Below are 121,896 nucleotides of genomic sequence, written 5' to 3' on the forward strand. Positions count from 1 at the left end.
TTATTGACTGCCGTAGAGGACCGTGATATATATTACTGATTCAACCGGAATCATATCCATATTTTGTGGAAAATTTAAATGTTAGTTAAAATGACCAAATGCCCTGGATTATCCAAGACAGTCAGGATTAATTAACTCAGATTGAAAAATTAGTTCGAATTGATATTGATTCCCTCCAAATGTATTGATTTTTTTTCTCAGTAATAAATATCTTGTACTAAACAAAAGATTGATAAGTTTCTACAATTCTCTTTTAATCGTATAAATTGATATCTAGTTAATCTTTTATATGTATGTAAGACTTGGATTGAAGAAGCAGTAAATGAATTTTTTAATTCTTTTTATTATTTAGAATTTTATGGATATAGTCCAATTTTTAGCTTTTTCATTTCTTAGCTTAAGCCATGGTAAGAGCAGAAAAATCTTCGGGAAAAATTTGCCCATTTGCAAAACTGGTGTAATTAGAAAGACAATTTTTTTAAATTGTAAAACATTAATAGTTTTGGAAGTTATTTGGAAAAACGCCAAAATTCTTTTTTAATTAATTAAAATTTCATGAAAATTTTTCCAAAGTGCACATTCTCATCCTCCAAAGTATATGCCAAATTTGGTAGCTGTTGGTTAAACGGTTCCGCCATTATTGCGCCAACGCACGCACACGCACACACACGCAGCTTCACTTTATTTATTAGTTAAAATAAAAACCCAGTTTGATATTTTATCATTTGTTTGGTTAACAGAGATCCATATAATTAAGATTCTACTTAATTTATTAAATGATGTATTTGTTTTTCGTCTTTGAATAAATATTTGAAGTCTTATTTATTATAAATTTGAAAGCAGAATTCAGCTGCATGACTCTCTGTCGTAACGATAAAAGACTTAAAATATTTTTTTTTCACGTGCCTACTTCTCGAAAGCACTTAAAAGTTCGTGCGCGCTGCAGTCCCATTCACCTGAATCAACAAGCATTTGGGCAACTCATCTGTCTTTATTCCTTTCTTTATTACTCACATTGTTTCAGTGAGAGGAAGAGTTCAAGAACGCCAGAAGTGCTTACATTCATTATTGTTTATCCGCTTATCTGACTCCAGGTTCAAAAATTGTCTTAGAGCAGCAGTTACCCAACAGCACAAACACGTGATAGATTTGAAAGATCGCAACCTTGCCAAGAAGGTGTTGATCTCTGAAAGCGATTTCTGACTGTTAAAAATATCGCCAGCACAAAATAAGTTAGGGTAAATACTTCGATAGAAAAAAATGTTTACTTTAGAAACAATATGGAATATCGAAACTAATTTTGAGATACCTATATTGGAAAAACTTTATACGCATTTTTTTATCGGGAAAAAATTGGGTAGCTATAAATAAGGCTGGGTTTCCGATTAGGCATTTGTCTAAGATTGCCTTTAAGTTTTTTATTAACTTTATTGTCAAAACTAATAAAAATTTGAAAAAAATACACAGAAAATTATAGAGTATAAGAATTTTAATTTCTGTTTAAATTGAATGATTAAAATCATTATTAAATGAATCGAAATATGACTCATAATACATTCAAATATTAATTATTCATTCAACTGCTTATGCCGTATTCCGCATGACAAATTCTGAAAAACAATACATTTTTATTATTATAATTGCTTTAACTTTTATATCTTTATAATATACCAGAATAATCAAATTATTTTATTTTTGATGAAGGATATTATTACTAATAATTATGATTACCATTTCAAGAAATTTAAGGATTTAATCGCTTGTTCCATGATATATATATTTAAAAAATGAATAAATATAAATATATCTGTTTGATGAAAAAAATGATATTAAAATAAATCGTTATTTTGTTGATTTAGTTATAAATTATTAAAACGTAAAAACAAATTATCATTTATTAAGAGAGAGAGTTACTTAGAGTTCAATACCTTAGGTCTCAAAATGCCTAAATCTGTCACTGGTGATTAAATTTCAGATGGAAAGTTTATCATTCCATTTTTTCCAAATATAAATAAATTAGATTAATTTCAGTTTGGAACGGAACGTCATTTCGAACGGAGATTAAAATTTCGAATCACGGTCTGCTGATGAGATCAAAACCTGAAGCGGCAGCCCTTCTCCAAAATCCTGCACCATACTGGAGGCCCTTTAACTATTAACGGATTTAATGTAACAGCAGCCCTATACGCACGGCTAATATTTCATAAACTCACAGGCTTCATCATATCACAGGCACACAATTCTTCAATCAGAAAGCTTTGGCTTTGTCTCTGTAAACAGAACTACAAGGGGTGTTCAAATGAAAAGATACGAAATGACATTGTGAGTATAAATGAAGACTTTATCAAAAGTATACACCATAGGCCTGCGCGCAACGATTCCATTGATTAACGAGCCGTAGGATTCCTTGTTCCTAGAATTCCTGTGGCCGTGACGAGACCCAGTCCTTCACAGCATCTTTGATTTCGCCATCCGAGTTGAAGCGCTTCCCTTTCAGATGTTTTTTGAGAGGATCAAACACATGAAAATCGCAGGGCGACATGTTCGGGCTGTAGAGTGGATGGTCGAGCTGCTCCCACTTGAATTAGACCAGTTCCGAGGGTGTGACCCTGGAGACGTGTGGAGGAGCGTTATCATGAAGCAGAACCACACCGTCCGTGAGTAGCCCCGGGTTTTTGTTCTTAATGGACCTGCGTAGTCTCCGGAGTGTCTCACAGTACACATCGGAGTTACTGATTCTTCTGTGCTCGAGGAATTCAACAAGTAGCATCAATTGGACGGCGCTCGTATAAGAGTCTCTGTTCTCTCCTGCGCATACGGGTGCCCCCGCATGCTCTGATTTACGTCGGAGCATCTCTAGATGTCTCGCTACGTTCTCCCATAGCGGCATAGGCAAATGTTAACGGTTACGTTGTTACGACGTTTCGTATCTTTTCATTTGAACACCCCTTGTAAATCTAGTATTTAAAGGGGAGGGGGAGAATTCTTAAATCTGATCAAAACCTCTTTGTATAAAACGATGGATGTATTTGGTTTGTATATCGAATAGCAGAATTTTCGTTAATTAGTTAGAAGTATCAATTTATTTGAAACATAAAATATCACTTGAATATACAGAGTGGTTATAATTAAAGTTCTACTTTGAAATGGTCATAAAAGATAAACTACTGGACCAAATGTTATTAAACTTGCTAATAGTTGAAAAAAAACATGGGATTTTTTTTACCTTAAAAAAAAAATCAAAAACTCACCACCAGGTAGGAAATGACGCTATATGCAATATCATTAAACAAAATAGAACATGGAGACTTTGGTTTAAAATGTGTTTAATAGTTTCTGAAATTAGTTGCTAAGCATGTTCAATGTGGTGTCACCATTTTCTGAAAGCAAGTTAAATCACATTACTGCGTTCTCAACAGTAACTCTTAGAATATCAAGAGGAATATCACGCACATGTCGGCGTATTGCATCTTTCAGTTTCGCCAAATTATTTAGATTATCACCATAACTAGTACTTTTGAGATAACCCCATAACTAGTATATCACAGGGTTTCAGGGCCGGTGACCGGGGTGGCCAAGATGTGAGGGAAGTTTCGACCTATAATCCGCTAATTTGTTAAATATTGCTTAAATAACTTTGTGGTACATGTACCAATATGCGGTGGGACCCCGTCCTGCATAAATCCTGTCTAAAATGCTATGTTGCTGGAGTTCAGTTATCACGAAGCGTCTTAACATTGACACCAAGCGAGATGCAGTCGCATTACATGTTACAAGTCCAGCTGTCGACTGCTCTTTAAAGAAAAATGGTCCAATTATGAAACTATCTGCTATACAAGAGACTTTAACGGTGACTTTAGGAGGACTTTAATGGAAATGGGTAGATAACATGAGGGATTTATTTGAAATCAAAATCCTGCAATTGTAGGTGTTGACCTCGCCATTTAGATAAAAATGAGCCTCATCTGCCTACAAAATGCTCCATGGCCAATGTTCGTCCTATTCCATCCATGCAAGGAATTCCAAAGCGAAAGATCCTCTTCAAACAGGATCGTTTCGATGAAGATCTTGAACATGTTTGATTTTGTATGGATAGAACTGCAGCACTTTACGGAAAATTTTGTACACCGTACTCAATGGTATGGCTATTCTACGTTTGTCAGCACGTACGCTACATGTCCGTGAGTGCTTTCCATTATTACTTCCTCCACTGCTAATTCAACAGCCTCCTCGGTCTCCGTAAAAGCAGGTTTCCTTCCCCTCCCAGGTGCAACAGATAAAATACTCGTGGTTTCAAACTTTGCCATCATTTTCCTCAAACCCTACGGTGTTATTGGCCATCGGCGTATTCCTCTTACTAAACGATACCTTTGCAAAACACGCCGTTCATTGCTATCGCATTCATAGTAATATTTAACGAGAAAAGCGCCATCTTGCATGGTTAGAGACAATGTTGATTCCTAACAATGAGAACTCTGACAAAAAGACTCACTTTTATCTGGAAAATCAAATGAGGTGTAAAGGACATCTGCATAAATCATTTGTTTCTTCCTGCTGTAAGCCAGCTACAAATCATTGCGGTTCTGCAGAACCCTACAAACAGTTTCGTTCCAAAAATAACTAAACATATTTTAAACCGATATTTTCATGTCTTATTTTATTTAGCAATATTGCATACAGCTCTATTCCCCCCCCCCCTCCCGGTAGCGAGTTTGTGGGTTTTTTTTTTTTTTTTTTTTTTTGGCGGAAAAGAAATTTCCATGATTTTTTTTTTTGACCATGACTATTACTAAGTTTGACAACATTTGGTCCAGTAGTTTTCTTTTTATGACCATTTCAAAGTGGAACTTTAATTATAACATCCTATATATACTTAAATATATCATATGTCCTTTAAATTCTTATATGGATTGAAATAATAAAAAATTATAAGATGTCTCAAAGAAGTTAAATGAAGTCGTATGACAAGATATACATATTTTTTGGAAAATATCTGTTATTTATTTATTATTTTTTTACAGTTGTATAGCGGTAATGGAAACTTAAATTGTTAGGAAATTCTGCAAATTCATTCCTTTGCCAAGCTTGAGCCACCTCATATCTGTAAAAGAAATGTTGGAAATTGATTTTCGTTAATCTTGAATCACCTCATATCTATAGACGATAAACAAATCATCAGACTTTCCAGTACCCGATAGTACGATCACACCTGTATGAAGTTCAGATGACTAAGAGTTATCAACTTGTTGTTTGTGATACAAAGAGAAATAGATGCAAATCTGGAATTCTTGTTCAGAAAACGTTCGATCTAGAACTAACCAAATTTGTTCCATATTTTAACCATCTAACTCCTTCCGTTTTATAAGTATCGTGTTCTTGTTGGCTCGTCGAGTTTTTTCTGAATTTCAAAATTTGATAGAAATCTAGAACTTTGCTGTAAAGTCCATATATCAAATTCCATCGTTCTATAACATAAGTCCGAAATAATTCCAAAAATCTGTTTTTAAATTTAGGAATATCTGAAACATCGAGAAGCGTCAAAATTTCAAATTCGAATTTTTTTAACGATTACAGTAATTTCTTTTTGTAAACTTCATACAAGAGAAAATAAAAAATCGTCTGAAATCGGTTAATTAAAAACGGAAGAGGAAAAATAAAAATAATCTTTTTCCCGCCTGATTTATTACTGCAGTAAATTCTACGTTGCAGCAAAGGGTGGAAAAATGATTGAAGTAGATTTTCTCTATGGAGCAGGGAACTACAATTTGAAATCTCTAATTTGAAATTTTGCCAAAAGAAAATCAGCAAATATCCCTCCCCCCGTAACTGTAAAGTCATTTTTAAAAATTCTTTTTTTTTTCAACTTAAGTTACATAAAAGATTGCTTATGCTTATTGAAATGCTGAATATTTATTATTTTATCGCCATTAACTAAAAAGAATTGAAAGGATATGTTTTCTTTTCAAGTACGAGCTGTCATGCATTATCAAGAAAGTCATTTTTTTAATAAAAAAAAACCATTCGAATGAATTATATCAATTTAAAGATTTAAATTAACTTTCTTTAATAATCATGGATCAATACTTCGTGTATTTGGATCACTTTCTGTTCAGTTTCGATTTCAACAAAGATACATCAGATACACGCAGCTACTTGTCAAATAATCGGAATCAAGTATCATGCAGTTGATGAGGTGTTCAATTTAAAACAGAGGAGGTTCGGCTGCGCAATTACATTCGTCAATTTATCACAATTAAAACTTTAGATATCCTTCAACAATTTTGTTAAAGAGTTTCAAAATGGATATTAAATGAACTAAATTAAACTTATTTTTCTTTGCTTATATGCAAATTTAGGTTTTTTTTTTTCCTTACTAAGAAGTTACTTCTAGTGTAAGAAGTTTAATTACTTACTGATTTAAAATATAGAACAGATATTTCATAGTATATTAAGTATTAATCGCATTTTTTCCGGCGAATCCCCAGCAGGTTCGCCGAGAAAATCATCTGCTTTTAATTTCAATTAAATCTTTTATGCATAATTTGATGTTCATCATTTCGTCAACAAAGAAACTTTAAGCATCAAATTACAACACGTATTAAGGCCGTGCTATTTTAATAGCTTTACACCTATTCTATTTATGGTGTGCCTGGACCTTCTTAACAGAGTCGAGTTTTTAATGACATAGTGTTATTAAAATCTTAAGTTTGTTTCTAGACTGTTTCAGATAGTACTTAATCTTTTGCATAAATGTAATTTCATTTTCTGATACTTCATGTGACGTACGTAGATATTAAACACAATTCCTCTTTAGCAAACAACAAAATCATGCGATTAGATATTAGATGAAACAGAAAAAAAAAATGTTTGAATTTTATTTAATATTGAAATTTATTAAAAATCATGCAAATAAATATTTTAAAAAAATTATCAAAATTCAGAAAAAAATCTCACGACATTTAAATAGATACAGTTAAATAAACATTTTTGTGCAGTAAGAAATTATTGCAGAAATAATCCAATCAAGCTCTATTAACCAAAATTCTATTTAACTGATATTTCAAAAAGTTTCGAGATACACATTCTCTCACTCAAAAGTACATTTGTGCCAAATTTGATAATTCTATGCCTAACGATCTGGCCCTTAATCGCCAATATAGATTTAACACATGCGCTCATATTTTCTTTTATTATTGCTTAATGAATTAATCTTTTATTATTGATTAATGAAGATTGCAATTAATCAAATGCATTTTTTACAGAGAAAAATCTACACTCATAGGGAGATTTATTTAATTAACACATCTACGGCATAGAAATTCACGAGATAAACCACAGAAACTCACGAGACGTGAAAAAGAAGATTGTTATCATTATCTCAGATTGCTTCATACGAAACCATTTTATGCATTGTAGTATTGATATCACATGATAATCAATAATTATCATTCGTTGCACAATTGACAGTGATTCAGTTAAAAAATGATAACTCTATAAAAAAAAACATGTCTTCCTTATGCAATGAGGATTCTTGCTTGTATAAAAAATTACCTCTTAATTCTTGTTTTAAATAACACTAATTCCGAATTTCCCGCCAATTCAACTCCCAAATCACATGGACGAAAATACATCCTTTAAACTCAGAGGGTTCCAATTTCCATTTTGATGCGCAGTGAAGGTTTTGAGATTGAAATATCGCTGTCTCAGGTTTCCTTCCCATAGTAAGAAAACGATTCAAAATTCATGTGCTATGTGCTTTCAGTATACCAAATACATCTTCGGTGGATATTAATACAAAAAAATCAAACAAAATCTGCTCTGTAGTTACGATATCCATTGTATCGCGAAAATAAAGTACGAATCAGAAAAAAAAAAGTGGAAGTATCATGTTACAAGAAAATATAAAATCGAGAAAATGCACTAATTATAGTTTCAAAACAAAAAAGTGTTGGATCAAATGGCAGGCAATAGTTTAAAAAAACGCGTGTGTACACCAAACAGGTGGTTTTCTTTATAAATAGAATATATGTGCAATCTTCTTTTTTTTTTTATCTAATTAATTATTTCATGACTTTTCATTCTCAGTTTTTGTCAGTTTCAGACCCTGACTAAGGCAGGGGCATATGGGGCAGTTGCTACGGGGCCCCACATTAGAGAGGGCCCCCCAAATCGAATAGAAAGTTTATTTTACGTTTCCTCCTTTAAAGAACGTTCTTCATTACTGAAGCAGAAGAGGAGGGTTGCCCCGGGCCCCAATTAGACTAAGTCGGGCCCTGGTCAGTTTTCTGCACCAATATCGATCTTAAATTTTTTCTGTTATTATTATTCATTTCAAACTGTAACTACGCAATTGTGGTGCATTTGATATAATATATGAAATTAATGTTTTAAGCAGATATTCTTAAGCAGATATTAAAAATGCATTAGATTTTTTTTTTCTTTAGCAGACATATAATTTTATCCTTTCTGCTGTGGAAAACATTTTTATTTTTGAATTTGTGATTTTTTTTAACTACACAGGATAAGTTATTTTGAAACCAGAGAATAATTTCACCATTTTTTTTATAAATTCAGTGACCTCAAAATATATTTAAAAACATGTTTATTTAATCCAGTTAGTAATTAATATTTTGTGATACTTATATAGTATCACTTAACGTTGAAAAGAAACTGACGTATATTTTTTGACGAATCCTTTAATAAAACAAATATATCAATATTTTAGTTTCTTATCGCAAACTATATCGAACTATCTACTCGATAATGTTCAATAAAAGGATTTTCAATAAAATTAATAAATAGTTAGATTCGTTTTATATTATAATCTAAATGAATCTCTTCTAAATCAATCCAATGCCAAAAATAGTTTAATATATCGCTGGACAAAAAATGGCTCTTTAAAAGATTATATAAACTTTCTTTTATTTGCCAGCTACACATTATTATGGATTTTTAGAGTTATCTTTCAACCATGCTTTATATTTTAGATAACTGATTTGTTTTTATTTTATTGATAAGAAAATTTTGGAACCAAGTATGAATTTTTGAGTTTATATACATAAAATATGTTTTTTAATTCTTCCTGATCGCATCAATCAAAAAGAAAGTGATAAAAAAATTTTATTAGAACAAAACACTATGCAAATGGACAAAGAAATAAATAAAAATTTATAAATGTCTGTGAAAAAAATTAAAGCAGATTTAAACTTTTTAGTATGAAACACTGTAATAGTAATATTAAAATTGATTAATCTATATTGATATATTGATTATAGTGTTACGAATTCATAATATTGCTTTCCTGCACAGTTACTTCATTGCAAAGGAGAGAGTATATAGGCAGCTCTGGCAAATGCCAGGCAATTGACCTCTCGACACTTAGACGAGAAACTTAGTGCCTTGACGACGAATTTGGAGACAAAAACGAAAGTTCCTGAAACTATTGGAATTTTGGCAATGCATTGATTTAGAGCGATGATAATGTTCTAGAGTATTCACTGCCTGCTACGAGAAATATGAAAAGTGCAGCGCACTGATGGGAGCAATAACTGAGTTGAGCTCATGTGAGTTTTTAAGCGAAGTCACTTCCTGGCGAGTTAATTAGCAATTTCTTTCTGAGCCCTTTTCTTTTTTTACGGTATTTTTAAAGCGATTTTCTGATTGTGTGTTACTGATTTCTGCTTGTATTATTTTATGTATGCATCGTCAGTGTTTTGTTATCTAAGCTTCATGAAGCGTGTAGAATAAAGCCTCTTTACTAAGCTTGTTAAACTTTTCACCATACTCCTCCAGATGTATTTTTCCTTTACAATATTATTTTAAAAACTTATTCTTAATTAAAGCAACGTTTACGTGCTCATAAAATATTTTTTAATATCGTTGTAATGCAAATATATAAGATATATTACCCCTTCGCGTGTAATCGCTGCTGCTAAAAGGATTAAAAGTATTTTAGAATAGTTTAAAAATATTTTGAAAAGTTATTAGTTTGTACAAAAATAAAATTGGTATAGTTGAAAAGCTAATTTTTTAAATTTTAAAGTGAGCTTAAATTGTTTTTTGTACTATTATATGATTCGAAATTATTGACGAAAAACTTTAAAACTCTAAATAAGTTTTAATTAAAAATGCAATTGAAATATCGAAAAACTCCTTTTTAACCTGCATCTTCTATTCAAGAATTACCTACCAGAAAATCTGGTAGCTCCAAGTCCAACGATCATCTACGCAGAGCACATTGGAAGATTTTTACCTTCTCGTGTATGAAGAGATGGTACTGTTATCATCAAAAAAAAATTCTAACTCCAGATTTTGACGAATTTCTGTGTTTCAGACCTCCCATAGTCCTAAAAACACATTTTTGGAATTATATATATCCATCAGTGCGATAATTTAAAAATACTTTAAAGTAAATGAATGAAATTTGGTTATGCACCTAATACCAAATTTGTAGATATAAGACAAATATTTAATGAAATTCATTCAGATAAATTCTGTCTGTCTGACTGTTCGAATGCAAGTGCGCACAATAATTAAAAAAACGTAAAGAAGTACATATATGGAATTTGGTACACAGGTTTATCCTCTAATCAGTATAACTGATTCAAATTTGAAACTAAATCCTTTGCGGGTTTGACCGCCTGTGGTCTGTATATCAGCAAACATGTAAACGCAAAGACTTAAATAAATAAAAATTTTAACAAAATTGTGATGGTATGACTATAATTGTAGTTATATATTATCTTCAAATTTTAGTTTCAGACTGTCGGAGAAAAGGCTTCTAAAATGCATATTCACTTTTTCGGTACTTGTGTATTAACCGCATGCTAGACATTAATCGTCAAAGATGCTACTGGAATCAGCAAAGATGCAAGATACTCTAACACTAGATTCAGTAAAAATCTATATACTATCGTCGGTATATAGATAGCTGAAAAATATCTTTCTGCTCATAGGGTTGTTTTGATTATGTTAGATTTAACGATTAGGCATTCTTTTTATTATTTAAAAAATATTTGAGAATAACTTAATTTATTAACTTCCGAGTTCATAACTGTAACATATTTATAAATTTGTAATAAGTAAATTCTATTACTCAGACTCGTGACCTTTTCAAACAGCTCAATTCAATGGTAAATATAAATTCTTTTCCTATGCAACATATGCATTTAAAAATAAAATTTCTATCTGTTGCCTTGTGTAAGCTGAGTAATTTCGAGTTCATGGTGCTGAACTTTCGAAACTACTTACAATAATAGCATAAAAATAAAATATATCAGTTGGCTGGTTTCAAAAACCAGTTTTAAAACAACAAGTATAGTTAACTGACCTATTGTACATGTCTTCTAGCTTGTAACGTATATGTAATACAGAAATGAAACTCACACTCATGATAAGACTTCTTATCATTAAATGTCATGTCGTGTTAAAATTACTTTCATCATTTTTTTAATGAGATAAGATAAATAGAAAGCGTAACAAAAATTTCTGATTATGAGAATTGTGTTTGGAGATAATATTATAGCGTAAACAAGGACATGAATTCCGGAAAAAAAGTTAAGCTGTCAGTTTTGTAAAATGTAGGATCATTTTCCTATGACTAGACAGTGCTTTTTAATCTTCAAAAAGAATGGTAGGGGCGTTGCTCAATGACGGCATACATGTTCTCAATTCTTTTGTTTCCAAATGATATATTCGATATTATTGCAAGTTTTTTATTACATATTTTAGAAATAGAAAAATATTGTTATCTAAAATTACTCCAGAATAGAAAGTTCAATAAAGTATAATTATTAAAAAGAAATCCAAATACTACTTTTAAAGTATCCATTTCGTAGAAAATTTGATTTTATAAACAAATGAAATGCTATTTTAAATAGAAAAAATATATATTCTTAAAAGTAAAAAACTTTAAAGGTTATTTGAATCTCTAGTTTGAAATATCATAACACGATAATGTTTTAGGGTTAATTAATCTATCTTTATTTTATTTTTAAAATTTATTATTAATTATACCTCGATGATGATGTCACATCACTGTATTTCCTGACTTCGCAAAGCACGTGAATATCAAATCCTTAAATTAGCAATTAAAATAATGTTGAGTCTTATAGAAATACTTTAAAATATTTTTGAAATATTTTTTTAGGATTAGAAAAACAAAACTATATAAAAAAATTTAGTATAATTGAAAAACTTATTTTATAAATTTTAAAAAGGTATAAAAATATATTTGCGCAATAGTATACTCCGAAGTTATTCAGGGAGAACGTAAAAATACGTTAACGTCATTTTTTAAAATTTAAAATATAATAAAGATTTTGAAAACAATTTCTTAATGAGCTTCTTCAATTTACAAAGTAAATTACGCGTCAAATTCAGTAATTTTTGGACCAATGGTCTGTAAACTCTGTTTTTTTTTCTCCTTACTTTATTTTATTTATTTATTGTATATAAACTGTACAGATAAACATTTTTGATATTATGTCTGTCTGTGAACAAAGTAACTCAAAAACGCTTTGAACAAGACGGATGAAATTTCATATAATGGATTTCACACCAAATTTGTAGACCTCTATCATATTTTGAACGAAATCCATTCGAAGAAATTCTGGCTGTTCAAATCCAAGAGAAATCGATAACTTCAAAACTTAAAAAGCTAGGCATAATATTTAGTATATGACATCTAAAATGTAGATTGAAATCAAATTTTGGACCAAATGTGTCAAATAGCTGACCGTCTGTCAGTCTGTTCTTTCGTATGTAAGAAAAAACAATAACTCATAAATGCAAGGACTTAAATCAATGAAATTCGGTTCAATGAATTTCAACTGTAAACCCATATAAAATTTTCGCTTCAATAGTTCAAAAATTTGGTACCCAAAATACATATTCATGCGATAAATTCAGTAAAAATGCTAGATTCACGCCGAAGTATTCTAAAAAAAAGTATTCCAAAGTAATCACGACAGTTTCGTAATCATTGTCCGCGATTGCCATGCAAGGCATTCACGACTTTACTCAAGTCCCACAATTTTATATGGGAATGGTGTGGAGGAGAGCAAATCATTTATTGGAAAGCATGCGCGAAAGTTTCAGGAAGACCATTCTTGCTGGTTTTCCATGCCGCAATTAACAAATAATATGCTACTCAATAATAAATCTAATAAAAACTTATCCATGGGTAGAATATTTTCACTCACTAGATAATATCAAAAACTTAAAATAATACAATATACAAAATAATAATAATCTGCTGAAGAACAATGCCGAATATATAATAGTAAAATTTATTGTCTTACGAGAAAAATAAAAACGGAAAGTCAACCATCTAACTCTCCGACCCGCCACGAAGGCACACGGATTTAAACCATAAAACTGAATGACCGGACCGCCGATAGCAACATTGGTGGGAACTGTGATTGAGTCCTCACCGGCCACGGTACAACCCTTCCCGAAGGAAGTACGTCCCGTCATCGATGGGGAGAGCCAGATCCCCCCCCTATTAGTGTACTCTCCAGGGTGGCGAGATCCAACCACCATACCCGAAGCATCTCATCCTCATTTCGAGGTGCCCCTCCAGGGTAGAAATAAAAACGGAAAACTAGAAATTCTCCTTTTAATCAAAAGGACGAATAATTGCATAATTTCTTTTTATGAAATGTTTTTCAATATAACAGTTCTCAAATGCAAAGTATTTATTTCACTTCTCAAAAAGAAAATATTTATTAAGGTATATTAACTCTTTATGAATTTTAGTAACAAAATGTTATAGTAAGATTTGCATACATTTGTTTGTATTTGTTTTTAACTTTAAAAACTTCATATAATAACCTTTGTTGTTTATGTGATTTACAATGCATTTTCTACAAAGCAAAATTTTATGTCTTTTTAATTATTAATATGTGGGAGCTTTTAACAGTTCTCATATCCTGTATCCATGTTGCGTCACTGATCACATGATGCTTTCCCGCCGTAAATGGCAGACGAGAGCTTGACGGTAAGACGTACCGCTCACGCATCTTTTTATGCGTTTTATGTTAGTTTAGTAATGTTTTGTCCTTGTAATCTTAATAAATATATTTTACATATTGTTACGAAGTTTCCGGGTTCGTTTGGATCGTGGAAGTTATATGGTGTGGGGAACGCTCAATCAGCAGGCGGCAGTAGAAAAAACAACAACAACGAGTTTATTTACACGAAGACACACAGGACAGCACAAGGACGACAACTATATACAGCATAGAGAAGACAATTATCTTCAGCCCAGACATGCACACAACAAGACTCTACTGCAGACAGTAGCGCACAGCTTAGTTCAGCACAAGCTTGACTCCGTCGCTGCTCTGCTAATCTCTGGAAGACTCGTTCTTCACCGTCGATTCCGACTACTACTCCGGCAGCTGCAGACTGCCTCCTTTTATAGGTCTCAGGAGGTGGGGCTAGAAGCCTCTCAACCAATCAGGAACGTTCGAGGCGTATCTCGGTTCCTAATGGACGGATCGGGAAAATTCTCGATGTTTCGGGTATAATCTATTTTGGCGCCAAATTCGTAGCCAAATCGCCAGATGGTCGTCAAGTTTGTCGCCAAGCTCTGGAACCTCCGACGAGACACCCGAACTCCGTCCAATACAGATGACTGTAAAACAGTCTTTCGGATGATGGAACCAACTATGCTGGAAAGCAGCATCACAGATTCATAACAATATTAATGCTGCTCGTTGCCTTTCCCCACAAGTATAATAATGTACATAGTCACACTATCTATTAATTGTGCCATGAGGTCTTAGGGAAGAAAAAATTGTTCACAAAGCATAAAAAAAGAAGGCAAATTCAAATCAAAAATAAAATTTAATATTTTTGAAAAATTTCTTTTCTGATTGAAAACATTATCGATCACTTATATAATGTTTCAGTCAAAAAATGTTTTTCAGTTTAGTGTGCTCAAGGTTAAGATATTTAGGGAGGACTGCAGGAGATGAAGCGGAACAAAGTTGAATTTTCGACGTTACAAATTCTTTAAAAGAAAATAAAAGAAACTTGAAATGGAGTCCGCTCATGTGACACGCGTGTGAGAAATACGATAGTTGCATATCTACTCTAAAGCCTCACTTACTTTGAACTATATTGGAGCATTATTTATTTATTTATTTGCTTTGAGGTTCAGTGGATTTCAAAGTAAAATTGGTGTTGCGCATTTTATATCTGTCGAGGGAGCTTAAATTGTACGAGTTTAAACTTTCTGTTTTAGGAGTTTCAATTTTTGTTCCTGACAATTACATATAATTGAAATTTACTTGATTTCTCGAAAATCACATATTATCTAAATGACGAAAGGAAATGCTAAACAGAAAATCTCCACATGCTAAATATATATTGTTGCATATGACATTTGAAATTTATAACAAAAAAATGGAAATTTCATTTTAATATTTTGTATAATTTCAAATCAGTTATTATTTCTCATTTTAAAAAAGGTGCAATTCATAATATGCAATTTCCTTATATAATGTTGTCCAGAATTCCACATACAAACTTGAAGAGGTGGTAAAAAACATCGATATGAAGCAAAAACACACCTAAGAAAGCATGGCCGGATAATAAAACGTCTTTCCACCAATCTATTGAATATACATTGTCTATAAGACAATCACTAGCCTTTTTATCATCACTTGTAAATAGTAATACTTGTAAATAATACTTAATAGTAATACTTGTAAATAGGCGTTCACTTATCTATTTTGCTTGTAAAAAAGTATATTCAGAGACGCATGGATTTTGTGTAGCGTCTCTTTGAAATCAGCAATATTAACTTTTGGCATGCATTTAGCAATTTTACTGAATCCATATTGTCATCCTTGGTGCATTATTTGAAGATTAATTCCTGGCATGTGGTAAATAGCATCCAAAAGTCAAATTTGAGTTTTAGATGTGTTTTCCCCAACCGATTGAAACAAAAATTTGACACAAAACCGAATTCATAATCACAAAATCATATATATATATATATATATATATATATATATATATATATATATATATATATATATATATATATATATACCCTATTAATTGAGGAAACATTGCATGTTAGAAAAAAGGCAGCAAATGGCGGTTCGCAGCGTAACATAATTGTAGTAAAGACTTTTCTTCCTTTTCTTTTGATACATGATAATCTCGCTTGCAAGGAGTTCAAAGTTCTTTTCTGCTGGGTTCCTTCGCACGTTGGTATACCGGGAAATGAATTAGCAGACAATCTAGCGAAATCTGCTACCAGTATACTGAAATCTCCTATTCCATTAAAAGATATAAAAAAACCACGTTAAATCCAGTTTGCATTTAAAATGACAAACCCAGTTTGATCTTACAGAGACAAATAGACTTTAAAAAATTAAACATCTATTTGATTGTTGGCCTTGTTTGCCTAGTAGAAAATTTGATACCATTCTTACCAGATTAAGAATTGGCCACACACGGTTCACACAAAAACATTTGCTGTTGGGGGAACCAGTACCCCGATGTACAGTATGTCAGTGTCATATGACGGTTCCTCACATTTTAATAGAATGTCCACAATTTAACAATGAACGAATTCGCTACTTTCACTCTCCTCAAATCAAATTAAGAGATATTCTTCATAAAGTTCCCCATCCCCACCTTTTTAAAAATGTTTGTCTTTTACTTTTCGATTTGATTCTTAAATAACTCTTAGATTCTGTTTTACCATGCTCTTACTTTTTGTAGATTTTACAGGTTGACAAGTTTAGGAAAATGATGCAATTTAGAAAGAAATTTTTAAACTTTTAAAATAGGATTAAATCTTACAGTATGTTTAGCACAGTTTAATCAAAAATGGTTCTTGCGCCAATAAACTCCATCAACCAACCAACACTTTTATTTTCGTGAAATGAAAGACAATTTCTTTATATTTATAGATTATTACTGGACGTAGATTTAATGAATACGTGTTGCATTTACAATTCATATACCAAAACTATTCGAACTAATGTTTTATAGAAAGCAAAAAAAAAAAAAAAAAAGAAAGAAAGAAAACCTTACCTAATTACGAATAACAGATGTCCTCTATGATTTGATACCAGAATTGCAGAAAGAAATCCAAGAAGTTATGCAATGTTAGAGTTAAATATTGTTTTATTACAAAGAATAAAGCTAAATGGTATTTAAAAGTAAATTCTATTCAAATATACCAATTTTATTTGAGACTATTCAATTGGGTGTATGGTTATATTTCGTAGCTATAGCCATATTATTCAAATAAGCAGCCACTGACTATAAAAACAATTCTGAATCAAACTATTGATTAAAATCCTGAATTATGTGTTTCGGGGGGAAAGAATGGTGGTACCTATAACTATATCAATCAGACCACCTTTAATTACATAGTAATTTCACATATTTATGAAATTAATATGTTGCAGATTAACATATTAATTAATTTGACGTGCTTACGGAATTAAAGAAAGCAAAACATTACATTAATCAGCTCTATCAAAAGAAAAAAAAAAAAAACCAAAAAAGAAAAATTCTTTGTGATACAATACTCATGAGACAAATTTAGATGGACAGAAACCAAAGTAAAATTTGAATTCTTCTTAAATTACTTGAAATGAATAAATTCTAGAAGGATATAACAATAAGACAATATTTTCAGATTTAAATAAACATGTAACAAATTTTGAAATGTATTTTGATATTTCGTCTAAAACAAATAAATTCTAATAAAAGAAAATCATAATAAAGTTATTAAAATTTTTAGAAGAAAATATCCATTACAAATATTCAATATATGTAAATAACATCTATAAATCTGTTAAAAATATATTTTATGAATTGTTAATACGTGCTTCACGTGCATAATAAAACAGATATAATTAAAAATTGTTCAAAATGGCGAGAAGACATTAGATTCAAACTACCAAATTTGGCGCATAGTCATTTCTTGGGTAATAGGTGCTCATCACCTAAGGGTTTTCAAAAGTATGATAAAATTTTTAATAAGAAATTTATCAAACTTAAAAATGTCTTTCTCAATAAATTCAGAGCAGTTTTTTGCATAACATCAAATTTTATCCAATTTTTAAAATTTAAAAATAAGCTTTTTAATGATATCATAGTTTATTTCTCTACTTTAAATAAATTTTCAAGATATTTTAAATATATTTTACAAAAAAAAAAAAATACTTTTCATTGTTTAGTTACTGGGTTTATGCTCATGCGTGCTTTGAATGATATGAAGCGCCTTTTGTGTGTGTGTGTTATGGTTAAGAATAATTTTTTTTTTAAAAAAATTGACTGAGTCCTAAAATATTATCATCAACAATGTTTCGGACAAGAGTTTGGAATCTTCTTAAGCATATATATGTTAGAGTCAATTTGATTAATCGGTTATTTTTAATATTAAACTCGTTATTATTAACATACTAAGCGTTAATATTTATTACATAACATTTCTTCTTAGATCTTAACATTCAAACCGTAGTATTTATTTTAACTTTAAACCGTAACATTTATTCTTAAATAAATTTTGAAGTATTACAAAGTAAACGTATTGCATTAAATATATGTTTTTTTATAAAACGTTTCTTGTTTTCATTTATAATTTAACCGTGCCGTTTACTTAAATTAATTTCTTTTAATAAAACATCATTTTTCTTTATTATTGTTTCATTCTACGCGAAGTCTTAATCACATTGCTTTAATATTTGACTATACTTCATTGAGAAAGTGCAGACAGGATTCAGCAAATAATAATAAAAAAAAAATGTTAGTGAGCCAACAGAAATATGATATTCCTTTATCAATAATCTAATTTGCTTCTGAAAGCCCAAAGTTGGATCTGTTTTATTTACGTTAGGGTGAGGGGACACAAAATGTTAATTTTGATACATAAAAAAAAATAATAAATCGTGAATTGTCGAGAAGAATTTGATTGTTCAATAAATATGAAAAGGTTTTAAACCACATGACAAACAACTGTAAGTGAAACGTACGATGTCAGAAAAAAAAAACAAAAAAAACAACGATACTATGAATGCGTTATACAGACAATTGTATGTTTTTCTCCTGATATAACAAACGCCACGAATCAAAGAACACAAGGATATGATTTTACTGAAGAAAAAATTGTGGGAAATTAGATGAGGTCGTTCAATCAGAGATGTTGTTTATAAATTTAGAATTGCCAGAAATGTTATGCATATAAAGTTTCATGAATTTAGCAACTTAAACAGTTGCTAAATTTTATAATTCCGATTGACCAACAAAAACTACTGAAAATGAGGATGACAATACAAAAATAGCAGCGAATATTCAGGAACTATTGCGAAATTACCGTAAGGGATATAGACCTGCATGGATACCATACCATCATGTCAGATGTGTTCTATAGAATATATCTACCAAAAATAAGAGATATAAATGTTGCTATCAACATTATATTCCATGATGTTAGGCAAAGCAAATCTCGACCATGTTCCTTACGCCTATTCAATTCCAAATCTACACACACACGTATCATTGGTTTTTTTAATTTAATTTGTGTCCAGGCAGTAGTTCTAAGCAGCAGATTTCGAGAAATTGAAAGAAAACATTTAATTGCAGATCAGATGACTTCAGCCTCCCGGGTATAATAAAAATTTGAAACTTTTGTTTAGTAAAAAATTATTTAAAAAGTTGAAATTTTTTAATACAGTCTAAATACCATTTTGTTATAGAATCAAACGCTTTTTTTTTACTTTCTCATTTACGAAGAATAGAGGAAATATTGTAATCGTAGAAAAATTCGATATTTTGACGAATCTGCACGTTTTAGACCTTCCAGAGTCAGAAAACGTCTATCTGTGAACACCATAAATCAAAGAGCTAGACGGCGGAAATTTGGAATATGACCAAATTTATAGATTTCTATTGAATTTTGAATGAAATCTTTTCGAAAAAGTCTGTTTGTTCGAGTGCAATTTAAGTCGATAACTACAAAACGCAAAAAGCTAAGTATATAAAATGTGGTACGTAGATTTAGATATACATACTTGTCAAATATTAACCCAAATTCGTCAAGTGATTGACCGTCGGTTGGCTGCATGCATCTAAACGCAATGATTTAAATCAATAAATTTCGTCATATTATCTTGTGACTACAGCTGTAATTTAGTGTAAAATTTTGGTATTAATCGGCCGACTAAAATGCGTCGAAAATACATATTCGTGTGATAGATTCAGTAAAATGTTAGATTCAAGCCAAAGGTTTATATTTTATAACTATAGTTTACCAATTCCATGTAAAGAATTCGAGGCCTTGCCTAAAGCCCACAATTTTATTCGAAGGTAGGATTTTATGCACGAGTATGCAGTATGCGGGGAAAGTTTCGGGAAGACCATTCCCGCTGGCTTAAATTATAAAGCACCATACTTCCTTTCAGAATCATGAAGCAATTTAAAATAAGTTATAGACGGTAACTAAGAATATTAGAAAATGTTCTAAAATTTATATTTTTCTTGACTTTATATTGAATAGTTTCGAGAGTATGTTCTTGTAAATTAAATCCAAGCATAAAATGTAATTATTCAAAAAAAAAAAAAAAAAAAAAAAATCGTTGTTTTAGGTGCCTACTTTCAATATAGCGTGGAAATTTACAGAAAGTTGATCTTCAAATTCCGTTTTCAATTTCAGATCATGATTTCCGTTCTACAACAGCTCTCGTATAACCTTAAAAATGGAATGCAAAATCTAAACTAAATTAAGTTGATTAATCTGATTGCTTTCTTAACGCACGCTATTCCGTCTTTTTTTTTTTTTTTTTTTGGAAATTATCAAAAGTTGCAAACATTTCTTTAGAAATCTGAAAAATTAGAAAAAATTCTTTTTAATTTTAAAACTTAAAACCGCAAAGATTATCGTTTCTAGAGCTTTTGTTCGTCAGGATAGTTGATTTTTGAGATAATATCAAAGTAGTTGAAAACCAAAGGTTGCTTTACTAAATAAAAGAGACAATCTTATCCTCGATGTAAACAGATCATTTAATTGATAACAAAATAAATCGACATTCAGTCGCAAGTACCTAGAATTATTTTCTAAAGTATTTGCGTCTTTTTCAATGCTATCCAAATGCTATAACGATAGAAAAAACATATGGATCCCTTCGTATGAAATAAAATGGATCAAGAAAAGATCAACAAATCAAAGGGATTTGAATTTACACAAAATAGAGTCAGGAAACAATTGATTTAGGTTTAAAACACAGATCTTTTGTTTCTAGCACTTAGAGATAATTTTACAGTTAAAATATGTAATTGACCGATAAAAAAGAATTTTTATTTTCACGCTCCGTTGGATTTTGGGGAGACAAATAGGATTAAATTCGATAAAGTCTCCTAATTCGACAAGTTTCACGAATGGAAATCTAGATTGAAACTTTGCATTCTCAAATAAAAACAAAAAGTGCATGCCTTAAAAGAAATGACAGACTTCAAAGTAATAATTCACATCTGACTCATTTAAAAGTATAAATAAGTTGAGACTTTTATATTTCAAAGATTACGTATGGCCAAGTTGCCAAAAATTATACAAGATTTTATTTTATGACTTTTTTTGAATTTGCGTCTTTTGAAATTCTAAGAATTTATATGCTGCTTTCCTAAATTTCAAATTCTTTCGAGCTATTATTTTCATTCATTGATTGTATCGATGAAATAATCCCGTTAGAATATGAAGATTTATTTTTATATTGCGTCCTTAAGAACACGAAGAGAGATTTTGTTATCAATTTTCATTTCAACATGCTGATGTTTATAAGCTAGCGTATATCTATAAATTGCGACATTAAAGAATGCACAAAACGTTCAACAGAACAGATGTTGTGCCTAGAGCTACTAAATTTGGAAACTTAAATATTCGTATGCTTTAAGTAGAAAGAAATTAAACTGTTGCCAGTTCATTTGAATTCCTATTTCCTACACTTGTAATATGGGTAATTCTGTAATAATGAAATGATTAATTTCTCATATTTCTATTGTCTTTCAGAATACACGGAGATCAACCCTAAATAAATTCATAGAAAATAATCCGCTTACTTTACAGAGCATAGATGCTTATGATTATGAAACACGAAGGATGTCTGGAGAAAATAAAACCGGTTGTTCTGAACTTTCTTTGCGTCAGTTCCTTTCTGTGCGACCACAAAAAATTAAGTCTGGAATCTCGTCTATCCATCATCGAATTATATAATATTTTTGGCAAGTTGCAAAAATTATTTGTTTTTTTGGTAGAATGCATCCAATGAATACAAAATAAAAATCAAAAAGATTGATATCAAAATTTTCTTTTTGATATTGCTTGGACACTTAATTGAAATCACAAAATCTTTTTGTTTTTATCTGTTTTACAAATTCAAACAATGTATACCTGTTCAAAAATATTTGAAAAAAAAAATACTTTAGAAAAAAAAAGCACTTTATAATGAACTGCTAATACACCCGTCATCGCTCCGAATTAAAATACTTCCATGCATAGTATTTTAATGTAAAAACTAATTTTATGTAAATTAATACGACAGACATAATCCTGTAATCATACCATGCTATTTGATTGACTGCTCTAGCCCTGATCGCTGGTAAATGAAGGGCGTATTCTTTTAGATACATTGTTAAATAATTTAAATCAATAAATTCCAAGACATGGAAAAGAAAAGGGGGGGGGAGAACAGTAAAATGCATCAGTCCTATTGTTATGGTACTTCAAAATCGTCTGTGTTAAATTTTAAAAATACTATTAAAAATTGAAGAAAAAAATGCACAGAAAAGAATTTGATATCATTGAAAAAGTGAAATTTTGAATTTTAAGATGGTATTAAAATATGTCTAGTAAAACAATTCGCTCCAAAGTTTCAGCAGAAAAACGGCAAATTATCAGTTAATTTTTAATTAATTGAATATGTAATGCAATGTGTGCACTTTGAAAAATTGACGTTTAAGAGAAGAGTATGCTTTCTCTTGTTCTAAAAAATAAGCGTACAATGTTTGCTTTAAATCGCTCAGTTGTTAAAAATATGTGAAAAATACTGTTCGTTTTAGTATTCTGAGACGACCACTTTTCGGCAGTTCTATCTCACTAAGGGGTGACACACGGAAGAATGTGCGCTATTTCCGGAATTTACTTCATTGTTATATGTAAACATCTCCTTCCTCTCACCCCTATTTTGACGAATTAAACCCGCCCTAACACATATGCAAAAGAGCGGAGGGTTTTCGAATCCATTGGCAAACAATACATATTCTAATTAGACATGTTCTGAAATTCAGATATTTTCTGAAGTAATGTATTCTAAAATTCAGAACTCGTAGACTGTCATTAAAAAAAATTACTGCTGCTTCATTGCTATCTTGTAAAGTGATCAAACTTTTCTTTTTTACTACAGACAAACGATATATTTCGAAGGAAATTCGTTTCTTTATAACTAAATGCTGAGGCTTTTAACAAAAAATTTAGGCTTTAATTAGGAAGATACAGAATTGTTAATAATATATTTATCAACTGTATATTAATTATATTGGATTTGTTTGAACCAGCTGTGTCACTAAACTTGTAAAATAATACCGAGGTAGACGCTTTCTATAAATGTATTCGATAAAAAAAGGCGAATAGTGAGTATTAATTAACTTTTTTTTTACGATTTCTTATTATAATTAATTTTTTTTCAAACTTTGCTATGGGCTAAAAATATTAATGAATTATTTATGTACTATTTAATACTAAGTACTTTAATTATGTACTAAGCAGCTATGAAAGGAATGAATCTTCTGCAAGATCTGGAAATTACTAGAATCTATCTTAGGTAGATACTGAATGACAATTTATATTATGATTTTTTTTTCTTCCGAAATGGTGCACATGGAACGGGAAATGTGTGCATGACGAAAAAAATACAAAATTCAGGGCAGACAGTTGGGTCAAGTTACTAATTTTTTGGCACGTGATACTTCTTGGGTAAGTGTTCATTCCAAAAGTATTTTTCATATGACTTTAAACAAAACTTTTCCGCGATTTTATTCCCATAAAATTTGTTTCTCGGATTTTAATAAAATTTTCAAAAAACTTTTGAGTACAACTTACAGGGGAACTTCCCCTCATTATAATTATTGGATTCATACTGATGTACGTAGTGAAGATATTACCAACATTTTTGTGGGGGGGGGGGAAGAACGTTATTGTTGCTGTATAACTAAGCATATATTTTAAAAATACAGTAAATATAAACGAATGAAATCTAATATTTTCATCTGACGGTGTAAGAATCTTCTCTAAACTTTTTTTTTCCAGTTGATTTATTAAAACGTTTTGAAAATTACTGGTCAAGTGATTTTGTGTTAGCACCATTGTCACTTAGCGACACACTGCTGGATTTTAATTTTTAGTGAAGTTATTCGCACAAATCGGAAAAATATGAAAACGCCAATTTTTTTTTCTAGAATTTAAAAAAAATATTGGCAAAGAACTTTTATGAAAAGCATTCATTTTTTTAAATGGAGCATGCTTTTGCCTTCCCAAATATGCATATATAAATTAAGACATTATGAACAATTATAAATTTTAACATTGGTTCAAATTGAAATGACTGGCTGGTAACAATTTTGGATTTAACTGGCAACACAGATCGATAGATCTGGATCGTTTTAAATCCATAACAATGGTAAGGCACAAAAGTATATACACAATTCTTAGGAGAAAGGGCACGACTTCTTTTATGAAAAGTTTCAGTCACTAAGCAATTAAATTCTTTTTTGCAGCAATTTTTTGAAGTTGCATTTTTTTTAGTAATCTTGAATTTGCTTAAATTATTTTATAACTAATTTAATAGCTATTTCCCCATTTTCGAGAAGAGGCAAGAATTGTCATTTAGAAAAATTTATATATATTTTTTTGTGCTTTCTCCTTCAGAAATTTACCATATAATCAGTATGAAACTGCGGGAGTAAGGATCAACAGACCATGTAATCTTAAAAACAAGGATGGATAAAAAAAAAAATTACAATTATGTTAAAAAAAAAAAAAAAAGAGTAAGAGGCAAAAAGAATTTACCCTTACTAATTTGTCTTATTATATTACTTCAAATGTTAACATAGGAGAAGTAATAATTAGTTACTTTTCGTATAAAATTTGACATTTAAATCTTATTTATCTGAAAAGTGCTTCGATTTTTTTTAAATATGAAAGTTTAAGAAAACCTTTCATCTCTTTATTTTAAAGCAATGAAAGTATTCAAATAAATATTACTTGTATCCTATTTTATTTTCAAAAATGACATAAACCAGTGCTTTCAGAACAAGTAAATACTCTTGGCTATTCTAAAGGGAAATGTATTGTCAGAAAATCGTTTTCTGTCTAGTTTTTCTATTCATAAAGATAATACTTCTTGAAAGAACTAAAAATCAAATTAAGTACAAAAAATTTACGGTATAGTTGTCAAAAAGAAGCTATATAAATCAATCCCTTTAGTCTGTTTTTGTCATCTATCAAAGCTCTTCAGTTAACTTTATCGATATTAACTTCACTAGAAAATCACTTATTTAAAAATACTGACCTTTAAATCAAAAGTTTAAGTCATGACTATATCTTTGAAAGTGATTTATTCACGAAGCCTGATAAAATAAAACAGCTGGATTTTTTTTTTTTTTTTTTTATTATTATATAAACCATTTTAATTCCAAGTAAAATATAGAATGTTTCCTTATATTTAGAAATCTTATATTTGAAGACTTGACATGTTAACTCCTATTAAAAGAAACAAGATCTAGTTCAGGTTATAATACCTCTAAATAACTGCAGTTATTATACCTATGAAGTTTTTTTAACAATACTTTCAGAAACATTAATATTCTAAGTTAAATCATTCTTAAATTTATTACAGCAATATTTAAAAAAAATTCATGATGTACAATATACATTTTCTAATAACTAAACATCTCTGGACACTTTAAATATCTGAAAGAAATACCTTATTTTAAGAAATTCGGTCAACAGGTATATTGTTATTCGGATAGGAAAAATCTTTTATATTATATTAAGATATAAGGTTAAATTTAGTTTTATCTATTAACAGATTTAAAGTAAGAATTTATTTTATGATAACAAAGTTAACATTTTAGAATTATTAAATATTAGACCGTCAGAAATAAAGATCAAGTCTCATTTTCAAGATTAATGTTTTACATGAGCAATTTAAAAAATTGTTTAAAATAAAAATAAACTTCAGAATAGAACTAAAAATTATATATACTTCATTAATAAAATTTTTAAAAATCAAGTAGTTATTTTTTTCTCTAATAAGAAGATTTGGGTATCTTTACAAGAGTTGATTGATGTAATAAGTTAATATATTTATACAGGTTTTTTTAAAATCTAAATTTCTAAAAAGATTTCAAATGTATTTCTGAATATAATGAAGATTCTTAAAATGATTTTTATATATCATATATCAAGATAAGCTAATTAAACAAATAACTTTATTCAAGGAATTGCATAAATCTGATTAGTTAAAAAAGTACAATAAAGTCAAAGTGAGACATCAAGCATAATGATTCTTATGTACAAGTATTCGACATTAATATCGAAAGTTATACTACTAGTTTCCAAGATAAAAACAAAAGGAAACTTGGATTGCTATTGGAATTAAAATATTTACAAGATTTAAAATTTATATTTAAGAACAGTACTAAGACAAATAAACAGTCTGAACATAGAGCTCAAGCTTGGAAACACAATTCAGTGCTATTAGAGAGCATTTTATGGTCCCTACGGAATTTAACACTTCATATTCAAGTCCAGAAAATAAATCTATGTAGTTTCATCACAGTAAACCAAATGTTGCATAGTAAGACTATGCTTGAACTGTAACCGTAGGTACGATTCTTTAAAAAGAAGGTTTGACTTTATAATAGCCAACTAATCTTAAACGGATTGGTAACCCTTTTGACGACTTCTTCGGCGTCCAACAAAGTAGGCAATGAGCACAACTACTACCAAAACCAGAAGAGCAATACCAACAGCAATGGGAACCATGTCATTAACAGTGTTATCGGCTTCACATTTTTCAGCTAAAAATTTAAAAAATAGAGTATTAGTAATAATCTTTAAAGATTGAAACGAATATTTTAGAAGGTTATCGAAATTCTACGTTCCGATATTTTTGAAGTATTTATAAAATCAATTTAACTTACCAATACCAAAATCTTTATTCCCAATACTTCCAAAAGCCTGGATGCGAATACGCAAGACTTCCATAGTTACATTTCGGAAGATTACATCATTTGAACTGTCACACATGTACGAGTTACCAATCTTAACAGAGAAGAGCTTGGTATCGTTATATACCAGACCTATAATGAAGGGTAATTCAGATGTATAAAGATATGATCCAAAAGAAATATTCCTTATTTAAATCTGTAAATTAAAATTTGCGACATTTAAATATTAATATACAAATCGAGTACTAACCTGAACCATCAGGTAGATTATAGTTAAAAGTAATATTTCGCAGGTATGCGTTAGTAGAATCTTTCTCGAATATCATTGTTAATTTATAATTCGAATCTTCTAATTCCAGTTCTTGAGTCGTATCCGATAACTTGCAATTTCCACTACTAGTAGCATTTGGAGATAAAGCAATATATTCTACACGATCCTATAAAAAAAGAATAAGCTTATTTTTTGATAACTAGATCTAAAAATCAATATATTTAATTAAATTGAAAATTTTTTTAAATACAAGTACTTATAAGCATTAATTTTAATATTTTTTCTTGGTCTTATTTAATAAAAATTATAAATAAGATTTATAAAAGTATTTACATAAATTTATTAGTTAGATTAAAATAGTAATGTATGAAATATTTAAACTCGAGCAATTTAAATATGTTAACAAATATGATAAGTTTAAAGATAAATTAGATTTTTATTACGAGATAAATACAAGTCCAATTTTAATTTATATTGAAGAATCCGATTTATTAATAAGATTGTAATCATTAAGAGCTAAAAAAAAAAAAAAAAAAAAAATATTATATATTTAAGCTTTTAAAAATTATTCGAGGATAAAAATATTAATTGCAATTCATAATCAAGACCTTGAATGAATCAAATTTAAGAAGATTTTAAATAGAATATTAATATATCGTAAATTTAACAAAAACTTAAATATACTAGTGTACAATTTAAAGAATTTATATATTCTTTAAATAAGGTTCAATAAAGTTGTGTTTTATAATAAGACTTAATGAAGTTAAAAATTTAGGATATTGAAATTATTTAAATATTAAAATTTAAGGAGTCCTTTAATATTAAGAAATATCTATATACAAGTTAAGCAATATTTTACAATAAGCGAGATTAAATATAGTCGAACATAAAACAAGTTGATAAAAACCGCAGAAATTATTTACCTGGACAATGATCTGGAATCTAATTTCTAGATCTGCTCTAATGCAAGTCAGGTTACCTTCTGTAACATTCCATGAACCTTCGACAGGAGTAGGTGGTTTAGGTGATTTAGTTGTAGTTGATGGTGGTAAAATTGTAGGACTAGGAGAAGGTGTAGTAGTATCGGGTTGAGATGTTGTAGTTGGCTTAATAGTTGTGGTAGTTGTAGGTGGTTCAGTTGAACCAGTTGTTGGAAGATTTGTAGTTGTACTAGGAGTTGTATCTGGTTGTTGAGATGTTGACTGTGTAGTTGAATCTGTTGTAGTTGTAACTGTCTCTGCACTCATATTAATAGTCTCTGTTGGACTTGATGTGGTAATTGCATCATCACAAAATCCACCTGTCAGAGAAGTGAGGATTTTTCAGCTTTACTAATAAGCCAAAATGCATGCATTAGAATTTCAGCAATTTATAAATGCAAGTCTTAAATAACGATAGGATCAATGCATTTAAAAATAATCCTGCATAAACAACAGGGAAGTTTCAATATAAGGGCACAAGTGGTCAATATTCATATACTAATGAGTGGAAGAGGATGGGGGGGGAAGCTTTAATCGCCGATTATACGATAAACGGAAAAGTCCATTGTCATAATAAACTCCAAGCGAAAAAGTCGCGCATTATGTATTTAAAGTTCAAGACTTAATTGCCGTGTAAATCAATCAATGAGTAGTATTCTTTGTTACGTAACGAGTTTTTATTACATACAATATATTCCATTACTGTTATTAACGATTTTTATAACACAAGGTGCTTACCATTTATTTAAAGAAAGATACTTACGAAATGTCCTGTAGGTAAGCAAGAAGTTAAAAGTTTTTTTTTTTCTTTAAAGTAAAGAAAAAGATGTTACTTACTAGTAATCAACAATATTAAGAAGATGCAACTAGTCGTTAACTTCATTTTGTTTATTGCAAAGTGGAAAACAGGTAACGGTAGATCACACACACAGAGAGAAAATAGCTGCCAAATCCACCACAGAGCACAAACGGATCAATACTACCTGAAAACAATGGCAAACTTCAGAAACCAACAAACTACTAAAAACACAATACGTTAAATATCAATTTCAAAATACAACCAACCCTCACAATAATTTCACAGTATGAACAATTCCGATAGGACAGAAATACCTTCTCAAAGACACTGAATATAATGATAACGAATCGTTTGCCAATATAATCGGATAGTTGAATGACGTAAAAGTCACGGGAGTATTGTCAGCTGATCACTTTCTTAAGAAATATACATAACATTTGTTTAAATATAAAAGTTTTGCAATGTAGAAATTTTTCGGATTCAAAACAAAAGATTAAAAATTATTCATTTCTTAAGTCAGCTTTTAAATCTTAATAAAATAAATAGATGAATTTTTTTTTAAATTTTACTTTTTAAAATAAAAATAGCACTATTTATGTAATATTTATATTACGATATTAATATAAAATATTTAATTGATATATTATCTTAAAATGCAGCTCTTAACACTAAATTATATTATAAACAAGAAATTTGCTCAAAAATTGTTTAGGCCAAACCTACCGAAACTCAGTTCAATTTTTTATAAGATCGTTCATAATTCATCTGGCAATTACTGTGTATTTTTGTATAGATTTCTCTAGAAAATCGAATAGAAAGGATAATCTTATTTTATTTTGAAGTGGCAACGTATATTGCACTGTGAATTTGGAACTTTCATTTCTTTGTAAACAAACAGTTGCTCGACCGTTTTTTTAAAAAAAGATTTGTATATATATCGATCGATAGTTAGTATTTCATTTTGATTTTAGCTATCATTTTTAGCAGCGTATATAATTGATTTTTCTTATGTTAAAGAAGCTCTGTTACAATGCCAATTTTATTTTTGTTTAAAAATGAAATGACAGTAATTTAAAGTAATACGTAATTTTATAAATGGTAAAAAAATTGTCTTAACATTATGATTTTCAAACAAAATATATCATGAATGGTTTTTTTTGTATATTTTTTCTTTTCCTTTGAGTACATACATTGTTGATTTGATACTACTTATACTAACCTAGTTATATTTATTTATCAAATTAGCCTAGCATATAGAAAGTACTTTTTGCATGCAAATAGCCTTGACTTATATTTCCTTATCTATTCATAGATTTTTAAACATTGCATTACATTAAAAATGGTATTAAGTTTGTTAAATTGTGTTATGCTTTCTTTATATAGTTTCACTTGTTCTTTTGGTAATATAATATAAACTTATGAATAAGATTGTTTATTATCATCAGAAGTAAAGGTAATTTTTTTTATCTGCTGAATAGTTATAATTTCATATAAAAATATTAAATCATTATAATATGAAATGAATGTATTATTATAATATGAATTTCCAATTAATTTTTAAAAAAATCAACAGAGTGTTAGTTTTTCTTTTTAGTGAAGCTTCCTTTTATTTATTTATTTATTATTATTATTATTGCTTTTTCATCAAATCACTCATTCACTCATAGTTTAAGAATAAGTGTAAAAAGTTTGAATTATGAGTTATATATATTTATCTAAGAATTTTTATTAATTTCATATTAATCCATAATATATATACATATATATATAATCTAGCAATTTTTATTAATTTCATATTAATTCAAATATAAATCAGGCAAGAAACTTAGTAATACGAAATATGATTTTTTTTTTTGTCTTCGCCATTTTGTAAATAATTATGGTTCATGTTGTGGCTGCTGTTGAATTGATTTTATTTATCTAGAAATTTTTCTTTAATTTGATATTATCTCAAATGCTGGTGTATAGCAATTTTATGATATGAAGTACAATTAATTTTTATTAGCTTCAATATCATTGCATAATGGTTTTTGTAATTCATGTTATAGCTGCTGTTGAGTTACTGGAATTGTATGGTATGCATGTATGAGTATATGATATACAGTAGCTCAAACAATTGAGAGTACACCTTACTTTTACTTGATAAATCTGACTTTCTATATAAATAACACATTACCGAGAAGTGCAAATATGTTTTTATTTTTACCCATAATAAATGGTTTAATTTAAAGCAAAAATTAAGAAAAATCAATCAAAAAAACTTCTAAACTGAAATTTCAAAAGCGTTTTAAATAAATATACGCAGATTTTTGCCTTAAAAAAATTGAGAATACACCAGTGAAATTTTTGTAATATCTCGAAGAGAAAAAAATTGTCAATATTTAATTGCATGTTTTTTGGCTTTTATAAAGGCCTTTAAACGTCCTCGTACCGATTCTATCAATTTTTGGTGGTATCTGAAGATATTTTACCCCATTCTTCTTGCAAACTTGTTTTAAATGGATTTTGTTTTTAATTCTGTGTTTTTGAACCACTATTTCGAGTGTGGCCCACAGATATTCAATGGCATTGATGTCGAAGTACTGTGGTGGTGTGTGTAAATGCTGTTTACAATGAATAAGGCACCACATTTTGACATTGCATGCTTTTTGTTTGGAGTTGTCCTGCTGGAAAATGAAATATCCCTTTAAACCCAAATTTTTAGTACTTTCCTTTAGATTGCTGCGAAGTATAATCAAGTAAGCCATATGACTCGTAATGTCATCTTTAAAAACTAAATTTCCTATTGCGGATGAAGCCATACAACCTTAAAGCATGATGGAATCACCACCATATTTAACTGTAGGATGTAAATTTTTTGGATCCAAAATAGTATTAGGCTTTCTCCATACAGTGCAACGGGTGTCACTGCCAAAAGTGTTGAATTTTTTTTCATCACTAAATATAACTTTCTTCCAAAAGTTATTGGTCTTCAATTGAAAAGTTTTTGAGTCCATATATACAACACGCTATATATATTTATACACATTTTAAATGCTTTTTCTAAATTTGCAACCAGATGAGCGGTTTCTCTCTAGCAATTCGATTTTTATATCCAACTTGTCTAATCACATTCCGCTCAGTTTCAACACTTACACTTCTGCCTATGATTTGAGAAATTCCTGCAGAAAGTTGGAAGAACTTTATGATCTCAGTAATATAAAGGAAAGTGCTAAAAATTGGATTTAGATGAAAATTTCATTTTGAAGCAGGACAACAACCCCAAACAGAATGCACGTAATGTCAAAATGTGGTGTCTTTTACACTGTAAACAGCATTTACACACATCACCATAGTAACCTGACATCAATGTCATTGAATATCTGTGAGCCACACTTGAAATAGTGGTTCAAAAACACAAAATTAAAAACAAAATCCATTTAAAACAAGTTTGCAAGAAGAATGAGGTAAAATATTTACAGATACCATCAAAAATGGTTGAATCAGTACCATGACATTTAAAGGCCATTATTAAAGCCAAAAGACATGCAATTAAATATTGACACTTTTTTTTTCTTTGTGAGATATTACAAAAAATTTCATTGGTGTATTCTCAATTTTTTTAGGCAAAAATCTGCATATGTTTATTTAAAATGCTTTTGAAAATTTTCAGTTTAGAGGTTTTTCATTGATTTTTCTTTATTTTTACTCTAAATTAAAACATTTGTTATGTGTAAAAATAAAATCATGTTTGCACTTCTCGGTAATGTGTTATTTATATTGATAGTCAGATTTCTCATGTAAAAGTAAGGTTTACTCTCAATTGTTTGAGCCACTGTGTGTGTGTATATATATATATATATATATATATATATATATATATATATATGAAATGTTTGTACTGAATGAACTATCTGAAATTAGGATGTTCGAATTGAGTTCTATTTATGTAAGAAATTTCTATGACAGGAATAATGAGTAGAAATGGAAAAATAATAGAATTAGTGAAACTTTTATATGCTTAATTTTTATTTTGTGGAATAACTTGTCACTATGATTTCAAGAAACTGTATCTAGAAAATCACACTTAACAACACATATAAAATTTTAGTGTTACAATTAGAACCACAAGACGTGAGATAAATAAGCAACATCTGTGACAAAATTTTTGCAATCTACTTATAGTGGAGGGAGCTTGTATGTTATGGTACATGCTTCACTGTATATTATGTACGAATCCATAACTATAAACCTGCCCCTAATGAAATTCCTATTTACTCAATGCTTTTTGTATTTGCATGCAATAATAATAATTTTTAACTGCATACCTGTCTTCAATAATTTTTCCTCTTTAATAAGCTGTTAATTTATCTACCTTTTTGTTTCATTAGTAAATGATACCCTATTATCTGATGATATCTGAAATATCAAATAACGAAAAACGGCATCTGTCTCCATGTCCAGATGTTAGACTGTATTGTAATAGAGGGATCATAAAAGACAAAGAACAAATTATGACTGAAATGTTCACAGTTGTTTTTTTGATATTTTTTGCCTATAGAATATAAAGATACAAACCAAATATCACCAGTCCTAAAAGTATTAAGTCTTTGTTGTTTCTTTTCCTTTGCCGATGCATTTGTTTTTACAATCTAAGCCATCATTTTAATTAGATATGGACATGAATTTTGCCCCTGGGTTTATTCAGAGGAGTGTAGTCTATGAGAACCAGTATTATAAAGGAGGTGTCTGTTTGCTGTATGCATCGAGTTTCTTAAAAGTAGCCATTGTTTAATATATTTTGGAAAGTTAATTGGGTGCTTCTTTCTTCAAATGGTCACTTGTAGACTTTTTTGCTTCACAGGATAGACACTTTTTACTTCGGAGTAACCATATTTTCTTTGCTATTTGCAAAGAAAATAGAATTTTTTGTGTTAAAGTGATGACGTTGCATAAAATTATTTCAGAATATTATTAGTGATTTGAATAGCAACTCCTAAATTCATATCAGTTAATGTAAAAAATTCATGTGACTGGATTTTAGTAAGAACACTGTGACAGCATTCACAATCCAAAATTTTTGGATAAAAGCTTCATTTTTTGAAGAAAGAAGCAACAAAGACAAATATTAACATTATTGAAACTACAAAAAATAGAAGCAAAATGTGTACATAATTTATCCAAAGATTGTTAGTTCTTTCCATAATTCATCAAATCTACCTTTTCCATTCAAGACCTAAGAATTTTTTAAAACATTGGCAATTATATGCAAGCAATGAACATATTTTAGGAGAATTAATACAGCAAATTGAAGCAGCAAACTATTTTCAAAACAAAATTTTTCATGAGAATGTGCATCTCTGACAAACACTGTTTAGAATTTTTTTTTTACAGTAGTATCAAATGCTTCCAATATGCATCAAAACTTGTTAGATAGACTGTAATATACATGCAAGCAAATGCTATTTACATTAAAAAAATTATAAAAATTGACATATTTTTTTGATAGAATTTTTTTTGTAATATTTTTTTTTTCACTTTTTTTTTTTTTTTTTTTTTTATAAAATATGTATATTTCTCTTTTGTATATATGTTGATTTTATATATTTATTGTTAGTAAAATGTTCATTTTTAAGTATGCATAGAAAGTTTAAATAATTTGAAATTTAACTTTATATGTTCTGACTATAATGGTATCTATTATTATATTTTATTTAGGCCCTTATAGTATTGTGATCAACAAATTTCACTGGGTTTTACATTTAAAAAATGTTTTAGCAAATTTGTTGTTTGTTATTTTTATATAACATTGATGATATTGCTGTTAAATAGAAATGTTAGTGAAATTGAATCTTTGTGTAGTTATTGTGATGTAAAAGCATATTAACAAACTTAATACACATGAATAAACCAAAGGAGATTTTTTAATTGTGTGTTAGATCTGATGTGTTATTAGCAAGTGATATTTGGTTAGTTTTATTTTATTAATTTATTTTAGCTTCAATGATGAGCTTATTTTTTATTATGTCATTTTTATTTGTAATACATTTTTTATTTAATTGAATTAAAACTTTATTAAATTAATTTACTCTTCCTTTAGATACATATCATGAAGCCCAAAGGTGTTGTAGCTGATGAAATGTTCCCTGAAGGAGCTGGTCCATATATGGACTTAGAAGAAGTGAGTTGTTTGATATGTGGCAATTTAATTACAGCCATCCTTTGCGAAACCTGTTTTTTTAATTATTTTTTTTTTCATGTTAAATAATGGTATTCAAATTTAGATATTTGTTTAAATTGAGGAAGAAAAACTTCGTTCTCTGAACGGAGAGTTAAGCTATTGGGATACTAAATGTACCTCATGTTTTAAATTATTATCCTGTTAAAATCATAAATTAGAATTGAAAAAAAAAAAAATTCTAAACAGAGTAATTTTTATGCAAACTGATGAATGTAACAGATACAAAATTTAATTTTGTTTTTATGTGCTCATTTTCATTTACAATATAATAAAGTTTTTTACATTATGATTTGATGAATGCTTACATGAATTTATTTTTTATCAAATGTCATATTCTTCTTTGTGTATCATTTTTTTATTTCAAGTTATTTCTAATTACCTTTTTTCCCCATCTTCTTTTGATACTCCTTTGTGGATGATTGCATTTTAATATCATAATTAATTTCGCCATCTCATAAGAAACATGTAATTAAATTTTATTTGAATCAGTCAGTGAATTGAGATGAGCATATAATTACATAGTTCTGTATCTATTGATTTAAACATTTTCTGTTAGAACTTATATTTGATGTATATTGTTTTGTCTTCTTATCTACAAATGTAGTTACCGTATCATTTGTGTAAAGAAGTGGCATAACTGTGGTGAATTAACATTGTTTTCTATACCATAACACAATGCAATAACATAAAGATGTACTTTGAATTGGCATCAGTTCCCTTGAATTTTACACTTTTTACTTTTTAAAACATTTTCTAAAATCTTTTTTAATATAAAAGATACTTGCGCTCAAAATATTTTATCTATCAACAGATTATGAGAAAAAGAACTTCATGAATAAATAAATGATGGAGTTTGAGTGAAATTTCATTTAAAAACAAAACAGCTAAATATTTACGATGTGCTGATTATCTGATGCGAAGATTGTTTCTTATTGTGATAATTATTTAATATTGTAATAAATACTTAAGTGATGAATACTTAATAATGCTGAGACGGAATGTTTCACAAAAAATAGAGATAACATAAGCACACAAGAATAGCATTTAACATTTATTGATTGATCTGTCATAAATCAATTTAATTTTTCATCAATTTTAGGCACAACTGAAATTGAATAATGCATATACTAATGCCACTAATAAAAAATATAAGAGAAATTGGAAAAACATTTTCTATCAAGATAAAAATTTTAAAACCTTTAAATTTTAATTCAGATTTGGAAATATTTGATAATTTAAAAAGATTTTTAATTTGCAATATATAATATTAAATGAAAAAAGCATTTTGTAGGAGGAAAGAGTTTTTGACTACCAAAGTTGATTTTATATGCTTGAATTAACTTGTGTATTTTAATTTTCATGAAATCTTAAATTATTGATTTTTTTATACTATTTGGAAGAATTTCTTTTACAATTTAACAACTGGTTCACTGGGGATAAAATTTCATTTTAAATTTCAATTAAATTATTTAGATATAACTTAATATCCATGATACCAGGAAATTGCCAGATATTAAAGATATGTTACATTAATTGTCTTATATATTCTCTGCTCATTGTGTAGTTGAATCTTTATAATGGGGACCAGTTCCATACTGTCATGGTGTTATTAAAAATGTAAATGTGTAAGCCCTCTGTCTTATAAATTTTGTAATATTTTTTACTTTATTTGTTTATCTACTTCAGTATCTTCATAGATATTAAACAAAATCATTCTTCTATAACTTTCAACAATAGAAGAAAATCAGATGATCAGATAGATGCTATAACAATGAAAATGGTTTGAATTTCAGGGCAGCATGTAATCTATTGGAAATTAAGTTTTAAAAAATTTAAAAATATCAAAATTTTGCAAAAATTCATATTACTATTAAGTTGATATGATTGAAATGACATTTTTTTAAAATTTTGAAATGGTGTAAAATTTATCTTTGTATGATAATCAGAAGTTGTAGAAAAATGTTAAAATTCAACTTAATTTATAGTTAAAATTCTTATTAATATTTTTTTTTTAAATTACTCTCAGTTGCATATTCCCACCCTCTAAGGTATTTGTGGAAAATTGATAGCTGTAGATCAAATGGTTTTGCCTGTGCAGTGTCAACGTAATCACACACACATTACTTCTTTATTATTATTATTTTACATTATTTTGAACTGTCAAGCATCTACATTTCTCTTATATTCTTATTTCAACTGGTTTTCATAGTAATAAAACTAAGAGTCTGGCATGTGAAAAATTGGAATTTTTTGACATTTTTTAGTTTTTTTCTAGAATTATAAATTTTGACCCAAATGGAGTTGCATTAATTTCTCAATTGTTTACTTTTATATTTGATATTTAATTACAAAAATTATCTTCTATTTTTAAATAATGGATCTATGAACTATAAATATCCTGAAACAATTGAATAAAGAGTGTTATTTAACTAGTATTATCTCTTATTACTCTTCATTTGCAATCTTTTATATATCCTGTGAAAGAGCATATTTTGTGCATCTTGTGAATTTGCATAATTGAAATGTGCTGATTTATTTGAGGTATGTTTTGAGTCAACTATGATTCAAATTGCATAAAAGAGAAATAAATTATTATTTGCACATTTAATGATTATAGAATTTTTGTTCATATCTATGTTTTTGTTATTTATTCTTTATTTACTTAAATATATATAATTTTAGGCTGGTGGATCTAGTGGTCTCCTTATGGATTTAGCTGCAAATGAAAAATCAGTTCATTCTGATTTTTTTAATGGTATGATTTTTTTTAAATCTTGCTAAGATATAAATTACAAGAAAATTGTTTACTACATATACAATTTTGTTTTTAATTAACTATGAATTATAAAATTAAAGTTCCATGCTCGTTCCCAGGCATATTTATAAGATATTCAGTTTAAAAGCAAAAATCAGTATAGTGATAATGCTCCATTTGAATAACAGTTGTTTGAAGAATTAAAATATAAAAGTGTGAATTCAAAAAATTTTTAATGCATTCATAACTCATTTGAAATTAATTCTATCCATTATAGAATGTAAATGATTATTTTAAAATTTTATTCTGACTTGATTTTTGTTTTCTTTTGCTTGCTTGTTGGGCGAGTGCCAGTTAGCCAAACTGAAAAAATTATGTACTGTCCTATATTATGTAGACTTGGAGATCATCAGTGGGGAAAAGTTAAATATACCTTTTGTGTATTTATCCTACTTATTTAGCAATGAAGCTTATTCAGCTTATTAGCAATGTTGCATTGACTTGCAAATACTTAAATTTATTTCACTTAAGCTAATTGAAAATGGAACTAAAAAATCTGAAATATGATAATTAAATTTAAATTGTTTAGCAGATCATATTAAACTCTCTTTACTATTGGAAAGTTATATTTTAAATGTTATAAAATCTTTTTAGTATAGCTTACATTTTACAAACTTGTTCATTTGCTCTTTTAAATAGATACTGTATAGATAAAAAATATGCTAGCCAATAGTAATAACTGATATTTATATAATTCATATATTTTTCTAGTATATGATATGATATTTCATGTGTTTATTTATTTAAATAGTTGTCAATAGGTTGATATGTTAAGAGAGATTCATTTTTAGAATACTTTTAACTACATTACAATTTTGCCATATTAAAATAGTTATGTGATTAACCTTCTAATAAAATGTGTCATTGCTCAGCATAAAAGTTTGAACTTGATTGTTAATGATATTAAACATTATCATTGTAATTTCCTCTGTGTCTTTTTCCCCCTCCATGCTTCGTTACATTTAACTTTTTTGTTTGTTTATTTTATGCACTTCTATCTAGAAACTCGCCAATGATTAAAACTTCATTGTTTATTAGAAATCATTTATTTTTAATATTTAAAATGTTTCTAATTATATTGTTCTGTTCTTTTGATGAAATATTTTTATATTTAGATTTTGAAGACCTATTTGATGATGAAGATTTGGCTTGAAATTATTTGGTTTGTATTTTCAGCTTTTTCCTCTCTCATTTAAGAACAAATGAATAGTGTTAACTTCTTCTGTTATCATTATTGAACTCATTTCATTATTGTAAATGATTATTTTTAATAGTTGCTTGAAAAAAATGTGCTTAATTAATTGATGCATGGATTATATTATTAGAATGTCTTAGCATGCTTTATTTCTAAAAATTTTGCATTTGTAAGGGGAAAAAAGAAAAAAAGCTACAAATATATGTGCGTCTAGCCGATTAGAGCTTTATTTTTTCAGAAGCGAAAAGGAAGCGAGGTGGTAGTAGTAGCTACTATAATTGATATGTGAAATCAGACTATTGATGCATTTGAAGATTTTCATTCGCCTCTTTACTTTTAAATTTCTTAGACATTTGTATCAACATACCAATTTCTCTATAGTCTTCCTGGTGGCAGCTGGCAATAAATTATTGTTTGAAACATAATTTGAATTAACTGAGACAGAAAAAATTTGCTATTCTCTTTGATCAAATGTTCTTTTATTGATGACTTATTGATGTTTGGAAAATAGGATACTGTCCTCATTATCTGATAACATTTGAGAAATTACAATGTCTGTCTGAAATTAACATAAACACTGCATCTTGGAATTGGCAGAGAAAGGATGAAAATTTCTCTTGCATTTGATGGCTTTTTCAACTGAAGATAATTTCTCCCTCCCACAGGAAAGCCTAATAGGCCTATTTTCACCTCGTGGGGTGCAAGATATTCATTTTAAAATGGTGCGAGGAAAGGAATTCCGATTTTTAGTGAATCTTTAAAAAGCCCCCTAGATTTAGCTTTATATGTTGTAATTTTTTTTCCACAAAATTTCCCTGTCTCACATTTAATTGAATGACCTGCATGTTTTGAAATACTTGCTTTGATTTTATGAGTAATGTGCATTTTGCAAAATACAAGGGCTCCCCTCTCTTCTTTTATGTAAATTTTAAAATCAGTGTAGATTATTTAGTGTTTGAAGTACAACATTCCAGATACTAAAAGAATGTTATTTATATAAATGAGATGTTTAATAGTAATCATGTATGAAAAAAAAGACACTTTTTAAATTTTTTTATCTCCACAAATTACTTAATATTACTTATTTGGAAGATATTTTGATATTTATTGCTTAGATATATACAAAAACACTATAGAAAGATTAAAAATACATGATGCAGGCATTGTTTGTATGTTATAGTGTCAGATTTTTTTTTTATATATATATAATTGGATTCCTATTATTTATTTTTTAACAAAAATTAATTCCATTAAAAACGTAACTTTCGGTAATATTAAAATTACATAATTCTAGCCTAATAATATTAATAACTTATAATAATTCTATAATAATTATAATATTAATAACTTATATATGTATATATAGCTGAATAAATTTAAGTTTATGAGATTAAAAGTTTGATAGTTTCTGTCACTTAGTATAATTGAGTATAATATTTCTTTTTTGCCCTTATTGCTTATATAAGTGCAAACTGCTGTTTAGGCTTTTTTTTTTTTTTTTTTTTTGTTAAATTTCATCATATTTTTCTTTAAAAAGTGCATATACATACTAACATTGTCTTCATTGGCACCCTTTAAGGAACGAAACCCAGGTTATTTAAATTTCTTTGCTTCCCAGATGCTACACTGATAGTTTAATGCTCATATGATGTAACAGATATGGACATTAGTTGCTTTATTATTAAAATTTAAACTTCAGGTCTGAAAGGTTCCATGTTTGAAATTGAATACAGCCAAATATCTAATATATTGTGATTTTTGTTGCTCATTAAATCTAACATTGAGAATGAAATGTCCTCCCTCTTAGTATGATGCAAAAGTATGGAGAATGTATACCAGTTTTGATGCCATCCTAGTCATGTGATCGTGTTATTAAGTTATGAGGCCTCGGAAGGAGGGGGGGGGGGAACAGCCATGTGAATCTACTTGTGGGCAAAACAGATAAGTAATAAAAGGAAATCAGAGTTTATTTGTTCATGTAATTATGACTTGGAACATCTTATTTAATTTTAGCATATGATGTTTTTATTCTGTTTTCATTACCTATAAAAAAATTACCAAATTAGAAAAATTTGTATTTTTTTCAGATGTCTGCATATTGTATGAAGTTATGTATGAAATCATTGTATTTTCTTTCATTATTGATGTCATCTGTATTTTTATTTCAACTCTGTCAGAATCTGTTGTAACATAGAAATAAAGATCATTGATATGGTATCTGGTTTTCTTTTTTCTATGTGCATTTTATCATATTTAATTTCCAGTGGTCTAATAACTATAAATAAAACAATGGAGATGAAATGAAGATTTTATTTATTTATATATTCACCTATTAATCATGCATTTTAGCATATATTTTTTTTTCTGAAATAAAAACATACTTTCCACTTAGAACCTAAATTCCATAATACTAGTTATAAATATTATTTTACAAAAAAAATTCAAAAGTATTAATACAAATTATTTCTGATTACAGTAATTCAAACTTTGTCTGTTTATAGGAATTTAGTAATGTTATTTTACATCCTGTAATTCCACTTTTAATGTTTTATCTTGTTTTTATAGCAAATTATTATATATTAAATTATATTAAGATTTTGAAATTTATTATTAAAACATTGGTGTGTCATCCTGTGCTGTATCACAGCATTTTACTGACCATTTCAGCTCATCTGACTAAATATAAGGATAGTATTTTAAAATAATTACATTTGCATTATAAGAATATAAAGAAAAAATTTATAGTTTAAAAATTAAGTTCCATTTCAAATCTCTTTAACATACTATCAAAATAATTTATTGTAAATTTGTGATAGTTTCTTTTCTTTACTGCTAAATAAAACTTGCAATAATTAAGCGGAAAGTTTTTATACTTAGATTCTGTCTTTCCTTTAGAGTAAAATGAAAAGAGAGGGAAGTTGGATTTGTATCCCAATTTTTCAAAACATTGGAAGGAGAATGTTAAGAGATGTCTGTCATAATTGGAACATACATTGAAAAGGTTTTCGAGTTTTATTACTCATTATATGTAAATATTTGACAGCATAATGTATATAACTTTGCAGGAGAAAGGCCTATTATAATAAGTATTTCATGCACAGTAGTTTAAAACTTTCATTTAATTTTCAAGTGAAGTAATCATAAAATTTTTTGTAATGAATAAAATTGTAAGTAGGTTACTTAGTTTTCTCTAAATATATCTTAAGAAAATGATTTTGGTTCATAATAGCAGGAAAGCAAGACTTTTAGAGTTGATTTCATTAAAAATATCTTATAGATGGAACTGTGTATGTGGTACATGTTAAATCTTAAAGAATGAAATAAAAAAACCTTGAGGAGTTGGGATACTGGCTCATGTGTAATCTGACAATAATAAAAACTGCAAAGACCTTCTTTAAATAGCTTTTATATGTCTTCAAAATATAATGTAAGGTTACTAAACTAAAATTGAAATAGTATCTGTGCAATTGCTATAGGTGGATGTTAAAATTTTATTAAACAAAGTTACTTGTGTATTAAAATACTATACATTATGTGCTTAGTTTGGAAGCAAAGAAAAAAAATTAACACTGACATCCGATGGACACAAATTTTACATCGTATATCAAATTTAAATTGATAAAAACCTATCCTTATTTTTTTTAAAAATCTAACGATGTTCATTTATTGTATTTAACATTAAAAAATTTCCTAATAAATTAAGAATTCCAAAATAATAAAAATGTTTTAGAGGAAATATGCTTGACACCAAATTCATCTATCTTTGATTGAAATTATGTAGGTTGACATAAGTTCTTTCAAATTTCTCAATAAGATAAAATATTAGATGCTTTAGTTTCTTATCTCAGACAGAATATGTCTTGATTTTTTATTACTTAGTTATTAATTAATGTATCAAATTTAATTTATCTAATAAGCTAAATTAATTGCTTTTCTTAAACTAATCTCAATCATCATACTATATTAAAATATTTTTATTAGAAAAAAATATGGCCTGTAAAAGAATTAGAGAATATTACACAATTATGTTTTCAGATTTTCCAAACTGGCTGAATTGGGCTTGATAGCATTAATTTTTACTTTGCTGCAGGCAAATAAAGGAAAAAAAAATCAACCTTGTGATTTTATCAAAAATTTCATGTCTGACCTTCTTTTGATCTTGCATTTTTGGAATTATGTCTGCCTTTGTATTGTTTGTCTGTCAGTACAATAACTTAAAACCGCTTTAAGCTGTTTTAAGTTAAAGAGTTGAAATTTGATGTGTGTTCTTAACTCCAAAATTATAGAATTTTATCATGTTTTGACCAAATCCATATACCATTTTTTTTTTTTTTTTTAATATATTGCAAAGCAGAAAGTGCTCTTGTATGGACTTAAAATATCTGAGCACAGTAGATGCTCTTCGCTTTGTCTTATGTCCACAATTTTTATACAGTTAGTTGAGACATAAGTTTTATTAAAGAGCATGCTAGGAAGTTTTGGAGGAATATTCTCGCTGGCTATTTTTAAAATAACTTTTTATTAGAAAAATTTGTCTCTGTATAAATGGAGTAAAAACAAACAAACAAAAAAAAAACCCACCTTCAGGATTAAATAAGGTATTCACAAAATGTTAGAGAAGTTAGATTAATATTTAGTAAATGTTCCAGAATTGTAGTAAATGTTGCCATTTGAATGATATGAATTCTAATAATTGTACCTGAGTTATTTTTTTATCGCCTATATTGGTTTTTATTGTTGTATTTCACAATTCATCTTGCATTTTCTTTTAATATCTATATTTAATATTGCCAAATAAGTGATAGAAGATCGACTTCCTACTATATGTGTATTGGCATATTTCTATGCAATGCAAGCATAACCGAGGCAGTTTTAATAACAAGTTTTATTTAATAAGCCACAGTCAATTTAATGATTTTAAATTTCCTTAACGAAATGAAAATGGATTAAATATCTTAAGAAAAACAAAAAATGGGTCGTGTTTTTCTTGTTTGAAAACCAAGTTATAGATGAAATAATAATAACAGCATTTATTCAATTTGAATAATAGACATTTTTTTAAATGTATATTCTCTGTTTGTTTTGTACACAGTGATTTCGAAAATACAATTTCTTGAATGAAAGGCACATTTTTTAAAGACGTTCTTCTTCTTAATTCTTTTTAACATTCTAGTATAGAAAAACCTTTGTACATACGGGAGCATAGCTGTAATTTCAATGTGAAATATGCTCGTTTGCACCTTGGCATAAATATTGAATAAACTGCAGTTATATGCATCGGCTCTGTAGCATGATTCCTCTTAAAACTCTTTTCTCTCCTGCCGATCAATATAGTAAATCACTTGAACAAAGCTGTCTTCTCAGTCTTTCAGTATGAGCGCTGTTACGCAATATTCTATATGAAAATAAGCAATTGTACATATAAGATTTATATAACGGACACCACATGTATGATATGTGAGGAGTAAAATTGAGCAGTGAGCTTCATCCTTGGGATACATACTTCTAACTTCAGATGCAATCCTGAGAGACAAGAATTTCTGAAATGAAATTTTGGCACTAGGAAATTTCATTTAACATCATACTGCGTACATATTCCTTCCCGTCATAAATGTACCCCTTTAAATCACTGCACTTGATGTCTCCAGAAAGATGTTTCAAATTGTCCATAATGGCATACAATTTCACCCACAAATTTTAAAAAGCACGGCGATAAATAAGAAAAATGAGTTCTGATAACAGACTATTAGATTTATCTTTATGGAAGGAAAAACTAGTTGCTATTTAATTTTAGTAATGCAAGAAAAGATATATTCAGTACAATGATAGATTTCAAATGATTGAATGGTTTCATTACAATAAATGTTTTTTTAGAGAAAAAGAATTGCTACAAACTTCTGTGGTCATAATTTTTCCAAATCTTTTTGGGCTCTCTAAATTAGAAAGAATACAAGCTTCCTAGCTTGCATTATTCTTGACAAAGAATATGAGCACGTGGATGAATTTATGATTATGGAATGCTTATATCTTTGTCACAACAGCCTGCTTTCTTTTTTGCTTGGAAGATATTATGGTTATTGTCTTTTAAACTGCGTTTGCTGAAGATACGTCTATTGATGGAACGCGCTCCTTTTTCTTTTCCCTTTCTTCCAGGAGCCGCTGTACACAGGGGATGAAGAACAGCATAAGTCCGCTAATTGCAATCATAGTGCCTGATGCATAAAAGCCAGGATCGTAGGATCCCGTGAAATCGTACAGCCAACCTGTAGAGATAAATTTAGTAAATAACTTGTATGCCAAATATAGAAATAGAATTTGTGGTGTATTTTTTCTATTAGTAAAGAGAAGAAAAGTAGTAAGTTTACATTAGAATTTGTCCCCCACGTGGGGAGGCACCTCATGAGAAGCTTCCGGCATGGTGGTTGATTCTCGCCATCTTGTGATTAATCAAAAAGGCAGAAGTCTGGTTTCTCCCATCGATGATGGGATGTACTTCCTGGTCCTTAGGACTCAACTACAGTTTCCACCAGTGTTGCTTTGCGGCGGTCCGGTCATATAAGTTTTTCCGTGTGCCTTCCGGCGGGTCGGAGTAGTCAATTTGTGATTTACATTAAAATTTAAACTTCAAATGAGTTTATAAACTAAAACCAACTTAAATCGTGAACGCCTGCCTTACCTTCAGTTTGAAATGTGATTAAGATATTGTTTAAAATAATTTAACGATATAAAATTTAATTTTATTTTCATATATCCTTCAAAATAGAACGTAAGCAGAAAAAAGAAAGAAAGAAAAACTTGTCAGGTTTTTGTAAATATCCCTATATAGGCCCTACTCAGCCTGAGAAATTTATTCATTATGTTGTTAAGGAGACGTGACGGACTTATAAATAATTCTATTCCTTAGTAGAAAAAGAGCTAATCGGGGCAAAAATGTTTGAAGATTATTCAATATATTCATTGGCCCTTTTAAAATAATTGTAACTGATAACTTAGAAGAATTTTAGTTTGGATAGTGGATGTTCTTCCATTTAGTTCCTTCAAAATCAATAAGAACATTACTTTTCCTTTTTTTTTTTTTCCTTCTCGACATTGGTGCTTAAATATATTGTAATAGAGCCTTTTTCATGATGAAAGCTATAAATTCATGATAAATGTTATAATATTATAATGAATAGGTCCTAAAAATATTTTTTAACCCTTTGCCCACGAGGCCGTTTTCGCGCGGACGAACCAGCAACTCAATTTGTAACTCTTAGAGAATTTCTTACCTCTCATTTAAAATGATTATGCACACAATTTAGCGTATAAAACTTTTATAGTTACACACTTTATTAATCTTTAAACCTACTCGCGATATTTCAAATGTATGCTAAGTTTTTTTTTAAAGAAACAATAGTTACCGCCGCGAATCGAATTTCCGCACCAAAGTGGTGGGTGAGAGTCACCTTTCGAGGGCAAAGGGTTAACGTATCTTTCGGAGAAAAAAAGTCGATTTTTTTTTTTTTTTTTTTTTTTTTTTTTTTTTTTGCAAGGGGAGGAAAAAAACCCACTGTGAATTTGTAATCGAATTTATAAAAAAAAAATTTTCTTTGCCGACTTGAATCTCTTGTTTGTCATAATTAATTTCTTTATTAGCAAATTTGTCATATTAGAGCTTATGTTCAACAACAAAAACCGGAACTAAAAGTAACTTTAATTAAAAAAATGAAGACCAGTTTTCTTTAAACGATCATCATAATAGTCAGTGCAGTAAGAAATTATTTAAATACCAAATGGTGGCTTTTGTTCCAATTCATTTTTATAATACTAGTAGGGATCTTAACTCGTGATTTTTTTAGCATGTTTCAATAAGATGCATCACAATGATTATTCTCATTGTTAAATAGCAAAACATGGACAGTCAACAAAAGAGATTAATTTAAAATCTTACCAGTGATAGGGGGTCCAATTAAACAAGCTACGCCTTCAAAAAGTAGCAGAAGTCCAAAGGCGTTGGTTAATTTTTCTAATCCTAAAAGATCTACCAAAATGACGGATGTTAAGCTTACGTATGCGCCTGCGAAGGGGGGAAAAATAGAGAATTAAATTAGAAATAGTACAAATTTTCAATAATAAATCATAAAATTATTTTTAAATGTTACATGAAATTTTTAATAATTTATAGTAATTATAACATATGAAACTATAGTATGAAATGTAACAAACTGCATACCTGGCTTTGAAATTAAGAATTTTGTTACTTATGAATGAAGTGGTTTTTTTAAAAAAACTGCAGTCTGTTGGTAAATATCTTTTTCAGCATTGCTTATTTCTGAACTGAACTGCTTCTGGATATTGAATAATAACATAAATTATCACGAAAAATGAATGTTCTAAAGCAGTGAGTAGTATCATCATAAAAATCCAGTTCATCTCTCTCAACAGTAACGATATAGAAAAATTTCCTTTCTCAACTGCAGCAGCAAACGCAAGAGGGAGAAAATTAAGAATGCAGGTTGGTTAGAGGAAACGGATTTATTATGAGCGGATTTATTATGATACAGATTTAGAAAATCAAGATGCTCGACTTGGCGGGGGCACTACCGTGCCCATTAGAGGTTCTCAATTTTCATTGCTTACTTCTAAGTACAGTGACCAAAGGTTCTCAATCTTTTAAACATTCCGACCTACTTCTTAGTCTTAAGATTTGATAACTTATGGGTTGCTGAGAATATTGTATTGTTTATGATTCATTGTGCTCATCGCTATAATTTCTTTTTCATAGCATTACAAAGTGTATATCAACATTTTAAAAAATCTACTTCCTCTTCTGCTACAAATTCAAACACTTTATAAATATTTGATTCAACGAAACTTGACAGTCTGACCATCTATTCTTATATATAAAGCTCAATGTGTGTGTGTTGGCGCTCTACAGAAAAGACCGTTTGACCTACAACTACCAAATTTGGTACGTGTATACCTTGGAGGTCGGGAATGTGCACCTGGGATTCCTTTTTTTGAAATTTTAATTATTAATTAAAAACTAACTTTCTCGCCAAAAAAATCCTTTCATTTTCCCCACCGTCAAATGAGTAGGGCTTCAATTTTTTTTTCTTTTTTTCTTTTCTAACAGAAATAAGGCTAGGGCTAACATTTTTCGGCCGATTATTTCAAACGATTCTGTTTATTTTCTTAATGTTTGATGCATTTAAAATTAAACATTGTTAATGAATCGATCTTTCAGATTCATTCTGAAGTACTTTTGAATTAAAATAAAACAGATTAAAGGAAATTAAAAATTTCTAATCTACATAGCGTTACCCCAACTGGGGTAGAAAAATTCACGCATTTGCGTTACCGTAACTGGCGTTGAAAATTCACGCATGCGCATTGTATTCTGATTGTTTGCATTTCAACTTAAGCGGACTCGATTTAAATTATTTTTAGGTTAGTTGTATGCTTTTGCAATTAAATTGTATTTATGTTAGTTTAAGTTAATCGTTTTTTAAGTATTTTTTTAACTTGTTTTCTACCTATTATTTTAAACGATTCTGTTTATTTTCTTAGTGTTTGATGCATTTAAAATTAAACATTGTTAATTAATATACCTGCTCAAGATGAATCTGAAAAAATTTTGTTGACAAATTCTTGAAATATTACATAAATTAAGAAAGATATTCTTTAGTGCCCATAAGGTTTAAATGCTCAGTGACTCTGTTTTCAGTAATCATATTACAAAAAAAAAAAAAAAAAAATGCTTTGTTTCAGTAAAAAATATTTAAAGCATAAATTTACGAGTGAAAAATATTTAAAGCATAAATTACGAGTAAAAATTCTGAGTGAATTAAAATTTGAAGTTTTAAAATATTTTAATGAAGAAGCTATTAAAGTAGGAATTACATAAAATAGTTAATTATTAAAATTGTTACGAGCATTAAGATTGGCGAACCGGCTGGTGGCCAAAGGCGGCTAGTTGTAAATAAATTGATGATGAGCAAAACAGCAGACAACAATTAAAGCGGTTACTTGGTTTGCATGCTTGTGTCGTCAAAAAATTGCTTGTGACTTATTATCCCATTGTGGTAAACTTGTCAAAAGGTCTTAATTGTTCCTGTAGATTGTTTTTATTTCAATAGAAAATTTCATGACTGCTTGTTATTACGCTTTTCATGTATCACAGACTGTCACATGCATCTAATAACAAGAATATTATAAAATTCCTGAAGTCAACATAGCAATTCTTCTTGTCAAAATGCCTTATATCAAGATTGTAGATCACTATTTTTGCTAGCATAACACTGTATTGTGACTGATTGACGTACTACAGAGTTAATCCAGCAGCAATTGATATGCATATACGAAGAGTAGCTAGAAAATAACCGGAATGTTTATATTGCAGTAGAACGATAAGCTAGAAAATGATGAATAATTAATAACTGTGTCACTTGTTCCCCCCCCCTCCTTTTTATTAGTTACGCATGTTTCAACTTCAACTATCTCTCCATTGCTAGTAACCTTAATTCGAAGTGATAATGTATGTTGGCCACAAGGGGGGGGGGGAGTGTCAAGTTTTCAAACGGAACATCGTGTTGATGTGAAATATCGCTTTAAATTTAGCAAATCTTCAACCTAATTTATTCATTACTGTAATTAGTGTGCATATATGAGTGCTTGTGCAAAGTGCCGACTGATTTAAAGGGCACAAAGAGAGTCGTGAAGAAATTTTTAAAGACCCATGCCATTTCTGACTTTGACAATATTTTCCAATTTCATAGAGATTGTGCACAGTGTTAAGATATTTAACAGTTCAAATTAATCAATTAAAAATATACCAGAAATGCCTTTAATATTCTATAGGTACAAAGAAAACAAATCATATATTCTCCACCAAGACAGTGTCTCGGCCCACAATTCAGTGTCTGGTACATCTTTGGACATTCCCATTGCTTAAAAGATCAATACTCCAAAGAAAGACTATTTATGTCTCTCGATTTGATTACTGATTCCATCTCTCTGGCTTTTATAGTATATATGACAGGGCAGAGAAGCTTTTAAAATAAACGCCAAAACTTAACATCTAATGGAGCTATCGTCCAGATTCTCGAATATTCCAGATTATTCATTTTTGTCGTCAAGTAGTGGCAAAGTTTATCGGCAAGGCCGGAAGTTATTGATTCAGCATCCACCCAATATCCATTAGATCACAATATTTTAAAGCTTGTTATATACTCAAAAAATTAATTCTCAATTTCTTCAATTAAAGTGATAACGTGTATAAAAAGTTATAATAAATTTTAATTACAAATTAATCGAAACTTTAATTTTTTCTTCAATAACGTATCAGCATATTATCTTCCAGAAACAATTTTGAAAATTGCTTAACATTTTTTTTTTTTTTTGAAAAACTTATTTTTATTGATATTAATTTTATTTCCTTATAATTTGTATCTCTGATTTAAATAATGTAAAGAAATGCTTTTAAATATAGTTTACATCAGGACTTTACATTGTTTTAATTACTGGATTTAAGTATTTTAAATCTTTGTTAACCACTGAAGAAAGGGAAAACTGATTTCTTAATTTTCCATGAATCATATTAATACGTATTTTAATTTGGTATTTTATTTCTTGTTCCAAAATTTTGAAACGGTAAAAGTCTTGAGACATTGTCTGTAAGAAAATTAGATATACTACAATTCATTTTTTAAGGTAATTGTTTTAGTTTCACGAAAAAGAAAAATGAATTGTAGTAGTTAGAGAAAGATTTGTGCAAAGATTAATCAATAAAGATAAAGAAACTACTTCCTGTTACGATTATAAAAGGATAACATTTTTATTCTTATTAAGAGAATTCGTTAAATAATTGATATCGAATTTTGTTTTGCTATTTTTTTGTTTTTAGCTAATATTTGGATGCTGAATGAATATCCCGCTCTGAAATTTTTAAAAGTAGACGCTTTTAATTTATTTTAAGATAATAATTCTATTTTTGCAATCAAAGAGTTAAGGTAATTCGACATGGTAAATATTATCGTGACGTGCGATCTCATAGTGATGGCTGTGAGCCAAATAAATTTGGAGTTTTTCCTAATGATGTATATTGCCAATTTTAGACAGCGAACATAGAACAGCGATTTTAAGTTCATTTGGGTATTGTTCAGTCGTCATAGGAAAGAGAAAACGTTATTGAGTACTGGCAGATTGTAATTTACATGATGATGTCGTGTCCATGTTACCACGGAAAGGGGGTGCAGTAGCTTCTGAGGGTAAAGACCCCTGAGCACCCGAGGGCAGAAGTCTGACTTCCAGCTCATGAAACTCACACACATTCGCTTGCACAACCCCTTTTTACAGGGGGGGCACATTCACACACCTCACAGACAGAACATAGATGAAGAACAACCATGCCCGAACCGGGATTTGAACCCAGGACGCCCAGATCAGGAGGAAGACGCGCTACCTCTATGCCAGGACGCCGGCTGTAATTTACATAAAACTAATTTTAAAAAAATTAAATCTTGTTTTTGTAAAATGCTGATATTTAACTCGAAAGTATAAAATCTAGTCTTGTCAAATATAATACTAGTCCTGTAGGCAACCATTTGGTTCCCTGTGAATATTGGTTCATTGAAATCAAGCTAACCGTGAATATTTGGTTATGTTTGATTTTCATGTTAATCAGTTAGAAATAATGTCCATGATTCGGCCACATTTTCTGACGTTAAAGGCGTATTATTTTAATTCGCCTGCTTAAATTCTGTTTATTGTGTATATGAACCTTGCTAATGTCCTTATGGGACTCCGGTTTATCTTTGAAATTTCGGGATTTGATAACTTCACTTTTTTATTTCTTTACAAACTACACAGATATTAAACGAAATTCTTCTTATTTGACTTCCAACAATGGAAGGAAATCACGTGATTAAATATTTGATGAAAGACAGTTTGCATTTCAGTGTAACTATTATTGGAAATTAATCAAAAAGTTATTTTTTAAAACCTGGCAAAATTTATAAAAAAGAATCCGTACACTTATTAAATTAGTATCATTAAAAAGATAATATTTTAAAATTTATTTTTGTACAATAATATTTTCAGAAGGCATCATGGAAAAACACCAAAATTTCACTTAATTAAAATTTCAAAAACATTGGTCCGAGGTGCACATTCCTACCCTTCAAGGTATATATATATGCTAAATTTGTTAGCTGTCTCAAACGGTCTGACCAGTAGAGCAGCAATACATACACACATTCATACATATGACTAGTAGAGACTACATGTCAATGGCGACTAGCTAATACGTTGAAGATATCGGTTATATTTGATTTCAGTTAAATCGTTTAGATAAAATTTCATGTCCATGATTCCATCAAATTTTCAGACATTAAACCGATATTATTTTAATAGTCTTGCATGTATTTTGCTTACTTTATATATGAACTTTTCTGATGGAGACCAATTCCATGACATCATAGCTCTATTATGTATTGTTCATCTCCAAATTTAATAGTATTGTAACTTCACTTTCTATTCATTCTGTAAACTACGTAGTTATTAAATAGAATCCCGCTTTAGTTTTCAAAAATGTAAGGAATGATTGTCAAGAAGTCACAATTAAGGAACTTGGAATCGTTATTTTTGAAATAAATTACAGATAGCCCTGAGATAAATAATTTTCCCCTTTTTCCCTTGATGTGATACAAATATAGTTAATTTTACAATGTTCGGCTATTGCTATCAATCGGATAATGTAATTAAAATTCTATAGCCCGGAGTGATATCGTTAAATGGCAGGTACTGTATATTAGTTATATAGAATCGAGTTAAAGGTCTAAATTACCTGCGACTAGTTTGTAGAGTATTTTGAATAATTTAAATATATGGTTTAATTATCCGAACTACCAAATATGAAACTCTAAGGTATACAAGTTTGATAGTTCAGATAATATAAACAGCATGGCAGTGAAAGCTATTTGTGAACAAAATTGACTAGCAACCATGCAAATACGACGCTCACGAATTGGCCTAGCTGAAAATCTCTGTTTAAGGCTTCATAACCTATCGAATTATTACTTCGTGCTGAATGAGTTTTGGCTATGCCAGACAAGAGGACAAAGGATCTTGTGGTTTTTAAGGAACAATAGTGTCAGAGGGTTGATAAAAATTATATTATTTACTAATTAAGATAATTAGTGATTGATCAGTTGAAACAATCGATTCATTCTTTTCAAATTCATCCCAAATTTACCTTAATTTTAAAATAAACCTAGAAAATAGTTAACTGGATTTTGTATTATTTTAATATTAAATTGTTGTTTTTCAGAAAAGTAATTTCATTTCATCTTTTTGAGATCACATTTCTACGGAAAGATGGAAGCATCTTTTTTGTTGTTAATTATTTTAAAATGATTTTTGCAAGAAGTAAAGCTTTCATTGTGAATTCTACGAACATGTATAATAGAGTGTATATTCCATTGTTTTTTCAAAAATATATTGCCAAATTTACCTGATGTAGCCCCAAACACAGCAGCATACACGGCCATCCACTCATAGGACAAGCAGAAGGAACTGAAAGCTGTAGCAAATCCACAAAGCGCAAGACTTCCATTGTACAACCAGAGCCTATTAATGAAGCTGCGATCAGAAAGATATCCTAGCACAACACGACCAATGGTGTTCGCAATGCCAATGATGGATATCAAAAAGCTGGCATAAGTTTCGTTGGCTATATTCAAACCAATAGCTCTATCTTTGGTATACACATAGGGAACATTAAATCCAATGTTTGTGAAAAAGTTTGACAACCCAAACATCAGAAATATTATGTTAGTCATCAATTTGAAATTCATCATCTCCCTAAAGGCTTCAATCATAACTGCAGGACATAAGCAGTTTATAATGCGTGATTTCATTGATACATTGACTACTTCTTGTTCCACGTCCTCTTTAACGTCATACATGTAGAGATTCGATGAGTTTTGTGGAATGTTTCCGCTGTAAAATATGTCCTTTCTAGCGAGAGGACCACCACGTAAATGTAGCGAGGATCTTCTCGAAGAAGTTGTTCCACAACTAAGAGTCATGGATGTGGCATTGCGGATCTCATGTAAAGGAGATTGTTTGGAGTGATTGTTGATGCCAAGGAGGGAAGATGAATGCATCTTCAAGTTTTCTACTTTCAGAGGCGCAAGGCAGATTTCACCATTGGTCCCGATGGTACCTGGAAATAAATTAAAGACAAAAAATAAGCAGAAGTATGGAAAAGTAGAAAACATAAACTTATCTGTACGTACATATGTAATAGACACTATAGTTGATCGTGAACACATTGAAATTAAATGATCGCCTTTAATACTGAGGTTAAAAAATTGTCTTCAACTTTAAAACTAGACAATCGCCTTAATCTTCAATCATTGGTCACTTCTCACCAGGTAATCTGATAGTATTGTTTAATGTTCTGTAGATTTAGGAGATTTAAACAATCTAATCATGGCATAACAACAAAGTTCCAAAGCATTAGCGATAGACATATACATTTGGAAATAATGTAAATCATGTAAGTTATTACATTTTATATTGTTTGAATCAATAGTTGTACTTAAAATAACACATGATCTTCCTTTTTTTATACACTCTTGCCTTATCACTCTTGCCTTATTTGCTAAAGAATTATTAAAAAAATGTTCCGCAGTTTTGAGATTATGAAGCTTTGAATATCACTATTTTCGATGATTTTATATCTTTTCAACGAGCACTTTAAAAAATATACCACAATTATAATATTATTATAGGCTCTTATAAAGAAAGCCGTCCAGTCGACGTGGCAATGTATGTGAAGACAGGGTGGCGTTCACATTACAAAATTCGAAGACTGAGGAGCAGCTCGGCGTTTTCCGATTTCTGACAGCGGAAAGTATTACACCGGCCGCTATTCATCGCCGGATGATTACCGCATACGGGGAAGACTGTGTGTCTGACAAATCAGTGAGAAAATGGAGTGCCCGTTTTCTTGCAGGCCGTGAGAATTTGGTTCATGATCCGAGACCAGGCCAGGCAAACACAGTCATCACGGCCAATCTCATCGACAAGGTGGACGACCTAGTGAGAAGTGATCGGCGTGTCACATTGCGAATGTTGGCGGTGAAGGTAGATGCCAGCGTTGGAACAGTGTGGACAATTGTTCACGACAGGTTGTGTTATCGGAATGTGTGCGCACAGTGGGTTCCGAAGCAGCTGACCGACCAGTACAAAAGGTCTAGCACTTCAACATCTGTTTCGGCATCATGAAGAACTCGCTTTCCTGGAGCGGATCGTCACAGGTGATGAGAGCTGGTGCCATCACTACGAGCCAGAGACAAAGCGGGACAGCATGCAGTGGAAGCATACGTCGTCACCTCCCCCTAAAAAGTTCAAAGCCGTGGCGTCAGTAGGCAAGGTGTTGCTCACCCTCTTTTTCGACGTCCAAGGTTCGCTACTTGTTGAATTCCTCGAGCATCGAAGAACCATTAACTTCAATGTGTACTGTGAGACACACGGAAGACTACGCAGGTCCATCAAGAACAAATGACCCGGGCTACTCATGGAGGGTGTGGTTTTGCTCCATGATAATGCGCGTCCATACGTCTCCAGGGTCATAAGCGTGGAACTGGCCAAGTTTAAGCGGGAGCAGATCGACCATCCGCCCTATAGCCCCAACATATCGCCCTGCGATTCTCATGTGTTTGGTTCCCTGAAAAAACATCTGAAAGGGAAACGTTTCAACTCGAACGGCGAACTCAAGGACGCTCTGAAGGACTGAGTCTTGTCTCGGTCACAGGAATTCTGGGAACAAGGAATCCTTCGGCTCGTTAATCAATGGGATCGTTGTGCTCAGACCTATGGTGTATACTTTGGATAAAGTCTTCATTTATACCCACAGTGTCGTTTCGTATCTTTTCATTTGAACACCCCTTGTAGTATCTAATTTAACATCTTGTTAACTGTTGTGATTTCAGCAAAACATGATTGAAACGCAAAATTTGATCAAACATTTATTTACAAAAAACGTCTATCAAAAATTGAAAGGTAAGAAGTAAAATCATCGAAAAGAAAAATTTTCAATAAATAATTGATAGAATTAAATTTTTATTATTTTGCTTTCATCCTCTCCTTAGTTATTTTCTCTCTCTTTTTTGAAGATGATATTATGGTTTTTTTTAAATTTGTACAGGGATTTTAATGTATTTACTTTATGTAAACAAAAAGAAATAATGATTACATAAGAGGATGGAACAATATTTTGAGGGGCTGTTTATAAAAATAAACGAACACGTAATTTGTTTTCCACGTATTTACCTAGTGAAATACGATTGGACCTTTGCCAATATATTGAGCAAACATCTCCTCTTGCCAATTTTATTATGCAAGTGTTTCTTCGGATTACAAGATTGAAATGCTTTCAAAGAGTTACCTGGCAATTCTTTTTTCAGCCCATTTTATAAAATCTAATGGTTTGGGAGTTAAATTGGATTTCGAATTTTAATGTTAATACCATTATATAAATTAGTGACTTTTTTACAGTTAAATTTCTGTATCCAACGATATAAAGACGAGACAATTTAATTATTGATACTCTACTTTATATCGTATACTGTTAAAAAAGTTTTAAAATTTTGTCATTTGCCGTGATCTATTTTACTCTTGTGTTTGGATTGTAATTCTGCTCTATGTTAACAGTATTCTGGTAAGTTTTATCTATTGTGTAACAGCGGCCTGTAAACAATAAAGCAGCAATTTTAAAATTTTGATAATTTGTTAACATAGATTGGTAAAAAGTCTTTTTTTGTTTTATTTAATCATATACAGGCGCTCCTGTATGGGCATCAAAGAAAAAATACTAATACAGTTAAAAATTTTAAAATATTAAGAGACATAGTAAAATGAATTTTCAATAGTATATTTATTACAATTAAAAAAAAGAAATAACAAAAATTATAAATTACTTTATTTTAACCAGAAATTGTGACAAAAAACAAAACAAAAAATAATACATAATCCAAACTTTAGACAGATAAGAAAATTTCAAAAATTAGTTAATAGTTAATAGTTAATTAGTTAATATTTCAAATAAACTAGTATTTTTTATGCAAGCCCTTGTTTTTTATAGTCATTTTAACCCTTTCATGGGCCATTTATTTCTTTTTTTATCTCCTCCTTTTTTATATTTTATTAACAATTAAACAATAGCATTTAAGGAAATTTATTTTATTTTACCGAATTTTATTTTATTATCGAACTTTCAGAGATGGGAAGTATACTTCCGAAGAAATCACTAACAGTCAAAAAAAAAAAATTAAATTTAATGGAATTAAAAAATTAATAATGGAATTTAAAAATTAAATTTAATGTATTTGCCATGAAAAGATGAGAAGCATGTTGCAATGCACAAGGGTCATCACATTCTGTACACATGCAGCGGATCCATTTTTTCCCCCTTTGTATTTCCCATAAGTGTATTTTGTAAGATCATGTAGGTGGGAAATAATCTTCCCAAGGTCCACGAAAGGGTTAAGATTTTTAGGCATAGATTGAAGCAATTTTTCACAAAAATTAGGTTGAATATTTTCCCATTCCTGCAGCAATACTCTTTTCCATTCATCTTTACTGGAAACAGCGTATTCCTAGACTTTTTTTCGTAAATGTTTTACTTACATTCCTATGAATTTTCGACGTGATTTGTATCGAGGCTTACGGCTGGATTGTCCATGATGCAAGGACAATTATATAGGAGATAGCAATGCACTCCATAAGTTTTATGTTTCGGATCATTATCCTGATATAATCAGTTGTTGCCAAGAGCCAGTTTCTGCACACATTGTGGCAAATTTTTCTTTAAAATATCGAGGTATATATTCTGATCCATTCTCCTATCAATAAAATGAAGAGTTCCTGGGCCAGCAGATGAAAACGAGCCCTAGACCATTGCTGATCTGCCACCATGCTTCACAATTGTTTTGAATATATATATATATATATATATATATATATATATATATATAATTTCGTGACGTCGTTTTATTTCATTTTGAAGAAGCAGGCATATGTACAAGCGACGAGCACACAGAAAGACACAGAAAAGGAATGAGAAAAAGCTCTTGGACGTTTTATCCCTGGTCTTATATAACCTGAGATTTTGATAGAAAAAAATATTTCTTCATAGTGCTAATATATAATAAGATTTCGATAGGGATTTCGTTACACGCATCGGTGAGGTAAGGGAAACGCAGGAAGATTTTTTTTTTTTAAATTGTCTCATCAGCGGTATTTTGTCTTCACGCGGAGTGTGGGAAGTTAGGCTTTTAGCCGATTCAGCAATTTTACATAGCTTCTCTTGAATTAATTAAGTAGATACAGTGGAATTGGATCAAGAAATAAGAGAATATTTTAGAATAAAGTTACTATGGGCTAAATTAAGATAAGATCTTGTAAATTAATTAAATTGAAATTAGAATTAAAATATCATTATATATATATATGAAAATTCATAATGATGAAATCATTGTTTACGGATACTGCATTGTCATATGGATTCCAATATATGAATTAACATTTACTCACTCTCAAGTATTCGAAAAACATGGAATGAATTTTCAAAAGGTATATTACCCCTTTATAACAGAATCACACTGCAAAAAAGCTTGCCTTTTACGGTGAATTTATGTTTCGCAAAAGCGTATTAAACGCATTGGGGGCTTCTGACTAGGTAGCTATCTAGGGTCGTTAGTGTGAGAAGGTGTAGCAAGCAGTTAATTTAAATTATTTTTATTTATTTTTTAGTTGCCAAATGAATAATTTTGTAAGAAAGACAAATTCTGTGAATTATAAAATATTAGAATATTAAAATTTTATCAAGTATAATTGATCAGGTTCTTATATGTTTCGCTACTTTCATTTAGTTATTACAATATTTATATACGACGAATTTTTACTTCAATAATATTGTGAACAAAGTAGATATTGGATAGCGTGGAATCAAAATAAATAATTAGAAACAAATATATTTTCACGGCACTTATAAAATAATAAAAGATTAATCTGAAATAAAACATTGATATGCATTTGAATTTAAAGTTGAAAATGTTGAATTGTGAGATATTGGTTTTGTTGAAATGTGAAAGAAACTGACCAATTTATAAAAAGGGAAGCCTCACAACCCGCATTGTCTAGTGCCAAAAAATATCTGAATTCGTCACTGGTTATATGCATATTAATACATACATGATTCAATAGTCTATTATTATACGAGTATTCCAATTTGACATTTCATGTAAAAGGAAATTATTTTTCGAAGTTTTTCAGAATTCCGTTTTTTTGTTTTTGTTTTGAGTGTAAACAACATGAAATTGATTCCTGACGTCTGTTAACGAAATTTAAACCACTGTAAAATTCGAATTTGAACTTAAACCTTACCAATGATCCCAAATCTATAAATAAAGCAAATTATAAATTTTTGTCTAAAGAAGAAACGCAATTCATTAATTTGTTCCTTTACCTTCAGTCGTATTTTAGCGGATCAAACGAGCACCTCACAACCGAAATCTAAGATTGAATCTGTAAGCGCAATGATGTATTTCTATTTTTGTTTGGCATAGATTTCTTTACTCTGCTTTTCCACTTGCCAAGTTAAAGAACAATGTAATGCTTATGTTCCAATGAATCATATAATTCATGGAAACGTTATTCGTAAATCTTGTCACAATTCTGTTGTTTTGATTTTTAATCTTAACTTTGTTTTGTGTTGATTAGTTATTGTTGTATCAGTTGACTTTGTACTGTGGACAGTTCTTGAAGAGATTTATTAAGTTATAATTATACTTTTATAAATCTATCAATTATATAGAAAAAATTTATGTAACCATTGCATTTTATTCGCTTGGTGATTGATAAATAGCGATTCATCTGAGCCATGACATTTTTGGTCTGTTTTACCAATATTGTTTGAAATATTTAATGAAAATTATTATTACGTCGTAGTAAGTATTTATGTCGCACTTGACGATGAAATGGTGACAAAAAAGGAAAATTAAAGCTTTAATTAAGAGCAAATGAGTTTAAAACAATATTATTTGCTAATTCTATTGTTAGACATACCGATTGTGGCAACACTAACGAATAACTTTTCTGTTTGTTTATCGTTTTCAAATAAAGGAAATTTTTCGGCTCTTGGCAAGCAAACGTCTGAATATCTAAGCAATACACATCTTAACCCTGTGTATTGTCAAGCGATATCAGATGAATTAAAAATGCGAAGAAAGAGAGTGAGAATCTGGCAATTTGAAAAGAAAAGCTGATTATAAAGCTGCTACGTTTGCAGCAAAATATGAAAAAAAAAAAAAAAAAAAAAAAAAAAACTCAATATTTAGATATTGACACAAAGATAGATAATGATAGAAGCAAATAATGTTCCCATTGTGGGTCTTTTGAGTTTTTAATCGGAAGTAGACCGATCGGAAAATGATGTTCTCATCATGGAAAGATTTAACTTCCAGCATTGAACGAATGGCACACGGGAGTTCAAAAACTTACTAAATAGCAAACATCGCGTACAGAATTATTTAATATGTGTTTAGAAACTGTATTTTTTAAATTTATATTATTATTTTCTCTATGCTAATGCTAAATTTTTTTATTGTGTACAATTATGGAATGGTTATGAATGATTTTGTGTGTTATTCTAATTACGTTAGTCTACATTCTGCACACAATTCCATTCTTTGTTATTTATTTTCCATATATGTTATTCTTATTTCTGTGAACCTTTTTCACCGGTTTATACCGTTTTGGATAGTCGAAGCCGGGAAGAATTAAATAAAAGCAATTAATAAGTAATTCTTGCACTAGTCCTACTCTTCGGTATATAGAAATGTGTCTCAAAGCTAGGTGATTATTCTAAATTTCTTAGTTATGAAATTTATTGTTATTTATAATAACTAAATTTTATAACATCATTCCCCGATACTTGTCAATTTTAACGGCGACCAAAAGGCGCCAAGAAAAAATTTCGCCAATTTGGCGATTTCAATCGTTAAACTATATAGCATGTGATTATATAACTTGATACTTGTGTATATTTTTATACAATGACGAAATTTTTTCTTGGCGCTTTTTGGTAACCGTTAAAATCGAAATGTACATCATCCGCTTACCATTAGGTAGTGATCCTTTTCTCAGATCTTTGATCGCTGGTAACGACGGGCTGGTGGCAGCAATGGAGCCATTTGTCATTCTTCTCACCACCTGAGGCTTCTTCTCTAGGGGCCGGAAGAAAGCCCCGAAGAAGCAGCAACTGAGAACGAGGCCAGCGGTGATCACCATGGCTCCGCGCCAGCCCAGCTCTTTCACCAGCAGTTCGACAAGGGGTGCCAGAATGGACGTACCGATACCCGATCCACAGACGGCGATTCCGGTAGCAAAGGCACGCTTCTTTTCGAAGTAGCACGTCACACAAACGATGGCTGGAAGATATATCAATCCGAAACCGGTACCTGGAAGAGATAGCATGGACATGAGTAATCTTGCTATATTTAAGGTTTTCAAAATCGACACAAATTAAGAAAGATAACTGAAACTTTAACGTATTCAATTTATAATTATTAGGAAAGATATGTATTATTAAATTATGTATTCTGACCCCATGTAAGGTCTTAAATATGATGATGACTAATTGTCACATTCTACCATTTCAGTGTTCAAAAACAATTCGGTAAGTTGTGGTAATTCGAAATGTTTCATGAAAAATTTCCCTAATAAATACATTTACTAAATTTTAATTTTATCTCTTATTAATTAATTCTTTATTGATCTATGTAATTCATTTTACCTTGGATCGCGAAGGCATATTTCATGTATAGGCGATATAGGAGCTTTTTGAAGCTGTAAAATTGTGAATTGAAAAAAATATTAAAGAAAAATGTCACAGAAGAGATAACAACAATAGTCATGATAAAAAAATAGATAAATATGAAAATGCATAATTTATTATTTTAATATATCATTTTTATATAATAATGATTTATATAAGCTACTAGAGAACAGTTTTAGAAATTAAATGATAATTATATATAATATAATGATACATTTAAATATTAATTAAGTAGATAAAAGCATTTGGATATTTTTTGGCCAAAAGTATCCAATATTATATTGTTTGATAACTATTCTAATATTTTTTTAGTCATGCTAATGCACTCAATAAATAGTAGAAAATCTGCTAGGAGAAAATTTAGAATAACTTATATAAAACAAGTGAAAACAAATTAAGTATTACGTTGAAATATATAAATATATGCACTTACAATTAAATTAATCTGAATAAAGTTTTGACAATAGGTTTCGAGACGAAAATTTTTAATAATTATTATGTTTTTGAAAAATAACATTCAGAAAATTTCGAATTAAAAAATGCATTTTATAAAAGAAAAAAAAAGAAACAAAGTTTTCTTAATTAATATTAATCATTATTTTCGTAAAAGTTGAATATTTCTGATAGTATAAAAAGCAAATAATAAAAGACGGATATCATTATTTTAATTCCATTTATTGTTACAAAAAAAAATGAGAAGTGGAAAATTTTAATATTCATTCCCTTTTATACTGAGAAAAATGACATTTTTTTTTTTTTTTTAAGTATAAGAAATGGCATTCATTTGTTTACATCCGAAACTTGATCAACAAGTTCTCACCTGTACACAGCCCTACACTGAAGTAAAGGAAAGTAATATTGGGTGCCAAGATGCTCACTACGAGTCCAAAAGCTGCCAATATCGCTCCTATGATTGTTACAGTCCGACAGCCAAACTGATTTGTCAAACCACTGGCGAAAGGCCCTGAAAGCAGAAAATCAAAATTAAATTGCTTATACAAAATAATTAAAATTTGTATCAATATAGGAAAAACGAAATGGGTCTCATTAATCCAATGTCTATGCTGACATTTTATATTCATTTAACTGACTAATAGCTGCTATAAATAATTCAAAATGGTAACAACCCTCCAAGCATTGCTCAAATATCAAGAATAAAAACTAAATTACCATTTTTTTAAAAATAATCTAACTTACAAATACACACGTGAGGTTTCATTGAACCCGTCATATTTGCTTCGCTAAAATGAATTTTGTAATTCTTCAGTACCTGTGGTTGTTATTTATTGTACCTTCCTAGGTAACGTACAAATATAAAATTAGCGTACAAATATTAAATTAGCGTACAAATATTAAATTAGAATACAAATATTAGATTAGAATACAAAATATAGATTAGCGTACAAATAACAGATATAAGAAAAATGATTCTTATATCTATTGGTAAATAGAATGAGATTCACCCAATGCTATTCAGATAGATTTTACATAGCTACGAGAAGATTTATTTTATTTTAGTCTTGAAATGATTACAAATTCGCAAGTACACACTTAGGATCTTTTTTTTAAACCAATCTATTTTGTTTTATTTCTTAAAAATTCTGAAGTTTTCTCATTTCTTACTTCTTTTATGCTTAACTTGCAAGCATATATTAAGATCTTTTTGGCTTCACTTTTAAGTTTCATTAACAAAAATTCTTTATTTCTGTTTAATTCTCATAGACATAAGTGGAGTGTTTTTTTGGGATCTATCTTTATGTTTCGAACTAAAAAATTGAAAATTCTTAGATTTTTCTCATTATTTTTTCTTTCCTGCTGAACCCACAGCACATATATGAGGTCTTCTTTATTCCTATATTTATGTTTTATTAAAAGATCTTGGAATTACTAAAATCCTGCATTATTACTTTCTGTACCTCGTCAATGGTGTTGAGGATACAAGAAAAAAGACATGGTTCATTTTTTATTGTGAGTAATGTGTTATCCTGTGTTAGTATATTACATTATTTATACTAACACAGTATATAACTGTAATTAATATAGCAAAAAAAGTTAAATTACAGAAGTCTTCATTCAACAAATTACCATTTGACAAAATTGTCTATTTAAAGAAATAATAATTTAAATAATTCAGTAATGTTGAAATTTATGACAATATCTGATTGGCATAATGTATTTCTAGATAAATTTAAAAGTATTAGAAAAATTAATTTAATTCAAACATTTTTAAATCCATTTTTATTTGGATTTTTAAAATTAAAAAAAAAATTTCTGCTTAATCCACAAGCACACATGAGATCTTTTAGATCCAATATTTACTTACTTAAAAGTCGAGTTTATTATTCCAATTATTTTTTTCTATTTTTATAATTCATTATTATGTATAGTATTACGTTCAAAAAGTCACGGAACTTTCCCACTTCCAAGAGAACTAGCTAAGAATATAACACTTTCGACTTGTCAAAAGATATTTCATCCGGTTCAAATATATAGAGCGGGGGCGTAAATACAGACTTTAAAAACTTCAAAAAGAGTAAATTGTGGACGTTTCATCATTGTAAGATCCTGCTTAAGGATCCCTCCTGGTTTTGGTTTATCTGCCAAAACAACACATTCTGTTATTTTCAAAATCAAATTATTCTAATGATGCCGCACCATGTGATTTTTTCCCCTCTGAATGAAGAACTGGCTTAAGTATAAAGCCTTTCAATTTTCGAAGAAGTGCAGCGACGAAGGGAGAAAGGACGCGTTTTATCCTCATTTATACTCCGCATGAAAGATGGCAAAAGTGAATAGTTTGAGGGTAGTTATTTCATAGAAAACACTAAATATGCAAGCTCTGTTTATATTCATTCTTCCATAATAAAATAAGGTCTTGAATTTTTTTAACGTAATCGCATGATGAAATCTTGAAATAAATTCTTTATAAAACTATCTACCATGTGGCATCATGATGTGGTGTCCAAATTTAATTAAATGAATCAATAACGGAGACAAATAAATTATGAAAATATTAAAGTAGTATTTGCCACCGAGAAGAAACAAGTAAAAAAAATTCCATAATCAAAACACATCTGGAAATAAGTTGAAAATCGATTAGAAAATTTGAATTTTTAAATAAAAGCGTGTGAAAAAAAGTATTGTTCATGAAAAAGAATGCTTATTTTTATATTAGCAATGATTAAATAACAACATTCTCCAAATATTCTAAATTAAATATGTAGAATTATGAACTACTTCTACAGAAATTCCACCACTCTATGTTTTTTAGAAAACACTTAAAAATTAAAATCCATATATAAAGTAAATACATTTATCTTCTTTACACTCATAAGTGACATAATTCTATTCGAATATCTTCTCCCCATTTAATTCAAAGAAAAATATTTATTTCATATACAAAATCAAAATAGGTAAATTTTAAAATAAACACTAGTATTTTGCCCATCAAATTACGGCAGAAGAAATCTAAATATAGTTCTTTAAATGGCGAGCAGTGCAGATTTTTTTTTTATTTTGTAAATCTTAGAAAGATCAGTCATCCCTTTTTAAAAATATCCTTTTATTGTTTTGTTTACGTAAAAAGCAATTTGTCTAATACAGTACACTCCCGAGTATTGCGACTATCCGGCTTCCGTACCATCCGGCCTAGTTTTCTTTTTCGTAATTAAATAAGGAAGGCTGCTTCCAATAGCTTGCAACATTGCCAAGGTATTGAAAGCGGCCATTGCTGCGATCCTCCTACGTGCCGTGTGCAAAATCCAAGTTGTGACAGAAAAAGAGCAGCGTTCTGCTGGAATCAGGCCTATGATTTACGTTAAAATTTTGTTTATGTTTCCTGCATTTAAGTTAGGTATTACAAAATTTATGTTAAAATGTGAATAGTTATGTTCTTTAACTTACTTTTTCTGTAGTAAATTCTTGAAATGTGCAGTATATAAACTACTAGTACAGAGCCTTCTATTTTAACTTGACACGTTACCTACAACAGCTTCCATGATTCACCGGGCCGCGTCCATTCTACGTAGTTTGATATAAATCGAGGGTTTAATACTCAATAAAAAGTGAGAAAGTACGTTATTATAACAGTGAAATTTGGTATAAAAACCTTGTTTTCTGGTATTGGTGGACAAAGGAATAAGTTTATAGAACTCCAGCCTATTCGGCTATTTTTGTTATCCGTCTCATTTGGCCGGATACTCGGGAGTGTACTGTATATATATATATATACACACACAGAGGGATGTAAATCTTAAGATACTTCCCTAAAAATTTTAAAACAAATAAATACGTTCGAATGCTCACCTACGCAGAACGTCGTTCCCACCATAATAGACGCGACCCAAGACGTTGCTCCTTTGCTCTCTCCAAAATAGCGTAAGAATTCCAGATAGAATATGCCAAATGTGTAGGTGACTCCGTCCACGATCACATGGATCATAAAAGAACAAAAGACGACGACCCACCCCCAGCCCCCATCGGGTGGCTCGGGCATCAAGAGTTCGATTTCTTCTTCCTCTTCTTCGACAGGTTGGTTGTTCCCTTTGACTGGAGAGACGGCGACTGTCTCATGGTTTTCTTCTTTGTTTGGACTCATTGGCAGTTATGGAATGGAAAGATCTCTTTCCGATACGGTGAGAGACAAAGGCAAAAGATCTGAAAGGAAGGAAATAATCGATCAGTAAGAATTGAAATATTAAGATAAATATAACATAATGAAATGAAAAAGGATAATATTAAACTTCAGAAAATATTAGCGAAGTTCTTCTTTCGAGTTTTTTGTTCATTAAATAACATTTTTTTGCACGACATAATTTCTACTAATAATAAGGATAAAAGAGTGCGTGTTGGCGTTCTAAAAGCCAAACCGTTTGAATTAGCTACTAAACTTGGCACTCATATACTTTGTGTGTGGGGGGGGGGGGATGTGCACCCTTTCGAAATTTTTTAAAATAACAGTTAATTAAAAATTAAATGACATTTTGGCGTTTTTCTACGATAATTTCCGAAAATATTTTTGTACAAAAATAAATTTTACGTTTAGAATTTAAAAAAAATATCTTTTTAATGGTATCAGTTTAATAGTCGGCCAAATTTTCCCTAAATTTTGGCAATTTTAAAAATAATATACTTTTTTTCTAATTGCCAACAAATGAATTTCCCGAAATTCGAGCCATTTTCATTGTTTCCTCAAATAATTCACCGCGTAATTTTCTTCCACTGTTGAAAGCTAAAGAATTCTGTTTAAATCTGTATAGTTTGCAAAACGAATAAAAGAATGAGAAGTTACAAAACCACAAAATCAAGAAGATAGATAAACCGTTTAAATTTTTGTAGCATAATCATGTCATGGGCTTGGTCTCCATTGGAAAGGTTCATATATATATAGAATAAACAGAATATATAAAAATCAAATGAAATAACACGGCTTTCATATCTGACATGGGCGTAAATGATTTAATTATAGTTAAATATAGCCAGTATCCCCCAACAAACCAGCTGATCAACGAAGGCGACTACTAACACAACAAAGAAATTGCATGCTTCATGCGTTCATTTTAGAAAAGTACCTTTCCTTTTTCCCTAAAATGGATGCAGATCGGCAATTTTGGATGGCATGCTTAAATTCATCCATTTTGGCCGCTTATTTTTACTTTCCCGTATATGTAGATAGTAAAAGTATAGTAGTCGTCAAAAATTTCGAACTCGAAATTTTGACGACTCTCTAAGTTTTAGAAAATCTGTCTTTCTGTCTGTGATAAAGATAACTCAAAAACACTTTGTGCAAGTTCGGTTTGGTTTGGTTATATTAACGTCCCGTTTGAAGCAACACTAGGGCTATTTTGGGACGGACCTCGTAATTTTGAACCGCGGTCAAATGACGAGGACGACACCTGAGTGGCACCCCCCTCTCCACACCACACCATACCAGCGGGAGGACGTTTGGTCATGTCGGATTTAACGTGCAACAGACCCCCTTACACGACGGTTCTTCGGTGGAATCGGCTCACGAACCTGAAACCCTGCGGTTCCGAAGCCGAGACCTTACCACCAGGCCACCGCGGCCCTCTTTGTGTAAGATGGTTGAAATTTAGTATATGTTCTTTACATCAAATTTATAGATTTCTATCAAATTCTGAGTAAAATCCGCTAAGAGGAAGTTCGTCTATCCGGATGTTCAAATATAAGTTAACACGATAACTACAAAATGAAAAGAGCTAGATAGATAAGATTCGGTAAAGAAATTTAACATCTGTAATGTAGACACCTGTCAAATTTTGAGCCAAATACAACGAGTAATTGATTGTCTGCTGATCTGTACTTTCGGGAGAAAAAGGTAGTTCACAAACGTAATGACTTAATTCGGATACTATTAACTGCAAGCCAGATTATGTCTTGCAAAAGGGTTCCCTGCCATGACCAGTTTATTACAAAATATGCGAGAATGTTTGGGGGAGGCCATACCAGCTGGTTTATTTATCATACAAACAGGCAGATAGTCTACCTTCAATCGGGTATGGCGAATATTCGATAAAAATCTACAATTTTAATTCACAGACCACTATTACATATGCCTGACTTATTGTATTTTTTAAATTAACATTTTCATATACACACTGGCAGACATAATTCTAAAACGGATTTTAACATCTTATGGGGGTCTAAAACACGGACTTTTTTCAAAAGTTCGAAATTTAAATTTTTTTATAATTATAATTCTTTCTATCTTTATTCTTCGCATAGCACTATCTTGATACTGCCGCATTGAAAAGAGGTAGTCGATCCTTATCAAGTTTTGAGGCGGTTGTCCGACGTCACCTATGAAGTAGCCGATTTCGATCCTAATTCCTTTCGATCGGAGAAGGCGGAAACCGAAGGAAGTTGTCCACGTTTTACGAATGAAGCCCTACCATGACCCAGAAGAACAAGACGACCAATAAAAGTATGGAGGTTCCGGAAAGAGATATTTCTTAAGAGACTTTTCCCCGTGAAGACACGACAACTTATACGGGCCCTGCGACTCGATCAAGAACTAGAGCTACACAATGAAATGTCATAACATCGAGACGCTGTTCTTCTAAGGAAGGAGCAATGCCGCATTGAAAAGCAGACAGTCGAATCTCAATGGCCGAATGGTCATAGCACTGATCTCATAATCAAGGGATTGTGAGTTCGAATCCCGCGATTCACAGTTTGTGTAAGTATTTAATTAATTGATTTTATGTTTCCCTTTATTTCATGTTCCAGAAGATTCTGGACATTTCTTTAGTTTACCAGACAAGTGTTCTGGACTTTTCTTACTGTCTCCAGAGAAGTATTCTGGAACTTTCTCTGCTAGTATAAAAGCAGAAGATTTGTCAGTTACTGTGTTCTGAGTTCAAAGTTGAGTTAATAAATTGGTTCATTTCTACTTCTTGTGTGTGTCATTGCGTTCCACACTAAAGTATCTACGTGACAATACTTTGGACTAGCAATAGCAATTTTTTGACAATTATTATTCTTTCTATCTTTATACTTCGCACACGAAATATCAGTAATTTGTGTTACACCTAGTGAATAGATGATGAAAAGAATTTTGCTGGTTCAAATTTTTCAATTTTATATTATCAGATTTTAAGTGCTGACAAGCAGTATGAATTTTATACTCTTTCAAACTTAAAATACCGTTGGAATAATGAAGGGAAGCTGGTATAATACCGCTCTTACACTCAATGTTTATATATATATATATATATATATATATAGCGAATCGATTTATAAAAAAGAAAAACTGTATTTTATTTTGTACTGATCTTTTTCTTATAGATTCAATTCATTTTATTCATTCAAGTTTAATTTCAAACTTTTTCAATTTTTCTAATGCGAAGCATTGTACATGATAATGCTTTAAGATTGGCACATCTATTTTCATATTATTTGCAACGTACACTAAAAATATATAATTGATTGCTCGCAACAAGTTTGTGTATACGCGCAGTTACTATAGCAATGGGAAATATCGTAAAATATACATAAAATATTTTTAAAAATTTATTAAAAAAAGAAAATGGTGCATAAATAAAACTGATATCACTAAAACACCAATATTTTGAATTTTTTAAAGTGGTTTCAAATTAACTTTGTAGGCAATAAGCTCCAAAATTATTGAGCGAAAACGTTAACATTTCAATCAATTTTTAATTAAAATTTAAAAAAATGTTTGAACAGTTTTTTCTGAGTGAATATCTATTAGTCAAGAAATAACTACTTTCCAAATTTAATAATTCGGTATCCAAAGATTTGCTCTGTAGAGAATTTTTGCTCGAATTTCGATTACGTGATACAATTTACAGATATGGCAGATTATAAATATTATGACATTAACTACATTAAAATGACATCTGAAATTTTAAACAAATTACAATTAAAAACTAAAAGAAAAATGACAAAAATTGGAAATAATTTTAGATTTTAAAGTAAAAACTCTGTTTGAAATCAGTTATTTCATAAATTTTTCTCGGCTTTCAAAAGCGATAAACAGTAAAGATTCCACATCCTTCATCTGCTTTATCAAAAGCTGACGGAAGAAAATTCTGATAAATAAATAAATAATAGGGATCCTTTCCTTAAACTGAACTTAGAAAGGGCTTCGGAGAATAATCTTTAGAAAAAAAGAAAAAAAAAAAAAAAGAAGAAGAAGAAGAAGACCTTTTTGATAAGAATAATCAAACCAAAAATAAACACAAGAGCGAATCTGGAAGACTTGTCTGACAGAATTTATTCTCTTCCTTAAAGACTGTATAATATATCTATCAATATAACTAGTACGATATGAGATGCGGTACTTGAACTCCGCCATTGGTATATATATCAACGCTTTGAAAAAGTTTGCTTTTTGCATTGAATAAAATGAATGTGAGATTTCTGGGAATCCGGTCCAAAGGAAATCAGAAATACAACAATTTTCAATCCCTGAATATTTTCTAAATAAAGATGAACTTGGGTTTTGTGATAATAATTTGCTGATGACAAAAAAAAATCTTTAAAATCAGTTTTGGTTTAAAAAATTTCAAGGTTTTTTTTTTTTTTTTTTTTTTACTGTTGAAAAATTAAAATGGATAATGAATAAAAGAAAATGAGCGTAAAATCAACAAGAAATACACTTATAAACAGAAAGGCAGTTTCTTTCTTTATTTCTCTCTTTTTTTTTTTGATAAAATTTTTATTCAATGGAACCTCGCTTATAAAGGATAATTCGTTATTGAATCTTATTTTTAATACGAAATGCTCGTTAAACTACTCAGTTTTTCCCATAGGAATCAATGTAAAGAGCCTCTCCCAAAAAAAACTTAAATAAATTTATTAATGTATTTAAAAATTATTATTCTTTTAAAATGTATACTTTTTTTGGAAGAAAATTGTCTAAAGAAATTTCCTTTGGTTACTCCTTGAAATTTGGTAAATATTAAACACAACATTATCAGTAAATGAGTTTGTAGCGTGCGTAGATATACTGTTTTATTAAAGTGATGATTCTCTACGTATGATACAATAATTTTCTATGCTATCAGAATATCCTTATTTTACTGGAAGGATGTTGTTCTGCTGAGGCTGTTATTTTTTCCTTTCATGACCAAATCTCTGCAACTTTTTGCTGTGACACAGAATACAGCTCCGTAAGTTCTTCAATAGTTCTAGCTGTGTTCTTTCATCAGTTCAATAAATCGTTACTATCCGCCTTTCGCCCTTTGATCCTGACTGGAGACACAATCTCATAAATTTAGGCTCTGCAAGTGCTTACATAAACCATTCTAAGTCACATTCGACAACGCTATCCAGCCGAAGCTTATTCCATAAAAATATAAAAGTTATCTTCAAACATCATTCATTGAATAAGGAAATAGGTACCTCGGTATTGAGCTGCAATTTCTAATTCGAAATAATACATAGAAGTTATATAAAATAATCTTATTTATAAAAAAGAACATTATAATTATAAAATACAAATGTCAATGTTGACATGCGTCATTGAGATTTGAATTAAATTACGGATTCAAATCAAATCAAGTTGCAGCGTTTCCGTTCAAAAAGCACAGAAGTGTTTCAGGTGTCATTCTCGATCTCTCGTAAAATAAAATTAATGACGAGGAAATCTATAAAGAAATTTATCTTTCAGATTCATTAGTTGCTTTAAACAGTTTTTCAAAGAATGAATTTTAGTATTTTTTGGTTAAGTTTATTTATCTTAACATTCCATTTTTAAACTAACACAAATGTTATTTTGGGGCGGACCTCGCAATTTGGAACCAAAATGATTAGGAAGAGGACACCTAAACTGGTACTCCTTCTGTGAAAGTTTCTACGGCGCACAAGCTGGAGGACATTTAACCATGTTAAAAATACTTTTTAAGAAAGTCGGGTTTAGAAGCTAAGTTCTCTGGCAAAATAAATAAATAAATGAGGCCTTACTTTAAGTCACTACAGCCATTTAATTTGTTTAAGGAAAAGACTTCTAATATTTTTAAAATAGACTATTTAAAAAAAAAAAAACTCTTGACAGCAAACTTATTAATAAATTCTTCTTAAAAACTATTTATAAATCTAAATTTTTTACTTATAATTAGTTCTTCCTTCATGGCCGCGATGGCCTGGTGGTAAGATCTCGGCTTCGGAACCGGAGGGTTTCAGGTTCGCGACCCGATTCTATCGAAGAACCGTCGTGTAAGGGGGTCTGTTGCACGTCAAAATCCGTCATGACCAAACGTCCTTCTGCTGGTATGGTGTGGAGAGGGGGGTGCTAGCTCAGGTGTTGTCCTCGTCATCTGACCGTGGTTCAAAATTACGAGGTCCGTCCCAAAATAGCCCTAGTTATGCTTCAAACGGGACGTTAATATAACCAAACCAAAGTTCTTCCTTCATATTTTATTTATATTATAGCTTTAGGGGCAATATCCATATATTCTATCTGGACCAAATGAAGATGGCTGAAATGGACATCAAAAACTGACTCATGTGAATTGTAATATTTGAAATTAAATTAAGTGCTGCATTTATTCTGTTAAGTAAAAGTAAATAGCTGTGAATAAGCAATGCTCAAGGAAAGAATTCCATTGACATATTCAAACAATCGATTAAAAAATTCTACATACTCTGAATTAAAAGTGCCAATAATTTATTTTAGTCTGGTGAAAAGTCTTAAGTGATTAAAAGAAAATGAAAATATATTCTAAAATCTTAATTTCAACATTCCAACGTAAAGAAGCTTGCGTGAAGCCTTTCGTGTTTATCAACCGGGTAATGTTTAAAGCAATTAATATTTTAAACAACTGTCAGTTAGGGAAAGCAGGGAGATTTGAAAATGGATTTGCAAAGATGCGTAGCAACCGTATAAGTATGAACATTTGGTTTTCAAAACAAGGTGAATGTTGCGGAATGTTGGGCGAAGTAAAAATCTTTGAACAAAAGAAGAAAAAAAAATGGAATTGCACTTATTTGTTTTTACTTTCATGTATTTGACGTATAGAAGAAGAAAATTTCAAGCAAAAATTAACTTCGAGATTTTTTTCAACTTTAGATCTTCTCCCAGTCTAAAAAAATAATTAAAATAAATAAATAAATAAAATAAAATAAAATATCTAAAGAATTTATATTTTTATCTGTGAATGCAATAATCCATAATTGGAGAGAGTTTGAAGAATGAAATTCGGCTTGCAATTTTTACACTAAAATTGTAGAACTTTGGAAGAAATCCGTCTTGGAAATCTGTCTTACAACTATAGGCTCATGGGTAAGGTAACTGAAAAACGCAATAAACAAAAGGGATGAAATTTGGCAAATGGTTTTATCAACAAAGTTATAAATCTCCATCAGTTTTTGGCCACATCTCAATCATAATCATAAATTAACTACTTCGACCTGTCTTGAGGCACATGGAAAGAAACCTGAATGACCGGACTGCCGCAACAGCATCACTGGCAGGAACTATGGTTGAATGCTAAGAGCTATCACCGGCCACAGTACAACCCTTCCCGTGGGAAGTACGTCCCGCCATCGATAGGCGGTAGTCAACCCCCACCATTTCTGTACCCAACAGGGTGGCGAAAACCAACCATTATACCGGAAATTTCTCACCCTCATTTCTGAGGTGCCCCTCCCTCCGTGTGATTGACCAAATCTCAAGGATTGATTGTTTGTTTGAATTCCACATTTAAATGAACACGATAACTAAAAAATGCAATGTGAAAAAAATGATTAAATTTGATTGCAAAACTGAGGAAAGATATTAATTATTATTAAAATTAATCACAAGAAAGGGGCTTTAAATTCATATTTGATTATCTTCATTATAGGATAGAGCTAACAACGAAATTCAATAAATCGTTGAAGTAAATGAAAAAATTAAAAAAAGAATATACTCTCTGATTCATCTTTTTTTTAAAAAAAATTGAGGTGTATAGAGAAATTAGGGATACGAAATTTAGATATCGATATTACTCTAAGTTTCAAAGTTACTGACAGTATCATACATATAAACTTTTGGATGACGAAGTTATTAAAGCATTTTTCATGTTGCAATTTAGTATATTAATAAACAAAAATTAAGTCAGAAAAATAACTAATTAATTTTTTTTTTAATTTTACAAATACATATAATAATATACATACATATATGAATGTAATACATATATAAATATATATACATATATAAATGTAACTACTGTTCGTTTCAGTATTCTGAGACGACCACTTTTCGACAATTCTAGCGGCCGCTGTGGCCTGGTGGTAAGGTCTCGGCTTGTGAACCTTAGGGTTTCAGCTTCGAGACCCGTTTCCACCTAAGAACCGTTGTGTAAGGGGGTCGTGGAGAGGGGGGTGCCAGCTCAGGTGTCGTCCTCGTCATCTGACCGCGGTTCAAAATTACGTCCCAAAATAGCCCTAGTGTTGCTTTACAACGGGACATTAATATAACTAAACTAAACTAAACTTTCGACGATTCTATTTCATTAAGGGGAGAGACGCAGTAGTATGAGCGCATTTCCGGAATTCTTCGTCGTTCGTTGACTTAAATTTTCGCCATATTAGGTACTTTTTTGCTCAATTTTTTTTTCATGTGTATATGAATACCGTATCGTTTCTGACTTTTTATTTTAATTCAGTCCGTGAGTCATCTGAGTTTATTTTATTGTTAAATGTAAACATCTCCTGCTTTCATCTTTCCTCTCATCCCTATTTTGACTAATTAGACCCATCCGAACGCATGCGAAAAAGCGCGGAGGATTTAGAATCCGTTGTCAAACAATACTTTCCTTTTTATTTATCTATATTTACTTTTTATTTTTAGTGTTTGTACTTGTTTCTGCTGATATAAATCAAAGTAAAAAAAAATTCATGTAAAAAAAACTACAATCATTGAATAATAATTTAAGGGACGGAATGAAATACTGAAATGAAAAAAATTAATAAGTACTGATACTGACAGATTCATGGACTTATATCCAAATTTATCAGACTATCACTGTTTTAAAAACTGTTTCCTAGTCCTTTCAGGATTTTAGTTCCCACCCCCACCCCCAATGCACAAAATCTATGAACAGAACAGTTTTATTAATTGTAAACCAAAAGAAAGTTAAATATTTTCTTCAAATTTATCTATTATTTTTTAACAAGAGAAAAATGGCAATGCTTTCGGTGCCCTAAAAGTCATCTCAGTATCCCCATTCGGAAATTGGTACTTATAAGATAAAAGCACTTGTAACAGAATGTACAAAATTATACTGTCATCTGTCTCCCTTTCTTGCTTTATATTTTTTCAGTCGTCAACCGATCGCAGGCATACCGACTTTCTATTCTGCATTATATACTGACCTTCAGTCCAGCCATTGGATCGATGCCTACAACCTTTCGATCCCCCAACTTCCAAGCAGGACTTTCCTCTTTCTTACATTGATTTACGTGGCGAACGAGACAGGGCATGAAAGAAAGATCCCCTTTATCTTGTATCTCTTTCTTTATGAAAGATCCCTGTCTATTTCGATAATCCTAGAATCTCACCTCGAAAAATTTATCTAAACCTACGAGACTATTTTTTATCCGACCTGAAACAAAAATTATTTAATAATATCAACATGAATCGATTTCGGTTCTTAAAGAGGACTAAGGAGTTATCTTATCTTAACTACATGATTATTATAAAATGACTTTTTTTTCCATTGATTCTATTCAAGTTAATCTAAAAAAAATTAAAGGAATTCGAATTTCTAATCCGAAACATTTTAGCATAATATTATTCGCCGAATTTTATTTTAATTTTAAAATTTCCCTTTTTATTATATAGCAGTTATAATGAGCACACAAAATGCAGTTAATATCGTCACAATATATTAAACCAAAAACTAAAACAAGAAAAAGTATTGATGCATATAACAAAAATATACATAACAATATTATTAAAATTTATTTAAAAGCACTTCCATATTTCAGGGTACTGGATCGGGGGTGATCGTTCTCTGCTTCAGGTCTAAATTACGATCTGTGGATGAGTGAATGAAATGCATGAATGAAGTTCGCCCCGTAAACAGGGTTGTGACGTGTGGGTAGCTAAGTCGTACTCTTGGCCCTAGATGGCGCTACTGAAAAAACAAGAGACGCACCCTTGGCTTAAAATCATTGACTTCTAAAGTCAGTGGATTTTGCAATGCCACTTTTTTGGCAAGTAATAGAAATACCTGGAAGTTAAGAACCTTTGAGGTCAAGAACTCCATCAACCCATTACAGGTCGATAAAGGTTTATAAAGAAATAAAACTGATATCATTCAAAAGTGTATTATTTTAATTTTAAAGTGGTATAAAAATTATTTTATTCGATAATCTGTTCCGAAGTTATTTAGTAAAAGCACTAAGCTTTTAATCAAAACCTTGAAAAACATTTTGCAAGTGAGTATCTACTTCCAAGAAATAAATACGTATTCAAATGTGGCACTTCTATGGCTTGCGATTAATTCTCAGCGATCATTCTGAGCGATTTTAAAGTGCTCATGCCACATGATGCAATTCATAGATATCTTGGCTTGTAAACATAATCATGTTAAAATTATTATATAATATAATCATTGATTGATTACAATAGATAAAAAGAGGATGTAGTTTCACAGAAACTTTCTCACGTACTTTTTAATAAGAGTGCTACTTGTAGTGAATAGCTTATAAGCCAGTGAACAGCTACGCTACACGAGCAATTGCTTTTGTATCATGGTCATGTTACTGGACTGCGAACCACAAGGTTCCAAGTTCTCTCCTCGATCAGCTCAATCCTCCACATACCCATCCTTCTAAACTCCCATAAAATTATGGATCTTAGGAAAGACCGTGAACGCCACGAGAGCTCATCGTCTTATTTTCAGAGTTCGCACGTGAGAGTTTTGTACTTCGTAGTAGCAGTATTTATAATTGATCATCACCCACTGTAATATTGAGCGAATCATTTGGGCAGCGCTATTATCGGAATTTCAAATTCTGTTTTTTTTTTGGGGGGGGGGCATTCAAGAGAACAACCACGTTTTTTTAATGTGTAAATTGACTATTATCCACGTACAAGTAAAGTTAATTATGAATAAAAATTAATAATATCATAATTTTTATAAATTTCCTATTCTGTTTAATGGTGGATTTTAGCAAAAATCAATGAACTAATTGTATTTTTACTTTAAGGCCAGTTAGAAGTTATTGCTAAATATTTTTTCAGCATATTTTTCACTTCGTATTTTACAATGATCTTTTTCTTTTAATATATTAATATTTATTTCGATAATAATTCGATTTTAATGGTTAGTTTTTATATAAGTATTAATGAACATTATGTATAAAAAAAGATCCCACAACAAGGATACAATAATTAGCAAGAGAGAGAGAGAATTGCACTCTGGAAGACGAGACAAAGTCAAATAACATTTTTCAGATCTGAAGCAATGATAACAGAATAATAGTCCGTCTAGACAAGCACCTGCTAATAGTAAAGAAAACTGAAAATGCATTTTGGAGATTCTTTTCTGGTTGATTGGAACCTAAACTTTACACAGAACTACAAATTTAGTCACAAAATTAAGTACCAAATGCATTTATTTAAGTCCTTGCATTCTCGAGTTATCGCGTTTACGTGCATGTAAGAAAATTCATCGACTGATTGATTCTCAAATCCTTGATTTTGAATTGGTAAGGATTTACTTTATAAATATTAAATCTGTGCATCAAATTTTATACGTCTATCTCTTTATGTTTTGTAGTTATTGTGTTCACTTGCAATCGAACAACCGGAAAAGAAACTTCGCGAGAATGGATTTCGTTTAAAATTTGATAAAAATGTACATATCTTATGCACAGGCCATAGTAAATTTTATCCATCTGGTCCAAAAGAGTTTGCGATGAAAGGTTATAAGACAGTTAACAACTACGCTACACGGGCAATTACTTTTGTATTGTGGTCGTGTTACTGGGCTGCAAACCACAAGGTCCCAGGTTCTATCCTTGCTCATCACAATTAGATACATTGGTGACCTCGGACGATGATCCTTCAACATTCGTACAGCTATTGTGGCGCCATCTACCCACAGCAAACCAAAGTCATAAGATTCATTTGACGCAGCAAAGCAAAGTCGTCAGACATTTGACGCAGCAACAGCATCAGCAACCACTCACCCACACACGCTCTCCATAACGCATGGCGCTACTCATATGGGTACAGGCACATTAGACTCAACAGATAAATACATCACCACTCAACAGCCATATCATTCGTCTCATCTCCGACTCACTGGAGGGAGAGTCTGTGGTGAAAGCTTATAAGCCAGCTAACAGCTACGCTACACGGCAATTGCATTTGTATTGTGGTCATGCGACTGGGCTGCGAACCACAAGGTCCCAGGTTCTACCTTAGCTCAATTCAATTCGCTACAAGTTTTTGAATTATCTTGTACACAGAGAATTCGACAGACAGACATAATCATAGCTGATACTCCGACCGCCCTGAGGGACACTGAAAAATCTAGTTCTCCACAATAGCATTGGTGGGAACCAAGGTTGAATAGTAAGGGTCTATACCGCCCATGATAGAGTCTTTCCTGTAGGAGGCAAGTCCCGGTCATCGGTAGAGGCCCCATAATATTTTTGTGCGCACTAGGGCAGCTAGGACAAACCCTCATTTCTGAAACTTCTTATCCCCATTTTTAGGTACCCTGGGGAATGACAATATTTTCACAAACAGATATAAACCCAACAGGTCTTTCCAAAATTCAGGGAGGTCTATAAACATAAAGATTCGTCAAAATAATGAGTTTGAATTATTTTTTTAACGATTATAACATTTTCTCTTCGCATATTTCGTTATAAAAAATTAACAAAGCAGAAAAGAAATCAACAAAAAAAGAACATTGTATCTTAATTCTTTATAACTGCAATGGGATTTTTTAAATCAAGCTTTGAAATCATAATTACAGAGTGCTATTACGTCAAAAAAAAATTTGAAATCTAGATAAAATTGGCAGAACAATATTAAATGTTAAAATAACAACTTATTTAAAAAGAAATCCAATCTGGAGAAATGATTAACTTAAAAAAAACAATTTCTAATACGCCGATTTTGAGGTACATTAGTCATCGCTTGTAAAAATCAAGGATATAATGATCAAAATAAAGTGGTGGAATGAATCTCCCTTGTCTGAATACTTTCTAAATCCACCGACTCTAGTGATCGGTGGGAAAGTCTAAAGCCGACGGTAACTTAAAATGTGAAAAATATTAAATTGTTACCTTTAATGAGCCAACCCTGCCCCTCTAGGGTTCTACATCTTTCCATTTAATGAGCTAGAGTTGTGCTCAAAGAAAATTGTCAGTTTCACAATGCGTAAGTGTCAGGTTTGAGCATAAAAGAAAAATGCAATCGTCTGGAAGAGCATGATCAACTTCACAGACTAAGTCTTCTGGAGGTTGCGGATATGCTGAAAATTTTCCGTTTCTTAACTGATAACTGAAATGTTGAAGTGATAATAAATCTTTAGTAAGAAGGCTAACAATTTAGAGATAAATAAAGTTTAAGGGGGAAGGATAGGGACATGGAATAAGCATTGAAGGAGTAATTCATCAAAGTGAGAGAAAAGTTCGAAAGAGTGAAATGTACCACTACTTCGTTCAGAAGACCAATGATTTTAAGATCATTCTATTAGAATATTGAATCTTTTAATGAACGTTTTTTTCAATGAATAATGTTCCGATGAAAAAAATGCTAGTCTCGATAACTTTTGAAAAGAAAGCTTAAAAAACTAAATATGTATGATTTTTTTCAATTCTATACGTTGTGTTGATTTTTTTAACTAAAACGATTGAATAGTATGAATTATATCGCGTTGCCTATCTTTATTGACGTCCTTGTATTCATCAAAACTGAAGAGCTTTTCAGGTTTTTCAAATGTATTGATTATGTACAAATGTACTGCATGTGTTGATCAGTTTGGCTTGGGGGAAAAATTATCGCTATAAATATTGTACAATTATTTTCGTAAATCAACTTTTGAAAAATATTTCAAAATCTACATCAGTCAAAATTTAATTACTATACTTAATAGTAATCGTATACTTATAATATACTTATATAATAGTATACTCATAAGTAATTTGCAGTACAATTTTAGTTTAAAATTGTAGTACCGACATTCACAAGATTATAAATGGTTCCTTATTACTTCATTTAAAATCATCAATAAAACTGTGACTACAACCAAGTTATAAATTAAAAAATTAGCCATATTGTTAAATTATAATAATTATTTTTTATTAATTTCGTATTAATGGAAATAGAAAAATTCAAAATTAAAGAAATATTTTTCAGCATAATTTTTTTATTTCGTCAATGCAAATGCAATAGGATTATCCAATTCAATAGCATTTGCATCAACAAATTAGACTAGTAATATCAATAGAATTATCCAATACAGGACAATCCAATTTGCAATAGAATTAATTGAACCCAGAATTTAATATCAAGTGAAAAGCATCAAATCAAAACAAATTTCACACAATCTATGAAAATAAAATAATTTGCCTTTCTTTTGTTGAAATCAAACCCAGAAAACTAATACCTTCAAGAATTACTTTTAAATCACCTATAAGGTTTTGGGAAATTGATTTTTAAAACCATTTTTTTAAAATCTTAAATGATGATAATAGAATTTTGTCTATCTTATTCATACTTTCTTTCAAAAAATTTAAATAATTTATTAGAACGAATCAGTATAATCCAAGTGAAAATATATCTAATGTGCACCAGAAATAGTTTCAAAGATAATTTCTACAAAACTTCATCAAAGCAATTTAAATTTTGACACTAATAGTTTTTTCCTTAATACTTTCAATGACATCAAATATTGTTCCTTAGTTAATTGATGAAGCGTAATGTCAATGATTTTTAAATTTAATTTAATCTTCCAATTTAATGTACTTTTATAGAAAATATAGTCAAACCTCCCTTAACGAGCAACTAGCGCAACAAGTGATTCGTATAACGCGCAAAACAAAATTTAAAAATATAACTCGCATAAGGAGGGATGTTTTGCAAAACGAGTGACGGGTAGAATTGTGATATGAATGAAAGTTTGTTTCACGAGAACCCTTATGTTTACATCAAAGAAATTTTGGCCGGATAGCGTTGTCGAATGCGATCTAAGAGGTTTGAGAAAGTGCGTGTGATACCGTTATAAATAAGGTTGTATCTCTGTCCAAGATTATGAGGCTTGAGGTGGATATCAACTCAATCCCCATAATCGATGAGCTAGTGGAAGAACATATCCAGAATTAGTAATGAAATTGCATTTTATGTCACACCAAAAAGCTGCGAAGGACTATAGATCTTTAGTGTCTTTTCAAGCACAGTGACGGAAACTGAATACGTGTCAAGTAAAGAAATATTTCCCAATCGGACGAAACTGATACAAATGAATAATTTCTGTATAGGAACGGCATGTTATAAATTTCATTTATCTAATATAGACAAATAGATACTACATATATCTATAACATCAAGTGCAAATAAATATATTTTTCTAGCAGAGATAAAACTTCAAACATATTTTTTTCGGACTTGGTGGGTTTAAAGAGCAGAAATTCATCAAAATCGGGAAGTCAATTTTTTTTGATGGTTACAATATTTTTTCTTAAACATACTATGGAACAAAAAAGCAAAAATTGTATGTATATCAACAGGCATTCATAATATTAATTACGTTAATAATAAGAGTATCTAACAATAAAACTTCTAACAGACGTATTATAAAGCTATTCTAAATATAGTAAATAAATAGCCATATAGTAAATAACACTTATTGATTAAATTATCAAATTTTATGATTGCAGAGTATGTAATTGCACCATGCAAGTATATAAGAGGCGAAGGAGAATATAATTGAGAAAATAAATATTTATTTCTCCACGTGTCTCATTAATTTTACTAATACCAAAGAATTCCTCTTATGTTATTTTTTTCGTTTAAAACATGCAAACGTTTTTAATTTTTCCCAAAATATTATTTTGCAAGAAACAGATTAATTACGATCAGTAAGAGGGGGAAAAAAAATAACGATTTTGCTTTTGTCAGGATTTTGATTAAATTCATTGAATTCTTTTTCTATTACCATTTAAAGGAAACATAATAAAAAAATATTTTTATGGTTCTAACTAATTTCATTTAAAAAAATAATCTCATGACTATAAAAAAATGATAGAAAATCAAATTGGAAATGATAAGACAACAGAACATTGGCAGTTCGCAAATGCCGGTATTCTAACTGAATTCGCTTCATATTACATTTTTAATAGAACACAATCAATTTATTATGTTAGCAAGTTCATTTCATTTTTAAATAATAATTCGACAATAAATAAATAATAACAAATTATATTGAAAATATTAAGACGAACAAATAAGCATGATTTTACATTTGCCGGTATGTTCCAAACTAAGTTACTTCCTATCATATCTTCAAACAGAACAGAAAAATAAAAAATGAAATCATTACAGTTTTATTAATTTTTTTTCTAAAATAATCAAACAATTGTAAATTAATTCTAATAAATAGTACCAATATTATAATAAAAGGTAACAGACGAGCACGAGCAGACGATAGTACATTTGCCGGTATTCCGACCTGATTCGTTCTCATACCACCTTTTAAATGGAACACAGTCAAAACTAAAATTAATTATAATAGCTCCACTAATTCCTTTTTTAAAGATAATTCTTTTTGCACTAAGTTAAATAATTTTAAATCAATTCACCTGAATAATAAAATCTCAATCTCTGGTATCCAGCTATCTCCATTTGGCGAACCATTGACAGATCATGAAAATAATTCCTCCTCGCTTCCCGATTCTCCTGCCTGAAAAACCATCTTTTCCTCACATCAATTCCGGGTGTGTGAATGGCTCAATCGTGACGTCACAAGTAGGTTTGCCTGTAGATCTCTGACGTCGCCAAGAGGAGCCGAAAATAGTCGCAAGTGCGACGTAGTGGCGGTTTTTCGCCGTTCGAAAAGAACTCCAGATGATCTCCCTTTATTTTTAGTTCATCTAGGTCTGAAAGGATTGAATACAAATGCCAGAGATCATTTATGTCGCAATTTAACTGTTTCCCAGGCTGTGAAGCCGTACATTCATCAAGAGTGTTTTTCAAGTCGTTTATCTGGATCAAAATTGAGCCAAAGATTTGAGGTCATTCTAATTTAAAAAGTAAAGCATTGATGTTTAATTATGACAGAAATTTACATGAAATAATACATTCTGAAAATATATTATTCAATATTATAGATCAGACTAATTGCAAATATCATTTCCTTGGACTAAGGAGTGAAGAAACTATGACCTGGAATAATTCCTTAATTTTATCAAACAATTTTAATCCTTTTATTTGATATTTTTATTGGTGTTATTTTCTTTATGTACAGTATATTTTAAGTAAATAAAAGCTTTATAAAAAGAAATAAAAAAAATTTGGAATAAAAAATAATACACTTCTACCTCTTTTATGTATTAATTTTGAAAATTCCTGCATGTTGTGTTTTTCCCTATATTCTATTTTTACATCCATTTACGCAATATGCTATTTTTTTTATTTTTACATCCATTTACGCAAAAATTTTATCCAAAATTGTTATTGCTCTTTGTTCAGTTTATTTTGAATGGTTAATTTTAAATCTGTGAATAATTATTTGGCTTCATAATTCAAAATCACAATATAATCAATGAGATCCTCTGAAGTTTAACAGAGTAACTAATTTTCAGAAACATTATTTTAATTGTTTGTTTGTTTTAAAATAACTTTTTTCAAATAAATATCCAAATCATTCGTAATATTTAAAAAAATATTTTCTCATACTCCTATTCCCTTTTATTATTATATACAGTGCTTTATACATTAAATTCTATATATATGAATCGAATTAATTAACATATAATTATTTGAGTTAATTCACAGAATTTCACGTTCACATATATGTACAAATATGTGCAAGCCATTTAGCATCAAATTGCATGCTGTCTCACACCATGCGTACTTTTTCTATATCATTTTATTTTCTGTAAAATTCTCGTTAGATTCCAATATTCACTTGAGTAACCCAAATTTAAGCACGGTAATTTGTAAGCAAATCCAGCTTATTTAGTTAAGATTTATTTACTTCATCTGGGAATTCAAAATTTTCACTTAAAATACCGTAAAGCACCGTTTACACGCTATTAATTTGAACATTATTTACATTGAAAAATTTTTTTATAGATTAGTCCTAATTCATTTATAACACTGTAATGATAAATTTCCGAAGCCTTGCGTCAATTTTCTTTATTTGACGCAAGGCTTTGGTTACGCGCCCTTTTCTTCCCCTTTTCCGCTTTCTAAAATTGTAAAAATTTTTACCATTTCTGTTGCAAGAAGAATTTCCTAGAAAACAGGAAATAAATCATACAGAGGAGAAGGTATTTTATTATAAATATACTTTTTTCTTTCAAGGTCTATGAAGACGGAAGAAAACAATTTGTTGCCGAGATTTTGCAGTGGCAGAAATTGGTACAGTCTACAAGCTCCCTTTTCTACGAATAAATGCATATCGTTTTTCGTTGCTGCCCTTTAAATATTGAAAGTTCTAAAAGGATTGTTATTAAATTTTTCATTCATTAAGTTATCGCCTGAAAACTTAAATACCGACAATTATATTTTTTTCATTGAACAAAACTGGGAATATTTTAGTTCCACAATTCCAATGCACGGGTTACGCTTGAAATAAATGGATTCTGATAATTTCCCCCCTTATCTTTGGTGAACGGGTATTCTCTCTCTCTTTCTTTTCTTCAATCTTTTTTTATATGTATATACACTCGGGGAGTGAAACATTTTTGCCCTAGTGGATGGAGTTGAGGAATATTTTTGTAGTTGAAGTGGGTTTGCGAGTATAAAGTGTAGACCTTCTGCTTGTTTTTAGGCTGTTATGATGGCAAATTAAATGCTCTTATATTCTGTTTACGTCATTGTTTCTTCGTGCTAGGTGGGGTTGCACTTCGGCGACCCCATCAAGTTTCCCGTTTGGCCTCTGGTATGGCCTGTGTTAATAGTTTCAGCAAACCTCAAAGGACGAGACCGACTGGGACAAATTAAGGCTCTAGGTCAATGCAAATCTTGGAGCATCATTTTTTTTTCTAATTTCTAAAATTAGACATTTTAAAAATGATTTTATCGTAATTTTTATATAAAAAGTCTTAAGCAGCAAATTTTAGCATATTATACTGACAGAACAATTCAATGCAGAACATTTTAAGGAGATTTGATTTCAAGAATAAAAATAAATAAATAAAATTTAGATTTAAAGACAATACTAAACTAAACCATATTAGCACAAAATAGATACTATTTAATAATAAGTTGTGGAATTTATAAAATAAAAAGTAACCTATTTTTTTTAGAATCATAAAACAACAAATATAAAATTTGCAAAAGCCAAATAATTATAAATGCTTTTAGAATAACAATCTATAATTTAAAATATACTTGATTTTAAATTTATTCAGTTCGAATACGCACTTTCATAAATTAAACGAAAAAAATTAAATTGCCCTGAAAATGACATAAATATAATCAAAGCTTCAGATACTCCCAAAATTGGTAGACATTTCTTTACTTTGCCTATTTGATAATCCGGCATTGCAAATTGAAATGATGATGAATGAAAAGTTATGAAGAATTCCACTTCAGTCTCTTCTAATTTTAAAACTTATAGAGTCATATATTTAACCACAAGGAAATCCTAGGATATTTTTTTCAATAAAATAATTTGGAATTTTTTCAGAAAATAAAAAAGTTTGAATCTTCTATGTCTGGAATTGTTGTTTTCAATTGAATTTGGTTACTATTTTAGAATTACAATTTGATCTACTCTTTTAAATATAATTTAAAAGCAGAAGAAATCAAAAAAGTATCGGGACACTTTTGAAATAAGAAATTTAAGAGCTATATAAAATAATAAAATTTAATTTACTTCCATTATTTTTAGACAATAATTTTAGGCATGAAATATCAGCAGAAAAGGCTACGTATAGAATAGTGACGAGATGTAATGATATTTCGTTTCATGTGCAAAATCTGGTAATAAGTCATCGGTAAAATGGAAAAATCAGTTCATTGTATAGGACAAATTTTGCCTCAATAAGTCTATTGTTTATAATATTACTCATAAGCTCAAGAAAACAAATAATATTGAAAACAAACAATAATCAGTGTATTCAAAGACTTTCAATGAACATGGTGGATTGTGAGACAAATTAACATTGAGCCAAAAATTTCCGACTTTCTGACTCGATTTCTTTTACTTTAACTGTATTCATAATTGCATTATATCTGTATTTTGTTTGAATTATTATGATTTGCGTCTATCAAAATGTGGTATACCTTTTGTTTCTTTTGTATATTTAATTTATATATTATAAAAAAAATCCCGTGAACTTTTATTGTGTTCTAGTACGTTTCCAAGTGGCTGTACATTGGTTATATCTAAACACAAATAAATAACAATTAATGCTCTAATTTTTTTGCCTTATCAATTCCCAGCTATTAAAAACATCTGATACAAATTCAAAATATCTCAACCATCCGACGTGCACACAAATATTATCATTTCAAAGATTTAATCAAGATAATAATAATCAAGAATTCCACTGAAAAGTTCAAATGAAAGTGGTCATTGTTATCAGGAAATTTAAAGACAAAATCCTTTCTCGTACTATACATTACATTCATATCTATTTCTTACTTGAAAGAAATCCAAGTATCCATTTTTAAGATAAGTGTATTCAAAAAGCCTTTAAGCGAATGTTAAGGAGAATTTTCGAAATCTTTTCTTGCTATCTACTTGTTCTTTAGAAACAAATCAAATTATCAGCACTTAGATTAATTTATTTAAGCAACTTAAAGGGAAATTCCGGTAGGAATTTTCGATATTTTTACTCCTTTCTATTTCTTATTTAAAACAAATCAAACTTTATGTGTAAATGTTAGATGTTGTAAGAAAGTTTGGAACTCTCTGGCTTCTATCTATTTTATGCTTCATATCATAAAATAGGATTTTATATATCGGACAAATATCATCAAAAACATGATATCATGTTTTTACTATTTAAGATTAGTGTATTCAAACAAATCCTTTCAGCTTATGTTAAATAGAAGTCTCGAGTTGTTTTTCTCTTATCTGTTTGTTAGAAACAAACTAAACTGTCAGAACTTAGATTAGTGTATTTTATCAAGCTTTGAAAGAAATTTTTTGGGGAATTTTCGACACCTTTGGTTCTTATTTATTTTTTGGTTTAAACAAATTTAAGATTAAAGTATTCGCATTACAAGATTAGATTGTCTCAATGGAAAGAAATTGACCTTAAATTTAAGTAATTAAGTACATGAATCAAATATACGGATTCTATAATCATTAATCAAATGTTCTTAAAATGTTAAGATAACATTCTAATAAAATGTGACTAAATAATTAAAGAATATTTGATATGATTTCGACACATTTTCGGTCACAAAAATCTGATCACTTCAAAAAAATATTAAGTAAAAACTAATTTTAATACATAACAGCCTATTTTAGCGCAATTTAAATAACTTTGTACAGTTTGCAGATAATAAAATAGTTCAATCTTTTAAAAAAAATTAACTGCATTAAAAGAGAAATAATGATAATCCTTAAAAAATGAAATCTGTCAAAATTTAATAATCAATGAATTTCTAACAATATATCATTAGAATTAAAACATTTAAATGAGGGTTATAATGTTTGAATTAAAATAAAAAATTAAAGGCACTGAATTGTGTAAGGATATTGAAAAAACTTTTATTTTTGAAACAGTTGACAAAATTTTGAAATGCATGTGTTTCTTGAAAAAAATATAACGTCTATGAAATTCTGCTGTTATATGCTAAATTAAAGAGATATAAGAATATAAATGAAATCAAGCGTCAAAGAAAAATAAAATAAAATTCAGATATACTAAAATGACCTTTATTAAAAATCTGACGTTATTAAGATCTGGATATCATTTTCAGATTCATTGTCGAAAATTGTGATCGAAAGAATATAAGTTGCCATCCAAAATTATAACAAATGTAACCCGTTGCACAATTGAAGATGTATAATCCTATAATTAATTTTTGGTAAGTATATTGTCAGAAATTTTTTCTACTAGAATTTTTTTGAGAAACTAATTATATTTCGAAATTTTATTGTGAAATCATTCCTTAGCTTAGCAGCACAAAAATATTGCATAATACAGAGATGTTTAACTATATTTACAATATTGTAAAACATTTTGTACAATATCGTGTAATATTACGGATATCCACTCAAAAAGGCGGCCCAAAAGCCGATTCAGACATGTTATTACACTTAGAAAAATGCTTTAAATGATATATATGATATGAACAATATTTTATACACCTGAATAACTATTTGCTGAAAAAAAATTAGGAAGTTAAAATTTCTATATAGACCTGCGGCCTTATTAATTATATTTCATAAAATATTTTTGACATTCTAACATTTTAAACAAAAAAAAACCCATTCTTCAATGGCCAAAGTAATCAAGTTATGAGGTTTTGAATATAACTATATCAAACTGTTTTTGATCATTCTAATGGCTGCCTCAAAGAAGGCCATTAACTAATGTGTAACATTTCTACAAGTTGGTTTCGCAACTCGATAAGTTTTGGTCGCAGAAAAAAGGAACTTTTTTTTGTCTAAAATGTTGGTGTATCAATAATATTTTATTAAATATGTTTAATAAAATCCTTAGACTGCAAAAAATTTAGATTTCATAATTTTTTCAAAACTATATATGTTGATTCAAACTACTTAAAATATCATTCTTTACATCATTTAAAGCAAAGTTAGAATTATATAATTGTAACTTAAAGTTTAGAAATAAGTTATCGTGCCACGATTAGAGTGGACAGTGTATCTAATCTTGACACACTGTATGTAATATTGAATATATTATAATACCATCCAAATGTTGTATAATTACTCCAAATGAAAAAATGATAATATTAAGTATTTAATTATAAATCAATCAAATGGTGAATTTCCACTGATTTTTATTTTCTCGTATACAAAGTATAAAGTGTTGTAATCGTCAAAAAACTCGAATTCAGTTTTTGTCGAATTTTCATGTTTTAGACTTCACTGAGTTTGAAAAACACATTTTTGCAAAATGTCTGTCAGCCCACCTGTCTGTCTATTTCTCTGTTTATCTCAAAAATGTTTTGAGCTAGACGGATGAAATTTGGTATACGGTCTTTACACTTAATAGGTAGATTTCTGTCACATTTTGAGAGAAATCCACTCTCGAAATTCTGTCTGTGCAGCTGTTCGAATATAAGTTAATGCCATAACTACAAAATGAAGAGAGCAAGATAAATAAAATTTATATACATATTTAACATCTAAAGTACAGATAGCTTTCAAATCTTGAGCCATATTCAACAAGGGATTGATCGTCTGTCGGTCTGTACTTTCGGAAGCATGTAAAAGCGATAGCTAAAAAGTGCAATGGTTTAAATATATCGAATTTGGCATGTGATTTGGCATCTGACTGCAGTTGTAATTCTGAGTCAAATTTTGATTTCAGTCAGTTGGGAAAAATGCGTCTAAAACACAAATTAGATTTTCGAATGCTATTAACTGCATGCCAGGGGTTAATCGTGAAGACACTCAGCAAGAATTGTATGATAAATTCAGTAAAATTGTGTATGTGGTCACACGATATATTCAGTGGGTGGCTGTGTTGGTATTCCACATACCAGCCGTTAAACATAGAACTGCCAAATTTGCTACAAATTCACTTAGGAGGATATGAATGTGCACCTCGGTGAGATTTTTTTTGTGAGATTAAGATAGAATTTAATCAATTAAAAACCAAGCGATGTTTGGGCATTTTCCGCGATAACCTTCGAAAATATCAGTGCTTAAAAATAATTTTATACCATTTTGAAATTCAAAAAAAAAACTATTTTTAATGATAGCAGATTATTTATCATGCAATTTTTTTCTGATTTTGACTTTTTAATTTTTTTTTCGTAATTTCCAAAAATATTATATTTTATTTCAGAAATGAAATTCAGGCTGTTTTCACTATTTTTATCAATACATAATGATATAATTTTCTTTTATTGTTAAAAGTTAAAAAAGATTTTGATTATTATTTGCTCAATTATTATAAGGAATTAGAAAGTGAATTTACAATACTGGGTGAGACGATGGGCATTTAGAAGATAAATTACCCTGAGCTTTTTAATATCACTCTGATATTATGGACAATATATTAGGAAGATTCATTTATTCAATAAATAGGAAAAGTGTAAGGCTATTAAAATAACATAATTCTAATATTTGTTACAATTTTTTTTCTTAAAAATCCTTTTTTTGATGAAATCGTGAACATAAAATAATGTATAAGAAATTTAATGAAAATTAACAGGGCCAGCCATCTGGGAGGTGAAGCGCGTGCTACGCACTGGGCCCCGCGATTGAGGGGCTCCCATGGTGATTAAGAATTAAAATAGTGTTCTGAGCAATAATAGCGTTACACTTACTGAAAGTATACAAGTTTATTTCCACGTGGCTGTCTGAGTGTTGACTGACGCCGTTATTAGGAAATGATCGCAGTGATACCTATAAAAAAAGGGGGGCGAGGGTGTTCATTTATGATTAAGGAAATCCCATTCAGAGATCTTTAGACAGGACGGTGCTACTTCTGGGCGCAAGCGGCGGCTGCGTTCAAATGGACTAGTAAATCATCAGAAATTTACTTTTTTCTACATCTAATGTAATATTTTTTATGCGTGCATCTGTGTATGTTTGTTTCTATTAAGTTGTTCAAACAAAAAATAAAACGGAGATAAATTAAACTATCAACTGCTGCAATGCTTCCCCGGCAGTGACCAGAATGAAAAGAATTAAGAAAAAAGTTTAAATGGAACAGTCAATGGATTTGGAAATATACGAAGTTTATAGTATATATTATAGTCTGGTCCAAGTGTGCAAAATGCAAAATATTGTTAGCATAAGGTAAGTAGATTTACAGTCACTTACTTCACCTATTAGGTAATAGTGTATAGTATAACATATAATAATAAATAGTGTATAATATAACAGTGTATAGAAAACTGCTTAATACTGTTAGATATAACCATGTCCATGCCAAGGAAATATCCCTCTGGATGTCAAAAAAGAAAACTATCAGAAAAGAAAAAAGAAGAAAAGCTGAACTTCAAGAAGTCACAAGTGAATCTGTTTTCTTGGCTACGAAGTAATTCTGACAGTGAAATTGCTTTGACTTCAGAAGTTACAATTCAAGTGAAGAAAGTACCGTTCAAAGTACACAGTCTTGCAATGAAAATATTGAAACTGTGAAATTTGTTGAAGAACCATGTGTTTATACAAATATATCCGAATCAGAAAATAATGAAGAAAATGACAATAACAAATACCAGTAAATGATCCTGGTTCGTGCCCAAATATTATAACTGATAAATTTAGAATGTATTTTGTAAAAATCGGACTTGTACAACATTAAGGAGTTTTTTGATAAAAATGCAGAATGTAAATCATATTCTACTACATTAAAAGAAATGCCAAATGGTGAAACCCAACTTCGCAACTGGTTAATTTATTCAAAAACGCAAGATTCCGTATTTTGTTTTTGTTGTATACTGTTTTCCATAAGAAGAGGAAATGACAAAACTATTATAAAGCTATAATAACTGGAGAACTGTAATCCAAGATCATGAGCGTTCTAGTTGTCATTTTAATTCGTTTATTGCTTGGAAAGAATTACAAAAGGGACTAAATTTATGTTCAACTATTGATAAAACAAGTCAAGTCAATATAAATAAGGCAACGGCAGGACTTAAATTACTATTTCAAAGAATTGTTGATGTGATTCTATTTTTAGCGTGTAATAATCTTCCACTTTGAGGAACCCACGAAATAATAAGTACACCTAATAAGGGAAATTTTTTAAGGTATCCGAACACGTTAGGAGCACTTTTTTAGAAAACCATGATGTACACATACTTTAACCATATTTCTGGGTTTAAGACAATTCAAAATTAGTAATAGGATGTTAATATTTGAAATAAACATCAAAACTTTTTGAAAATTGGCGTTTAATAGCATAAATTGAAGCAAATTCTTTAAAAACTTCAAACTGACTACACCAAAAACTATTGCTCTCATCCGAACAAACCTTATACCAAAATAAACTACATAGTTTTCTCCAGGGAATGAACTACAATCGATGGTTATATTAATAAATACAAATTTTAGAACCAGGCGAAGAATTTATAATGAAATTTTTAGTAAATTTATGGCGTTATTGTTCAAACAATAGACTGTAAATTAAAAAGTATTTCCTCAATCTAAATTCTTTTAATTCGTTCCCTTGAAAATAGTATAAAGACAAAGTTCACCAAATTTCATAGTAATATAATTGTTATATTTTGAGTTATTTGATTTGAAGTGAGTAAAAAATAAGAAAGAAATCAATTTTAAGAAAAATGCATTTAAAGTATACACTAACATGTTGTAATAATAAATTATGTGTGTACATACTTAAAATTCACCACATTTATAGGTTATACGTTTTTCGTCCTCAGCATTTAATAATTTCCCTTTTTCAATCATTTTATTTTTTTCTGGCAATTTTTGCGTTTGGCAGTGAATACCGCTTGGATTCGTATATTCTGTTTTTGACGAGCTCAGCAAATGCTCTAACTACATTTGCACTATTATACACTCCAATAACCTTAAGGACATCCAGTAATCCTATTAAACCTTTGTTAAAATGTATTACAGACATAAATACCCCTAATATGAGAGTTCGGAGTTCAACAAAGACATCTTTAGGTGTAAATTTCCACAAAACACCGTTAAAACTCTCAATGGCATTTTTCATTTTGAAGTGCAAAAAATGTTCCATATTTAAAACTAAATTTGTGTTTATACAAATTTTTAACATGTTTTGGGCCCTTTAAATCGGTACTTATGGTTATTTAAATGTCCACTTGCGGTTTACGGATCATTACGAAAGTATTAATATCTTGACTTCTAATTAACGTAGAGATAAAAGCATGTTTTGTATGTTTTGGATAGCTCAAAGACTGATCTGTCAAATAAAAGAATTTTTTTTAAATGTCATTTTTGGCGAAAATCGATCTTTTTAACATGTTCGGATACCTTCAGTTTAATCGAATTATTAAGTAAATACGATCCTGTGCTAATGGATCATATAAACAAAATAATAAATTCGAAAAATAGATTTGTGCCTCATTTAGCACATAGATCACAAGAACAAATTATTTCTGCGTTAAGAAATGAAGTCCTTAACAAAATTAATCACGATATAAAAGCAGCCATGTACTATAATATCCAAATGGATTGTACTCCTGATATTTCCCATAAGAAAAAAACTTCATTCATTATTAGGTATGTAAATTTTGAAGAGAAAAGGTTAATTGTAAATTAGTCATTTTTAGGGTTTATTGAAGTAACTGATGTGACCGGAGAAGGACTAACAAAAACTGTAGTGGAAAGATTTAAGTGAACTTGACTTAAATATATGAATTGTGGAGGGCAAGCATACGACAACGGTAGTAACATGAAAGGGAAATATAAAGGTGTACAGTCTAAAATACTTTCTCTAAACCTGCAATTTATGTGCCTTGTCTATCACACTTCTTTAATTTAGTAATTTGTGAAGCCGCTTCTAGCAGTATATTTTTTGGGATATTGCAGTGCTTATATTGCTTATTTTCTGCATCTACGAAAGGATGGGAAATTCTACAAAAGCATTTAAACATTACTCTTAAACCATTATGTGATATGATACTCGTTGGGAAGCGAAAATAGATTCGTTTAAAGCAGTGTACACAGTTCGAACAAACTTATAATGCAAGAAATGCCATTTATTTTTTGTTTAATAGTATGGTTTGCAATATTGTCCAAAATTAACACTATCAATAAATTACTTCAAGCAAAAACAATTGTTCTTGACTCGGCTTTCAATTTAATCAATAAAATTAAAACTGAAATCCAAAATTTAAGAACAAAATGTAACGTATTTTTCGACGAAGTAAAAGTTCTAGCACGTAATTTGAGTATTTCAGAATATTTTCTTAAGAAACAAATTCGGGAAAAGGAAAAGATTATATTCCGAATTAGCAGAAGACGAAGTTATAAAAAAACCTGGTAGGGAAATTTAGGTGTTATTTTTGTAAACTCCGTAATTGATACTGTTATTGTACAAAAAGAAGACAGATTTAAAAGTATACCAAATATTATTTCTGATTTCAAATTAATCATTGATATAAAAACATTAGGAAAACCTGAACTAGAGAAATGTTCCAAAAACTTTGTAAAGTTTTATAACAAAGATGCAGATGAAAACCCAAACCAGGAAATTTGTTTACTACGAAATTTGATTTTGAATTAGAGATGTAAATAACGCAAAAGACATATTGCAATGCATATTAAATAATAATTGTAATGAGTTATTTCTAAATAACTCATTACAATTGTTGCAGTTACTGTAGCAAGTGCTTAGCGCTCTTTCAGCAAATTAAAATTAATAAAGAATTATCTTCGGTCAAGCATGTGTTCAGAACGCTTAAATGCACTTGCTATATTAAGTATAAAAAAAGAAACTGTAAAAAAATTGCAATTTCTCTATAATAACTGATGTATTAGCAAAAGCAAAATCACCCATTAAATAAACATGCTTTTATAATATATGTTTGTGTTGGTATTTTTTTTTTTACTTCACAAAAAATTAGGGCCCCAAATGGCTTCTTTCACCCAGGCCCTTTTGTAGAGAAGGCCGGTTCTGAAAATTAAACATAGCCAATATTTTCAATGAATCAGCTGATAATTAATATTAATGAAGACTCTAATACGCATACATCATACTTTTATAATAGAAATCTTAATTTTTCAAGCGAGTCTCTTTTTTTTCTATCATTCAAATTTTTTCAAATATGAATATAGTACAATTAAACAAATTATTTATGAAGCATACCATAAATTATTATTTCTATTATATTTTCAAAATCGATTATGATTTTTCCGAGAATTTTCTAGAAATTAATTTAAAAAATATCAATTTATTATTTTATATTTAGTTACACTAATTCAGGTCAGGTTTTTCTTCCAGTCAAATGAGAAAAGTAATGGCTCCAGTCATCAAGAATCTAACTGAACTTGTCTTATATTCGGTATATTTAAAACCTTCTGGTTTAGTGAATATCAACAGACAAACAGATACACAAATACATACATCCCTGCTTTATTTTTAATAAAAATATGCACCATTAGTTTCATGAAGAATATCTCGTCGGAGCTTGTTTTCCCCTGTATTCTCATACAGTACAGAACCATCAAAAGCGACAGTAACGTCATACCACTCCTTTTCTTATTTAGTACTGTCCGTACATAATGATGAATGCCATTTATACTTTTTTTCTATTATTTTACTAGGAATGCGTTTCAAACATTTTGTTCAAACATTAAACATTTTGTTACCTTAAGCATTGTAGTACATTAGGAGATCCTTCTTTTAATAAAATGGCCAATTCCCATTTCAAAACATTTTTAACTTCTTTAATATGTTAATTGTTTTTTGTTTTTTTTCATTTTAATGACCTAGTGAAAAAATTTATGTTTTTCATAAATCTATATGACAAATTATGCTTGACAAATAGTCTATCCTAATACTATCCAAATTATCCTAACATTTTTATAATTTATAGAATTTGTGTTCTTTAAAATTTAATGTTTTGACAACCTGTTAATATCATTTATTGTCTCCCTGCCTGCCGCCACAGCCTTGCAGCCTTTGTCAATTGCCCAGTCTGACTAATCAGAAATCCACTTTGATAAAATTCTTTATTTTGAGTAAACATGTATGTTTACAGAATACAGCAGAAAAAAAACATGTATGTACAACAGCAAATTTTAAACTTCTTTTCCCCGATTTCACTTTTGACCAAATAGAATTATGACCATAGAACCAATGGCTTTAAAATTGCTAATTAAATTAACAATACGAATGATAAAGCATTATTTATTCATTATAGAATCGAATTAAATCTAAAATTTTTATTAGTAAGTTTTCATTGGACAATTTGGCACCATAATTTTCTCAGTAATTTCTATTTCCATGTATTGAATAGTGCCCTCTAAATATTGGAATCTTAAAAAGAGGTGAAGTTTTTTCGAAACACTAATCTTTTTCTGAGTGCCCTCATCTGAGCTTGTGACCTCTGTCGAAAAGCTTTACACAATATTAAGCATGTAAAAATACCAACTCACAACTGATATTCACGTGCTTTAATGAAAATAAATCTATAAAACCATACAACTAAAGTTTTAATAAAAAATATACGATAATACACATGAAAGAGGAAATGAGATTACTGTAAGATCAAGACCTATTGACATCATGTAGGGTCAATCTGAAAAAAATAATTACTGGGATTACAATTCTTCCAGTAGTTTAGTGACCGGAAGCAACGAAGGGGGGGGGGAGAGATCAACGGATTCCCAGCTGTCAGACATATTACACGCCATGGAGATAAAACGTTCAAGCATTTATGCTATTTTTTAAAAACGATATATGATCAGAGGAAAAAAATATGTCCTGGACGTTATTTACTCTTTCTTAACCATTGATCACGGCGGGAGGTAAGATAACTATATTATTCCCCAAGCACTATTTACCTGTGCTACGCCCTGAATTTGCCCAACAATATATATATATATGTATGCAAATTTGAATCTGAAGCGACGTTATATAGATAGTGTAACAAAATTAAGTGATAAAACATACTAACATTATCCTTCTATGATATGCCAGAATAGGAAATCGAATTTGTTTATTTATATGTTTCTTTCTTTTTGATTTTCTTTTTCACCCTTTCTTTAAAAAAATCCCTCTTTCGACAAAAATTGAAGTTTTTATTTATTTCGCAGAAATTTAGATGAAAAATCTTAACCTTTTTTCCGGTTTTTATTTGATTTTAGCATAATTGATGTAAAATACCATAAAACGGGACTTTTGATCGGAATAATGTAAAATATCGGAACCTTTATATTAATTTTTCAGATTCTGAGAATGGATACAACCTATTGCAATTTCTTCTTCTTTAAGTTAAAGAAAACACAATCTAATAAATGCTCTAAAACGCTGCAACAGTGAATTTTATCTGTAATTAAATGGCGCAATTAATCAAAAGAAAACCCTGATCCAAGCCGACGGAAATTACCAAACTCCTCTTCTTCCTTAATAGTCTGTTTATCCTGGAGAACTAACTCAATCTAGAGAATTGCCAGGATTATTCTAAATGTTTGTTCAGAGAATAGGACTACACGAACTGTAGGTCGTATCAGAGTAGAACATGTAATTAAGACCTTGCACTGACATTTTCGGACACAAATTCTCTGTTAATCTCTCAGTGTAAACATTTGAATTCCTGCTGCGTTAGGAAATTCCTAGTAACATTCGGTTAATGAATGCAATTGTGACATGAATTTATTTGAATATTTATATTCACTGTGGAGATTTATATTCATTTTGATTGAGTTAAATGGAATAAAATCAACAATTATATTAAATGAATTGCTTTTTAAAAAATTTAATTTCGTTGCATGTTGAGAGAGAGAGAGAGTAGAGAATTTGGAAACATCAACTCTATAATTTTTTCCTTTTGCTTTTTAACAAATGATATAAAACCACAAAGGATTGGTTTCTGTTCTTTTTAAACTTTTTATGCCCTTAATGTTCTTTTATTTTTTATGTTTTCATTTACCCCTTTTACTTTTGGATTAGCTAATCTGATTAATCCTATTCAGGCAAATTCGAAAACTTTTTTGTATAATAACGAGGAAATTCATTTAACCTTATCTAGTTATCATAAAATTATTTAACTAAATTATATCTCGATAAGTTTACTTACTGTGGTAATGATAAATTAGATTTTAATTTCCTTAAAACTATATAAGAACAATTAATTTTGTTTGTTAAAATTATTTGGTTATGTTCACGTCCTACTTTGAAGTCAACCGAGAGCTATTTTAGGCAGACCTTCATAATTTTTAACAATGGTCAGATGACGAAAACGGCCTCCTCTCTCTAAGCTTATGCGCCACATTAAAGGAACAACATTTGGCACCGATGAATTTAATGCCCCCTAGATTCACTTACATGGCCTCGATGGTGTCAAATTTCGAATGCAGAATTTTCTGGATCCAATGTTGAGACATTACTATCAGGCTACCAAGACCAATTTTGGCGTCAAAATATTGAATTAATGGTATTTAAATGTAAATGTTTCTTTACTAACTGCATTTACGTAGATCTTTCTCACAAAAATTGTTACAATAAAACCAAATTTATATTGTTGCAATATGAATTGTCTACTTTGCAATCTAAATTTTAATTAGAATTTTGAATGCAGTCAAGATTCAGTCAAGGCAAAGATTAAAATAGGGTAATGTATCCTTGCTTCCCCAATGTTACATGAATGTAAACAAAAATGACTACTGTCGCCACAATACTTTGTTTTAGATTATATAGTGATGACACATCCTCTTTTAACCTCTCGTATGTACAGAAAAATTCCAAAATTATATTTGAATAATGCATTTAATTTTTATCATGTAAATATAAATTAATTCCACTAGAACTTTTGAAAATTAAATATCGAATAATTCCTTTTGCCCATACTATAAAAATGACAGAATTATACAGGCTTTCGTTATGAAACACAAGTGACCTAAAACAGCAAATCTGACCTATTTGCTGTTTCTTAAATACATTTGAAAAATTTACTTCTGAAGTTTTTTTTACAGTATCCACAAAAAGGCATTACCTCGAATTATTAATTCTAAATGGTTTTAAAATGCGTCTGCTCTCAAAATTTCATGAAAAAAATTCATGACAGATTTAAAAAATAATTAATTCTAACAAATTTTTGATCGCTAAACTGAAGAAAGAATGTTATAGAAAACCATGAAAGTATATTTTAACACTACCTCGTTGTATATTTACTTTTTGACATTTAAATACAAAACTATGCGAAGATAATTTCTATAATTAAGGCTGGTTTGATAAAATTTAAATTAGAATGAAAAGGTTCATTTATCGATGCATTTAGCCTTTTACATGCATCGATAAATGATAATTTAATTGGCAAATTTAGTTGTGGAAAAAGATTCTTTTGGGGCTCGTACTAAGTAAGTAGGATATATATAATATATTTACGTTCTTAATTTTTTTTAATTAATTAACTTTTAGAAATTTATTTTAATTCGTTTATTTTGATTATTACCAAGAAATGTCTGTTTAAAGACATGCTTACAATACCCATATAAAGTATTTGGAGTTGAGATCTCACATAAAGGCCAATGACAACACGTTGCTTCTGAGAAACTATACTAAATAAAGGATTAAACATAAGTATTTAGTTAATTAAACCTTAAATCAATATTCATCAATTAAATTCATATTATTTTGAAAACCTATCAATAACTGAAAGATTTTTTTTTTGAATAGCAGCTTTCATTAACAAATATTATTGCAAATTTGTTTTACTTTATTTCACATGCCTTTTAAGAAATATGTAATAAGTACCTGTCTATATAGAGGTTCTTTTTTCTTTTCTTAATTGTAAATTTACAAATATAAATGTAGTATTTCTTAATTTAATTAAAGAGAAAATTATCCAATAACAGAGAAAAGAAAATTGTTTTAAATTAACTTAAACTAACTAACTAAATTTCTAAGTTAAAACTGGCTTCTTCAGCTTAAAAATATCAATATTTAGATCAATAAAATTCGTTAATGCAAAGTTTGCTTTTATGAAAATTCAGTCGTCTTCAACTTTTAACTGAAAAGTGTACTTAATTAATAAAGCGAGAATGTTATAGCTATTGATTATTTCTACAAAAGAAACAGTATTTTGGAACAGCCGCATTCCGAAAGTTGAGGTTGCCATATTTTCTACTTAGCGCTATTTGGCGAACAGGGAAATGATCTACCATTTTAAAATGATAATGTGAAACAATCGATGCCTTCTGGAGCTGATACATTTTAACAATAATCAACATAGCATAATTATCTATAAATCATGGTTAATAAAATCCATGGTTGTTTGAATTTTAAAAGATATATTAGAAAAAGATTACAAAAAGAATTTCAAAGATTATGTAATTTTCTCGAACTTAATCCTTTTTCTTGTTTTAAATACTTAGGAGACATATAGGCATATTTATTGAATTTTTTCCCTTTTTAAATATTGAATGAAAAAGTGACATATTAGCTTACAAGAAAAATATTATTTAAGTTTATTAAGTTATTTATACAAGTTTATTCGGTTTAATGTTCCATTTGAAGACTATATTAAATTCTACACTAGACTACTTTTAAAAGATCTAACATGATTACATGTATAGATATGCCGTCTTCCAATTTGTATACGAACACTCATAGAAATTTGATAGAAACAAATTAAACGTATATATAAAAGACCTTTAATGGAAACGGGTTTCAAATTCACAATCTTCGGTCTCAAAAACAATACATTAATAATAAGCCTTTATATTTGTAAAAGCCTTAATATATTACTTTCGCTGTTCGAAAGCCATTAAAGGGCATATTACATATAGTTAATCTCAGGATTCTTTGATTTATTCCTATAAAATTAAAAATTGGGATAATAAGTTTCACCCTCAAATTGATAACTTGGGGGGTGGGAGTGAAACTAATAATTTGTACTTGACCAAATATTAACATAATCCAAATCGTTAAGATATAAAAGTTTCTACTAATTATTCTTTTGATTGATTAAATTCTATTTATTTGATTCTTGTGATACAGAAAAATATTTTAACTATCTAACGTCTCAACAACTGTCAATATATTTTATTTGCTTTCTGTTGGTTATTATATGATATTATTTAGAATTAAAAGTACCTCATTTAAGTATTATAACGTCACTTACTTCGAAATAAAAGCATAAGCTTTGCGTTTTATTGAGCTGTTTGTTTCAATATTAATTTAAAGATAGAAAAACTTTGCAATCTTTACAGCAAAAATCTTATTTTCATTTTAACAAATTCCTAGTACAAGATATACATATTATTTAGGAAAATACAGATTAAATATGAAATGATACAATTTTCTGCATTTTAATAGATTAACGCAGTTAATATACAAATTATTTGTTTTCAATTTTTCAGAGATTTTTCTTTTCATCGTATATATGTAAAAGAAAAAAAAATCGAAGAGAACCTTTGCTTCGAAAAATTGTGGCATAATAATATTTTAGGGCTTAATGCGTCTGTCTCTACATTATTTTTAAAAATGTGTATCCTGATATGAATGAAAAATGAATATCCTGATATGAATAAGATTGAAATTAAATTAAACTTTAAAAAAAATTCCTTTGTAATGATATAATAATTGAATTTGTGTATATTTTCCCAAAAATATTTATTTTTATTTACTAAAATAAAATATTTTTAATGATTTATCTGTGTTTTATAATTGGTTGTTATAATATTAAAAGTAATTTTATCAAACTTTTCATCGCATTCTCTGTATTTAAAGCATAATAAAAAAAATAGATTTCTTTGGATATTGAGTCCAATAAAGAATTATTTTTCTTTTAATTTTTAGAACACGTGCCTTTTAACATGAAGACGATTTTCAATAGTGTATTTTTTATCTTTATATTTAGTATATCTGTTGCCACTCGCAGTGGTTTCTTTTTAATAAATGTAAATAAAGTTGAAAACGATAATATTTTAGTTGGCTATAGAAATCCAAACTGCAGAACAAAGTTCAAATTTTTTTCTTTCAAATATTATAAATCATAAGGGGTTTTAGAGAAAGTTTCATGACAATTAATTAAATATCTAACTTTTCATTAATTAAAACAACGTTTCCTTTGCGCATGTGCAATATTTATTTAATCCAAACTTAGGAAAGAGAGAATTAAATTAGATGCATTTCATCTTATTAGTACTGAAATTTAACTGAATGGTATTTTATTGAATTGGTCTTAAGTTGAAAATTATTTTGCTATTCTGATATTTAAAAATTGATTCATAATTTGTCTACTTTCTTTTAAAGGCAGATAAAAATAAAAATTCATTCTAGAAAATGATTTTCTTTTTATTTCATTAAACATGAAACGGTGAACACTTGGGAAAACGCAGCCAAAGACCGTCATTCCCTATTTCCCCAAGCAATCACAGTTAAGAGATACCAGAAGACTTCAGGGCTTGGTTGGGTTTACTACCAATGAACTTGGCTAACAGTATTTTAAATGAGATGTTGTCTCGCATGTTGAAAAAGATTTTCGTTCAAAAAGAACTTCAGTAATCAGTAAACTTTTTCGCAAAACAGTAATATATGATCAATACTGATGACGCTGTTTCACTCATGAGAGAAAGGGGTCATTATGTAATTCAAAACGGTTCAAAAGATCCCGTGTTATCATCATTTTGGTGATAAATTTAGCGGCAATGGCCTCTTTTTTCTTCTATTTCTGAATTCAAAATATAATAATATCAATATCTGAGATGTATCCTACGAAGCCGAAATACTTGTTATTTTGGAAATTATTTAAGTCTACCAGTGGGAAAGGGGGGGGGGCATTTAAATCTATCTCAGTGTATTCGATCAGGGGAGGAGATAGTTTTCTGTTATTTCCTTTTCCAGTTAATGCACTAGACATTTTCCACAATCCATGCATGACTCAGAATCCACATAAATTGTATTCTTTGCCAAAGTATGTTTTGAGCGCTATCCGTTGGAAAATTTTTTGGAGAATGAATTGAAATATTTTTTAAGGACGACAGAACCCAAAAACTGCCATAAAGAATAAAGAAATCTTTTCTAGGAATTACGATATTATCTAAAGATTATATTATTGACTAGTGTTATTAATTATTCATAATATTATTATAATTAATCATTAATAAAAATACTGAATGATATTATTACTAATATCTGTGAATTCTGTTTTTAAAATGGAATCAATGAATGAAACTAAAAAAAACTCGGCTTTATTATCTGATAATTCGAGGGATCACTAACCCTCGATTTAATTAAAATGAAATATAACCAATATTTCCGGTGAATCAGGTGGTCGTCATAGGCGACTAGTATTAAATATATTTTATCATTCCAGGATACAATACATAATATTTTGCTAAAAATGCTGCTGTATACATAATAAAATATTTATGTTAATTAATAAACCATTAATTTTCCATAACTATAAAACATGAAAATTTCATCCTGAGAAATTCTGTAAATACAGCGATTTATAGTATTAATGGATATTGCAAAATAGAGTTATAAATCCTATTGCTTATTTGGCACCAAGATCTTTGAAATCCACATGTAATTCAATACTTTCCCTTAAATCCCTTTCCTCCGTAAACACAGCTCATCCTTCTGCGAATGAAGGACCATAAGAGGGCCCAGATTAATTTAGTGCCGGATTCTTGAGAATCTATGGTATACATTTGGTCTTGGGGGATTTTACATCTTCATACTGGCATTGAATCTTTTTTTTTTTTTTTTTTTTTTTTGCTTTATTTTCATTTTTTTTTTTTTTTTGCAAAATTTTTTTTTTTATAATTGATTTTAAAATTTTATTGCAATCAATTCATACTAATAAGGAATTAATTAATACTTAATTTCAGAATTTAGTTATGCGCAACGCCAATCCAATATTAGAATCCATTTCGCTTCTTACAGTGGGAAAAAAATGACATGTCTTCGCAATCTATAACATGGAACAAATAAATGTTAAAAAGATATCCACAGCAGCTTTAACAGAGTGGCTGTGATTTCATAAAAATATCTTTGAATTCTATTCAGATTTTTATAGAAATTTTAATATATATCAAATATCAGATATCATATTTTAAATATTAATCATTTTTCAGAATTTTTAATATCATTTAATTCTTTCACAATGTTAATATCATATTCAAACTTTAGACATGTTGCATTGTTTTTAAAATTTATTTTTAAAAAAATCAGGCAAAAAAAAAATCATTTCGATATATCCAGTTTTTGAAAAACCGTTTTTTTTTTTTTTTTTTTTTTTTTTTCAAATCGGATTTAAAGCTCCTCTTTTAAAAAATGACGAAGAACCCGAAAACAAAGAATTTTAAATATTTACATGCTAAAGCTTTAAAAAATGTAGACCATGACCTGAATAAACAAGTTTATTTACTTATTTTAAAACATTGGCAAGGTCTCCGTTTCTGTCTTGCACATTCTTGTAGCCACGTCTCTTAATCGAAAGTGCGCAAAACCATTTAATAAAAAAAAAGAAATATCAGTAAGTGAAAGATGACTGAAATCTAATTTTAGCATATTTGTATTGCATAACATGACATATTTTTGATTAAATATCAGAACCCAACTTACTGTAAGTCTTTGTTAGCTGATGTACACAACTTTGCTTCGAATGAAATTACTTTCATATTTTTTGCAAATGAAAAGTTATTTATTTATTAATAGTCTTTAAACCATCATTAGAGCTTTCCCTATACTTCAATGTATTTCAAGTAATTTTCTAATGTAAATTTGTAGAAAATTTATTCATTAGTTTGGATTTCTGTATGATCTGACAAAATTTACTTTTCAGTTTTATATATATAAACTTTGAGCTCAAATGGAGCCTAAATGGGATTATATATATATCAGAATCACAATCAAACTAATTCGTTTTTTTATTTGGATAGATTTTGACAGTAATTACTGAAATTATCTTACTTTAACATTTCTCAGAAAAATTTCTCGATTGACATAAATTTGCACGATTTTTTTTATTAGTTTTCACCTAAAATGTATAAATCGATGTACACATATTAAAGAAAAATGGGAAAGGGGAAAAATGGATAAACTCATTAATTTTTAATTGCATTATTTTTATTGAAAATGTTTATCTTTCATGTCAAAAGTATGACAAGTAATTGATTTTTATCAATTATTTACTAACATGTAAAATTAATTTTATCTTCAGAATTAATTTTAAGAATGGCAAAATGGTAGCGATTCGAATAGGAACTCTTTGCAATGAAAAGTTAAAATATTTCTTTATTTATCACTGAAATTCGTTTACTTATCGTTAATTTAACTGTTTGTCTGCATTAGCACTGACTTGCGCTGATTTGCATAAAATATTTTAAATGGAAATGAGGTCGCTAAAATTTTTCGAGCACATAAGAAGGAAGAACTTAATAGGTTTTATTTTGAGAGAAAGCTCTAAATTGGCCATGTAACAGATGAGCAAAGTTAAGCAGAAAATAATCCCGCATGGCACTTCTATAGCTGATTATTTATACTTAAACTAATGGATAATTTATTAAAATGAAAATATTTTTGTATTTTCCTTTATTATTATGATGCCTAGTTTTAATAAACCGCACCTCAAAGCCCACACATTTTAAGAAATTGCAACAGATGAATGTCATAAAAAGAAGAGAAAATCGTTCATTTTTGTGTAATCAAAATGATTAAAAGCTCGGATTAGTTGAAATCATCCCCATTTCGCCATTTTGTCCCAGATATATAAGCGCAATATATATATAAATGCACTGAGTAAATGAATGCAATATAATAAATGTTCAATATAATAATGATGTAATATATATAAATGTTCCGAATATCAATAAAGTGTACCGATTAGCTTAGATTTTGCTTACAAATAACTAATATAGAAAGAAAAAAGACAAATTCGATTTAACGATTCAAAAAGTTTGTTAAAATAGTTACTTTTACATAAAAGTTAATTAAAAATAAATTCTCCTTGCCAATTTTTGATTGACAAATAAAGTGTCTAAATGTCGGGATTGGTCTGTACAATATCAATTTTCTCCTTTTAGTCTCTTCCAGGAAATGAGTCCTGCATTGAAAATGTATTCCACATTAGATTTAAACTTACTGGGCTGCCAGGTTATATATTTAGCAGTCTATCTTATCCGCTTAGAAACATTAAAAAGTTTTAGATGGATTTGATTTTTAAAAATTATGCTTCTCAATTTCTACCACACATAGAATAAGTACTTGACATTAATCTTGAAACTAATCTAGTATATTAACGATAAAAGTTAATGTGCGTCTGTTATTTGATTGTTGAATCTAAAGCTATCAAATCTTGCTGAGATGTACTTCCCATAGTAGGAATGTGCAGTTCGGTGAAATTAAAAAAAAATGTAATAAAAATTTGATTTTAATTAAAATGTTGCACAACTGTGGTATTATTCTTTGAAACTTTCCGAAACACGAATTTTACGTTGTCTTAAAATTTAAAAATATACGTATCTTTTCAATGATATAAATTAAGTTCAGTATCCAAATTTCTTCTTAATTTCGGTTATTTTTTAGAAATAGTTTTATGTAATAATTATAACAACATTTTTTGTTTGTAGCAATAAAATTAAAACCATACTCGTTGTTTCAGTAAATACTCAATCGCGTGCTTTTCTTCCATTATTGGGATCTGGGGTATGAAGATTCTGTATTTTTTCATATTATTTGGCAAGGTTGTCATAGTATTTGTTTAAATTAAAAGATTAGATATTAAAAGACTTTTATGATATGCTGAAGTTATATCGTCTATTTGTTTTACTAAAGTTTTTAAAACCATATAATTTTGTTAGATGCGCTCATATAATACAAACAAAATGTGTAATCAGCTATGTGCTTTATGTGAAGAAAGAGACAGTGAAATTATAGCTTTAGTTAGCCATCAAATTACATGCTAGGTGGCTCGGATAGTAACGATTGCTTTCCAATGTGACGTCATTTGACTTGATTTCCTATAGTAAATTCATATATACATACAATAAACAGACAACGTACAAGGGTTTAAAGCAAAGCAGTTGAAATGTCTATCACAAAAATCAATTTTTATGCATAAGAGATTTAATTTTAAATTTAATGCAATTAATATTGTTAGAGGGTTGCTGAAGATAATAGCAAACAATAACGGAAATTTCTTGATTTCTCTACTTTTCTGAGTTACAATAATATTTATTAAAATAAGATGATAATAGTCAATATATAATTGAATTAGAGCAGCAAAATTCACCAGATTAATTAAATGTAATAATGACCTAATTATTTATGAAAGAAGAATGAGGCAAATAAGAGATACGGATATATAAAGGTCAGTTTTTCAGAGCTCTTAAAGAGTAAAAAACAGAGTGTCATATTTAATCCAGGTTTAAATCTAATAACTATCTATTTGTTAATAAGACAGAAAGGGGATAAAAAAATTGATAATTTTTTCGAGCACCTAAAAATGTTAAATCCATGATTGGTCTCACTAATCTAGTAGTCTAATCACTTTAATTAAATCACATTTCTGCATTATAAGCTCTTCAAAGAAGTGTGAGCTCAGACCCTGTGAATTTTATCTTTCCCATTACTTTAAACTTTGTAACCCGGAATGTTTATTTTAAATCTACTGTAATGCAAGTGAAAGAAGTCATATCTGCCAAGAAGAGATGAAAGGTTTTATCCAAAGGTCAAATCAATAGAATTCGAAAGCCGCCCATTAGAATCGCATGTGATATTTATCCGTTTTGAAAAGGTCTCGAAAGCAGACAACTCATTTAGTCAAATATTCCGATTCCTTTCTTGAGGTCATCGACTATTGACAGAAAGAGTGGTATTGTTATCGCGCAAGGAAGCCAAGTGAATTTCTTCAAAGGAAATTGGCTTTTTCCGTCACGTTTCGAACATCCGGAATTTTCTACAGTTTCAATCCTTCTTTAAATCGCGTGGAATTGAAATTTCTCAAATTTTTTTTTTTCCAAATTAGCTTACGTATCTTAAAAATGCTGAATGTATGATAACCGGAAAGAATGTGTCATATACAATAAATCCAATATTAATGAGCCAGAGGATTAAGTGAAATAATCATACTTTTTTCCAAGCCACAGAAACCATATTGAATGCTAAGTGAAAATTGTGAACAAAAATCTTTAAAAGTTAATTTTTAAAAAAAGAAATAAGTTTTTAACTATTTATTTATATGCAAAAAAATTGTTTCCCTATCATTTTTACTTTCTCGTATACGTCGTATAGAGAAAGTATAATAATCATCACAAAAAAATTCTAATTCGAGATTTTGACGAATCTTTATGTTTTAGACATCACTGAGTTCGAAAAAGACATTTTTGGAAAATGTCCGTCCGTCTGTCGGTGACAAAAATAATTCGAAAACGCTTTGAGCTAGACGGTTAAAATTTGGTATATGGTCTTTACATCAAATTTGCAGATTTCTGTCAAAATTTGAATAAAATATGTTCAGAAGAAGTTCGTCTGACTGGCTATTCGAATGTAAGTTAGCACAATAATTACAAAACGAAGAGAGCTAGATAAATAAAATTCGGTGCACAGATTTATCATCCATCTATAGAGTAGAGACGTGTCAAATTTTGAGCAAAACCAACTATGGGTTTCCTGTTTGTCAGTCAGTACTTTGAGAAACTTGTAAACCCAATAATTCAAAAACTCATTGCCAAAAATATATCAAATTTGGTACGTGATTTTGCAACTACAAGTGCAGTTTTGTGTCAAATTTTTATTTCATTTGGTTGGGAAAAACATGTCTAATACATAAATTTGATTTTCGGATACTATTAACCGCATCATAAGGATTAATCGCCAAATAACTCGCCAAGGATGACGCTGTAAAGATGCTAAATTCATGCCAAAAGTTAATATTCCCTAATTATGGTTTACCATATAAGGTATTCTCTGGTATGGCAAGGTTATTAGAGAGTATGCGAGATCGTTTTGGTGAGACCACCCCTGCTTTTCTTTTCTTGGTGTTTTATTAAAAGGACTAAAAGGGGGTGTTTTTTCAAATTCGGACAAACAGATAAAAATTGTAACTGTCTTTTCTAATCTAGGATATTTGATTTTCTTTAATTATTGAAATTTATGGTTATTGGAAGCAGCCATAAAAGCTTTATCATAAAAAAAGAATTGAAAAAGTTAATTCTAAGAAACATAAAAAAATTAACATAGCTATGTTGCACTAATAACGAAATATTTCACTGACATTTATAATTAATGTATAAATAAAGGTCTAAGAAACAGAATTTCGAGAAAAGCAATCGCAGCCATAAAAAGTTTACTAACTTAACATAATGAAAGTTTATTTTACAAAATGTTGAACACAGAAAAGCATACACAAAGAAGTGATATTATGATGATATGGCTCAAATATGATTGATGAGTACGATGATGTGGCTTAAAACTTTGCAACAATGTTTTTCCATCTATTTGCAACTTTTCAGTAGTCTTTGGTGTTAAATGCATTTCTTGGTAAGAATAGTAAAAGCGAATATATCGCAGAATTGTTGAAAAATGATACCACTCTTTTTTTTCCCCCTATTTTTTTAGGCTTGAAGCTGTTATTGAACTGATGTAATAAACTTCAAATATCTTATAAGTTTATAATAAAATTCCTAGGCGATATCCAAAAACAAATTTTTCGCGTACAGTCACATGACAAAAGTAAAAACACATATAATCTGATATATAACTATATGTTTTCCTAAGCTATGTGATATCATGTATTTTTTTTCTCATACAAAGTGCGCCTTCAATTCCAAAATGAGATTGGTTCACTGCATTATACATGCATTAAGAGAGAACGAAGAGACTTCACAGTTCTGTTATCAAACTTAAATATCTGATAAAGGTTAGGGAGACAACTGAATTGAATTTGATCATAAACATTATGGAAAATATTAGGTAGTTTAATGACTATTTCTATTCAAAGATGCTTTTTATCAAAAATTTTTGGAAGCATGCTATTATAAAAGCAGATCTCAACTTATTTCACCAAAAATTAATAAATTAAATCAAATTGAAATCAGAGCATCAGATCTAAGTAATTATTTCTTCGAACAATCAGGTTTTTCTAAATTTATTACTAGAAGTACTTATCATTAATAACAGTTATTTTTTATTGAACTATTTTGATTAGATAAAAATTAATATGCGATTAACGGAAGAAATTTGATTTACAAGAAAAGGAAAGAAACTAAAACCTGTATTCAATAATAAAAATCATAATTAAAAATTGCGGAAGTAGTCTCCCTGAAAATTTCTTGCATATTCTTGAATAAAAATCTTGTTCCCTACCCACCTTTAAAATTGTGGACTTTGGGTAAGGTAACGAATGCCCTGCATGGCATGGAATTGAGATACTCTGTATTTATAACTAAAGAAATAAATCACGACTTTGGATTTCTTATTTGAATATCATTCATATCTTTATTCTTTATCTCCAGTCCAGCATATTCAGTCTCTACCACAAATTTTGAATCACCTTGTATAATAAGTAGTTAATAAAGTTGAACTATTTCAAGCAGAAAAAAGCACTTACTGCATCTCAAATTATGATGAAAGATGATGAAATTAATAATCTTTAATTCCATATCGATACCATCAATAAAATTAAAAAGAACATATGATAAATAATTTAACCACCATCGTCCAATCCAATGGATAAATAAAATAATAAAAGCAAAGTAGTATTAGCAATTAATCTAAATTGAATATCTCTTTGAGGTCAGTCCTGGGAGTAAAAATTAAATACTTCAAAATATTAATGATATGCATATGTGAGACGTGTACCTCTTTTTCCTGAGTATTCGTTATCCATGTATTGTTTTTGCGGTATTTGTATTTTCAAGCCTTTTTTACACCATTATTTCTCTGCCGCGATTGATAATTAAAAAAAAAAAAAACGAATTGACTCTATAAATCTCTATAAGTTTTTTTAAACCTACTCTTGTATATGTCAACACTATAGCAAAACCAGAGAGAGCCTTCTCCGCTGAACGTTCTCATATATTATTTGATAAAAGTGTTATCCTCTTTCCTTCCACATAAAATTATGGACTTTGAGTAAGGCTACTAATGCCTTGCATAACATTGACGAACAATAGTGTGGCAATATTTATTTTTAGCGTGCATCTAGAATTTTTACTGAATCTATCATATGATCTTTGGTGATTTGAAGGGGGGGGGCAATTAATCCTTGGTATATGATTATTACACAAGTACACGAAAATCGATTTTTTTTTATCTTAGATATCCTTTTCCCGACCGATTGACCGAATTTAAGTCTTTACGTTTCTGAATTATTGCGTTTTCTTGGGTGCGAAAATATCGACCGACAGATGGTCAACCCTTTGAAATTTTATAGGAATCTACATTTTAGATGCTAAATCCGTGTACCAAATTCTGTCTGTCTAGCTCTTTACATTTTGTAATTATAGTATTGACTTGTACTCAGGCAGTCTGACAGACAGACTTCAGAAGGGATCGTGTCCAAAATTTGATAGAAATCTACAAATGTGTTATCAAGTCTATATTCAAAATTTCATCTGTCTAGTTCAAAGTTATTTTTTAATTATCGTGTTCACAGATAGACAGATAGACATAATTCAAAAAAATATGTTTTTCATACGACATAATTCTAAAAATACCTAAAATAGGGAGATTCGTCAAAATTTCGAACTTTTTGAGGATCTGAAAGAGTTATAAGCATTAACCTTTACATGAAGTCTTTATACCAAACGAATAGTTGTATAAAATTTAATCTGATAGTAAGATTTTTTTGTGTGCTTATTTTCGATTTTTTTTAACTACAAACAAATTAGTACAATATTAATAGGATTTTTTGTAGCTAGGGTATACATAAAATTAAAATCTTTTTTTACGTACATTTGCTCAATTGTGTATTGCCTCTAATGTCCAACGAAAATCTATGCATTTTTAGTTAAAGTATTTTTTTCTTGCGCTTTGCTGCTGCGTTTCATGAAAATTTTTATTTATAAATAAGATATTAAGGCTATATTAGAAAATATTTTTAAATATTTTGTATATTAGAGAAGAAAAGCATGACATTTAAACTGACATCGCTGAATAAATAATTCTGTTGAATCATATAATAACGCAGAATGTTTGGTTTCTTCTTGAAAGATAGTTTTTGAAAATTACGAAACCAAAAAAAAACCGACCTTTATTTAATAATCTGAATTTCACTACTTCCAGAATATTTTTTTTATCAATAGCGATTCCTAAGTTTTAATCGCGGACATAACGTATCCTAAGTAGGACAATGATACATATTTGTATCATTTTTGTCAATTTAAATTAATTTTTATTAATTACATATTTACTTATAACATCTTTACTTGAAATAGTTAAGAATTTTAACCAAATTATTTTACTTTTAAATTTAAATTTGACAAGTTGCTAATTAGACAAGTCTAAAAAAGAAGTGAATTATATCTAAAAAATATGTATCATATTTCATGTCAGTTGTCTCATTTTTCATTTATATTTTAACGACACCCTAAACCATACCATAAGGGATGAAATTACAATTGATTTGCTTCTATTGCAATTTTTTAGTTGATTAATGAAGAATACGCGTACTAATCAGGAATATCAGATTTCCTGCCAAATATGTTTAAATGACTCTCTTTCTCTTCCCTATATATATGACCATGTTAAATTTTATATAGATGCATAAATCTATTATTACTTCGTTCAGAACCATTTATTGAAATAAATCTTAACTGTATTGGTTAACAAATGATAAATGCAATTAAAATATAATTTAATAATAATTCGTGTTAAATGATAAGCGTCGAATGGCACGCGTGAATTTAATTTCATAATTCATCTTACATTCTGTGATTGAAAAAAGGATGTATAGTCATAATACAATTTCAAACAACATACCATGAAAGGGCAAGACCATTTATACACGTCAAGTAAACTGATTTCATTTGATGCTACAATTTAATCAAATTCAATCTGATAGTAACAATATATTATTTTAAATACGATTGCGCATTTTCTTTTCTTGATTTACGGATTATTTACACAAAATCATATAGCAATATATTAGGTTTAATTGAAAAAGACTTACTTCTCGCTTAGAAACTACATGAGATTTGTATTGGAACAATTTTATCGAAACGCTTAAATACATCCATACTTTATCTAAATTTACATTCTTTTTTCCATCATTAGCAAAAAAATGATGATCAGTCTCTAAAACCAGTCAGACATATAGAAAAAAGATGATAAACACTACATTTTTTTTTCATTTCTTCAATTCTAAGTCACCACAATTGGTGAGTTTTCGTTCAGAAGTAAAGATCCCACTTTAAGAAAGATTTGCAAAAATTGTCTTTATTTTGAAAATAAAATTTTCAAAAATAAAAATAAAAAAAAGACTTTATTTTTGATTAAAGATTCAAAAATAAAGATTAAATTTCAATTTTTTTCTTAGTACATTGCAAATTTCCACCATTTTAAATTATTATTACTAATATTTTTACCTGTTTTGCCTTTAGATAATGCTAGTTCCAGAGCTTTAACAGCATTTTTGAATAACAACAGAAATATTTTTCTTCGATAACAGCGAAATCATACCCTTTTACCAAAGTTTATTTGCAAATTCTGTTCTGCCATTAAAGAACTATTTATAATATCAGACGATAATTTAAGATAGGAGAAACAATTATTATAAATATGAAAACTGTCCTGAATCAAATAATTTGTTATATAGCCTATTAAAAAACAATTTATAATATCAGACTATAATTTAAGATAGGAGAAAACAAATAATATAAACATGAAAAATTGAATCAAATAATTGTTACATACTTTATGAATACTACACTATCATACTAACTTGAATCAAATAATTTGTTACATACTTTATGAAAAATATTTTTAAAAAATGCTCAAAACGTCTCTATATAATATAAAGAAGAGCAGAAATCAGATTACTCTAGAAATTAATATTTCATTTTAAGCCAAATTAATTTTTACTAAATCAGACTAATTATAAATTTGGGAACTTGGCACTCACTTAAGTTTGATTTCCGCGGATAAAATGAAATTAATTCGGAAGCAATTCAGTTAAGACACCTGTCTTATATAAATACAATTAGTTCCGGAAAATCATATTTTTCTTCTAATTAAAGGTTATTTTCATTTTTGTACTCATTGTTTCATTCTGTACTCATTTTTGTCAAGAGGATGAAATTTGATGTTTGATGATTGATACCTTAAAAATGAAGGGGTTTTGAGTTATCTTTTTCGCAGACAGACAGACGGATGGACATTTTCTAAAAATGTGTTTTTCGAACTTATTCGTCAAAACCTCAAGTTCGAATTTTTTGACGATAACTATAGTTTCTCTCTACGGCGTATACGATAAAATAAAAAATTTGGAACAAGCCAAAACTGTCATTACCTATTTTTATTTTTTTTAATTCTTGATAAATCTGTCTGTAAGCAAGTCATAATGACCTAATTTCAGCTGTTTGTATGCAAAAAAACTCTCAAATTTTTCAGTTTCAAATCATCCTTGAACTTTCAGCCAGCATAAGTGTTCGAATTAGTATAAACAATGAGTGAAAATGAGGAGGAGAAACTGATATCTCATTTTATGAAACTTCATTGATTGGGTCTGAGTGATGGATCCAAGTTTCAAAGCATTTAAACTTAAAAAACACGCGCATTCTCAGTGCTTGTAAGCACTTTGCCTTTGATTAATACGTAATTCTTTTTCATAACAAACACTATCTTTCTTTTTGGAGCTTCTTTGCTTACACTGATTGACCGCCAGGCTGTGAAGATGGATTGTTTTATCTTTCCAGAGAGATTATGACCTTGTGAAATCAAAAGTATATCAAAGTAATTTTTCTTTCTTATGTCTTTATTTGGATTTCATCTTAGGAAGTTTTTAACACAACAATCACTTCTTGTGATGGTAACAATCAATCTTATTCAAAACTGCACGTCTGCTATGACCCAATTTACACACAACAAAAATGAGGAATTTTTTTGAAAATGGAATTGACTTCTGCTCTAAGAATAATTTAACACTCAGAATAACTTAATAATGAAGTTCAAGAAAGTACGCCTGATATTTATTCTTAAAAGATGTAAACAATTGTAACTAATTACAATTAAATTGATTTCAAAAAGAATGTGAAATGCTAATTCATTAAAGTTCCATTTCCACAAAAATTTATGATGACAGATGTCTTATATGATAATACTTATGTCGGGTTTACATTCGGTCAGTTATAAGACGGCAAGTAGGCAGCGCATGAGTAGAAAGGAACTGATTTATGTTTGCCACAATTTCATAAGATAGATTCAGGCATTCCAAGCTTGGCTATAAATTGCCGTTTTGACGTTCCTGAATTTCTCTTTTTCACTGCGTATAGTATTAAAATGATGGATATTTACACAAAAAAAAACGTGATAAAGTAAAAAAAAAGTCAACATAATTAAATTTGGAAAACTTTAGACAAAAAATAGCAAATAACATTTTTAAAAAAGCACAACCTCGCATCATAAAGAACAAAGAGCAGAAAATGTCGGAATTAATCTACGATAAGTGATCAATATTTTCTCGCCAAAAAAATCGTCTAATTCTATAAACACATGCGCAGTAAGAAAAAATATATAGCGGCTTGTAGTAGTCCCGTCGGGACAATTATTTACCATCGACCGAACAGCATTTTTCAGTCTTTCTACGCATGCGCTGCCTACTTGCCGCCTTATAACTGGCCGAGTGTAAACCCGGCGTTACAGTAAATTAATTGATAATAGCGATTTCAAATTCGAAAAACGAGAAATTAATAGAAAGTTTTAAATAAAATGCCAATAGATAGTTTAAAAGAATAGCCGTTACTGAAGGCGAAAGAATTTTGCTGTTCATCCAATGGCCATCGCATCATAAGGGCTTGATACATCGTTTCATCTTAGATATCTTTGTTTACAGCAGATAATGTTATAATGCTATGAATAAATATACCTTCGCCATGCCAATATTTTATTCTCTACGATGCAAAAATTCACAGCAAAAAAATAATAAAATATCAATAGAAAGCAAACAAATGGATTAACAAGAAATTGTAATTTAGATAACATTATATCCTCCATGCGTTTATAATTTTTCGTCTTCGAAATAAATGAAGAGAAAATAATGCAAATGCCAAAAATTCTGATCTTGAAAAGATAATATCTGATGTCATCAAAACCTTTTAAATCTTTTTGAGTTCGAAATATATATTTTATTCGTTATGCCTATTGCTCAATTATGAACGCAAATGCCACAAGATAGTCAAATGAGCTTTCGTCAATTTTCGATCCCATTTTAAAATCAAAATCTTAGACATCTACCAAATTTCAGATACAATCCGTCGATATAAATTCTACTTATCCGTTTGTGTGAATTTGAACACGGTAACTCAAAATTGCCATGAGCTAGATGGATAGAATTTGGCATGTGGCTTTATAACTAAAATTACAGATTTGAATCAAAATTGTCAATGGGTTAACTATCAGTTAATTTGCCTTTATTTGTATGCATAAACGTAATACTCAAAGATATAACAAGCTATACAAAGGAACTTTAGCATATGACTTCGAGGCATAGCTATAGACAGTTGTCTAATTTTAAATAAAATCCGCGTTAGAGTATATTTTTTTTTTGTTATTTGACTACTCGTATGCATGAAAAGAGGATTATTCGCAAATAGAAGCCAAATAAACGAAGTTTGGTATATGGTTCAGACATCAAAATTGTATGTATGAATCAAGTTTTGAGCCCATTCTGATAGTGAAATAGAGTCCAAAATCCATGCTTGATTATTTTCCCTATTCTGAAAAATTCAAATCAGAATTTAAATTGTGTAAATATCCTGTCTATTGAATTAATTGGATTGTAACCCACGCATGCCACTGATTCAAATATGTCCTTAAATATATTCTAATTAATTTTAATTATAATTTTGAATCAAAAAAGTTTATTCAATTAGAATTTTAAATACTTTAAAGGTAAAATTATGATAGGAAGCAGTGGTCAGCAACTGTTCTAAAATAAGAAAATTCAAAACTTCATAACTCGGTTAGTTTTAGTCTTAAAAGCGTAATTCTTTCTCGTCAAAATAATTCTTTTATAATATCTATACATTATTTTTTAATTATTTTTAACGAAAATTATTTTAAAATTTACTGATGATAATTACCAACAGACATTTTTCATTAAAAGTGTAGAAAAATAGTAGCAGGTATAAGAACTTTTAAAAAGATTTTTTTAAATATTATTAGCGCAAATTTGGAGAATAACACCAGTAATGAAAAAACAATGTTCCCTACAACAAATGGAATATAAATATGTGCTTATAATTAACAATGTATTTCAATGAGTGCTTTTATTTATTTATTTTGTTTATTATTTGTCTAAGACATTTTTACCTTCCCAAAATCATCTGCCGTTTGTGCCATTCTAATCTAATTTAAGAAGAAATCTGTTGATTTTGCTTAGTATAATATAAATTAAAAGTGCTTTTCTTGACTCAAAACACTTTTAACCGATACATGACTCTAATTTGTTAGCATCTTAAAATAAAAAAGTAAAATTACTTACAATATAATTAATAACACCATCTTAAAATTGAATCGTTTTACTACTGTAATTATTCTATTGTACTTCAATTTCAATCCTTTATGTTTTTGTGTACATTACTGATGTACTCATTGGAAAGCAGAAAGAAACAAAATCAATGGGCAGACTTGCTAGTTTGAAACCCGAAGCTCTTCTTTTTGCATACCAGACAATTCAATATGACATTTCAACAAGTTATTGATTTAGTTTAGGATAATTTACTTTTATTTTTGCGACCAGCTAACTTTTGTTACCAGCCAACTTTTGCGACCAGCTGGCTCTTCCAAATTCCATTAATCATTTTATGTAGCTTCCATAATAAAGGATTTCAATTTCAAATTTTTATAGACATGGAATTCATACTATTTAAGAAGCCTTACATCGTTCTATTAATTATGCTAAATATGAGCTGAAGTATTATCTCTAATTTTCTGTGATCTTACTTAAATTTTAATTTAAAACAAAATTTCAAAAACTATTCATGTTAAGCTTTATTTTTAAGCACATCAACACTTCAAAAACCTGCTTAAAATGGGAAAAAAGCCATACCTTCATATCTTCTTTAACAATAATAAAAAAAATGCATGATAAAATATTTCTAGTAACAATGAAAAGGATTTGAGTTTCATGTCAATATTGAAATGTACTATTATACAATACATTTTGAAATACTTTCAAAATTTATTAAAAATACATTTTTATGAATTTTGAAATTGCTTTGCAATTCTGTTCATATACTATATGTGCAAACTTGTACAGTGTGTGTGTGTATGTGTGTAACACATAATTTTTGTTTGAAGCAGAAGGCAGTTTCAAAGACAGAGGAGAGACTTTCGAATTTTTAACTTCGTTTTATTTTCATCCCAGGTGGCACGATTTATGAACAAGCAGAAGCGACAAGCACAACACAGAACGACACAAAACGAAATGAGAAAAAGCTAATGAAAATTTTATTCCTGTGAATATATACTGTGGGATTTTAATAGGGGTTTAATACACGCGTCGACCACAGGCAAGGGAATCATATTGATCTTTTAGAAGAATTTGTTTGTTTAAGTCAGCAATAATTTATCCCTTCACTCAGAGTGCGGGAACCGTTTACTACAGCATTTTAACAGAGCTTTTATTGCATTAATTAAATAGAAAAAGTGGAATGGTATTGGGAAATAAGAGAATATTTTAGAATGAAGTTAATATGGGCTAACTTAAGACAAAACTTTGGAAATTAATTAGAATTGAAATTAAATTTTAAAATATCAATACATATATATATATATATATATATATATATATATATATATATATATATATATATATATATATATATATATATATATATTGATATTTTAAAATTTAATTTCAATTCTAATTAATTTTCAAAGTTTTGTTTTATATATATATATATATCACTCATGATTCCAAGGTGTCCACGTTTATACTCAATATTATTTAAAAAGGCATTTCTTGCTTATAGATATCACAATAACTATCGAATATAATAAATCAGATGCGAACCTTATTAATTATATGGTGGAGTAGTGTTAATATCATCTTAATCATCAAGATATTTCTTGGAGTAGTGTTAATATCATCATTTATAATTTATTGATTTTTTTGGTTTTCTTTTAAATTTATTTATTTGGTAGTTATGCTATTAACACTTTTTTTTTATTAAGCATGTATCTGGCCTAGGCAACCCATTGATTCGAGGCAGTTGTCTAATCTGCCTAGTTAAAAATCCGTCACTGCAGAATATCATAAACAATAGATACAAGATTAAGATTAAGAGTAAGATTAAGAGTTGATTAAAAGTAATGAGTAAAGATTAAGAATAATGACATATTTCTGTCTAAGCAGACTAGACGCAATTCAGGACATCTGAGTTCGTGGGAACTGCATCAAAACGATTAAAAAAGGATTGCACTCGTCTATTTGCCAAATGAATAAATTTGCAAAATAATAACCCGATGAATTACAAAATAACAGAATAACATTAAGCACTTTACTTAGTATAATTGGTCAGATTACTTACTATCTGTTTCATCACGTTCACTTGTTTTTTACATTATTACTAAATACTGAATGTCTGTCTAAATAATATACTGTATAAATGTGAATCCTGAATAATCACAAATCATAATAAATAAATAAAAGCATATACATTTCCACAAAATTATTAAACAATAAAATTAATTTCAAATAAATCATTTGCATTTTCATCAAAAGCGTGATGTTATGTGGAACACTTTCGGCCAGTTTATTAAATATACAGTGACTACGATCACAAAATGCCTAAATCCATTACATGACAATGAATTTAGATTTCCTTAATATTCATGAATTGCACACATAAATTAATTAATTAAATAAAATGTTAAATGAAATGAGCGATTTTAAATAATATGTAAATAAATGAGCCCTTCTTAGATAAATATCACAAAATTAAAAAATCGTCTGGCATAAACATAAAACTATCTACTTTTAAAAACTAGATTTCTCAAAATATAAGTATCTAAATTCTCTCAAATTACGTTTTAATACTGGATCTCCTGTAAATTATTTCTGTGTATTCAACAACATATGGAGATTTATTCAATCTAAAGCTTTGGAACTGTTAATTTAATCAATAATATCTATGAAATGAATCAGACTTTGGCTACTGTTACATAAGTGCATATACTACTAACTGCAACTCGTACTACCAGAAATTTTCAAAACAAATAAAAAGAAAATCTACTCACGGTTAAACTGTTCTGGTGCAGCTGAAGTGTGAAGCGATGTATACTTTAAAATGATTTAAATAAATAATTTTGATAAATATTCATTGCTCTTAATTCTTTTTTTACCCTTTGACCAATCAACTGGCAATTGTAAGTGCTTGTTAATGAAAAGACGGAAAAGCATCATATTCTTCAGTGTTTTACTTTCCGAAGTGATCTCTGATTGGTGGATTTTTCAGTTCATGGAAGAAAAACATTTACTCGCACTTAATCTTATCTGATGATTATGGAATCTTTCAACGTATGGAGACCATCGTTTAAACTACTTGCCCTATGTATGGAAAGAAAATTTCCTTGTCACTAATAGGACCGCAGTGGCAAATATCGTAATTTAGAAGCTTTCTTGAAAAAAAAAATAATCTTTGAAGATTCACTTTTTAATTGCCGTTTTATGAGATTTGTTGAAAGCTTTATTACTCTGAGAATTGATGATATTTCTAGGAAAGATAGAATCAAAGCTAAATGTTTGAGAATTTCTTATATACTACATGCTGAAATAATAATTTATTGGGCAATATAAATATGCTGAATAATTTTT

The 121,896-nt window shown here is 29.4% G+C and overlaps 3 protein-coding genes across 6 annotated transcripts; 1 reads left to right on the forward strand and 2 right to left on the reverse strand.

The window, feature by feature from the left end:
* Positions 1-26,500: 26,500 nt before the first annotated feature.
* Positions 26,501-29,729, reverse strand: LOC129969368 (lysosome-associated membrane glycoprotein 2-like). 3 transcript variants are annotated; one of them, XM_056083912.1, is made up of 6 exons: positions 29,575-29,729; positions 29,347-29,492; positions 28,453-28,829; positions 27,509-27,695; positions 27,232-27,390; positions 26,501-27,108 (listed from the first exon to the last, which is right to left on the reverse strand). In XM_056083912.1, the coding sequence occupies exons 2-6, from the start codon at positions 29,390-29,392 to the stop codon at positions 26,963-26,965; spliced, it is 915 nt and encodes a 304-aa protein (XP_055939887.1). In that variant the 5' UTR covers positions 29,393-29,492; positions 29,575-29,729; the 3' UTR covers positions 26,501-26,962. The 3 variants fall into 3 exon arrangements, with proteins under 3 accessions (XP_055939887.1, XP_055939888.1, XP_055939889.1); XM_056083913.1 differs by having other exon boundaries at positions 29,581-29,698; XM_056083914.1 differs by having other exon boundaries at positions 29,623-29,640.
* A 548-nt stretch (positions 29,730-30,277) lies between these two features.
* On the forward strand, positions 30,278-41,755 carry LOC129969369 (COP9 signalosome complex subunit 9-like). The gene is made up of 5 exons (XM_056083915.1): positions 30,278-30,406; positions 35,388-35,468; positions 38,211-38,283; positions 39,459-39,505; positions 41,626-41,755. The coding sequence occupies exons 1-4, from the start codon at positions 30,404-30,406 to the stop codon at positions 39,494-39,496; spliced, it is 195 nt and encodes a 64-aa protein (XP_055939890.1). The 5' UTR covers positions 30,278-30,403; the 3' UTR covers positions 39,497-39,505; positions 41,626-41,755.
* Positions 41,756-44,553: 2,798 nt separating this feature from the next.
* On the reverse strand, positions 44,554-121,476 carry LOC129969370 (monocarboxylate transporter 14-like). 2 transcript variants are annotated; one of them, XM_056083917.1, is made up of 7 exons: positions 121,320-121,476; positions 66,729-67,079; positions 63,244-63,387; positions 61,708-62,046; positions 54,030-54,743; positions 47,469-47,594; positions 44,554-45,801 (listed from the first exon to the last, which is right to left on the reverse strand). In XM_056083917.1, exons 2-7 carry the CDS (start codon positions 67,018-67,020, stop codon positions 45,623-45,625), a joined length of 1,794 nt encoding a protein of 597 aa, XP_055939892.1. In that variant the 5' UTR covers positions 67,021-67,079; positions 121,320-121,476; the 3' UTR covers positions 44,554-45,622. The 2 variants fall into 2 exon arrangements, with proteins under 2 accessions (XP_055939892.1, XP_055939891.1); XM_056083916.1 differs by lacking the exon at positions 121,320-121,476 and adding an exon at positions 83,721-83,879.
* Positions 121,477-121,896: the final 420 nt, after the last annotated feature.

The sequence above is a fragment of the Argiope bruennichi genome, chromosome 5 (assembly GCF_947563725.1).
Source record: "Argiope bruennichi chromosome 5, qqArgBrue1.1, whole genome shotgun sequence".
NCBI classification, from domain to species: Eukaryota; Metazoa; Arthropoda; class Arachnida; order Araneae; family Araneidae; genus Argiope; species Argiope bruennichi.

Coding starts and splice junctions, on each gene's coding strand:
- LOC129969368 (XM_056083912.1), bottom strand. CDS start 29,392: ATGAAGTTAACGACTAGTTGCATCTTCTTAATATTGTTGATTACTA. Junction 27,696..28,452: donor GATTCCAGATCATTGTCCAG/GTAAATAATTTC, acceptor CTTTTTTTATAG/GATCGTGTAGAATATATTGC. Junction 27,391..27,508: donor TAATCTACCTGATGGTTCAG/GTTAGTACTCGA, acceptor CCTTCATTATAG/GTCTGGTATATAACGATACC.
- LOC129969369 (XM_056083915.1), top strand. Junction 35,469..38,210: donor CATATATGGACTTAGAAGAA/GTGAGTTGTTTG, acceptor ATATAATTTTAG/GCTGGTGGATCTAGTGGTCT. Junction 38,284..39,458: donor TCATTCTGATTTTTTTAATG/GTATGATTTTTT, acceptor TTTTATATTTAG/ATTTTGAAGACCTATTTGAT.
- LOC129969370 (XM_056083917.1), bottom strand. CDS start 67,020: ATGAGTCCAAACAAAGAAGAAAACCATGAGACAGTCGCCGTCTCTCCA. Junction 62,047..63,243: donor CAGTGTAGGGCTGTGTACAG/GTGAGAACTTGT, acceptor TATCTCTTCCAG/GTACCGGTTTCGGATTGATA. Junction 47,595..54,029: donor TGTGTTTGGGGCTACATCAG/GTAAATTTGGCA, acceptor CCCCCTTCGCAG/GCGCATACGTAAGCTTAACA.